The sequence below is a fragment of the Triticum aestivum genome, chromosome 2A (assembly GCF_018294505.1).
Source record: "Triticum aestivum cultivar Chinese Spring chromosome 2A, IWGSC CS RefSeq v2.1, whole genome shotgun sequence".
Classification (NCBI taxonomy): Eukaryota; Viridiplantae; Streptophyta; class Magnoliopsida; order Poales; family Poaceae; genus Triticum; species Triticum aestivum.
Window position 1 is genome coordinate 430,576,650 of NC_057797.1, and position 144,179 is coordinate 430,720,828.

Consider the following 144,179-nt stretch of genomic DNA (forward strand, 5'->3'; position numbering starts at 1 on the left):
GAAGTTATTAGGTAGGAATATAGTAAGAAAAGGGGATAACAGTTGGTTTCTTAAATACTACACAACTCATTTGATATTGCTGGGTAAGTCAAAATGCAGGTAGTTGAAAAGAAAACTTACTTCAAACAAAGTCTGGACGAATGATATCATATGGAAAGTTACCATATATCTCATGACCAGACCCTTTTATGTGCAGTGCAATTATAGTGCCAGCTTTCAGTTCAAAACATAGAAATTTCTTTTCAAAAGCCAGTGCCAAAATAGGAGTCACCACGTTCATCAAGTCTTACAGTAGCAACGATTGTAAGTCCATGGGTTGTGTGCAGTATGACATCCCTGCAGTCTTGATTTAGGTAAAGGGAAAGATTGTGCACTACAGATTCTGTTGCATAGCAAGGGACACGCTGCAGAAAATGGCAGGATTGTTAAAGAAAATATCATGACATGCAAATATGGGCCCAAATTGAAAGAGTTGTACAACATTCGAAATCGAAGCACAAAAATTTATAATTAAACAGGTAGGGTAAACATGATTTCATGGAAATATCAAAGTAATTGAAAGAACAATACATCCTTAATTTGCCTAATATATAAAGAAGATGGAAAAAATCCCCTTCTGATGTATATGGTGCATGTGCCACCTTTTATCCAAATGTAGTAATATTTAGAATATGTTCAGGAAAGTAGGCCATGCCATCCGATTTAGGGTGAGATTGAACATACCGCGCGCATCCTCAAGTCATATGGTATAGTGAGATGAAATGTATGGCGAAGGCCGCAAGGTCCTGATGTGTCCGCGCACTGTACACTCTATCAACGGAAGAAAACCCTCAAATCAGCTCGAAATGAATTCACGGCGATTTCGACCGGGTGATTAAAGGAGGAAAATGAACTAGGATAAGAGATGAGATAATATCTCATTAAATTAGTTACCTTGTTGACCATGAGAAAGAACCCTCAGTATAGAAGATTCCCCAACCGAGCGGAGCTGGGTCGATGTTGAGCAGTGTCGAGAAAGTCGATGGAGATAGGAGGCGGCAAGCGGAAGTGGCGAATTGTGGTGGGCTTTGCCAGCAGCCTGGCGGCGGCGGCAGGTGTCGAGCTAAGTGTTTACCGCCGCGATAGGCGGTGCCATGCATAGACGCGGAGGAGCTTGTGCAGGTGTGAATGGGGACCAGAGGGGGTGGCGGGCAGGGTGAGGGTTTTTGTGACATGGAGATGGTGAGGGTTTTCTTTTTTCTTTTTTGAATTGGGTGGTGAGGGTTTTCTAGTCCCGTAAAGAATTTTGGAGGCGATGGTTTTCTAGAGTCAACTGTCTGTGTTTGACGCAACAAGCAAAATGAAAATCATTGCACACGGTTCCAATTTTGGGAACCGTGTGTGATTGACGTACTACATCCGTCCTGGTTTATTGGTCCCTTTTGTAAATTTTACCAAATTTTGAGCAAATATTTAACTAAGAAATGTTTATGCATGTTACCAAAAATCATATCACTGAACACTATGCTCAAATACCCATCCAACGATATAATTTTGCTGACCTGCACTAACATTTTGTCAGTTAAACCTTTGGTCAAAATTTAACACAAATTACAAAGGGGACCAATAAACTAAGACGGAGGTAGATTCCATCAACCGAACTGATTGCATCCATATCCCACGGTTAGACATAAGTAAACATAGATTAAACATACTCAGACATAGATAATAAGCATACAGGTACACAAGCATAGTTCAACCATAAGTACACATATAGTTCAACCGTCATTAAGCATACTCAAGCGTACATAGTTTGATCCCACATCTCATCTCACATGTTGGCACGATCCTGAAGCTTCTCCAGGTACTCGGCGTACGCACTGTGTGCCACCTTGCGAGAATACTTTTGCTTGAAGGATCCAACATCCCGTCCTCTTGCATGCGCCAAAACACTTAGATACGCGACATGAAGCTTGTGGTTGCAAAATGGGCATTGATAGCCGCCGTTCCAGGTCCTAATACGCCTGTTATGCATTCCTGCATAAAGCTCCCTCGGGATTTGCCTCTTGTACCTCCGCTGGCCATCTTCATCCTCGCTGTCCACATCATTGATTACACGCCGTGAAGTAGGATTAGGAATTTATGGCTATTTATTTACACATATCCAGAGACTATGGTTTGATTTTTAAGCATAGTCGTCTATGTACAGACCAGTCTTGAAGAAAATAATGGCACAAACATATGTAGGTCATTTAAAATCAATTGTCAAGTCTTGGCTAGGAATTATTAGCACGAACACTAACCCTAGTCGGATTACTAGCAGAAATCATTTACACAGATGAAACAACTTATCACTTATCACTTGTACCATTCAAACAATCAATACACTACACGGATCGAACGGAACTTACTCAGATTTCATGGATTGGGAGAACATAACCGTAGGATTTCTATTCCAAAAAGGGGGAGGCAGGAATAACCAGAGAAATCATCTGATCTATTTGACACATAAATGGGTATAGATGACTAACCAGCTATCCGTCATCATCGGATTCGTCGCCGGAGTGGTCATCGGAGTCGTCACTAGAGTCGATGTGGAACTCTGCCTCCGGCTGTGGAAGCTCGATGCCATCGACGACGTCAGGGTGCAGCGATAACTCGCCAGCGGTGACGACAACCTCTGTCTCCATCTCCACGCCATGCTCCGGTGCTTTAGCAGCCCTGGCGTCGCCACTCCCTCTGATGGGGCGCTTCTGCGACATCCTCATACAGTTACGACGTTGAGGACTCAGAGCGGCGTCGAGGATGCAAACGGAGAGAGAGGATTGTGTGTGTGGCGAGGATGGGGGTGCGGCCGCTCGGGCACACCATTAATATGGAGTTGTGGGAGAGAGATGGGCGGCGGTCAAACCAATGGCTCGCCTCCCGGTGAGCCTACGCACCGGACTGCTGGCATGCCTACCAAAGTTTCACATAGCTACTCGCACGCCTCCTGATGACACTGCGCAGCGGGCACGCCTCCGTTAATTCATACACCTGCACGCACGTCTCCCAGTCTGCCTACAAGGCGAACTGCTCACATGCGTCCCGTCAGCTCACGCCTGCTCGCACGGCACATGGGTCGCACGGCGGCACGTAAATTGTTCTTCTATTTGGATGATTAATGTTGTGGCTTTATTGCTTAACCGAAGCATGGCACATATCCATTGTTGGCCTAACGCTCACAGTTCGAATAAATAATCTGTTTGGGATATTGGTTCCCAATTACATCAAAACTGGTCTCTAGTTTGACAAAGAAGTACAATGCCACTTTGTATTGGTGTCCATATGACAACACGATAAGTTTCATGAACTTCAAATAAGTTTTGTATGTACTAGAATTTAAACATGCACCCAGTGAGACACATGTGTTTTTGCAATCCATTTAGGTGCACTGTCACGTGTGCATGTAGCTCAAATTTGATTTTTGCACATTATACCCGTAGAAAATCAATCAATTAATGTACTAAAACGTCTTAATGATCTCTATGATTTTTTCAAAATTAAAACGTCCCTCCTTTGGTAACATATGTTCACCGAGGGATAATTAATTTAACATGCATCGTAGTTGCGCTGGATTCGCGGTGTGGGTGTGGGTGTGTGCGTCTGGAGGTGGCGGGTGGTTCGCAGTACACTACGAGTTGTGAGCCACTGTCTAGCTTGGCCGTTTTGTTAGGCAGGCCGGTGCCACATCAGAGTCGTCAATTTGTTATTTAAAACATTACACAACCCTTTCATACATACATGTTTTGCCACATGCAGTCGATGGTTGTCCTACACGACACTCGATACTCACGTGTGATGCTTTCTGTGGGCCCGTGAGGTCGTCGTCCATCACTTTGATGAACAGCCGACAGTGAGGTGAATTTGACCAGCAAGGTAGAATCGTTTTTGTTTGTGTTATGGTGGTATGTAGTATGCATCGAAGAGGTGGGAGGGGACTAGCATATATACTATACGTACGCGTCTGTGAATAAGTACACCTCACTCAGTGTCGGGACTTTTCGATTTCCAAGGCACGTGCCACATCAAAATTGTGAAATTGGCTACTCAAACATCACACAACACCTCTTTGGTCCACATGCATGCGGTGGTTATCCTAGCTAGGACACTCACGTGTGATGCTTCCATCTGTGGGCCCACGTGGCCATCGTCGATGCATGCACGCATCACTTTGACCTACATCGGGAGAGGTTAATTAATTTCACCATCGTTGAGGATTCTTTTGGGTTGTACAAATTACGGCAGTAGCATATAGTATGCGGTGAAAAGGGGGGAAGGGGACCATCATATGTAGTATGCTTCATGAACCTCGCTCTGTGTGGGTGCATTGTTTACGATTTTTGAGGCATGTGGCACATCAAAGTTGTGCATTTTGGGTATTCAACATATATATATGTTTGGCCCACATGCAAAGCGGTGGTGGTTGTCCTCTCGCGCCTACTTAAGCGGTTATCAGCGATATTGGTGCTTTCCATCTATGGGCCCGCTTGGTCCATCACTACTTTTTGCCTGACAACAAGAGAGGTTAATTTGACTTAGGAGGGGATTATTATTTTTTCTTGTAATATGGTATGTATATAGGTCATGCTCTGGGATGACATGCATGATAAAGTTTGAGCACACACACATGCATGTGTACGCATGAATCCCTCCCATCGAGTTGAAGTGGCTAGTGCAATGACACGTCATGAACCGATCTCGCTCTGTGTGGGGAGCTAGTGTATGATTTTTGACGCACGCGCCATGTCAATGTTGTGAAATGGTATTCAAACATGCATGCACACATCACCTCCATACATATGCATGTAGTGTGGTTGCCTTCGAATGGTACACTCCCTCGCGTGGTTATTGACGACAAGCCTATATATTCATGGGCCCGCGTGGACATCCATGATCACCTTGACCGACAACAAGATAGGTTAGCATGGCAGATTCTTCATTTGGTTTGTGTTATCATAGTATAGGACATGGTGAGATTCAGACCTAATTAAGTTTGAGCGCATATACTATGCACGCATGCATGCATGAATCCCCGTCGTTGGCTTGAAGTGTGGTGTAACATACATATGCGTCGTCAACCTAACCCTCACTCAGTGTGGGATTTCTAGTCTGAAATCATGGTGCCACATCAAAGATGTTCCATTGTTACTCAAAAACACACCTCTCCATACATATCTTTGGGCCACACGCATGCAGTGGTTGTCTTCGGGGACTAGCTACTTGCGTGATTATTGGCGAGCTAGCCCATCTCCGGGGTCGCATGGACGGCCATCACTTTGACCAACAACAAGAGAGAGGTTGTACGACTAAGGTGAATTATTCTTGGTCCGTTTTATGATCCATCTTTGTGAGATATGCCTCTCTGGCCCACCGACTGAAAGTGTGTGTGTGGGGGGAGGGGGGGCTGCTACGTACTTTGCAGTTTGCTAGGTGAACCTCGGTTGGGGGGCATGCATTCATAGCTTAGGATTCCCTTCATGGAGACACGAGGGGGGCTGCTAGCTATGTTGCACTTTGCCTAGGTGAACCTCAGTTGGGGGGGGGGGCATGCATTCATAGCTTAGGATTCCCTTCGTGACGACACGAGGGGGGCTGCTATCTACTTTGCACTTTGCTAGGTGAACCTCGGTTGGGGGGCATGCATTCATAGCAAAGGATTCCCTTCGTGCTGACACGAGGGAGGGGGGATGCTTGCTACTGCGCAATTTGCTAGGTGAACCTCGGTTGGGGGGCATGCATTCATAGCAAAGGATTCCCTTCGTGCCGACACGAGGGAGGGGGGCTGCTAGCTACTTCGCACTATGCTAGGTGAACCTTGGTTGGGGGAGGGGACATGCATTCATAGCTTACGATTCCCTTCGTGCCGACATGAGGGGGGTGGGGGCAAGCAATACCGTGCGCTTTGCGAGATAGGTACCACATCGAAGTTACATTTGGTATTTGAAAATCAAACCACCCTTTTCATACATAAATTTGGTCCTCATGCAAGTGTGTTCGTGTTCTGACCCTCTCCTGCATCATTTTTTGCCAAATTTATGAACATTAGACAAGTCAGATGATGCAACAAACACGGTTCACTCAAACTAACCGTGTGTATTGGGCTCCATGAGGCTTCCCCTCTCAAAAATATCTACCAGCCTGCAGCTTTTTTCTGATTGATAACACACGGTTGTTATGTTTCGACCGTGTGTGATGTTTCTTGTTCCCAATCCCGCCTGCATCTGTCGAAAATATTTGTCCGCCTCGAGGGTTTTTCTGTTTCATAATACACGGTTGTTATCTCCAGACCATGTGCGATGCACCATCATCAAAATTTTCAATAGCCCTGGCATTTCACTCCCGCATTTGACTCCCGCGTAGTAAAATTTTCAGTAACCGCGTCATTTCCTCAAACACCCCCCTCCACACACACACACACACACACACCAAAACCTCCTCGGGCATGCGCACACACACACCCTCCCTCGCTCGAAACCCTAGCAAGGTCCTCGCCGCCACCGCCGCCGCCACAAGGCCTCCATTGTCAGCATCTGCCGGTTTGCCCATGGAGCTTACCCACCGATCTCCATACCCAGGCCGCCCTGAGTTTCTTAGATGGCGCCTGCCAAACGCCCCCTTTCCCACAGATCCCCATCCCCATCGCCCACTGCAGAGCGTTGCAGCCTAAGCCCGGCTACGCTTCTGATGGAGCTCGAGGAGCGCCTGGCCCAAAATAGGTGTATCGCGGTCTCTTCGCCCGACGTCGCCGAGGAAGCTGACGACCTTTATTGGCGGCAGGCACTCAAGAAGTGGGCTAGATTATGTGGGCATGTCTCGGCCTCCGGCTACGACATCGAGGTCATTGACAGCGCCGGCCTGAGGCAGGCTATGTCACAGGTTAAGTGGCCCATCCCCAACCCCTCGGGTTCAACCGCCGTTGATCTCATCCATGGCCCCGCCGCTGATCTCCTCTGGCTCGCTGTCAACAATTTGCCATCCTACATCGCCATCGAGCCCCTTTTGTCATTTCTGAAGGACACGTTCTGCGACGCTGACTTGGGATCCACAGCTTCCAAGTCAGACCTCATCGACGGCAACCACGAGGCACCCTCTCTGGCTCTTCCAACGGGAAAGAGCCCATCTACTCTTCCAAGGGGAAAGTGCCCGTCTGTGACATCAGGGAGGGCACCCTACAGCCGTGCACTTCCAACGGGAATGAGCCCATCTGTGACAAGTGAGGAAACCCATGATTTGTTTTGTCTAGTCCCTTTTGTAGTGTCATGATAATATGTCTAGTTTTAATTGCTATATATGGTTGTTTGCAGTATACCTTGTTTATTTCAGTTGTTCACAATGTGATGCTCTATATGTGCAATTATTTATTGTGCAGTACATTTCATCAATCCAGTTTTAAACATACCGATAGGAATGCATATATTTGCTTGCTGTTAAGCTTGTTATAGCTAGCATATGCCTCTTTTAAAGTTTTTTGATTGTTCGGTTGTTTGTAGTTAGCATATGTCCAGTTTCAAATGCTATCTTTGGTTGTTCGTAGTATGCCTTGTTTATTCCAGTTATTCAGAATGTGATGTTCTATATGTGCAAGTATGAATTGTGCAGTTCAATTTCATCAGTACCAGTTTCAACAATACCACTATGAATGACTATATTTGGTTTCTGCACCGATCCACCCACATATCAAATTATCAAAGTAGCGAACACAAGTCAAACCAACATGATGAAAGTGACTAGATGAACTTCCCGTGTACCCTGAAGAACACTTTGCTTATCATAAGAGACCGTTTTGGCATGTCCTTTGCCTCAAAAGGATTGGGCTACCTTGCTACACTTTTTTTACTATTATCGTTACCCGTTCGTTACAAATTATCTTTCTATCAAACTACTCGTTACTTACAATTTCAGTGCTTGCATACATTACCTTGCTGAAAACCACTTGTCATTTCCTTCTACTCCTCGTTGGGTTCGATGGTCTTACTTATCGAAAGGACTACGATTGATCCCCTATACTTGTGGGTCATCAGTCGTCATCAAACATGCATTGTTCCCTTTCGTACCCACGAGTCTTCTCACGAGATGCACCAGTTTGTGAGGGGTGTATGTCCAAACTTTCATCAAACATGCCAATTTTTTTACCGCAACATCTTGGTTCCATGCCATTACATCAAGTCAGGTTTCATGTATTTCTCATCATTTTTTAATTTTTTGGAATTTAGAAAGCCATGGTACTCAATGTTTGTGTCCAAGCGGTGATACCAATATGTTTGAAAATTCGCTCCAATTTACTACATAGAGCATTAACTTGCACACAAGGACACAAATATGATTGCCAACCCATGATGATTTTCTGTTGCATGTACATGTAGTTAAAATTTGAATTACAGCCATTAAATGACTTGAAGCTCACTTAAATGTCTTAAAAAGGTCAAATGACCCCTGAAATTTTCCAAATTTAAGTTGATAGTTGAATTAGTGCATGTTAACAATATAAACATTTTCAAGGCCACACGAAGAAGTGACCGTCGGTTCGTCATCAAACATGCATTGTTCCCTCTCGGAACCATAACTATTCTCATGAGATGCTCCAGTTTGTGAGAGGTGTGTGCCCAAACTTTCATCAAACAGGCCAATTTTTTTATCATAGCATCTTGGTGCCATGCCATTATATCAAGCAAGGTTTCATCTTTTTATGATCATTTTTGAATTTTTTGGAATTTAAAACCCATGGTACTCAATGTTTATGTCCAAGTCGTCACTACTAGGGAAAAGCCTAGTAGTAGCGCGAGTTTAATGCCTACTAGTAGCGCGGGTACCCGCGCTACTAGTAAGGTGCTACAACTATTCCTTAGAAGTAGCGCGTGTAACACACGCTACTAGTAAGACATATAGGGGTAGCGTGTATTGTCTCCAGCACTACTTCTAATCTAACTTGTAGTAGCATGCCTCCTGTCCAGCACTACTAGTATTCTGTTTTTCTTTTTTTAGTGTATTTATACACCGTCATACAAATTTTGATACTGTACCAATTAAGAGGTTCTTATATCAGTATGTCCATGATGATTAATATATCATTGTGAGGAAGAAACATGATTAGATTCATTTGGATGAATAAAAAGTTGAATTAGGACGCTGATCCTACTAATTCAACTTTTGGTCACTTTTGATCCATCCATGTGAATCTAATATGCGTTCCTTCCACCAATGATATAATAACTAATCATGATCGTAATGACAAATCATCATGATAATCATGATCAAAATCATCGTCATATTAATATAAAAACTCTTGCATAATATCATCGCCAACAGCACTAGCTAATAATCATCATAGTCATTACCACCAACACTATTTAATCCTCATAGTCATAGTGTAGCTATCTAATCACCATCAACACTAGCTAATAATAATAATCATAGTCATTACCACCAAAACATGTGTAGCACTCCTGCTTCATAATATTGGAGAATGCAGATGAACATGTCTCCTAATTGTGGGTTGCGCTTCTGATTGCTGCCCCTAGTACTTCTCTGCTATGATCCTTCACAATTTTTCTCTAGTATTTGACTATTAAGACTTGCTCACTTTGAGAAATCGTGAATGCACTCATGTGCAATGAAGGATATCTTAGCCGTAAGCTAACCATTGTCATGCGACCTTTAGGCTCGATCCAATGAGGCACAACATTCATCGGAATTTCCTGTTGCAGAATATCATAGTAACATACTTAGCAATGAAGTTTAGCTTAAAAATAATGTATGCAAAAGATGCACTGAGGACAAATAGTAAAAATCTTACCATCTTCCTAAATAGTATAACCATGCTCGGTCCTAAAGTGAACTCTCTTTACATCCATACTTCCAATAGTATTGAAACCAATCCTATCCAAGACATACATTCTTGCATGTCAGGGATACGTTAGTAGTATTGTAAAAAATTAAAATTATAAGTTGAAGAAAAAGAAGCAAAAGCCATGCTTCATTATGAAAAAAACTTGTCATTGTGACTTATTGTATCCACTTCAAAGGTCTCATCCAGCATGATGCTGAAGCGCCTAGCACCAACTAGGTGAGGCCTGTCGTATAGGCCGCGCTCGTCTTCGAAGTATTCGCACATAATGAATTCCCTTTCTGTTGGCGTTCTGTGAACGGGGGTCCCTAGAATTGCATGCCTGCGGCCCGCGGCATGGCTGAGCCAGCAGGCCGTCTGGCCCATCTTCACTAACAAAGCATCCAAGACCCTCGCGAGGCGGACGATGCAAGGCCTCCTCTGGAGTGGCCTAGCCAGGCAGGCTCATGAGGAGAGGAGATATCAAGGAGAGGCAAACCTGACGAGACCCTCGTGACGTGAGCCATGATGCATGACACCAGGTGGGCGCCAGGGGGGCGCCAGCGCGCGCAGTGTCCTTGTTTCCTCTTTGGTGCTAAGGAGGCCAGCGTAGGCGAAGAGTACCAAGGCGTCAGGTAAAGGTGCCATATTGGTGTAATGAGACCTGGAACAAGAGGACGGCAAGACGGAGGTCATCGTGGAGCCCAAGACGGCGTCACCACAGAGCTTTTCGCAGGCGAAGACCACTTTTGTCAGGATAGCTTGTACTAGCTGTCCCCCTTCAAATCGGCACGCCATTGTTGGATCCCTTCCCGCTCGATATTTGAGAAGAGGACTAGGGCCTATATAAGTAGAGCTAGCCACCATAGTAGAGGGGGACGATCGGAGAGAGGATCGGATCATCATCTCATCTCACCTTAGCTTGATCCAACCCGATCGAGAGCCTACACACAAGAACACCTCAACCTCAGGAGGCTGTTATTCCCTTGTACTGTTCATCATCAGCCCTAGAGGCAATCCACCACCACCACACTGGAGTAGGGTATTACACCACAATGGTGGCCCGAACCAGTATAAACCTCGTGTCTTCCTGTATTGCGAGTTCGTCAAGTTCGTCTGTGAGATCTTAGCGAGCGAGGGCATAGATTGGTAGGAAGGAAAGACTTCGCGTGCACCTGAGTGTTCGAACCTTAAGGGTTTGCCGGAACCCCACATCCAACATTTGGCGCGCCAGGTAGGGATGCGCCGTAGCCTTCCTTCCATCAGTTCGTCGCTCCTTCACTCTGTCGTCTCCATGGTGGACGCTCGCCGTGCTCGAGCTGAGCGTCGGGCTGCCCTCACCACCCATGTCGCTTAGACGGCTCCCGTCGGCGGGCCACATCACCGTTCTCCGTCCCCCGCCGCCAACGCTGCCACCGGCCCGGCGGGGAACGAGCAGCAGGCGTCCTCGCTGCATCCTTCGGTGCGGCAGGACGGACGCACCGCCACTCCATCGCTGACCCCTGCCGGTTCTTCGTCTCACGCGCACCGCACTCCCATGGAGGCACGGGTCGCTCTCCTCGCAGCGAATGAGCTGCTGCGCTATCGCCCCATCGACAACCTCTACGAGGAGTGGCTCGAACGCATTGTCGAGCTCGTCCGCGCCATGGGGGCTCTCCGGCGCCGTCCCACTCTCTGCCTCCCCCTCAACCAGCCGCGGGCGACGGGGCTCATGGCGCGCCTCCACCACCTCAGCCCCAAGACGTCGCCTTGGCACCAAGGCGTGCGGTTCCGCGACATGATCCGCCGTGACTGGCGCCCACGCGCGATGAGAGAAGCTGCCAAGAAATTCCGCGGCCGCGAGAAGCTGCACCTGCGCACCCCGCGCCACCTCGTCAAGACCACGCACCACCCGCAGCGGCGCAGCGCGGAACTCATCAAGACCAAGCTCCACCTCTGAAGCGGGCTCCGGCTACCATGGCTGGCTGCCGCGCATTCACCCCCGAGCTATGTAGCGTCGCTTGGCCGGGCAAGTTCAAGCCGGATCTGCCTCCTCGCTACGATGGTACCTCCGACCCCGTGGAGTTCCTGCAGCTCTATGAGCTGAGCATCAAAGCGGCCAATGGCGATGAAAAGGTCATGGCAAACTGGTTTCCCATGGCTCTCAAGGATGGAGCTCGCTCTTGGCTCCTGAATGTGCAGCACGGCTTGATCTCCTCCTGGGACGAGATGCACGACTGCTTCGTCGTTATCTTCTAGGGCACGCGCGACCGCCCGCCGGCCGCGGGTGATCTACACCGCATCAGGCAGCAACCAGGAGAGACCCTCCAGAAGTACATCCAGCGCTTCAACAACACCCGCCTCAAGATCCTCAAGGTCATGGACGAGGCCATCATCTCCATGTTTTTTGACGGTGTCTGTGACGTCAAGATGAAGGAAGAGCTCGCCATCCACGAGGAGCTCTACACATCTCAGGAGCTGTTCAACCTGGCGACCAAGTGCGCAAGAGCTGAGGAGGGGGGCCTCTCTCTCCTTGAGCTGCCAGCCATGGGCGCGGAGGAGAAGAAGGCCAAGGCCAAGGACGTGAAGCGCAAGGAGGTAGCTGTGCTCGCAGTGGAGCCCGACATCAAGCGAGGCAGAGATCAGCCCGAGTCATCCAAGAACGGCCGACCGTTCTTTGCCTTCCACAACCTGAACACCCACAACAGCAGCGACTGTCAAGAGCTCAGAGCCATATGAGAAGGATGCTATGGTCGATGCCCCGAGAGCAACGATCGGGGCTACGACTGTGGTGGAGGACGTGGAGGCGGACGCTGGGACGACCATGGCCCGTGCCAGGAGTGGCACGACCGGCCTCTTGAGGACCGCTGGCAGGACCAGCCTCGTGAGGGCACCTGGAGGGACCCGCCGCGTGAGGATCGCCCCCGGGCAACGCCGGTCTTCCCCCGCTGCCGCCACCAAGAAGGAACGATGATCACCACCAGGACAAGGGGGCTAGGGGCATCCAGGAGCCGCGCGCAATCGCCTGCATCTTGGGTGGCACCCAGGCCCCAGCCTCTTAGCGCATCTTCAAATAGTTCGCTTGCGAGGTGAACGTGGCGCTCCCCAAACTCGAGGCCACCCGCCCGCTCAGGTGGTCCCAATGTGCCATCACTTTCAACTCGGCGGATCACCTCAAGTGCGCAGCACCGCTGGTACCCTCCCTATGCTGTGTTCCCTAGTCATCAGCAATGTGCAGGTCACCAAGACCCTGATCGACGGCGGCGCAGGACTCAACGTCCTGTCCGTATGAGCAGCTCCAGCTCACCAAGCCTTTCTCGGGAGTGACCGATGGTCCACCATGCCGATAGGGTAGGTCCGCCTGCCTGTCACCTTCGGGGAGCACAAGAACTACTGCACCGAGGTCATCGACTTCGACATCGCGCACATCCGACTGCCGTATAATGCCATCCTCGGGTATCCATCCCTGGCCAAGTTCATGGAAGTCACTCATCACAACTATAACGTTCTCAAGATGTCAGGAAGCATAGGAATCATCACGGTCCCGTGTGAAGAGAGGGATGCGGTGTGCTCCCTCGAGCGCGCCTTTCAAGCCACAACAATCGACGACCCCGACAGCAGAAATGAAGGCCCTCTGGAGGCCATCCCCAAGAAGAAGTAGTCACGTCATGCAGGACCTCAGGAGGACGGCATCGCGGGAGAAGCCGCGTCAGGACCAGTGCCTGCTCCAGGGGCGCCTCCCTCCATCGCATAGGAAGGCACGCCCGGTGCCCTCCTCAGGCAGGGCTCAGGGGCTCTCTTCTGGAGGGCCTCAGACCTTGCCAACCTCACGAGGGAGGTGCTTGGGCACCACTTGGAGGCGTGCTTAGCGGCACATGACCCTCAGGAGAGCACATGGCAAGGAATTCCCACCACTCAGGAGTTCATCACCAAGACCACCCAGGAACTGCAAGAAGCAAGAGCCATGTGCGGCGACAGCCGCCCACGGGGCGCAGCTCCGCATCCCGGCGAGGATGCTGGGCTGCGTGTCTGCATCGATGTCCCAGGGCTCAACATGGTCGTATCTCAGGAGCGTTTCTGGCCTTCGCGTATGGGCTGCTGCGAGGGCCCGCCGCACAGCTACGTTCGTATGCCCTTTGGCTTGCTAAGCATGGCGTCGGCCTATCAGCGCAACATGGGACGTATCCTGGCGGCTCAGGAAGCCATGTACCACGCCGTTCTCGAGGAGATGGAGACGGTCTTCAGGGAACCTCCCGAGCCCCGGAGCCTCCCGAGGCTCAGGGTTCTGGCGGCTCATGAGGAGTCACTTCTTCAACGCACGCCTTCAGGTGCACTAACTCTACTTTGTCTACAGAACCAGGTGACATATTCCAAGCTCGTTTAGCTGGGAGCGCCCCTCGGGCTGCATTATTCCCAGGCCGTGTGGGTCCGTCCCTACGGCATGTATCCCTTTTGCTTATGTCCTTAGCTTACCTTGTTGGGGGCGCCCCTCGGGCTGCATCATCCCCAAGCCACTCGGGCCGGACCCGGTGGCACGCACCTTCCTGCATTTATCCAAGTTGGTCTGCTCTCCTTGCTTAACCTGCCAACTGCTACCACCTGCTTGATCATCGCCTACCCCGGGGCCTCCACACAGGCACGACGCTGGTGCATGGGTCCGTCCCTGCCACGCTGACAAATCTGAGCGGTCGAGCTCTGGCTCGCGGCACGCCCCACGCACGTCACCTCACCAGGCCCTCAGTGCCTTCTCCTCATCTAGAGCAACCAGCGGCAGGCTGACAGCTGTAACGACAAACCATGTTTCTTCTTGCGCCTGTTCACAGGGACCCCGTGGGAAGGATAGCAGGCGGCACCGCGAGTCTCCTTTTCTCTCGTGCAATTTGCTTGCGCGTTAAAAGGGGGGCTCCTGAGCATCGCGACTGAGGAGCTCTTACTGGCTCTCCAGCCCTCACCCCCTGGCCTTGACTACGGCATCGCGACCTGGCATACCAGCGGCGGCTGAGCTCGCTCGAGGGCCGGGACCTGAGGACGTAGAGCACTAAGGAGAGCATGAGGGGAGGGAAACTCGTATGGGTCGGCCTAGCTATGCCGCACGAGTAGGCGCGCAGCCCAAGCACAACGTCAGGAGTCGCCACGAGATCAACAAGATAAGTCCCGGACTCGGATCGGCTAAATGTTTGGGCCTAATGGTCACTCACGCCTTGCCGCAACCCCATTGCGGCCACGTCAACTCCCTTTCTCGCCTTACCCCTTGAGCGCTAAGGGGGACCTCCTGAGCATCGCGCCTCAGGGGCTCTTACTGGACCTCGGGCCACACACCTCCTGGCCTTGACCACGGCACACAACCTGGCATACCAGCGACGGTTGTAGCCTGCCTGGGGACCGGGACCTGTCAGCGTAGAGCAACAAGCTATTGTGAGGAAAGAAAGGTTGGCCGAGCCTTAACGGGACATGCGTTCACCAAATTCTTATAACAGGGAAGATAAGCACAAAGGACATTACGGACCCTTACATGCCCCCACGGGGTAATTCATGATTCATTGTAGGAAACAAAAGCTGATACTAAGGGGAATCCTATCTACATCCTTCCATGCAGGACACCATCATCAACAGTGGGCCACGGGAGGCCAGCGCCAACCCCATCCAGATTAGCGGCGGCGACGGCCTGACGCCGCAGCACTGCTCCGAGCGCGACGAGAGCTTGGGGGCACGTAGCTGTGGTCGCTCGTCTCTGGAGTCTCATAGAGCTCAGGAGAGCTGCTGGACTCCCAAGGGCTGCCGCTGCTGGAGTGGCCGCGAGCGGGACGCGCGCCAGCCTCACGCTCCTCTCCGGAGCAGCACTCCGGGCGGCGGCCCTCAGCATCGAAGACCTTGAAGAAGAGCATGGAGACGCCGTCGTACTCAAAGTGGATCGCGAGGGCGCCCCTCGCATGACAGACCCACGCAATCTCGCCCCAGCCGCGCGTCATGAAGATCTTGCTAGTGGGGACCGCTTCGATCTCTGCTCCGGTCACCGGAGCGCTGCAATCGGCGTGATGCAGCCAGAGCTCGAGAGGCCCCCTCGGTGGCATCACGTCGGAGAAGAACCGTGGGAAGCGGATCCAGGAGCTCGGAGGCATCGACGCCTACAGCACCAACTCGTGCGAGGAGTTCGCGGTGTGAACCCCAGGGGCGACTGCGTGCGTCGCCGTGGCGCGGCAACCTTGGATGCGTCATGGGCAGCGCTGCTCGTCACCTCGTCCTCCCAAGCCCTTGGCTCGGGCGTATAAGGGAAGCGGGTACCTCGGAGGAGGCCGCTCGCACCAAGGCCTCGACACCACCTGCATCGCCGCTTCATCACGGCGATGGATCGACCTCTTCTTCGGTGGAAGAGGCCTCGGATCATCACGGGGAGCCTTTCCTTTCTCTTCAGTAGAAAACTTTCTGATGGGCACCATTGTTGTCAGCAGTGGAGCAAGGAGGAAGAAGCAAGCAAGCGAGGAAGAGACGGGCTACGGGGGCTCCGCCCCTCCCCCATTTTTAGCAAGGGAAGGCCAACCGACTTCTCCCACGATCGCAGGTAATGATGGTTTTCCTTGCATGTCACAGGGACTTGACAAGTCGAGCAGTTGCCGAGGCAACATGGGGAAGCGGAGACGCCCACGTCCAATCATCCACCACACGTCAATCGAGGCCGCAGGCTTTTGGGACTCGCGGCGCTGCGTACTTGGCCCTTGGTTTCGGCGAAGCCAAGCCCGAGCGCACCTTGGGCCTGAGGACTACTGTCGGTGTTCTGGGAATGGGGGTCCCCAGACTTGCCTGCCTGCGGCCCGCGGCGTGGCTGAGCCAGCAGGCCGTACGGCCCATCTTCACCAACAAAGCATCCAAGACCCTCGCGAGGCGGACGACGCAAGGCCTCCTCTGGAGTGGCCTAGCCAGGCAGGCTCACGAGGAGCGGAGATATCAAGGCGAGGCAAACCTCACGAGACCCTCGTGACGTGAGCCATGACGCACGACACCAGGCTGGCGCCAGCGCGTGCAACGTCCTTGTTTCCTCTTTGGTGCTAAGTAGGCCAGCGCAGGCGAAGAGTACCGAGGCATCAGGTAAAGGTTGCCATATTGGTGCAATGAGGCCAAGACCAAGAGGACGGCAAGACGGAGGTCATCGTGGAGCCCAAGACGGCGTCACCACCGTGCTTTTTGCAGGCGAAGACCACTTTTGTCAGGATAGCTTATACTAGCTGTCCCCCTTCAATCGGCCCACCATTGTTGGCTTCCTTCCCGCTTGATATTTGGGAAGAGGACCAGGGCTTATATAAGTAGAGCTAGCCACCATAGTAGAGGGGACGATCGGAGAGAGGATCGGATCATCATCTCATCTCACCTTAGCTTGATCCAACCCGATCGAGAGCCTACACACAAGAACACCTCAACCTCAGGAGGCTGTTCTTCCCTTGTACTATTCATCATCAGCCCTAGAGGCAATCCACCACCACCACAATGGAGTACGGCATTATACCACAATGGTGGCCCGAACCAATATAAACCTCGTGTCGTCCTGTATTGCGAGTTCGTCGAGTTCGTCTGCGAGATCTTAGCGAGCCAGGGCGTAGATTGGTAGGAAGGAAAGACTTCGCGCGCATCCCAGTGTTTGAACCTTAAGGGTTTGCCAGAACCCCACATCCGACACTTTCGTCGTCAGACATTTCCTATGTTCATAGTTGAAACATTAATTGAAAATCGATCGAAGGCAACTACCAGGAAACTCAACCCACAGATAACTATTACTCAATATGTAACAAGTTGACTTTAAGTCTGTCGAGTCTTCCTTCCTAAACTCTTATCTCATGTATATGGTGGGCACTCCCTCTCTGATATTGCGATCGTCGGTGATGGTCGCTACTCCTCCTTTCCCTAGTGCATTAAAAATATCTAGTACAAGGAAAAGAAGGAGAAGCGATCCCCACGACAACAGTCGGCATTCTTCTTCTCTCATATATGGTGGACACTCCCTCACCGATTTTTCGACCGTCGATGATGGTCGCTACTCCTTCTTCCCCTAGTGCATAACAAAGGTCTAGCACAAAGAGAAGAAGGAGAATCGACCCCCACGAAACAATCGGCATTCTTCTTCTCTCATATATGGTGGAGACTCCCCCTCACTGATTTTTTGACTGTCATGTATGGAGCCCCTACAGACTTAAATCAACTCGAAATGCCATTTAATTCTCTTTCTAGCAAATCCGGGGCACTCAATATTCCCTACATATTCTAGCACAAATCATGCTTAAATTCACGGAAAAATCCAGCATGACCTTTGCTAAATAGGACATATCGAGCGCCTGAAATTTGCCAAAACGAAAATGAATCAACACTCCAGCAAAACATAGGCCACTCAGATTTTCCCTACGATACAAAGATGTCCATACACATACAATGATACCTAAACTTGAAATTATATCCGAATCAATTATCATAAGCATTCACACATGAGCATAAACTGGTGCTCATTGCATTTGAATGGTTCAATATTGACAAAAACATTTCAATATATCTAATAACCCAAACATTTCATTTGGTTAAGAAGCATAACTAAATACCCTAGTTCTACTCTATTCAACACCGAGGAGTAGAGAAGGAGGAGGTGGACTTTAGCTCACTGACTTGCGTGTAGAGGAAGTAGAGGTAGCAGGGATGACAATGACTCCAAGGAGACACGACTCTACAAAGCCTGCATATTCCACTGAGTAAAATTTTAGATCATTAAATCTCATATAGCATTCATTGATGACAAAGTGATAATGACATAAAAATAATTAAATTTTCCAATACATTTCTATATTGAAAAACAAAATTACAAAAAAATTCTATACCTATATTTTCTTACTAAAAAATTTTATTACTAAATTTGATAGCAAAACATTTCTCATATAGGATTCCAATAGATTTCTATAATTGAAAATTGTCCATAACTAAAAAATTATATTACTAAAATTTACTATTACTATAAATAAACTAGTTCTATTAAGCACTTACTATAAATAAACTAGTTCTATTAACCACTTCCTAAATAAACTATTTCTATTAAAAAAAGTAAAAAAACAACATTATACAAGAATAGTTAAAAACAGTTTAGGTTTTAGGACAGATGGAGGGAGGAGGGGGAGGGGAGTAGGGCAGTGGGAGGAGGGAGGAGGAGGAGGGAGGAGGGGTGGCAGGATAGAGGAGAGAGGAGGAGGAGGGAGGAGGGGTGGCAGGATAGAGGAGAGAGGAGGAGGGGGAGGAGGGCGGTGGGAAGAGGGCTGTCGGCGGAGGGTTTGGCCGTAGGAGGAGGGAGGAGGGGCGGACAGAGGAGGAGGGAGGAGGGTGTGGTAGGGGGGAGGGATTAGGAGAGGGACGAGGAGGGGAAGGAGGTGGAAGGAGGAGGGATGGAGGAACTACCTCAGTGGAGGAGGAGCAGGAGGGTCGGCGGCGGCGGGCGGCGACAGTGGTCGGGGAATGGTGGCGGCGGTGGACGACGGGGGGGGTGCAGGGGAGAGTGAGAGTGGAGTGGAGAGGGGAGAGTGAGGGTCGGCCGGTTGGAGAAGAGATAGGATGGGTGAGGGAGTCCTGGACTAAGGGGTCCTCGGGCGTCCGGCCTATTAGCCATAGGCCGGACTGATGGGCTGTGAAGATACGAAGACCGAAGACTGCACCCGTGTCCGGATGGGACTCTACTTGGCGTGGAAGGCAAGCTTGGTGACCGAATATGTAGATTCCTTTCTTTGTAACCGACCTTGTGTAACCCTAGATCCTCTGGTGTCTATATAAACCGAAGGACTTAGTCCGGAGGAGAAACATTATCATAACCATACAAGCTAGGCCTCTAGGGTTTAGCCATTACGATCTCGTGGTAGTTCAACTCTTGTAATACTCGTATTCATCAAGATCAATCAAGCAGGACGTAGGGTATTACCTCCATAGAGAGGGCCCAAACCTGGGTAAAACATTGTGTCCCCTATCTCCTATTACCATCGACCTTAGACACATAGTTCTGGACCCCCTACCCGAGATCCACCGGTTTTGACACTGACATTGGTGCTTTCATTGAGAGTTAAAGGAAATATGCCCTAGAGGCAATAATAAAGTTATTATTTATTTCCTTATATCATGATAAATGTTTATTATTCATGCTAGAATTGTATTAACCGGAAACATAATACATGTGTGAATACATAGACAAACAGAGTGTCACTAGTATGCCTCTACTTGACTAGCTCGTTAATCGAAGATGGTTATGTTTCCTAACCATAAACAAAAGAATTGTTATTTGATTAACGGGATCACATCATTAGGAGAATGATGTGATTGACATGACCCATTCCATTAGCTTAGCACCCGATCGTTTAGTATGTTGCTATTGCTTTCTTCATGACTTATACATGTTCCTATGACTATGAGATTATGCAACTCCCATTTGCCGGAGGAACACTTTGTGTGCTACCAAACGTCACAACGTAACTGGGTGATTATAAAGGAGCTCTACAGGTGTCTCCAAAGGTACATGTTGGGTTGGCGTATTTCAAGATTAGGATTTGTCACTCCGATTGTCGGAGAGGTATCTCTGGGCCCTCTCGGTAATGCACATCACATAAGCCATGCAAGCATTGCAACTAATGAGTTAGTTGTGAGATGATGTATTACAGAACGAGTAAAGAGACTTGCCGGTAACGAGATTGAACTAGGTATTAAGATACCGACGATCGAATCTCGGGCAAGTAACATACCGATGATAAAGGGAAAAACGTATGTTGTTATGCGGTCTGACCGATAAAGATCTTCGTAGAATATGTAGGAGCCAATATGGGCATCCAGGTCCTGCTATTGGTTATTGACCGGAGACGTGTCTCGGTCATGTCTACATTGTTCTCAAACCGTAGGGTCCGCACGCTTAAGGTTTCGATGACAGTTATATTATGAGTTTATGAGTTTTGATGTACCGAAGGAGTTCGGAGTCCCGGATGAGATCAGGGACATGACGAGGAGTCTCGAAATGGTTGAGATGTAAAGATCGATATATTGGACGACTATATTCGGACATCGTAAAGGTTCCGAGTGATTCGGGTATTTTTCGGAGTACCGGAGAGTTACGGGAATTCGCCGGGGAGTATATGGGCCTTATTGGGCCATACGGGAATAAAGGAGAGAGGCCAAAAGGAAGGAGGCCTGCGCCCCCCCTCTGGTCCGAATTGGACAAGGGGCGCAGCCCCCTTTTCCTTCTTCCTCTCCCCCTCTTTCCCCTTCTCCTACTCCAACAAGGAAGGAAGGAGTCCTACTCTCGGTGGGAGTAGGACTCCCCTTGGCGCGCCCCCTCCTAGGCCGGCCGCCCCCTCCCCCTTGCTCCTTTATATACGGGGGCAGGGGGGCACCTCTAGACACACAAGTTGATCTTCGTGATCGTTCCTTAGCCGTGTGCGGTGCCTCCCTCCACCATATTCCACCTCGGTCATATTGTAGCGGTGCTTAGGCGAAGCCCTGCAACGATAGTACATCAAGATCGTCACCACGCTGTCGTGCTGACGGAACTCTTCCCCGACACTTTGCTGGATCGGAGTCCGGGGATCGTCATCGAGCTGAACGTGTGCTAAAACTCGGAGGTGCCGTAGTTTCGGTGCTTGATCGGTCGGGCCGTGGAGACGTACGACTACATCAACCAAAGTTAACGCTTCCGTTGTCGATCTACAAGGGTACGTAGATCACACTCTCCTCCTCTCGTTGCTATGCATCACCATGATCTTGCGTGTGCGTAGGAAATTTTTTGAAATTACTATGTTCCCCAACAGTGGCATCCGAGCCTAGGTTTTATATGTTGATGTTATATGCACGAGTAGAACACAAGTGAGTTGTGGGCGATATAAGTCATACTGCTTACCAGCATGTCATACTTTGGTTCGGCGGTGTTGTTGGACGAAGCGGCCTGGACCGACATTACGCATACGCTTACGCGAGACCGGTTCTCCCGACGTCCTTTGCACATTGGTGGCTTGCGGGTGACAGTTTCTCCAACTTTAGTTGAACCGAGTGTGGCTACGCCCGGTCCTTGCGAAGGTTAAAACAACACCAACTTTACAAACTATCGTTGTGGTTTTGATGCGTAGGTAAGATTGGTTCTTGCTTAAGCCCGTAGCAGCCACGTAAAACTTGCAACAACAAAGTAGAGGATGTCTAACTTGTTTTTGCAGGGCATGTTGTGATGTGATATGGTCAAGACATGATGCTAAATTTTATTGTATGAGATGATCATGTTTTGTAACCGAGTTATCGGCAACTGGCAGGAGCCATATGGTTGTCGCTTTATTGTATGCAATGCAATCGCGCTGTAATGCTTTACTTTATCACTAAGCGGTAGCGATAGTCGTGGAAGCATAAGATTGGCTAGACGACAATGATGCTACGATGGAGATCAAGGTGTCGCGCCGGTGACGATGGTGATCATGACGGTGCTTCGAAGATGGAGATCACAAGCACAAGATGATGGTGGCCATATCATATCACTTATATTGATTGCATGTGATGTTTATCTTTTATGCATCTTATCTTGCTTTGATTGACGGTAGCATTATAAGATGATCTCTCACTAATTATCAAGAAGTGTTCTCCCTGAGTATGCACCATTGCGAAAGTTCTTCGTGCTGAGACACCACGTGATGATCGGGTGTGATAGGCTCTACGTTCAAATACAACGGGTGCAAAACAGTTGCACACGCAGAATACTCAGGTTATACTTGACGAGCCAAGCATATACAGATATGGCCTCGGAACACGGAGACCGAAAGGTCGAGCGTGAATCATATAGCAGATATGATCAACATAGTGATGTTCACCAATGAAACTACTCCATCTCACGTGATGATCGGACATGGTTTAGTTGATTTGGATCACGTAATCACTTAGAGGATTAGAGGGATGTCTATCTAAGTGGGAGTTCTTAAGTAATATGATTAACTGAACTTAAATTTATCATGAACTTAGTCTTGGTAGTATTTTGCAAATTATGTTGTAGATCAATAGCTCGAGTTGTTGCTTCCCTGTGTTTATTTTGATATGTTCCTAGAGAAAATTGTGTTGAAAGATGTTAGTAGCAATGATGCGGATTGGATCCGTGATCTGAGGTTTATCCTCATTGCTGCACAGAAGAATTATGTCCTTGATGCACCGCTAGGTGACGGACCTATTGCAGGAGCAGATGCAGACGTTATGAACATTTGGCTAGCTCAATATGATGACTTACTTGATAGTTTAGTGCACCATGCTTAATGGCTTAGAATCGGGACTTCAAAGACGTTTTGAACGTCATGGAGCATATGAGATGTTCCAGGAGTTGAAGTTAATATTTCAAGCAAATACCCGAGTTGAGAGATATGAAGTCTCCAACAAGTTCTATAGCTAAAAGATGGAGGAGAATCGCTCAACTAGTGAGCATGTGCTCAGATTGTCTGAGTACTACAATCGCTTGAATCAAGTGGGAGTTAATCTTCCAGATAAGATAGTGATTGACAGAATTCTCTAGTCACCATCACCAAGTTAGTAGAACTTCGTGATGAACTATGATATGCAAGGGATAACGGAAACGATTCCCAAGCTCTTCGTAATGCGGAAATTGACGAAGGTAGAAATCGAGAAAAACATCAAGTGTTTGATGGTAGACAAGACCACTAGTTTCAAGAAAAGGGCAGAGGGAAGAAGGGGAACTTCAAGAAGAACAGCAAGCAAGTTGCTGCTCAAGTGAAGAAGCCCAAGTCTGGTCCTAAGCCTGAGACTAAGTGTTTCTACTGCAAAGGGACTGGTCACTGGAAGCGGAACTACCCCAAGTGATTGGCAGATATGAAGGATGGCAAAGTGAACATAAGTATATTTGATATACATGTTATTGATGTGTACTTTACTAGTGTTTATAGCAACCCCTTAGTATTTGATAGTAGTTCAGTTGCTAAGATTAGTAACTCGAAATGGGAGTTGCAGAATAAACAGAGACTAGTTAAGGGTGAAGTGATGATGTGTGTTGGAAGTGGTTCCAAGATTGATATGATCATCATCGCAGACTCCCTATACTTTCGAGATTAGTGTTGAACCCAAATAAGTGTTATTTGGTGTTTGCGTTGAGCATGAATATGATTTGATCATGTTTATTGCAATACGGTTATTCATTTAAGTTAGAGAACAATTGTTGTTCTGTTTACATGAATAAAACCTTCTATGGTCATACACACCAACGAAAATGGTTTGTTGGATCTCGATTGTAGTGATACACATATTCATAATATTGAAGCCAAAAGATGCAAAGTTAATAATGATAGTGCAACTTATTTGTAGCACTGCCGTTTAGGTCATAATGGTGTAAATCGCATGAAGAAACTCCATGCTGATGGGATTTTGGAATCACTTGATTATGAATCACTTGATGCTTGCGAACCATGCCTCATGGGCAAGATGACTAAGACTCCGTTCTCTGGAGCGAGCAACTGACTTATTGGAAATAATACATACTGATGTATGCGGTCCGATGAGTGTTAAAGCTCACGGCAAGTATCGTTATTTTTTGAACTTCACAGATGATTTGAGCAGATATGGGTATATCTACTTGATGAGACATAAGTCTGAAACATTTGAAAAGTTCAAAGAATTTCAGAGTGAATTGGAAAATCATCGTGACAAGAAAATAAAGTTTCTATGATCTGATCGCGGAGACAAATATTTGAGTTACGAGTTTGGTCTTCAATTAAAACAATGTGGAATAGTTTCACAAACTCATGCCACATGGAACACCTCAGCATAATGGTGTGTCCGAACGTCATAACTGTACTTTATTGGATATAGTGCAATCTATGATGTCTCTTACTGATCTACCACTATTGTTTTGGGGTTATGCATTAGAGACAGCTGCATTCACGTTCAAAGGGCACCATCTAAATCTGTTGAGAAGACACCGTATGAACTGTGGTTTGGCAAGAAACCAAAGTTGTCATTTCTTGAAGTTTGGGGTTGCAATGCTTATGTGAAAAAGTTTCATCTTGATAAGCTCAAACCCAAATCGGAAAAGTGTGTCTTCATAGGATACCCAAAAGTTAATGTTGGGTACACCTTCTATCACAGATCCGAAGGCAAGACATTCGTTGCTAAGAATGGATCCTTTCTAGAGAAGGAGGTTCTCTCGAAAGAAGTGAGTGGGAGGAAAGTAGAACTTGATAAGGTAATTGTACCTTCTCCCTTATTGGAAAGTAGTTCATCACAGAAATCTATTCCTGTGACTACTACACCAATTAGTGAGGAAGCTAATGATGATGATCACGTAACTTCAGATCAAGTTACTACCGAATCTCGTAGGTAAACCAGAGTGAGATCCGCACTAGAGTGGTACGGTAATCCTGTTCTGGAGGTCATGCTACTTGACCATGACGAACCTACAAACTATGAAGAAGCGATGGTGAGCCCAGATTCCGCAAAATGGCTTGAAGCCATGAAATCTGAGATAGGATCCATGTATGAGAACAAAGTATGGACTTTGGTTGACTTGCCCACTGATTGGCAAGCAATTGAGAATAAATGGATCTTCAAGAGGAAGACGGACGCTGATAGTAGTGTTACTATCTACAAAGCTAGAATTGTCGCAAAAGGTTTTCGACAAGTTCAAGGTGTTGACTACGATGAGAGTTTCTCACTCGTATCTATGCTTAAGTCTATCCGAATCATGTTAGCAATTGCCACATTTTATGAAATCTGGCAAATGGATAAACAAAACTGCATTCCTTAATAGATTTATTAAAGAAGAGTTGTATATGATACAACCAGAAGGTTTTGTCAATCCTAAAGGTGCTAACAAAATATGCAAGCTCCAGTGATCCATCTATGGACTGGTGCAAGCATCTCGGAGTTGGAATATACGCTTTGATAAGTTGATCAAAGCATATAGTTTTATACAGACTTGTGATGAAGCCTGTATTTACAAGAAAGTGAGTGGGAGCACTACAACATTTCTGATAAGTATATGTGAATGACATATTGTTGATCGGAAATAATGTAGAATTAATCTGCAAAGCATAAAGGAGTGTTCTTAAAGAAGTTTTTCAAAGAAAGACCTCGGTGAAGCTGCTTACATATTAAGCATCAAAATCTATAGAGATAGATCAAGACGCTTGATAAGTTTTTTGAATGAGTACATACCTTGACAATATTTTGAAGTAGTTCAAAAATGGAACAGTCAAAGAAAGAGTTCTTGGCTATGTTACAAGGTATGAAATTGAGTAAGACTCAAAGCCCGACCACGGCAGAAGATAGAAAGAGAATGAAAGTCATTCCCTATGCCTCAGCCATAGGTTCTATAAAGTATGCCATGATGTGTACCAGATCTATTGTATACCCTACACTCTGTTAAGCAAGGGAGTACAATAATGATCTAAGAGTAGATCACTGGACATTGGTCAAAATTATCCTTAGTGGAATAAGGAAATATTTCTCGATTATGGAGGTGACAAAAGGTTCGTCGTAAAAAGTTACGTCGATGCAAGTTTTGACACTAATCCAGATGACTCTAAGTCTCAATCTAGATACATATTGAAAGTGGGAGCAATTAGCTAGAGTAGCTCTGTGCAGAGCATTGTTGACATAGAAATTTGCAAAATACATACGGATCTGAATGTGGCAGACCCGTTGACTAAACTTCTCTCACAAGCAAAACATGATCACTTTTTGGGTCTTAATCACATAGCGATGTGAACTAGATTATTGAATCTAGTAAACCCTTTGGGTGTTAGTCACATGGAGATGTGAACCAATCACATAAAGATGTGAACTATTGATGTTAAATCACATGGCGATGTGATCTAGATTATTGACTCTAGTGCAAGTGGGAGACTGAAGGAAATATGCCCTAGAAGGAAATAATAAAGTTATTATTTATTTCCTTATATCATGATAAATGTTTATTATTCATGCTAGAATTGTATTAACCGGAAACATAATACATGTGTGAATACATAGACAAACAGAGTGTCACTAGTATGCCTCTACTTGACTAGCTCGTTAATCGAAGATGGTTATGTTTCCTAACCATAAACAAAAGAATTTTTATTTGATTAACGGGATCACATCATTAGGAGAATGATGTGATTGACATGACCCATTCCATTAGCTTAGCACCCGATCGTTTAGTATGTTGCTATTGCTTTCTTCATGACTTATACATGTTCCTATGACTATGAGATTATGCAACTCCCGTTTGCCGGAGGAACACTTTGTGCGCTACCAAACGTCACAACGTAACTAGGTGATTATAAAGGAGCTCTACAGGTGTCTCCAAAGGTACATGTTGGGTTGGCGTATTTCGAGATTAGGATTTGTCACTCCGATTGTCGGAGAGGTATCTCTGGGCCCTCTCGGTAATGCACATCACATAAGCCTTGCAAGCATTGCAACTAATGAGTTAGTTGTGAGATGATGTATTACAGAACGAGTAAAGAGACTTGCCGGTAACGAGATTGAACTAGGTATTAAGATACCGATGATCGAATCTCGGGCAAGTAACATACCGATGACAAAGGGAACAACGTATGTTCTTATGCGGTCTGACCGATAAAGATCTTCGTAGAATATGTAGGAGCCAATATGGGCATCTAGGTCCTGCTATTGGTTATTGACCGGAGACGTGTCTCAGTCATGTCTACATTGTTCTCGAACCGTAGGGTCCGCACGCTTAAGGTTTCGATGACAGTTATATTATGAGTTTATGAGTTTTGATGTACCGAAGGAGTTCGGAGTCCCGGATGAGATCGGCGACATGACGAGGAGTCTCGAAATGGTCGAGACGTAAAGATTGATATATTGGACGACTATATTCGGACATTGTAAAGGTTCCGAGTGGTTCGGGTATTTTTCGGAGTACCGGAGAGTTACGGGAATTCGCCGGGGAGTATATGGGCCTTATTGGGCCATACAGGAATAGAGGAGAGAGGCCAAAAGGAAGGAGGCCTGCGCCCCCCCCCCCTCTGGTCCGAATTGGACAAGGGGCGCAGCCCCCTTTTCCTTCTTCCTCTCCCCCTCTTTCCCCTTCTCCTACTCCAACAAGGAAGGAAGGAGTCCTACTCTCGGTGGGAGTAGGACTCCCCTTGGCGCGCCCCCTCCTAGGCCGGCCGCCCCCCCCCCCCTTGCTCCTTTATATACGGGGGCAGGGGGGCACCTCTAGACACACAAGTTGATCTTCGTGATCGTTCCTTAGCCGTGTGCGGTGCCTCCCTCCACCATATTCCACCTCGGTCATATTGTAGCGGTGCTTAGGCGAAGCCCTGCAACGATAGTACATCAAGATAGTCACCACGCCGTCGTGCTGACGGAACTCTTCCCCGACACTTTGCTGGATCGGAGTCCGGGGATCGTCATCGAGCTGAACGTGTGCTAAAACTCGGAGGTGCCGTAGTTTCGGTGCTTGATCGGTCGGGCCGTGGAGACGTACGACTATATCAATCAAAGTTAACGTTTTCGTTGTCGATCTACAAGGGTACGTAGATCACACTCTCCTCCTATCGTTGCTATGCATCACCATGATCTTGCATGTGCATAGGAATTTTTTTGAAATTACTCATTCCCCAACAAGAGTTCCATTGTGCTGTCGCCAAAAGGTTTGATGACCCCTTCAATCATCAATAATGACGCTATCGATGGAGAAACTTTCCTCCCCGGAGAAATCTTTGTGTTCGGCGGCTTCTCACTGCGGGCCAATTCGTTTGGCCATCTGCAGCAGATCGAAAGCTACGCCCCTGGCCATCAGGTCAGATTTAGGAGCTTGAACTACGTTGCGGACATCCGTGGAGACTTGATCTTCGCCGGATTTGAGACCGCGGCTACCACTCCTGGTCACCTCGAGAGACATGGCCTAAATCTGTCATCGGACTGCATCCAGGAGACAGCTCACGTAACCGCTCTGGCCTTAGATCCGGAGCAGACTGCGCCATCCAAGGACGGGAACCTCAACCTCACCACGGAGGCCACAGAGTCCCCGGCATTGGAGCCGCACATAGACTTGATCTCACATGATACATGTGCCACCGGAACTCTGGACTCGTCTTTGGGCGACATGCTAAACTCATTAAAAAACATGTCCTTGACGGAGGACTCATAGCCGAACTCTATCCGGTCCAAACTAGGGGTTGATGGTGGAGAATTTTGCTTCCCACCAGCCACCCACTTCATAGCCACGGTCGAGGATTTGACCGACACACTTGATTACGACTTTGAGGACATCGAAGGTATGGACGACGATGCCGGAGAAGAAGAGGCCTAGAACCCGCCGCTCACCGGACGCTGGACGGCCACTTCCTCGTGGTGGATGCACCAAAGGAGAACAGCGGCGATGACAAGGAAGATCCTGCTGAGGATAAACCTTCTGAAATACAATCCAAGCGTCAGTGTCAGCGGCGCCGCTCTAAGTCATGCCGCAGTAAAGACAGCAACACCGGCATAAGAGAAGATAACACTCCAGAAGGTGCCGAAGATGACGAAGACCCCGTTGAAACAACTAATGAACAAGATGAACGGAAAGATGGGCATGTTAGCCCTGGTAAACAGGCCACGCATGAAGACTCAGAGGACGAAATTTATCTTCCGCTCTCCGAGGATGAGGTGAGCCTCGGCACCAACGATTTCATCGTGCCTGAGGAACCTCTTGAGCAGGAGCTCTTCAAGCGCCAACTAATAGCCACAAGAAGGAGCCTGAAAAAGAAGCACCAGCAGCTTCAAGCTGACCAGGATCTACTCAATGATAAATGGACCAATGTCCTAGCACCCAACGAATACGGCCTCAGGAGCCCAACCAAAAGCTACCCAAAGCGCAAAGTGCTACCTCAGTTTGACGAGGAAGCACCAGAATACATACCGCCATCGTACAATGCGGCTGACCGACTACCACGTGGTCGGGACAAAATGGCAACTAACGCCGAACACCATCCCGCCCCGCCTCATCGCACAGGTAGAGGTAAATTAGCCCACGGCCATACATATGACCTCCGGCAAAACCTGAACAATAAAGCAGGACATACCAGATCAATCTGCGGATCGCGAGGACGTGCCTCGACACGCAACGACGGCCACCTATTCGGACGTGACAAACTTAGTCATGTGCGGGCTGAAAACCGCAGATGCACTCCATTAGAGCTACGTCGCGATACATCCCGATATAAAGGCGCTGCACACCCTCATTGCTTCACTGATGAGGTCATGGATCATGAATTCCCAGAAGGGTTCAAACCCATGAATATAGAATCAAACGATGGAACCACGGACCCCGCGGTGTGTATCGAAGACTTCATTCTCCACATTCATATGGCGCGCGGCCATGACCTCCACACCATCAAATACCTCCCTTTAAAACTCAAGGGGCCAGCTCGGCATTGGCTCAACAGTCGGCCTGAAAATTCTATGGGCAGCTGCGAGGACTTGGAAGAAGCCTTCCTCGATAACTTCCAAGGTACATATGTTCGACCTCCGGACGCTGATGACTTAAGCCATATAGTTCAACAGCCGGAGAGTCCGCCAGGAAATTCTGGACTAGGTTCCTAACTAAAAAGAACCAAATCGTCGATTGTCCGGATGCCGAAGCCCTGGAAGCCTTCAAACACAGCATCCGTGATGAATGGCTCGCTCACCACCTCGGCCAAGAAAAGCCAAAATCCATGGAGGCCCTCACGACACTCATGACCCGCTTTTGTGCGGGCGAGGATAGTTGGTTGGCCCATAGCAAAAACAATGCAACCAACGCCAGCACCCCTGAAGTTAAAAATAGCAAAGGCAAGTCTCGACGCAACAGATACAAGCGTCGAAACAACAGTGACAACACCGAGGATACAACGGTCAATGCCGGATTCAGTGGCTCTAAGTCCGGTCAGTGGAAGAAGCAGCTCCAAAAGGAAAATTCAGGCCCATCCAGCTTGGACCACATACTTGATCGTCCGTGCCAGATTCATGGCACCCCGGACAAACCACCCAATCATACAAATAGAGATTGCTGGGTTTTTAAACAGGCCGACAAATTAAACGCCGAGAACAGGGAAAAGGGATCACAAAGCAAGGACGATGACGAAGAGCCCCGGCAACCGAACACAGGGAGAAAGAAGAAGTTTCACCCTCAGGTCAAAACGGTGAACATGATATACGCTACCCACATCCCCAAGAGGGAGCGCATGTGTGCGCTCAGGGACGTCTACGCGATAGAGCCAGTCACCCCAAAATTTAATCCATGATCGTCATGCCCGATCACTTTTGATTGCCGGCATCATCCGACTAGTATCCGTCACGGTGGCTCAGCCGCACTGGTCCTAGACCCAATAATTGATGGGTTACACCTGACTCGCGTCCTTATGGACAGAGGTAGCAGCCACAATGTGCTCTATCGGATACAACGCGAAAAATGGGCATTAACCCATCATGGATCAAGCCCACTAGGACTACCTTCAAAGGAGTCATAACAGGTGTAGAGGCCCGCTGTACGGGCTCAATCACACTAGAGGTTGTCTTCGAATCTCCGGACAACTTCCGAAGCGAGGAGTTAATCTTCGATATTGTGACGCCCCGAGACCGATGCGCCAGGTGTCTTCCAGTTATTCGATGTCGTTGCCATGTCATTCGCTTGCGTGTTGCATCTTGTCATGTCATCATGTGCATTGCATCATCATGTTTTCAAAACTTGCATTCGTACGGGTTCCCCCAGTTCCGTCCGTTGTCCGTTCTGAGTCCACTCACACTCGCACGCGCCCGCGGCATGTCCGAAATAGTATTTTATAAGTGGCCGGGAAATGTTCTCAGAATGGGATGAAAGTTGGCATGCGGTGTTGTTTTAGTGTAGATAGGCTGCCTGCCAAGTTTCATCGCTTTCGGAGTCCGTTTGACGCCCCAACGGATAACTATAGCGGTAGTATAGCCGGTCAAACATCGGACGTTTTCGGTCTTCGAAAACCTGGCTGGGCTGCATTTCTGTCTCTCTTATCAGCCAGAGACCTCTCCTACACAGCCTAGGCCCAGCCTACCCCTTTTTGTACAGTGCATTGACCCCTCACGCGTGTCCGAAACTTACCCGAACCTGACCCAGGCAGTCGTCACCGTTGGATCCGGATCATCCCCTAACACCCCCAAAATATCATCATTTTATTTATTGGACTCCTTAGCCTATTTATCCCCAACCGTCGGATTTCAATCAGATGATCAAAACTCCCCTCTTTCCTATATATATATAGACTCCCTAGTCTAATTTAGGTCAAACCCTAACTTCTAGGGAGTTTGTCCCATCGAGCCGCCGCCAGTCATTTTCCCCTCAGGGTCCATCCCCACCTACCAGCATCAAACCCCTGATCCAAGAAAATCCTATCGATCTCTCCCCACCAACCCGAGGCCTCCCCTCGATCCAACCCTCCTCTGCCTTCCTGCTCGTTCTGGATTGGAGCACGAGCAGATGAGCCCCATCGCGCCCTCTCCTTCCTCCGTTTTTCCTCCTCTCTATATCTCATCCCTCTCTCGTCTCTGTCCCGTCTCGCAGGAAGCCCAAGGGCTTGCGCTCATCACCGCCGGCGAGCATCAGCATGCCCCAGGGACATGGCGCTGCTCGTTCTTCTGCAAGCCGGAGCAAGGACCCGTAGGACCCCCGTAGTTCGGATCCGCAACCCCGTGCCTCCTCGCACATGCCCGGCCGCGCCACCGGAGCCCCGCAGAGGAAGTGCTCCGCCGCCAGCTGCATGTAGCCGCGCAGCTCCCCTTTCCCGTCGCCTTCTTCACTGGACCAAGCCGCTGCCGGCCACCTTCACCTTGAGCTGCCGGAGAACGCGCCCACCGCTGCAAGTCCCAGCACGCGCCCGCGAAGACTCTGCTTCCTCTTCTTCGAGCCGCCCAAGTCCCAGGAAGCCGTCGCCCCGCCAAGTGCCAGCGCCGCGTTCCGCTCCGTTCTGGCCTCTTCCCTGCCGTCCTATTCTTCTCCTCGCGCCCGGACCTCCTCGTCGAACCTCGTCGGAGTTCCTCCATGAGGCAAGCAACAGCAGCAGCCGCTGCACCCTCTCGCCGCCGTTCTGCAGGAGCATGCCGCCCATGGCGCCCCTCCCATGCGGGCCTCCTCTCGTCCTCCTCATTGACCGCCTCAGGCTACCTCTGCGCTGGATCCGCGTCAAGGCCCTGCCCTACCTCTGCTTCTTTCGAACAGGGAGGAAGACGCCCTACCTCCGCTCGCTCGATTTCGATTCGTCCGCATTGACCGGAGCCGCGCACTGAGGCCCAACCGCTGGCCCGATCCGGCCCAGCGAGGTGAGGACGTGCCCCGCTCCTGTGCATTGTTGGGCCAGTCTATGATTCGGCCCATTACGTTTTTTTCTTCAGTTTTGGAGGGTTCTCCTATTTATCCAGAGATGTAAGTTTACAGAAAAGACCCTCATGTTCATACATTTAATATCTCACAAACTATGCATCACATGTAAAAACTTTATATATGAAATATGACTAGAATTTCATCTAGTTTAATAATATCCAACTTTCAATCGTGTTTGACATGGTTAATATGTTGTTTGCTTTAATTTTCTTAAATAACATGCTAAAATGATTTAATTCATAACTAATTAATCGTAGCTCGGATTTAAATAATATTTATATGAAAATGGGGTAGAAAATTGCCTAGTTTAACATGGTGGCATTGCTTTGCATGTTTAACTACTCTAAAATATGCTTTAGAGCAGAACAGTACCAAATCTAATATATGCTCATGAGGATTTCTCCGGACTTGTTGTTTGTTGTTCCGGCCTCATTTAAACTTGCCTAGATAGGTAGTTTTCATTTGCTTCACCTCTTGCCATGTTAATAAACATTTAATATTGTTGGGTACATAAACGAGATCGAACTAAATAACTTGAATGTGGTGTTCTGTCAAAATGCAACTCATTGCATATTGAGCTCCAATTAATTTGTAGGATTGTTTGTGCATATTGCCATGCCATGCCTCATTAAACCGGACATGCATCATACTTGGTTGTGCATCATGCCATGCTTATGTATTGGCTGTTTACTATGTTGTTTTCTCCTTTCCGGTGTTGCTTCTTAGGGTTAGTTCCGATAACGTCACGTTTGTGAGGATTCGTTCGACTTCGCCCATTTGTCTTCTTCATGGACTCGTTCTTCTTCCTTGCGGGATCTCAGGCAGGATGACCATACCCTCGAAATCACTTCTATCTTTCCTTGCTAGTTGTTCACTCTATTGCTATGCCGCGATACCTACCACTTGCTAGTTCATGCCTCCCATATTTTCATGTCAAGCCTCTAAACCTCCTTTCCTAGCAAACCGTTGTTTGGCTATGTTACCGCTTTGCTCAGCCCCTCTTATAGCATTGCTAGTTGCAGGTGAAGTTGAAGTTTGTTCCATGTTAGAACATGGTTTTTGTTGGGATATCATTATTATCTCTTATTTAATTAATGCATCTATATAATTGGTAAAGGGTGGAAGGCTCGGCCTTATGCCTGGTGTGTTGTTCCACTCTTGCCACCCTAGTTTCTGTCATACCGGTGTTATGTTCCTGGATTTTGCGTTCCTTACCCGGTTGGGTGTTATGGGGACCCCTTGACGGTTCGCTTTGAATAGAACTCCTCCAGCAAGGCCCAACCTTGGTTTTACCATTTGCCTCACCACCACCTATTTTTCCCTTGGGAGTCGCTCTCCCGAGGGTGTAACATCCCAAAATTCTAAATTTTGGAATGTTATAATAAATAGATAGATTTGATTGATTGTTGTGTGATTGATTGACTGAAAGTGAGTGATATTCAAAACTTTTGAAAGTTAAATGAGAGGGAATAAAAGGACTTTCCAAAACTTTCATCTTTCCTTTCTAATCTCCATGAATTCAAATTCTTTGCAAATACAAAACCCTTGAGCGAAGATGATATGACTTCTTCCATTTAATTCAATGAAAGGGTATTTGAAAATGTTTGAATTTCATTTCAAGCTATTTCAACTCATAAACTTCATGCAACTCAATGATTTTCATGAGAGAAGAGAAAATGACTTCTTCAAAACAGGTGAAATATGAGTTGGAAGTTTAAAAGGATCAAATTAAAATCCTTTTGAAATCATTTTCAATTTGGAGTTATTTGGGGTTTTATTCAAATTATTTTTCTCCAAAAATGAAATATATGGAAAATAGGGTAACATGATTCCCTATAATAGAAAATTGGAGAAAATAAATTTGAAATCATTTTGGTATTTTTAAAATGATTTTTATTGGATTTTATTAGGCGAGTAGCACTCTTTGATTTATATCAATTTGTGTGGATTTTATTTGAATCTAGAAAAATGTTCAGCTTGTAGGAAATATTTTTCTAAAAATTTTGATATATTATATGCCTATAGTTTTTTTATTTAAGGTTTTTCTTTTCTTTCTTGGCGCTGTAAAAAAAATTCCCCGGGCCAACTGGGCCACGCCAAGCCCAGCCCAGCCACGCCGTCCTCGACCTCGCACAGGAGGCCAATGCCTGCACGACGCCGCCGCCGCCTCGGCGTTCGAGCCGTCCCCGCCATGGACTCCTCCTCGCCGCCTCTCCCTTGCCCCTCCTCCACGCCACCGACGCCCCTCCTTTATAAGGTCGGCCCCGGTCCCCTCTTCTCTTCCCTCGCCTCGCATCTCGCGCCTCGTCGCCGCCGGCGAGATCCGCCAAGCTCCGCCGCCCGAAGCCGCCACTCTCGCCGCCGACGACCACCGCCGTCGCCACCATCGACTCCGCTGCGCTGCGCCGCCTCTCCCCAACCCCTTTGCCAGCCTCGACGACCACCAGAGTCGCCTCGCTGTTCGGACCCGATGCCTTCGCTGGCATTCTTCCTCGCCGCCGACGACCCGCCGCCGCGGTAAGCCACCGGTCGCCCTCGCCCTTTCGAGCTAGGATAGACGGCTAGGATTAGATCCAGTCGTTTTTTTATTTCCGAACCGGTACCTGTTAAATAGCGAACACTCGCTGTTTACCTCTTCGCAGTGAGAAAATTCGCTAGTTAGTGTTCGCTAATGAACGTTCACTTTTTAGTTTATTTTCTTTTTCTTTTTCTTTTTGGCCAGGGACCCATCTATGATGATTTTATTTATAGATTAGTCCCTAATCTTCAAACCCTCACTACTTTTAACTAGTCAGTCCAAATCCAATGAAACCAATGCCCACTTCTTCATCTTGATCTCCTCTATACATTAATCCAACTCAAACATGTTTTTTGAAATTTTCAATTTTGAATTAGATCAGATTTGAATTCAAACTTCGTTTGATCATAACTTGAGTTTCGTAGCTCCGTTTGAGTTGATTCTTTTTGCAAATCGAAGCTCTTAACCTAAACTTTCTGATAAGGCCAAATTCACTTAATTTTGGTACTGTTAGAAATTGTTTTATGTTGCAAGAGTTATTTGCGTGGTTTTGACATTTTCCGAATTCTTTTCTTTGTTCTCTCCGATCTTTGAGTGATTGCTTATGAGTGGTTACTATTGCTTGCTTACGATAGATTGACCGGAGTGTGACGAGTAGAACTATCAAGAGTTTTGAGTGTGAATCATCTTCATCAAAATTGCAGGCAAGTTCACACTTTCACCATATCCCTTTCATACCCAGTTTTTATGCATTAGTTTCACCCTCAACCATTGCATGAGTAGGATTGATACTATGTGGGTATTGGGAAATAGTTGATGAGGTAGGAACCTATTGCCCTGCATTCGAACCTTGGGAGTTACTATTACGTTATGCTTATATTGCCATGCTATGCTCGTAGACGTGGATTGGGTTTGAGAGTATTCATGAAAGATGTGAGATTGTTAATTAATGGTTTACTTAAGGTGGCAACTTTAACACACATCTGGGTGGATTGAGGCACCTGGGTATTCCAGCGATTGCCTGTTTAGGTACCTGGGTACTCCAGCGATTGCCTGTTTTTCTTTATGGACCGCCACCCAGGCTCAAAGGGATCATGAGATTATTCATTCTAGAAAATTCCATGTGTAGCCACAAGCTACTATGGGTTCTAGCATAGTTGATTAAGTCATGTGAACTCTTAAAGTGGTAGACTAGCAGATGTAGGGGAAAGTAGGTGTAACGGTCTACCCGATCGTAAGGTGCTAGCGCTTCTGAAAGACTATGTATCGGTCATCCGTTTCACAAACACCATGTAGTGCGAGAATCCCAACGGAGGAGATCGAGTCTTGTGGGGATAAGTGTGCAAACCTCTGCAGAGTGTATAAACTAATCATGGTTAGTCATGTCCCTGGTTATGGACATCTTGAGTATCTAGTGCTTGGATTATAATGTGAATCTCATCATGTGACTTTAATTAATTTTGTTGGGTTATAATGACGATGCTTAATTGGGATTGAGAGGGTGTCTACACTCTCAATGTTTAACAACCACTTTTATAGTTAAATAAAATGTATTCCTTTGAAGTAGGGAAAAACTGGCTTTACGCAAAACTGTAACCATAGAGCTTTCCACCAGCCATATATGCATGTAGTGATAGCCATTGTTCAACATTCTCTATGGTGTGAATTTGCCAGTACATTCAATGTACTGACCCTTGTGGCTACAACGTCTTATGTTGCAGGAACCTTACAACGAGTAAGTGATACGTTAGGGTTATGATTTCTACACTCAACTTTGCCGTTGGTGTTGATGGGAATCCACAACCTTGTTGTTACTTCCACTATTTGGATTGAGGTAATAGTATTTACGTTACTTTTACATGTGATTTACCTTTGTTATAAATCCTCGAGTACTATGTGTGTCAGCATACCGATCCAGGGATGACACTTAAGCATAGAGACTTGATCCATTCCGGCCGGGTCACTACAAGATGGTATCAGAGCACATGTTGACTGTAGGACGTGACCCTAGAAACTGGCAAGCCCATAGGAAAGATTTTTCTCTAAAACTTTACTTTTCAAAAAGATCTTTTACCTCTCTTTTCTTTTGAGCTTATTCAAATATCCCCTTTTAGTGAGACCATACCCCCTTTTCCCTTTTGACCACACGAAGATTCGACTAATGAGACCACTCCAAGAAGTACAAGGTATCGGACAACCGAGACCATTCGGAATGAAGAGGATTTTACCATACATTATGATAATGGAAACTACAACTGTTGAAGACTCTGAAGACTAGGAGAATTGGAGGCTCCGAAGAATTTCCAGATTTGTGTGACCTGGGAAGGCTACACTTATGGAACTTGGCAGACTATGGAAGTTGTCAATACCGAAGATCAAGGTGTATCGGAGAAAGATCGGAACATGGAGCATTAGAATTCAAAGTTTTGTCAAGAAAATCCTAAGGCAGGAGATATCAATTATGGAAGATAGCTCATGGTAATGACAAGGGCAAAAACACGGCTATCCCTGATGATACCGCCCGTTGATGCTATTGTCACCGTGCTGAGTTAAGGATGCATTTCTTCAGAATGGATTGGATGGAAGAAGGCTGATGGAGCACCTATCAGCAAAAGATGAAGTTCTAACCTAGGCTGGTCACTACTAGGGAAAAGCTTATAGGCAGACGCTTACTAGTAGCGAGGGTTTATAACCCTCGCTGCTGCTACTTACTAGTAGCGCGGGTTTTTACCCCTCGCTACTACTAAGTTGATAGTAGTAGCGCGGGTTTTTAACCCTCGCTACTACTAAGTGGTCTCTGCCGTGCCCCCCGGAACATGCCATAGTAGTAGCGAGGGGTATAAACCCGCGTTACTACTAAGTCGATAGTCGTAGCGTGGGTTTATAACCCTCGCTACTACTAAGTGGTCTCTACCGCGCCCACCCGGGACATGCCATAGTAGTAGCGAGGGGTATAAACCTGCACTACTACTATCGACCCACCAAGACATACGTACACATAGCGTGCCGAGGCCCAAATCCAAACCCACACTCTTCCGATTCCCCTTCTCCTCCCACTCACCATTCCCTTCCTCACCCACCGCCACTTCTGGCCTCGCACCTTGGCGGTACTCACAAATCTGGCGACCTCCTGTCCCCCTCCCACTCCATCCTCCATCCTCGGCGGCACTGCAGACCCCTCCCCTCCCCCTCCATGCTCCTTCTTCTCCACTTGTGGAAGGAGATGAAAACCAGCAAAGCGTCATCCATGGCGGCGACCAGATCCGCCATGGACGCAGCCACTTGCACCTCCTCGCCGGGTCAAGGGTCCCACGACAAGCAGCAGCAGGTTACCGAGCTTCATCTAGGGTTTCGGGCATCGGCTCCAACTCCGGCGGCCACCGGTGAGTTCCTGCTCCTACTTCTCTCTATCTCTCTATTCCTCTTTCTAATGATTTTCTCTTCTCTTGTAGCAGCAGTAGACGAGAGGTGCAGGCACAAGTTGGGTGGGGAAGCACCAACACCACGGACAACTTCATCCCCTCCAGGACCAGTAGCAGCCATGGATGGAGAGGACGATGCCCAGCAAAAGCAGCCTTCATGGATGGAATTTATTTTTTAATTCTCAATTAGTTAGTAGTAGCGCGGGGCCTTGACACATGCTACAACTAACTAGTAGTAGCGCAGGTGGCAACCGCGCTACTACTACTAGAAGTAGCAGTAGCGCGGGTACCACCCGCGCTACTGCTAGAAGTTAGTTGTAGCACCCTAGCAGTAGCGCAGGCCCCTGCGCTACTGCTAGACAATTACCCACGCTACTACTAGGGTTTTCCCTAGTAGTGGGTGTATCACCAGGATCTGGAGTAATACATCAAGAAGTTTAAGATGGACTTGTAGGAAGTCATATTTGACAAGGAAGCATTTCGTGAAGAACTCAGGACCCCAGAAGCTGAAAGTAGCCAAGCTGGAGGAGCTACAACCTCAAGATACCGGAGATTTGTCAGGAAATGAAGGACAATAGGACCATGGTTCATGCCAGGGATCTGAAACCCAGAAGTTTGGAATGCAACTCCAGAATATTAAAGGACGTCACAAGAGACTTCACGTCAACGTAGATGATCTGGCACAAGAACTTGAGAAGGACAAGCACGATGGAAAGAAGCCATCGGAGACATAAACAAGACTTGAAGAGTTTGGTGATTTTGAAGATTTATTGACCTTTAGAAGACCAAAACCCTGATATACCTACGTTAGATGCGACGATTGTGAGCTGTCAATTGTTTGGTGTTTTCCGACAACCACAATAAAATCTGTCTTTTTAAAATTGTTGTTTGCATTGTGTGTATCCCTCTCTATCTCTCTTATCTCACCCCAAACCCTTGGACCCAATAGAGGATGAATGGAGATGAGCTTGTACTTTCTGGACCGATGAGTCAGTTGGGGACAGATGATGGATTCAGAACATGGAGGATCACATGGAGAATAACCCTATAGTTGGACATGATATGACCCAGCATGCTCTTCAGTGTTTTGAAAGAGGTACTGCTACTTGGTGGAGGATGTACCAAACCATCAATGGATGGCAAGGAGTAACCACTTGGAAAGAATTTAAGTTGACTCTGCCAAAGTCTCGGCTTGTGTCCCAGAAGTTGAAGCCTTGTGGAAAGGATATGAAGAAACCTTGCGCATGCAAGATTTGTGGATAAATAGGACAGACCCATAAAGAACACAAGGATGAATTCCCTAATTGTGAAGGAAGTCACCCAGTTGAAGAATGCCCAACTAGGCAGATTACTTGTTTCTTGTGTGAAGGGACTACCCACTATCCTGCTCAGTGTCACATTTACCCCATGGTACAACGGATCATCCAGCAGAAGAAAGAAGTAAAGAAAGGAGCCCTTGTGGAAATTTTAGAACAACCCGTGATGAAGGAAGATGTTGGGGACACACCCAAAGAAGAACCAATTAAACCCTACACCAAGTCATGCTATTCATGTGGAGAAGGACACGTCTCCCAGAATTGTTTGAATGGGGATCTAGTAGTATTCCCGATAGAGGAAGTAGAGTATGACCCACAGGAAATAGAAGCCCTAATTGGAATGGAAAAGTCCAGAAAGAGAAGAAGAGTGGAATCCAGGAAGGATCTAAGTCATATCACCTATTATAGGTGCAAGGAGTCAGGGCACTACCTCAGCAGATTCCCAAAAAAGGAAACCTCGAGACTTGTCAGAAGTAAGATGTTTTCATTGTAATAGAGCAGGGCACTTTGCCAGAGGATGCCCCAAGGAGAAGGGGGCTTGTACTAGAGAGTTGGGTTTGCAACAAAAGAAATGGAGTAGTAGAAGTGAGAACATTTTCTTTTATATTGAGGTGTTGAGTTGAGACATGTAATGGAAAAGCGAGAGATTGTAATCATTTGAGAATGAATAAAGTTAGCATCGTTGGTACTGATATGGATTTTATGAGTTGTTACTCTATGAAGAAGAATTTTGGCCATTTTGAGGATATGAGAAATATGGTGTATGGAAGATTTGTGCATTTAAGGGTGGTAGTACCCTGTAAGAACCATTGACCCCTAGAAAAGATAAGGATACTCCACTGAGTGGATTTCGGACAAAATGAATACGAGTTTTGTCTCGATATGTGTAATACCCCAAGAGTGTGTGGGATGAAGTTGGAGACCGTCAGTTGTTTGGACCAAATGTGATCAAGGAGTCAGAAGAGAATGTTAAGTTGATTCAAGATAGACTGAAGGTAGCTCAGTCCAGGTAGAGGAATTATGCAGACTCAAAAACTCAAGGAGGTAGTCTATGAAATTGGAGACAAAGCATGTCTTTGAGTGTCCCCTCTACGAGGAGTTAAACGATTTGGAGTTAAGGGAAAGTTAGCCCTGAAGTTTGTAGGACCATACCAAGTTTCGGAGCGTATGGAAGAAATGGCCAACAAGTTGGAGTCACCCGAAGGACTGTCAGGAGGTCATGATGTGTTTCACGTTTCCCAGTTGAAGAAGTGCCATGCAGAGATGGCCAATATTCCCCTATAAGGATGCTTGACCCTGGAAAGGATAATGATGTTCCCCGAAGTGGAGTATGGACTTCATGAGTATAAATTTTATCTCGGTATGTGGGATATCCCACGAGGATGAAGGGATGAATTACTATTGGATATAAAGGAGGTATGATGTTATAAATATGGATCAATGGAAATTCCATGATGAGTCTGAGTAATCGTGCATGTCCTAGTTTGGTGTCAATAGAAGGAAGGAAGACAGTACAATTGGATGGATTTAAGAATACTAAGAAGCTGGAAGCTGGATGTTGGATTAGAGATCCATTGCCCCGATGATGAGTTCAAGGTTTACAATTGATGAGATGGGCCATAACCCACATGCCCCAGGACCTTCCAAGAAGCAAGCACACTCTTGCTGAAGGGAAAAACCCTGGAAGAAGTTACGATTTAATTGATAGATGATCTTATAGGAGTAACGCAAAACTTGAGAGTTGTGAAGGAACGATAGATGTTTGTCTGGCTTGCAGAATCTATGGATATATCCGAACTTGGTTCGTCGACAAGAGTAATTCTGCAATGCTTGTGAGTATGACCGAGTGTTAGAATGCGAGATTCGCTAAACCGTATACATGTTAATGATTTGGGTGCGGGATGGATTGATCACCATACCGACTTACTCTTATTATTCGCCTTGCTATGTGGATGGTAAATCTGAGTGACTTACCTATAGTAAAGAGACGACGATCAAAACCCTGTTTAAACCTTAGAATGGTAAGAATGTTTCCCCTTGTACAAGGCAGCTTTGCCAACCGTAGGTAATACGGTGAGGATCAACCCAGACCCATTTCATGTAGAAGAAACCCTAAATTGTTGACCACCATGAGATATCGATAGTTGTTTAGTATTGGCGCCAGACCCGTCAGCAAAGAAGACCCAGTCTCGGAATAACCTTACCAGGATGAAAGTACAGAAGAATTGAGGAAAAGGTTATGCCACTGCTGGAAGAGCCAGAGAAGGAATTATCCTTACGATCTGAGAAGACCAGCCCTGTCAAGAATAAGGATGGAGTATACGAGTATTGATGGGACCGTAACGATGTTTTTAAGGGTGGTAGCACCCGAGACCACGGAGACGATCGATGGATTTTGAGAAGACCCCCAAACCCAACCTATTTCTTGCTAGCCTCTCTGAATCTCGAGGACGAGATTCATTTTAAGGGTGGTAGGTTTGTAACATCCCAAAATTCTAAATTTTGGAATGTTATAATAAATAGATAGATTTGATTGATTCTATTGTGATTGATTGACTGAAAGTGAGTGATATTCGAAACTTTTGAAAGTTAAATGAGAGGGAATAAAAGGACTTTCCCAAACTTTCATCTTTGCTTTCTGATCTGCATGAATTCAAATTCTTTTCAAATACAAAACCCATGAGCGAAGATGATATGACTTCTTCCATTTAATTAAATGAAAGGGTATTTGAAAATGTTTGAATTTCATTTGGAACTATTTCAACTCATAAACTTCATGCAACTCAATGATTTTCACGAGAGAAGATAAAATGACTTCTTCAAAACAGGTGAAATACGAGTTGGAAGTTTAAAAGGATCAAATTAAAATCCTTTTGAAATTATTTTCAATTTGGAGTTATTTGGGGTCTTATTCAAATTATTTTTCTCCAAAAATAAAATATATGGAAAATAGGGTAACATGAGTCCCTATAATAGAAAATTGGAGAAAATATATTTGAAAACATTTTGGTATTTTTAAAATGATTTTTATTGGATTTTATTAGACCAGTAGCACTCTTTGAATTATCTCAATTTGTGTGGATTTTATTTGACTCTAGAAAAATGTTCAGCTTGTAGGAAATATTTTTCTAAAAATTTTGATATATTAGATGCCTATAGTTTTCTATTTAAGGTTTTTCTTTTCTTTCTTGGCGCTGTAAAAAAAATTCCCCGTGCCAACTGGGTGACGCCAAGCCCAGCCCAGCCGTGCCATCCTCAACCTCGCGCAGGAGGCCGATGCATGCACGCCGCCGCCACCGCCTCGGCGTCCGAGCCGTCCCCGCCGCGGACTCCTCCTCGCCGCCTCTCCCTTACCCCTCCTCCACGCCACCGTCTCCCCCTCCTTTATAAGGCCGGCCCCGGTCCCCTCTTCTCTTCCCTCGCCTCGCATCTCGCGCCTCGCCGCCGCCGGCGAGATCCGCCAAGCTCCGCCGCCCGAAGCCGCCACTCTCGCCACCGACGACCACCGTCGTCGCCACCATCGACTCCGCCGCACTGCTCCGCCTCTCCCCGACCCCTTTGCCGGCCTCGACGACCACCGGAGTCGCCTCGCTCTTCGGACCTGCCGCCGCCGCCGGCGTTCTTCCTTGCCGCCAACGACCCGCCGCCACGGTCAGCCACCGGTCGCCCTCGTCCGTTCGATCTAGGATAGACGGCTAGGATTAGATCCAGTCGTTTTTTATTTCCGAACCGGTACCTGTTAAATAGTGAACGCTCGCTGTTTACCTCTTTGCAGCGAGCAAATTCGTTAGTTAGCGTTCGGTAACGAACGTTCACTTTTTAGTTTATTTTCTTTTTCTTTTTATTTTCGGCCAGGGACCCATCTGTGATGATTTTATTTACAGATTAGTCCCTAATCTTCAAAGCCTCACTACTTTTTACTCGTTAGTCCAAATCCAACAAAACCAACGCCCACTTCTTCATCTTGATCTCCTCTATCCAGTAATCCAACTCAAAAATGTTTTTTGAAATTTTAAAATTTGAATTAGATCAGATTTGAATTTAAACTTCGTTTGATCATAACTTGAGTTTTGTAGCTCCGTTTGAGTTGATTCTTTTTGCAAATAGAAGCTCTTGACCTAAACTTTCTGATAAGGCCAAATTCACTTAATTTTGGTACTGTTAGAAATTGTTTTATGTTGCAAGAGTTATTTGCATGGTTTTGACATTTTCTGAATTGTTTTCTTTGTTCTCTCCGATCTTTGAGTGATTGCTTATGAGTGGTTACTATTGCTTGCTTACGATAGATTGACTGGAGTGCGACGAGTAGAACTATCAAGAGTTTTGAGTGTGAATCATCTTCATCAAAATTGCAGGCAAGTTCACACTTTGACCATATCCCTTTCATACCCAGTTTTTATGCATTAGTTTCACCCTCAAACATTGCATGAGTAGGATTGATACCATGTGGGTATTGGGAAATAGTTGATGAGGTAGGAACCTATTGCCCTGCATTCAAACCTTGGGAGTTACTATTACGTTATGCTTATATTGCCATGCCATGCTCGTAGACGTGGATTGGGTTTGAGAGTATTCATGACAGATGTGAGATTGTTAATTAATGGTTTACTTAAGGTGGCAACTTTAACACACATCTGGGTGGATTGAGGCACCTGAGTATTCCAGTGATTGCCTGTTTAGGCACCTCGGTACTCCAACGATTGCTTGTTTTTCTTTATGGACCGCCACCCAGGATCAAAGGGATCATGAGATTATTCATGCTAGAAACTTCTGTGTGCAGCCACAAGCTACTATGGGCTCTAGCATAGTTGATTAAGTCATGCAAACTCTTACAGTGGTAGACTAGTAGATGTAGGGGAAAGTAGGTGTAATGGGCTACCCGATCGTAAGGTGCTAGCGCTTCTGAAAGAAAGTAGGTGTAATGGTCTACCCGATCGTAAGGTGCTAGAGCTTCTGAAAGACTATGTCTCGGTCATCCGTTTCTCAAACACCATGTAGTGCGAGAATCGCAACGGAGGAGATCGAGTCTTGTGGGGAAAAGTGTGCAAACCTCTACAGAGTGTATAAACTAATCATGGTTAGCCATGTCCCCGGTTATGGACATCTTGAGTATCTGGTGCTTGGATTATCATGTGAATCTCATCATGTGACCTTAATTAATTTTTTTGGGTTATAACGATGATGCTTAATTGGGATTGAGAAGGTGTCTACACTCTCAATGTTTAACAACCACTTTGATAGTTAAATAAAATGTATTCCTTTGCAGTAAGGAAAAATTGGCTTTACGCAAAACTGTAACCATAGAGCTTTCCACCAGCCATATATGCATGTAGTGATAGCCATTGTTCATCATTCTCTATGGTGTGAATTTGCCAGTACATTCAATGTACTGACCCTTGTGGCTGCAACGTCTCATGTTGCAGGAACCTTACGACGAGTAAGTGATACGTTAGGGTTACGATTTCTACACTCAACTTTGCCGTTGGTGTTGATGGGAATCCACAACCTTGTTGTTACTTCCGCTATTTGGATTGCGGTAATAGTATTTACGTTACTTTTACATGTGATTTACCTCTGTTATAAATCCTCGAGTACTATGTGTGTCAGCATACCGATCCAGGGATGACACTTAAGCATAGAGACTTGATCTATTTGGGTCGGGTCGCTACAGAGGGTCATCTTTATTTTAACTCCCTCGGGCCAGTGCTTTTCTAAGTGTTGGTCTGAACTAGTGCCCCTTGTAGCGCCACCTCGAGGAAACTTGAGGGCTGTTTTTAGTTGTACGTAGTGTTCATCCGGTGTTCCCCTGAGTACGAGATATGTGCAGCTCCTATCGGGATGTCGGTGCATCGGGCGGTCTTGCTGATCTTGTTTAACCATTGTCAAAATGTCTTGTAACCGGGATTCCGAGTCTGATCGGGTCTTCCTAGGAGAAGGAATATCCTTCATTGACCATGAGAGCTTGTGATGGGCTAAGTTGGGACACCCCTGCAGGGTTTGAACTTTCTAAAGCCGTGCCCGCGGTTATGGGCAGATGGGAATTTGTTGATGTCTGGTTGTGGAGAACTTGACACTTAACTTAATTAAAATGCATCAACTGCGTGTGTAGCCATGATGGTCTCTTTCCTGCGGAGTCCGGGAAGTGAACACGGTCCTTGTGTTATGCTTGAACGTAAGTAGTTTCAGGATCACTTCAAGTTCACGACCGTGCATTGCTTCTCTTCTCGCTCTTATTTGCGTATGTTAGCCACCATATATGCTAGTGCTTGCTGCAGCTCCATCTCATAACCCTTTCCTACCCATAAGCTTAAATAGTCTTGATCTCATGGGTGTGAAATTGCTGAGTCCTCGTGGCTCACAGATACTTCCAAACAGTTGCAGGTGTCGATGATACCAATGTAGGTGACACAATCCAGCTCAAGTGGGAGCTCGATGAAGATCGTGTTCGTTGTGTAGTTTCGTTTCCTGTTGATCAGTAGTGGAGCCCTGTAAGTGCATCTCGTGCCCCTTAGTGATTTTGGTGTATTGAAGACTTATAGGTTAAGGGACTAATGCGTGTGTGAGTGTACACAGGTCTATAAGTCTATGAGGATTTTGATATTTACAGGAAAAGTCGACCCCTAAAAATGAATATCTTCGACTCAAGATTTTGGTATTTCTGAAAACTTTCATGAAGACTTTGAAAGTGAAGAAATTGGTGTGTCCGTGAAGACTTGATATTCATGCGAGAAATATGAAGCTTGAAGACTTTCGTGTTCATAGTTTTCTTTTTCTCTTTCTTGAGTCATAGGAAACACCGTACTGTTAAAGGGGGTCGAGGAAATACTAAGGAAAAATTTCCATGTGATGCTCAACTCAAAATCCTACACCTACCAATCCCTTTGAGTGAAGCCATTGGAAATCTCATACAGTTCAGTCACTTTCTTCAGTGACAGAGACGAAGTTCTTCTGGTCTCTGAGGACTTTGTCCTGACCGAGGAGTTAGGAATTCGCCAGTGCGGATTGCCTACACAGTGAGGCACATGATAGCCCTGAGGATTTTGCTACTCAAAATTCTGACCGTTGTTGTGCTATGCGCCAGCTGTTCCAAAATATATATCCACCTAACGGTCATATCATTGAAGGGCATTTATGTCTTATCATGTCGGGCTGCTCCCTAGGCTATAAATAGCCGCCCCCTACAACCACTAGCTGGTTGGCTACTCCGAGAGAAACTGACACTTGTCATTTGAGAGCAACCCATCCTTTGAGGACTTTGAGCGAAAATCATCAAGTGAGGAAAAACCAAAAACCCAAAACCCAAACACCTACAAACCCCAAGTGATTGAGCATCACTGAAGAGATTGATCCTGAGTGGATCCGACGCTTGTTACCTTTGAAGACTGTGCTTCTTCCAGATGGTTAGACGTCGTGGTCTAGAGCATCCAACAGGAATTGTGGATCGCCGAGTGACCAAGTTTGTGAAGGTTTGGAAGTCGCCTGAAGACTTACCATGAGTGATTGGACGAGGTCTGTGTGACCTTAGTTCAAGGAGAATACGGTGAGGACTGGGTGTCTTGGACTAAGTGTCCTTAACTGGGTGTCCGGGACTGTGTGTCCTCGAGTTTAAATACTCAGCCGCTCCAACCAGACGTACAACTGAGACAGCAATTGGAACTGGTCTACCAAATCATTGTCTTCACCGAGCTTACTGGTTCTATTTCCTCAACTCTTTCATTTCCTCATAACTGTTTTGTATGTTTGTTCATATCTGTGTTTGAAGACTTTGACTGAAGACTTTCTCAATTTCCTCAGTTCAATTTCTTCAGTCTGTTTGTCTTCATCCTGTGTTATCCTGTGATTATGCTTCCTATACTCTGTGCCTGTCTTCATTTCATCATGATGACTATGTTTGTATTCTGTTGTGTTTACTTTTGAGTACTTATTCCACTGCTAGTAGTTCTTCGCTAAGGAATTTCCTCACTGGCAAATTCCTCAGTGAAGAATTTCATAAAAATTGCCTATTCACCCCCTCTAGTCGATATAACGCACTTTCAATTGGTATCAGAGCAAGGTACTCCCTTGTTCTGTGTGATTTTGGTTTAACCGCCTGGAGTTTTAGTTATGTCGACCGCAGGTATGACGAAGGTGACATGCCCCATCTTTGACGGTCACGAGTATCCCAAGTGGAAGGCCATGATGAAGAAATGCCTCATGGCGATGAACATCAAGTTGTGGACCGTCACTGAGATTGGCCTGACTGATCTATGCAAGATGGCGGATGCTGATGACATTCGCAAGTATACTCTTCTCAACCTCACGGCGAAGGATGTAATCTGCTCTAGCCTATCACAAAATCAGTTTAGGAATATCATGCATCTCGATCATGCGAAGCTCATCTAGGACCGTCTCTCTGAGGTCTATGAAGGTCATCGAACTTGTCATGATCCTTGGTTTGAGGACTTCAAGGAATCTCTCAAAACGATGACATTCAAACCAGAATCATCATCTTCTGCATCATGCCTTATGGCAAAAGATGTTGAGGTAACTGAATGCTACCTATCCGAGTCCAGTGATGATGAATCTGGTGATGAATTTGGACCCAGCTATGTCAAACTTGCTACCCTTGCTACTAAACAACAAAGAGCTTTGGAAAAATCTGACTATATGCTAAACAAGAGCGATGATATGTTGGGTGAAGAAATGGATCGCACTGAAACTTTGACTGAAAATCTTCAGAGACTTCAGTCCAAGCTTGAAAAACTTCAAAATCATCATAACACTCTCTTATCGGATCATGAGAAGCTTTCTTATGAATTTCTTCAAAGAAAGAAAGACCTTGAGAATCTAAGAGTGAGTTATGAAGATCTTCAGAAGGAGCACGATTCATTACTTTCTCAACAAATCAGCGCATCTCAGGAAGAATTTGTTCCTCCATGCTTGAAGTGCATTGAACGTGAATCTGCTAATTCTTCACCTGAATGTTCAAATGCTGCTAATGTTTCAAATTCTTCACATGCCTCTGCTATCACTAATTCCTCATCTGAGGACATTGCTAGTATCACTAACGATGCATGGCTGAAGGAATTGTACACGACAGGCATGTACAAAAGCCTCAAAGGGCATCAGGCTCTTTGTGATGTGCTTAAAAAGCAGATCCTCAACAGGAACCCTAGGAAAGAGGGCATCGCCTTCGAGAGGAAACTCAATGCTGATGGTACATATTGGAAGCCTGAGCAGTACCCCAAAACTACATGGGTTGCTGCAAAGGGACCTCCAGTTGATCCATCTAACTTATCTGGATTTGCATGTGAATCTCCTCATTCTGATGATGAGTCAATTGACTCCAACTATAAGCTATTCAAAAATCAGAATGGTGAAGTATTTGCTAGATATGTTGGCACTAACTGCAGGAACGGCTCCCCTATGAAGAAAATCTGGGTTCCCAAAAGATGTCTTGAAAATCTTCAGGTGAATGTCATCATGACACCACCTGTGAAGAATAGGAACCCCAGATCAAATTCCTCATACGGACCAAATTCCTCATCTGGATCAAAGTCCTCATATGAACATCATCGTGCTAACCCGTCTGTTTCGTAGGGAAGATCTAAGGATTATGGATATATTCATTATTCTTCGAATCATTATGTCCATAAGTCCTCGAAGAATTTCTCTGCATACTCTTATGCTTACTCTAACCCCTCTTATGTGAAACAAAATGGACTGGCTTCTATGCCATCCTTCTCGTATGGAGCTCGCAGAATGATGAACTCTTTGCGACCCCTTCAGATGTGGGTGGTGAAGAAAAAGAACTATTCTCTTCTGCAGGGTCAGGTCTCCAGACGCACATAATCATCTGAAGAATTTGCTAGAGACCTGAGCATGCCTGATAGGACGCAGGCTAATCATGAAGAAATGAACTTTCATTTCTCACGTCCTCATATTGCTTTATCAGTTCTCTTACTTGATGAAATTGATCTGATGAATTGATGTCATATTCTTCACTGATGAAGTATATGAGTTTGTAAGCTGCACTAATTCATCTGCAGGATGATCAACCCAAAGCCACTGAGTGGGTCCTCGATAGTGGATGTACAAACCACATGACTGGTGACAAGAATCTATTGATGGATGCTCCATTATCACCGTCGCATCTGAAGCATATCATCTTTGTTGACAAAGGCAAAAGTCAGGTATTGGGTCTAGGTAAGGTTGCGATTACAAAAGATCGACACATGGACAAAGTCATGCTTGTTGAGTCCTTAGGATACAACCTTATGCCTATTTCAATGCTTTGTGATCTTGATATGGTTGTTGTCTTCGGCAAGTACCATTGTGTTGTGGTTATGGAAGCTGACAATTCCAAAGTCTTCTAAGGCTTTGGGAGAGGACACCTGTATATTGTTGATTTCTCTACAGGACCACAACCAGCCATGTGCTTACTTGCAAAAGCTTCAGAAGGCTGGCTCTGGCATCGATGACTTGGTCATGCAGGCATGAGGAATTTGCACACGCTTGCAAAGAAGAAGCATGTCATTGGCATCGAGAATGTCAAATTCCTCAAGGATCACCTATGCGGAGCCTGTGAAGCTGGGAAGATGACCAAGGACAAGCATCCAGCGAAGACTATCATGACCACCACTCGTCCATTTGAATTGCTTCACATGGATCTCTTTGGTCCTAATCATTATTCTGCTATTTCAAATGAAGCATCTCAATATGGCTTTGTTATTGTTGATGATTATTCTCGCTACACATGGGTACACCTTGTTACTTACAAACATGAAGTGCAAGAAGTCTTCAAACGATTTTCCTCAAGGGCTTCAACCAACTTTGGTGTGAAGATCAAGCACATCAGAAGTGACAATGGCATTGAGTTCAAGAATTCTGGTCTCGATGACTATCTTGATGAACTTGGTATTACTCTTGAGTTATCTGCTCCTTACACTCCTCAGCAGAACATCGTCGTGGAGCGCAAGAACAGGACTCTTGCTGAGATGGCTCGCACTATGCTTGATAAATACAAAATGACTCGTCGTTTCTGGACTGAGGCAATTGATACTGCATGCCACATCATCAACAAAGTATATCTTCACAAATTCTTCAAAAAGACTGCCTATGAACTCCTCACTGATAAGAAACCCAATGTAAGTTATTTCAAAGTCTTCGGTGCTAAATGTTGGATTAGAGATCCTCATCACAACTCAAAATTTGCACCGAAAGCACATGAAGGTTTTATGCTTGGTTACGGAAAGGACTCGGACACCTACAGAGTCTTCAACAACGTTCTTCACAAAGTTGTTGAAAATGTAGATGTGCAGTTCGATGAAACTACTGGCTCGCAAAGAGAGCACCTACCTACTATGATAGATGAACCAGCACCTGAGGAAACTATCAAGTTCAAGGCTACTAAGGATGTCATTCCTACTGAAGAATCTGCTGAAGAATTCATTCCAGAACATGAAGAACGTCGAGCTAATGCACCTGAAGAAAATGCTGAAGAAAATGGTGCTGAAGAAAATGCTGATCAAATTCTTCGATGACAACCAGCTCATCCTCGCATTGCAAAAGAAGTGCAAGTTGAAAAGATCATCAATGACATCAAAGCGCCAGGTCCTCTCACACGCTCAAAAGCTTCACATTTGTCTAACTTTTGTGGGTAGTATGCTTTTGTCTCTATTACAGAGCCCACTAAGGTAGATGAAGCATTTCTGGAGCCTGAGTGGATTCAGGCCATGCAAGAAGAATTACATCAGTTCGAGCTCAACAATGTCTGGGAACTGGTCAAACGTCCAGATCCTCGCAATCACAATATCATCGGCACAAAGTGGATCTACCGCAACAAGCAAGATGAAAATGGCCTTGTGGTGAGGAATAAGGCACAACTTGTAGCTCAAGGCTGCACATAGGTTGAAGGAATTGATTTCGATGAAACTTTTGCACCTGTTGCTAGACTTGAGGCTATTCGCATATTACTTGCTTATGCTAACCATCATGATATCACTCTATATCAAATGGATGTGAAAAGTGCATTCCTCAATGGTAAGCTTGAGGAAAAAGTATATGTTGCTCAACCCCCAGGTTTTGAAGATCCAAAGAATCCTGACAAAGTCTTCAGACTCAATAAGGCCCTCTATGGCCTCAAGCAGGCCCCATGGGCTTGGTATGATACTTTGAAGGAACTCTTCATGAAGAAAGGCTTCAAACCCGGTTCACTCGACCCTACTCTTTTCACTAAATCTTATGATGATGAATTGTTTGTGTGCCAAGTATATGTTGATGATATTATCTTTGGCTGTACTGACCAACGTTATAGTGATGAATTTGCCTATATGATGAGTGAAGAATATCAAATGTCTAGTATGGGAGAGTTGAAATTCTTCTTAGGTATTCAAATTCTTCAACAACACAATGGCATATTCATATCTTAGGAGAAATACCTCAAGGATGTACTGAGGAAATTCGGCATGCAAGATTGCAAAGGCGTCAAAATTCCTATGCCCACAAATGGCCATCTGTGCACTGATGAAAATGGTATTGACTTCGATCATAAGGTATACCGCTCCATGATAGGTTCCTTATTATACTTATGTGCATCTAGGCCAGATATAATGCTTAGTGTTCGCATGTGTGCCCGATTTCAAGCTGCACCGAAGGAACCACACCATAAGGTTGTGAAGCATATTCTTCGATATCTAGCTCACACACCAACACTTGGATTATGGTACCCCAGGGGCTCGGTTTTTGATCTTGTTGGATATTCTGACTCTGACTATGCTGGTGATCATGTGGATCGCAAGTCAACATCTGGTACATGTCATTTCCTCGGACGATCTTTGGTCTGTTGGTCCTCGAAGAAACAGAACTGTGTATCACTATCTACTGCTGAAGCTGAGTACATTGCCATTGGTTCTTGCTGTGCCCAATTGCTATGGATGAAGCAAACTCTCAAGGACTATGGCATCAACATGAAGAATGTACCACTCTTCTGTGACAATGAGAGTGCCATCAAGATTGCTCACAACCCAGTTTAGCACTCGAAGACAAAGCACATTCAGATTCGTCATCATTTTCTTCGTGATCATGTGTTGAAGGGCGACATTTCTATTGAGCATGTGAAGACTGAAGAACAGCTAGCCGATATCTTCACAAAGCCCTTGGATGAGAAGAGATTTAGCAAGTTGCGGTGTGAGCTAAATATCCTAGAATCTTCGAATGTTCTGTGAAAAAGACACTCATCCTAACACTTATGCAAAATTGATGACTTAGATGTGCAACACATGAAGAAACGTTTTACTTCAATCAATGAAGAATAACACTCTTAGTGTGAAGAAATTAATGAAGAATTTGATTCTTAGAACCCTACGATAATTGTACGCGATGTTTGAAATCATCATTCTTATACGGTGGGTCACGCCACCACCAAAAGTTGAAATTCCTCAAATTATTCATATTCTTCAACTTTGCACAGTCTTCACTGGTTCTGTCTTTTTCTTCATTGGCTATATATATATATATATATATATATATATATATATATGAGTTTATGTCCTCTACAACATTCACTTATTGCTATTTCTTCAAGTTGGTTTTCTGCTAAGTGAATGTGATCGGACCCTTCCCCTCTATGCTTTACTGAACCCAATGTGTTCACAAACTCTTCATGTGCGTTCTATTTGAAACTCGTTGAAAATCTTCACTGTGTCCTTGTCAGCTGAAGAAATTGCGAATGAAACTTTAAAATCTATCTTATCTAAATTTTTGGCTTTGTCGCTCAAACCGTTCTGCACCCCATGATACACTTATCCACTCACCCACGATCTAACACGATCTCCACCTCTCACTACGTGGGTGACACATGTCATGCGAATGAGAAGGGTCAGGGGCACGTTCGTCCAATTTCTTCGGGCGAGCAGTTTTTCACCGTGGCTATAAATACCCCTCCTTCCCTTCCTCACTTCTTTTACTCCGCTCGACCTCTCTCTCGAGCTCGAGCTTCTCAAACCCTAGCGCCGCTGCTACTTCATCGCCGCCGGTGAGGAAGAGCTTCACTGCCTCAACCTCGTCGCCGACGTACCCGCGCGACCGCGGACATCTTCACTCCGCCGCCGCCGTAGCCGTCTTCCTCCGCCAAGTTAGGGCGTGGAAGATCTGCACAGACGAACTTCACATCTCCTCACTCCAGTTCGTCGTGTTCTTCGTCCAGGGTAAATAAAAGTTACTTTTATTGCCCTCGTTGATTCGAATGATTATCTACAAAATCTTCAAAAGTGTTTTTCTTCATATCTTCACACACTGAACACCTCACAAAGTCATTTGTTCTTGATTCGTTTCTCTAAGCATCATTTTTCTTCAAGATTCCTCAATTGTGTGGATCTTCGATCTATACAACTCTGGAACATAAGACAAAGAACACTTGGTCAAAATCTTCAAGACTCATCTGGTCAAATTCCTCAAACTTGTTCTTTTTGAAAAACCTTCTGAGAACGCATATGACCTCTCCAAATTCCTCGCAACTATACTCTGTTCATAGGTACACATGTCAGCTGTTGAATCACTAGGTTCTCACCAACTCAACTCATTTGCAGTGTTCCTCGAAGAAAAGTTGCATAGTTCTTTAGAGAATTCAATTGTTCAAATTCCTCAACTGAAGAAAATGGCTGATGGTAAAAGGCCACAAAAGGGAGGAAAGAGGCCTGAGGTAAATACAGCGTTTGAAATCCCTCATGACATATATGTTGGGTATTGCACACCTCCTGAGGAAACCAAGAATGAGCGCAAAGTGCACATTCAGAAGATAGAGAGGTGATGGGCAAGAGAATGGAGGGAGTACAGATATGTCACTCCTAAGTACATGAAGAAATTCGCACTCAATCCTCCATGCCCAAGAGCTCCATTGGCACCTGGCCAAATTGCTGATCCCACCAGCCTCAAGCGCGGTGAGGACTATCCTGATGAATGGGCCAAGTGCCAAGGCAAGTTGGCTAAGCAAGCCAGAGAAGCAGTGAGGAAATTTAATGAAGACTCTGCTGCTGCTGCTGCCTCTGCTGAGGTCCTTGCTGTCAAGCCAAAGAAGGCTATGTCAAAGAAGCCTGCGCACAAGCCAAGTGCTTCCTCAGCAATGCCCTCACGGCTAGAATCATCAAAGCCCTCACGGCCAATTCCTCATGCTGCTCCTATTCCTCCAAAATCCTCAGCAATGCCCTCACGGCCAGAATCATCAAAGCCCTCACGGCCAATTCCTCATGCTGCTCCTACTCCTCCAAAGTCCTCAGCTCCTCCGCCAAAGCCTTCAGCTGTTCCGACCAAATCCTCAGCACCTGTGCATCTCGCTTCGTGCCAAAGGACTGCCGGCATCTCCATTGCCTCAGGTGTCTCAGCTAGTTCCTCAGCTAGCCCCTCACTACTGAAGACAAAGGCCACTGCTGGACGAGGCCCATGCCCAAGTCCTCAAAAGAAGCAAGTCGCTTTCCAAGTGTCGTCTGATGAAGACGAAGCTGACAATGATGAACTTGCAGAAATCATCAGAGACAGGCAAGTCAGGGCCGCTAGAGCCAAAGGATCAGAGGTGCCACTGCTTTTGGATCCCAAGCTGATCCTCGATTACATTGATGATTGGCACAAGGACCCCAACACTCTCTTGCCTGACTTCAGGCTGACTCCTGGCCAAAGTCACATGCTGACCCACTTCATTCAAGAAGAAAAGTGGAAATTTGAGAAGGCCAGGCAGATCAAGAACGCGCAGTACAAGAAGGAGAAATTTCTGAAGAACAACATTGTCACTATGACAACTGATGAACTTGTAAAAATCCAATCTGAAATCAAAACCCTCAGTGATGACTTCAAAGCCTACTATGCTGATTGGCAAGGAGCCAAAGTTAGATTTGTAAAGATAACTGAACAGTTCACTTCAAATGTTGCTGCCCCAACGCAACAGGAAATTCCTTAGGCTGAAGCATCTGCTCATCCGACTGAAGAACATGCCAGCACCGCTGACGACAATCAGGCTGCTGAAGAAAATGTGAGTTCCAGGGTTGATGACTGCACTCCAGCCGCTGAAGAAATTGCCAGGGCATCCACTAGTGGTGCACCTGAAGAAACTGAAGAAATCAGGGCAACTGCATCAGTTGTGCCTGAAGAAAATCAACCAGATTCCTCAGCTACTCCTGCACCAACTTCAACTCCAATCCTTCCATCTGCATCAGATGTGAAGAAGACCAAGGCTGCAGAGCGTGCTGTAGTGAAGAAAAGGAAAGCATCAGTTGCTTCAAATTCTTCAGCTCCGAAGAAAATGAAGCCTATGACAAGTTCATTTGCACATCCGATTGATGCTATTCCCATCTCAACCAGGCCATCAAAGGACCTTGTTCCTTTTGATGAAGAATATGTGATCCCCAGCGGATCTGATGAAGAAACTCCTTCTGCTGCTTCGTCTGAACCGTTGGATGAAGAAATTGAAGTGGATGTGATCCCTTCAACACCTATCATCTCCTCACCTATGCCTCAGTTCATAGCTGAAGAGGTTGGCGTTGAAGAAATGGAAGATGAAGATGTGGACATTGGCTGCTCCACACCCGTAATCAGTGATGAATTCTGGGAAAGTCAGCATCCAAACTCTCCAATGTTCACCCCTCTACATCAAATTCCTCAGTCCCCCACACAAATTGTTCACATGGGCTTGGAAGAAACTCATCCCACTGCATCTGTCCATGAGGAAATTCCAGCCACTAGCGCTGAAGAAACCGCTGCTGCTGAACAACCAACGACGCAGACTGCCACTGAGGAGGAACCAGAAATTCCTCAGCCTGAAGAACCTGTGATTGAGATTCCTGAGGTCGTGATGCAACTCACTAACACTCCTCTGCCGAAGCCAAATGATCCATTCTCACGCAAGCAAAAGTTCAAGGCTGATGGTTTCTTCGGCAAGCACGTATTCTTCGAAGATTACAACCCATATGACTCTGCTCGCATTAGGAAGAGGCGTTTCTGGACTGCTAGTCAAGCCAATTTCTATTCCTAAGTGTTGTTCAACAAGGAGAAGATTTTCTACCATGAGCATATTCCTCACGTGGATATGGAATCTCTGCCGTGCTTCACACCAGCCCTCAGTGTTCTTCACGATGCTAGACTGCTCAACTTCTGCTCTGACATCTGCGATTTGAATGAAGAACTGATTCTTCAATTTTATGCAATGCTGCACATCACCGGAGATGCTGAAGATGTGAATTCATGGGTGCTGGACTGGATGTCTGAAAACACTCACTACATTGCACCAGCCTCTGAATTGCTTCGTGCTCTACCACTCAGTCCTCCCCTTGAAGAAGCTCGCTGCATCTATAGTGAACCTGAGCTCACACATCATTACATGCAGGTGCTGATGAAACCTTTGAAGCCAGGTCAAGCACCAAGAACCAAATTCCTTGTGAAGGAATTGTTGTATGTGCCCAGAACTGTCTATCGTATTGTTACAAGGACAATCAGTCCTATCAAAGGCCATGACTCATCTGATGAGGAAATTGTTGGCATCATGAAGAATATGGTATTCAACATCATTCATGGCATTCCTGTCAATTATCAGGATTTCTTCATGAGGACTAAGGCCAATGTTGCACTGTCTCCATTTGAGCTGAAGCCTTATGCACCTTGGATCATGAGATTCCTCAGGACAAGGTCTTCACTCAACTACAAAGCTTATTTCCAAAATCATCTCAGCTACTTGCCCCCAACTGAAGTCATCAAGCAGGCATATTCTCAGTTGATGGAAAGGGCAAGGCACCAACTGTAATTGATGAAGGCATTTGTTCATTGGATGGTCAGTCTTCGGTCGCACCTGGGCAATCCTGTCACATTTGTATGGTGAATAAGATCTGAAAAACACGGGTCTTAATGAAGATTTTGACTGGTCTGCAACTCCACCGAAGAAATTCAAGAAGGTCAAGGTTCCTTCTCTGGTGGCCAGCTCATATTCTTCATCGCGCGACACTGATGAACATGAAGATTTGGACGACACTGCGGCAGGCCCTACATCAACCAACGACCCCAATAACGCTGGCGCTCCTTCATCAACATGATTATCTTCAGGGGCGTTAGTCCTCATTTTCGATCCTTTTGGTCATTCGATGACGAAGGGGGAGAAATATGAGTTAGTCTTCAAGCGGGTCTACTATATGGGCGTTTTTTGCTAAGTTACAACTCTCATTCTTCTGAAACTTTATTGGATCGAGTTGTAATCTTAAACCCGATGGTGCTCTGATACTTTTGATGCACTGTGCTCTGATACTCTTGATGCACTATTCTGCATGCTTATTCCTCGTTAATATTATTGCATGCATGCTGAATTTCATCAGGCACCATATTTCATCATGCATTTCAAATTCTTCATATTATATGTTAAATGCGTGTATGAATTACAAGATATAGGGGGAGATCTCCATGATTCAACTCTTCAAGTGTGCATTGCTTCAAAAGCAAATTCCTCACTATGCACATCTTCAGGGGGAGTTCTTCTATATCTTGCAATCAAATTCCTCAATATCAGTATTTACACTTCATATGTTTATCCCCGTTAAAAACTTAACTTATATTGTGATCAATCAACAAAAAGGGGGAGATTGTAAGTGCATCTAGTGCCCCTTAGTGATTTTGGTGTATTGAACACTTATAGGTTAAGGGACTAATGTGTGTGTGAGTGTACACAGGTCTATAAGTCTATGAGGAGTTTGATATTTACAGGAAAAGTCGATCCCTAAAAATGAATATCTTCGACTGAAGATTTTGGTACTTCTGAAGACTTTCATGAAGACTTTGAAAGTGAAGAAATTGGTGTGTCCGTGAAGACTTGATATTCATGCGAGAAATATGAAGCTTGAAGACTTTCGTGTTCATAGTTTTGTTTTTCTCTTTTTTGAGTCATAGGAAACACCGTACTGTTAAAGGGGGTCAAGGAAATACTAAGGAAAAATTTCCATGTGATGCTCAACTCAAAATCCTACACCTACCAATCGCTTCGAGTGAAGCCATTGGAAATCTCATACAGTTCAGTCAATTTCTTCAGTGACAGAGACGAAGTTCTTCTGGTCTCTGAGGAATTTGTCCAGACTGAGGAGTTAGGAATTCGCCAGTGCGGATTGCCTACATAGTGAGGAACATGATAGCCCTGAGGATTTTGCTACTCAAAATTCCGACCGTTGCTGTGCTATGCGACAACTGTTCCAAAATATCTATCCACCTAACGGTCATATCATTGAAGGGCATTTATGTCTTATCATGCCGGGCTGCTCCCTAGGCTATAAATAGCCGCCCCCTACAACCACTAGCTAGTTGGCTGCTCCGAGAGAAACTGACACTTGTCATTTGAGAGCAACCCATCCTCCGAGGACTTTGAGAGAAAATCATCAAGTGAGGAAAAACCCAAAACCCAAAACCCAAACACCTACAAACCCCAAGTGATTGAGCATCACTGAAGAGATTGATCCTGAGTGGATCCGATGCTTGTTTCCTTTGAAGACTGTGCTTCTTCCAGACGGTTAGGCGTCATGGTCTAGAGCATCCAAGAGGAATTGTGGATCACCGAGTGACCAAGTTTGTGAAGGTTTGGAAGTCGCCTGAAGACTTACCACGAGTGATTGCACGAGGTCTGTGTGACCTTAGTTCAAGGAGAATACGGTGAGGACTGGGTGTCTTGGACTAAGTGTCCTTGACTGGGTGTCCGGGACTGTGTGTCCTCAAGTTTAAATACTCAGCCGCTCCAACCAGACGTACAACTGAGACAACAGTTGGAACTGGTCTACCAAATCATTGTCTTCACCGAGCTTACTGGTTCTATTTCCTCAACTCTTTCATTTCCTCATAACTGTGCTGTATGTTTGTTCATATCTATGTTTGAAGACTTTGACTCAAGACTTTCTCAATTTTCTCAGTTCAATTTCTTCAATCTGTTTGTCTTCATCCCGTGTTATCCTGTGATTACTCTTCCTGTACTCTGTGCCTGTCTTCATTTCATCATGATGACTATGCTTATATTCTGTTGTGTTTACTTTTGAGTACTTATTCCGCTACTGGCAGTTCTTCGCTAAGGAATTTCCTCACCGGCAAATTCCTCAGTGAAGAATTTCATAAAAATCGCCTATTCACCCCCCTCTAGTCGATATAACGCACTTTCAAGCCCAGTTGGGATGATCGGGGATCCAGCATTACGAGTGGTCTTTCTTTATTTTGGTTCCGTAGTCGGACCTTTGTTTGTACCTTGGATGATGTATGCTATATTTATGTGTTGTCTGAAGTGGCGATTGTAAGCCAACTCTTTATCCCATTCTTATCCAGTACATGGGATGTGTAAAGATTACCGCTCTTGCGACATGCCTACTATCCGGTTATGCCTCTAAGTCGTGCTCCGACACGTGGGGGATATAGCCGCATTGTGGGTGTTACAAGTTGGTAATCAGAGCCATCCCTGACTTAGGAGCCCCCCTGCTTGATCGAATCGCTGACATTGTTGAGTCTAGAACAAAATGTTTTGAGTCTTAGGATTATATATATCGAGGAGTAGGATTCCTTTTACTCCGCAGTCCCTTCATCGCTCTGGTGAGGCCTCCTGACGTAGAGTTTTGATTCTTCTCTCCTCAAATTTCACTAAAAAAATTAGGATCACGCGGGTATCTTGGAATCGTTCCGATGGTTTTGTGACGAGAACATTGTTCTTGGTGCCTCCTGACATTTCGGGGTTGTGGCAGTGTCCCGGGGGGTTGAGCTCCGAGGTGTTGTCGTCACAATTTTATCATTGCAGTTCTAGAATACCTAAGTTTCGCCGACATCGAAAATCTCCTTTATGCAGTTGTTGGTGAGATAACCTCGATGCCACCCAGTACTGGGGCGGGAGTTCGGGAGTATTGCCATAACTTGTATAACGGATGCTTTTCGAAGGTTGAGGTAAATGATTTCCGAAGGTTTCTAGGTTATGTGTTGAAGGATGGATACAGCTGGATGTAGGATTTTCTAGTTTTGGGTGAGATATTATGCTTCCCCTCTATCCCCAACACCTGATTGCATAACCAAAAAGTTTCGGGAGTTTATAAGTGGGAATTCAAGTAGCTCCTAGGATATCTTTCCGACAGATGCATGATATGAGATTGGGGTTCAACGTCTAGTGGTCCGCCCATCCACGGTTGGTTTTATAGTGGTCTCGTTGTGTCTTAAAGAGTCCTTGGCTATGCTGACTCGGGGATGCTTCGTATGTCATGTGCACTGCCTTGTACATGATGGTGATGTACGATCGAGCCCGTGTGGGCCCAACCACAAAAACTTCGGACGAAATCTCAATCATATGTTTGTTTCGGCTTATTTTGCAAGCCAATCCTTTGTTTTGTTTTGGTTTGTGGTATTCGAGTTGCTTCAATGTCAAGTGTTGATTCCATACCTTTCCTAAGTGGTATTCTCATATTTCTATGTGAATACTAATCCTTCTTATTTATCGAGATTGTCATCCCAATTCTATTTCCAACCGATGCGCTTCTATTCGAGATGATCCCATCATTCTCCCCATCCGCAAGATCAATTCTAAGTCTTCTCAATGGTGTTTGTTTCATCTGTCTCCAAGTTGCCTTTGTTTTCTTGCCCTCCCACCCTTTTCCTTCAAGGAATCAGATTTCTAAATCAACTATCCATTTTATTCATGTGAAGTCTCTTCATCCTTTTCTTTGAAGTTTTGATCCGGTGATTTATCGTGGAGATTCTAACGGAGCTTGAAGTTCATCATTCGTCATTCTTTTTCTTCTCCGGTGGATTCAATTCAAGCTTTGTCGATCGTATCATTTCCTCGGTTCAAATGCTTTCTCGTGCCGGTGCACCTCTTGATCATCCACTTCTCGCCATTCATTTGTTCCGGAGTGCTAAAAATATCTCAGAAGATTCACGTTTCCATTCCCGGTCCGTTCAAGTTATTTCGAGGTTGTTATCTCATTCAAGCCATTTAATTCAACCGGTGCAATCTCTCTTCAAAACCTTTTCAACGGTGTTTCTTTTGAGTGGGCCCTAACCCACAAGTGTTTTCCCAGGATCTTACCTGACTCTTCTAATTTTCCAGAATTATTCTCAAATTCATTTCAAAGTTTGACGTAAGAATGAATTATCATCAGTCATATGTATTTCTCTAAGATCTTTCACATTCTTTCATTGTTGGTTCAACCTTTCTAATTTTTCATTCCGGAGTACCTCAAAAATTCATGGTGGTGTTTCTCATCGTCATTCTCTGCATTTGAAGACCGAAGAAGAGTTCCTCTTAAATCCTTATCTGTTCTCTTGAAGATTCTTGGTGCTAGCTTTACGCCATCCTCTCATAATTGTTTTTGATTGTGAGAATTCTTTTCAACCATCCGAATCAATTCAGGAGTCTTTTCAGTTTGATTCTTCGGAGCCCATCATCTCAGAATTATTCATTCCAGCTTTTAGCTCTCGTTCTCCAAATCTTACCGGTGCATCGCTCAAGTATTCTCTAGTCAGGTCATGATCTCTTCATTTCACTTGCATCTAAATTCTCTCAAGTATCTTCGTTCATTTTCTAATTCTTCCCGGTGTTTCGTTATCTTTTCTTTGTTTGTTTTTTAATCCTACCGGTGGTTCATTGAAGGCCGTACCTAGATTACGCTATATCTCTCCTTAATCCTTTTTCAATGAGAATAAGTAGTATGCCAAATCCGTTGCTTGTCATCAATCTAAATTGGCGAAGGATGCCCATAACGTAATTCTTATTATTGTTTCATCCAAGTGATCTAATTTCTTCTTTCCGGAGTTGTTCATCATTACACATTCTCGGTCTGAGATGCTTCATCTTTTCTTTTCAGGAGTTCCAAGTTTTATCGGTTACATGATCACGAAGATCCATCTAAATCATTACAAGGCTTCACCTTGTGTTTTCTACTTCTCTTTCCTTTCATTTGATCATTCTTTTGTTACCGGAGTTCTTCGTGGAGGCTCAACATGGTGGCTCATCAAGGTTTCCTTTCATTCTTCTTTCGTTCTTTAAGATTTCTCTTGAAGTTATGATCTGCCAAGCTATACTCAAAATTAAACATGGTGTTCAACATACGTCTTGTTTTGAGGAGTTCAAGCATTCTTCATCTTGCATTCCGATGTGCAATTCTTTCTACCTTATCATTTGAGGTGGTGTTATGCCATTGTTGATAATTTCCCTTCGTGTTTCATGATTCACAAGTTTTCAAGAGTGACATATCTAAATCCATCATTTTCTCTTCGCTTAAGACTTCTTCTCAACCAATCAATCTCTTCTTTAGAATTATCTTGGGTTATATTTCACCTTCAGTCTTCCCTAAGGATTGTTGCTATTATGGTGCTTATAAATGACCCAAGTTCTTCATTATCCTCCTGGTGAAATAAGTTCTCGTCTCCTTGTTCATATCAATCCAATCTATTGTTTTTTGTTAGTGGCAGCACCTCAAGATTTTGAGATGTCTTCCGGAGGCATTATGATGTTGCACTCTTCGCCCCATCATCCCATTTGTTGTCAAAGATCATGTTCTTTCCTTTTTCTTATCCATTCCACCGGAGTGTCGTGTTTCCATTCAAGTTCTCTCATCATATCAAGTTTTGCCTTCCTTCTCAACCGGAGTGCTGTCTGAGATCTTTCTTACCCCTTGTTCCATTCTTTCAATAGTTCCGGAGGCGGTATGTTGTTGATGTCATCTAGTATCCTCTCATCTTGTCAAAATCATGTTCTATTCCTTCCATTTTCAGTCAGAGTGTTGCCCAAATTATATAATTCTTATTCCTTCTCTATCTTGTTTTAACCGGAGTGGTTTGAATATCTATATTGCCACTTAACCTCTAGATTCTCGTCGTATCCCATGTTCCTCTTATCTATCGGAGTGTTTTCAACTTCTTGCATCTTTGTTGGCTTCCTTCTTTCAATTTGTTTAACCTCGCAAGGTTCTTTGGGTTCACTCATTTGTCAAAGAAGCAACTTAGTTTTACCTTTTCTCTTCCTCTTCCGTTTTCACTCCGATGCCATCCTACATCTCGGGATGAGATCCTCTCATAGTGGTGGAGTGTTGTGACACCCCGAGACCGATGCGCCAGGTGTCTTCCAGTTATTCGCTGTCGTTGCCATGTCATTCGCTTGTGTGTTGCATCTTGTCATGTCATCATGTGCATTGCATCATCATGTTTTCAAAACTTGCATCCGTCTGGGTTCCCCTAGTTCTGTCCGTTGTCCGTTCTGAGTCCAGTCACACTCGCACGCGCCCGTGGCATGTCTGAAATAGTATTTTATAAGTGGTCGAGAAATGTTCTCGGAATGGGATGAAAGTTGGCATGCGGTGTTGTTTTAGTGTAGATAGGCCGCCTGCCAAGTTTCATCGTGTTCGAAGTCCATTTGACGCCCCAACGGATAACTATAGCTGCAATATAGTCGGTCAAACATCGGACGTTTTCGGTCTCCGAAAACCTTGTCGGGCTGCATTTCCGTCTCTCTTCTCAGCCCGAGACCTCTCCTACACAACCTAGGCCCAGCCTACCCCTCTTTGCACAGTGCATCGACCCCTCGCGCGAGTCTGAAACTTACCCGAACCTGACCCGGGCAGTCGTCACCGTTGGATCCGGATCATCCCCTAACACCCCCAAAATATCATTGTTTTATTTATTGGACTCCTTAGCCTATTTATCCTCGACCGTCGGATTTCAATCAGATGATCAAAACTCCCCTCTTTCCCTATATATATAGACTCCCTAGTCTAATTTAGGTCAAACCCTAACTTCTAGGGAGTTTGTCCCATCGAGCCGCCGCCAGTCATTTTCCCCTCGGGGTCCATCCCCACCTACCAGCATCAAACCCCCGATCCAAGAAAATCCTCTCGATCTCTCCCCACCAACCCAAGGCCTCCCCTCGATCCAACCCTCCTCTGCCTTCCTGTCCGTTCTGGATCGAAGCTCGAGCAGATGAGCCCCGTCGCGCCCTGTCCTTCCTCCGTTTCCTCCTCTCTGTATCTCATCCCTCTCTCGTCTCTGTCCCGTCTCGTAGGAAGCCCAAGGGGTTGCGCTCGTCACCGCCGGCGAGCATCAGCACGCCCAGGGACATGGCGCCGCTCGTTCTTCTGCAAGCTGGAGCAAGGACCTGTAGGACCCCCGCCGTTCGGATCCGCAACCCCGTGCCTCCTCCTCCCACATGCCCGGCCGTGCCACCGGAGCCCCGCAGAGGAAGTGCTCCACCGCCCGCTGCATGTAGTCGCGCAGCTCCCCTTTCCCGTCGCCTTCTTCACTGGACTGAGCCGCTACCGGCCACCTTCGCCTTAAGCTGCTGGAGAACGCGCCCGCCGCTGCAAGTCCCAGCACGCGCCCGCGAAGACTCTGCTTCCTCTTCTTTGAGCCGCCCAAGTCCCATTAAGCCGTCGCCCCGCCATGTCCCAGTGTCGTGTTCCGCTCTATACAGGCCTCTTCCCCGCCGTCCTGTTCTTCTCCTCGCGCCCGGACCTCCTTGTCGAACCTCACCAGAGTTCCTCCATGGGGCAAGAAACAGCAGAAGCCGCTGCACGCTCTCGTCGCCATTCTACAGGAGCATGCCACCCATCGCGCCCCTCCCGTGCGCGCCTCCTCTCGTCCTCTGCGCCACAGTAGCTCGAGGAGGAGGATCCCCTCGATCCCGTGCTCCTCGTTGACCGCCTCCGGCTACCTCTGCGCTGGATCTGCGTCAAGGCCATGCCCTGCCTCTGCTTCGTTCAAACAGCGAGGAGGACGCCCCTGCCTCCGCTCGCTCGATTTCGATTCGTCGGCGTTTACCGCAGCCGCGCACTGAGGACCAACCACTGGCCAGATCCGGCCCAGCGAGGTGAGGACGCGCCCCGCTCCTGTGCATTGTTGGGCCGGCCTATGATTCGGCCCATTACGTTTTTTTCAGTTCTGGAGGTTTTTCCTATGTATCCAGAGATGTCAGTTTTACAGAAAATACCCTCATGTTCATACATTTAATATCTCACAAACTATGCATCACATGTAAAAAAATTATATATGAAATATGACTAGAATTTCATCTAGTTTAATAATATCCAACTTTCAATCATGTTTGACATGTTTAATATGTTGTTTGCTTTAATTTGCTTAAATAACATGCTAAAATGATTTAATTCATAACTAATTAATCGTAGCTTGGATTTAAATAATCTTTATATGTAAATGGGGTAGAAAATTGCCTAGTTTAACATGGTGGCATTGCTTTGCATGTTTAACAACTCTAAAATATGCTTTAAGGCAGAACAGTACCAAATCTAATATATGCTCATGAGAATTTCTCCGGACTTGTTGTTTGTTGTTCCGGCCTCATTTAAACTTGCCTAGATAGGTAGTTTTCATTTGCTTCACCTCTTACCATGTTAATCAACATTTAATATTGTTGGGTACATAAATGAGATCGAACTAAATAACTTGAATGTGGTGTTCCGTCAAAATGCAACTCGTTGCATATTGAGCTCCAATTAATTTGTAGGATTGTTTGTGCATATTGCCATGCCATGCCTCATTAAACCCGACATGCATGATACTTGGTTGTGCATCATGCCATGCTTATGTATTGGCTGTTTACTATGTTGTTTGCTCCTTTCCGGTGTTGCTTCTTCGGGTTAGTTCCGATAACGTCGCGTTTGTGAGGATTCGTTCGACTTCTTCCATTTGTCTTCTTCATGGACACGTTCTTCTTCCTTGCGGGATCTCAGGCAAGATGACCATACCCTCGAAATCACTTTCATCTTTGCTTGCTAGTTGTTCGCTCTATTGCTATGCCGCGATACCTACCACTTGCTATTTCATGCCTCCGATATTGCCATGTCAAGCCTCTAACCCTCCTTTCCTAGCAAACGTTGTTTGGCTATGTTACTGCTTTGCTCAGCCCCTCTTATAGCGTTGCTAGTTGCAGGTGAAGTTGAAGTTTGTTCCATGTTGGAACATGGTTTTTGTTGGGATATCATTATTATCTCTTAAATAATTAATGCATCTATATACTTGGTAAGGGTGGAAGGCTCGGCCTTATGCCTGGTGTTTTGTTCCACTCTTGCCTTCCTAGTTTCCGTCATACCGGTGTTATGTTCCTGGATTTTGCGTTCCTTACGCTGTTGGGTGTTATGGGGACCCTTTGACAGTTCGCTTTGAATAAAACTCCTCCAGCAAGGCCCAACCTTGGTTTTACCATTTGCCTCACCACCACCTATTTTTCCCTTGGGAGTCGCTCTCCCAAGGGTCATCTTTATTTTAACCCCCCCGGGCTAGTGCATGTCTAAGTGTTGGTCCGAACTAGAGCCCCTTGCAGCGCCACCTCGGGGAAACTTGAGGGCTGGTTTTAGTTGTACGTAGTGTTCATCCCGTGTTGCCCTGAGAACGAGATATGTGCAGCTCCTATCGGGATGTCGGTGCATCGGGCGGTCTTGCTGATCTTGTTTTACCATTGTCGAAATGTCTTATAACTAGGATTCCGAGTCTGATCGGGTCTTCCTGGGAGAAGGAATATCCTTCATTGGCCGTGAGAGCTTGTGATGGGCTAAGTTGGGACACCCCTGCAGGGTTTGAACTTTTGAAAGCCGTGCTCGCGGTTATGGGCAGATGGGAATTTGTTAATGTCCGATTGTAGAGAACTTGACACTTAACTTAATTAAAATGCATCAACTGCGTGTGTAGCCATGATGGTCTCTTTCTGGCGGAGTCCGGGAAGTGAACACGGTCCTTGTGTTATGCTTGAACGTTAGTAGTTTCAGGATCACTTGATCACTTCTAGTTAACGACCGTGCATTGCTTCTCTTTTGGCTCTTGTTTGCGTATGTTAGCCACCATATATGCTAGTGCTTGCTGCAGCTCCACCTCATAACCCTTTCATACCCATAAGCTTAAATAGTCTTGATCTCGCGGGTGTGAGATTGCTGAGTCCTCGTGGCTCACAGATACTTCCAAACAGTTGCAGGTGTCGATGATACTAGTGTAGGTGACGCAATCCAGCTCAAGTGGGAGCTCGATGAAGATTGTGGTCATTGTGTTGTTTCGTTTCTCGTTGATCAGAAGTGGAGCCCAGTTGGGACGATCGGGGATCTAGCATTAGGGGTGGTCTTTCTTTATTTTGGTTCCGTGGTCGGACCTTTGTTTGTACCTTGGATGATGTATGCTATATTTATGTGTTGTATAAAGTGGCTATTGTAAGCCAACTCTTTATCCCATTCTAATTCAGTACATGGGATGTGTAAAGATTACCCCTCTTGCGACATGCCTACTATGCAGTTATGCCTCTAAGTCGTGCTCCGACACGTGGGAGATATAGCCACATCATGGGTGTTACAGATATCGTCCCCTTCCACAGCGGCTATCACGCACTGCTCGGACGAACTGCGTTTGCTCGATTCAAGGCAGTACCACACTATGCTTATCTCAAGCTCAAGAAGCCCGATCCACGCAGCGTCATAACGGTCAATGGAAATACAGAACGCTCCCTTCATACAGAAGAGCACACAGCTGCCTTAGCAGCAGAACTACAGAGCGGCCTTCTCAAGCAGAACCTTAATTCGGCTGCCGAGCCCACGAACACCGTTAAGACGGTCCGAACTACTCTGTAGCAGGAGAGCTCGGCTCGTCAGGAGCTCGACTAGCAATCCGTCCTCCGTCTCAGTCCCGATCAAGTGGTGGCATTCGTGCCGCGCGTACATAACTACGCACTCAAAATCCCATGGGCGTCGATGGAGGCATAGCTAGCTTGTGGTCCATAGTGCGGCTCAACCGACATCAGATACACACATACTTTCACTTTTACTTGTTTCCTTTTCAGGTCTCAATCCCACAGGCCCCATCTGGTGGTCTGGTCATTGGTCCTCTTGAAGGATAAACACACCAAGACGGCGAGAAACGCAGACATATGGGGGACTTTTTAGGTGATTCCGTTAACGATAACTCTACCTGTTTTTCAGGACCCACATGCAGCTCTCCCTTGGTTTCGGCATGTCAAATAGCTTGTTGCTTATCACACTACCTGTATCAATGTGCCTTGACGTACTAATTAAATTACAATGAGAATAGTTTGCGGCTGGAGCTTTAGGACCCCAGCTTTTTACCTTTGCACCTTTTCTGTTTTCTTTCTCTTTTTTCTCTCATCTCCCCTGTGGATAACCTCATCAGATAGCACTCGTACACTTTGGTGCATTTCATGTTCACCAGGGGCTTCATAGCACCCCCCCACTATGGCAACAAAAGTCCGAACACTTTTTATAAGTATAGTTCGGCACCCCGAATTTAGCATTATATGCATTGGCTCTGAATCATGTCTTTGGTCAATAGTTGGTTGCCCGACTCCTGTGCTTGCCACCTTACGTTCCGCTACATCGGCTAAGGTAGTAAATGGAGAACTAATGCGATTGTGCCTTGGTTTATCCAAAGGAGCACCTCGGTAGAGAAAGCCGAAAACTGACTGTCATGATGCAGCGAGAGCCGGTCAGTTGTTCGGAGGTTGAAAAACGTTGGAGATTTCTTTCGCATTACGTGAAGGATTGATACTTCCTGATCAGACGCTTATAGCACTCTAGTTCGGATACAAGGGGCCGCACCCATGTTTTTATTGTAAAACTCCTATGGCTAAGTGAGGGCATTCAAGCCGCATAGTCTGGTTGCCTAGTTCGTTGCGCTAAACAAGTCATTCAAGGACCATATAATTGGATCAAGATTGTTTAAATTCCATCCCGAACTCCCCCGTACTACCTACGTGGGGGCAGAAGCCGACGACTGGCCAACCCTCAGATTTCATACAACACAGCCGCACAGGAGGAAAAAATTAAAACATAACAAGCATTATATTACATAACATCATTGTTTCATGTTACAGGACAGGACAATATGAATATTTTCATGGGAATATAATATCCTTCGCACATTGCTCCGCCACAAGGCAGGATCCCTCCAGGACACCATCAAAATATAACTCGGGTCGGCGGTGCTCCTTGCCCTTAGGAGGCCCCTTGGTCATCAGCTTCTTGGCTTCCATCTTCGCCCAGTGCATCTTGACACGGGCAAAGGCCATCTGGGCACCTTCAATACAGACCGACCACTTTATGACCTCAAGCCATGGGCAGGCACTAACAAGCCGCTTCACAAGTCCGAAGTAGCTATTGGGTATCGGCGCGGCAAGCCGCTTCATGGCCAGCTCGGCCTCCTTGTGCAGCTCGACCAGCTATTTCAGCTGGTCGCTGAAGGGCACCGGAGGTTCTGGTCCAAGATATTGAGACCAGAACAGCTTTTCCATAGAACTCCCTTCTTCGGCTCGATAGAACTCAGCAGCATCTGATACGCTGCACAACAAATCCGTAAACGCCCCTAGAGAGCTCCAAATTCGGGTAAGTAAAAGGAACATTTCCTTGACTTGCTTTGCATAATGAAAGCCTTACCCGCCACGATCTTCTTGGCCGCCTGGATTTCCTGAAGGGCACTCTGGGCCTCGGCTCGAGCCTCTTGTGCGCTCTGGCGGGCCTTCCCAAGTTCAGATGCTTGCGTCTTAGAATCACGCTCCAAGGACTCGTACTTCTTGACGATGTCCTGGAGCTCTTGTTGGACCTCGCTAACCCGGGCCTCGTGCTTCTCGCGCGCGGTGTGCTCCTTGGCCGCTTTGTCCTCGGCCTCGGCTAACGCTTTCTTGAGGGCCGCCACCTCGGTCGTGGCCCCTAATAAAATTCTTGACACTTTAGTCAGCACAAAACATTCATCCTTCCTAAATATACGCGCAGGTCACTGCATACCTTGGTTGTCCTCCAACTGCTTCTTCATGAGGCCGAGCTCTTCTTCGGCCCACTCCAGGCTCTGCTTCAGACCGGAGATGTTCGCAGTATGAGAGGTAGCAGCCAGCAGTGACGCCTACTTATTCACATAGACATCTTATGTTAGACTCCTGCGAAAATATTTGATTCCCCATTCGGCTTTTTCTTTCCGAACACTGAACAGAGCATCAGGGGCTACTGTCTACACTGTGATATCCATTCTACAATTACATTACCTACCTCAAAGCCTGTTAAAAGGATAGCGCAGGCTTCGGTCAGTCCGCTTTTCACGGATTGAACCTTCTCGATCACCATACCCACAAGGACACGGTGTTCATCCACAATGGAAGCACCTCGCAGCGCTTCCGGTAGATTATCCGGTGCCTCTGGTTGGACAAAGGTCACCGGCGGAACAGGCACACCTCCTCCTTTCGGGAAAGGCCGTTCGCTGGACTCCGGAGCCATGTAGGTCTCCGGAATGGTATCTGGCTGGGGGGCGAATGGAATTTGGCCCCCATCAGTAGTCCCCATGGGGGCTTTCTCCCTCATGTGTCCGGCGGCCGAGGAGTCATCCTTGGGCGCCACTCCGATGATCTCTGGAACCTCCCCCCGGTCTAGGAAGGTCCTTTGGGACACCACCTCGTCATCACCCTTGGCCGAGACAGAGTGAGCGGGCGGCGGTGACATGCCAGCCATCTCCTTTGAATCTTGCGAACCCTCTGTCGAGGATCGTGGGGAGATGTCGCGGGCCGGACTACGATGGCATAATTTAAACATATTAATATTACAAAATGGAAAGGCCAGGCATTTGGACGTGCATAAGGTTTTTGGTACTGATGAGGCGGCTCGAGGCTAGGTCCGGGGCATTCGCTCCGGACTACTATCGACATCCCACGCAGAGTTATCCGCAAGGGAGCCCTTCCCCCTCTTGGGCGCCTTCGCCTCCAAATTTGGGGAGGCCCCCCTTTTCTTCCTTCCCCCCTTAGGGGGGAGTCGCTTTCTTCCTCCTCCTCGTCGTCTTCGGCGGCTGAAGAGTGACTCTCGTCTTCGAATGTCATATCCGAAGCACCTTTTTGGCGAAGGTAGCTCCGGGCCCCCTTGGTCGTTTTCTTGCCCTTCTTCTCCGGCACATCCTAAGGCACCGGAAACAACATCTTCGGCAGAAGTGGGGTTTCTTGGTCTTCAGGCAGCGGAGCAGGATAGTTAATTTGCCCCGCTATGTCGATGCAGGCCTAAAAAATTGATAGGAAGGCTTAGACTCCTTCTCAAAATATGCCAGTAAAGGCTATACCTTGAAAACATGAAAGAAATTACCGAATTAGCCTGGCGTTTTAAGCTAAGCCCGAGATCCTCGGTCGTAGGTGGTGGTGTCTCGCCGGCCTTGAAGAGCACTTTCCAGATGTATTCGTGCATCGTGTCGAAGAGCTCTAGCAGCGTCTGGTGCTTGGCCGGATCGAACTTTCACAAATAGCAAGTCCGGTGTTGACACGGAAGGATCCGGCGAATGAGCTTAACCTGGATCACGTTGACAAGTTCGATTCTTTTGGTTATCATGTTCTGGACGCACGTCTGGAGCCCAGTTAGCTCGTTCGAAGAACCCCAGGTTAGACCCTTCTCTTGCCAGGAGGTGAGCTACACCGGAACTTCGGATCGGAATTCGGGGGCCATCGCCAAGTTGGTGTCACGCGGCTTGGTGATGTAGAACCATCCCGACTTCCACCCCTTCATCGTCTCCACAAAGGAGCCTTCAGGCCATGTGACATTAGGCATCTTGCCCACGATGGCGCCTCTACACTCTACTTGTTGGCCTCTCACCACTTTCGGCTTTACATTAAAGGTCTTCAGCCATAGGCCGAAGTGAGGTGGGATACGGAGAAGGGCCTCACAAATGACTATAAATGTCGAGATCCCGAGGATAAAGTTGGGGGCTAGATCATGGAAGTCCAGCCCGTAGTAAAACATCAGTCTGCGGACAAACAGGTCGAGAGGGAATCCCCGCCCGTGGACGAAATGTGTGAGAAACACAACCCTCTCATGGGATCTGGGGTAGGGACGATCTGTCCCTTGGCCGGCAGACGGTGAATGATCTCCTTGGCCAGATATCCGGCCAGTCATCCACTTGCCTCCAGCTCTGGATTAAGACATGGCTGGAGTGCTTTCTCTGACGGGGGAAGCTGGAGCTTGGGCACTGAAGCTCAAGAATGGATGGGCAGAGGAAGGAGAAGGCATGGGTGAAAGAGGACGAATCCTTATCCCGTTATAGAAGCCGTGAATGTCAAAACACCTTCCTACTCACCTTAAAACTCGCCTACTCCCAGGGGCTGTGTAAACGGCACGTTTAGGTTACCCACGCCCGTATTGATGAGGATCCCACAATAAGGGGACACAATCGCTGCTTTGATAAGACGTGCCAATGGAAATCACATCTTGAAACACGGGATGGCACACAAAACGGTTCGATATAGTGACCGGGCAGACATGATGTCATGTTGTAAAAAAGTTGTCAACAGATGGGGCTCGTGGAATATTATATTCTCTCTACGGTTGTGTGTGGTGTTGTGTTATAGGTCTGGACACGTTCAAATACGTCTGAAGACTATCTTGGAGTTCGGAGGGAGGAATCCGCCTTGCAATGCCGAAGATAGATCTACGCACCGGATACGTTGTCATTGAAGCCAGGTTCAGGGGCTACTGAGGGAGTCCTGGACTAAGGGGTCCTCGGGCGTCCGGCCTGTTAGCCATGGGCCGGATTGATGGGCTGTGAAGATACGAAGACTAAAGACTACACCCATGTCCAGATGGGACTCTCCTTGGCGTGGAACGCAAGCTTGGCGACCAAATATGTAGATTCCTTTCATTGTAACCGACCTTGTGTAACCCTAGATCCTCCCGGTGTCTATATAAACCGGAGGACTTAGTCCGGAGGAGATACATTATCATAACCATACAAGCTAGGCCTCTAGGGTTTAGCCATTACGATCTCGTGGTAGATCAACTCTTCTAATACTCATATTCGTCAAGATCAATCAAGCAGGACGTAGGGTATTACCTCCATAGAGAGGGACCGAACCTAGGTAAAACATTGTGTCCCCTGTCTCATGTTACCATCGACCTTAGACGCACAGTTCGGGACCCCCTACCCGAGATCCGTCGATTTTAACACCGACAATGGCTTTAGCAGTAGCGTGCGTTAGGATAAAGTGCTACTGCTAACGACATGGTGATACATCTCCGTCGTATCTACTTTTTCTAATGCTTTTACTCTTGTTTTGGACTCTAATTTGCATGATTTGAATGAAACTAACCTAGACTGGCGCTGTTTTCAGCAGAACTACCATGGTGCTGTTTTTTGTGCAAAAATAAAAGTTCTCGGATTGGAATGAAACTTTGCGAGGAATTTTTATACAATAAAAGAGAATTTCTAGAGCCAAGAACCACTGGAGGGGGGCACCTCGATGGGCACAACCCACCAGGGCGCGCCTACCCCCAGGCTTGCCCAGGTGGGTTGTCCCCACTTGGTGGCCCCGCAAACCCTAAAACCGATGCTATAAAATCTTTTTTCCTAGAAAAACAGAGAGGAAGAATTGTCACGTTTTCATGAGACGGAGCCGTCGTCACCTCCTATTGTTCCTCGGGAGGCCAGATTTGGAGTCCATTTGGGGCTCCGGGGAGGGGGATCTTCGATCTTCGTCATCACCAACTCTCCTCCATCGCCAATTCTATGATGCTCTCCACCGGGAGTGAGTATTTCCGTCATAGGCTCGCTGGTCGATGAGGAGTTGGATCAGATTCGTCATGTAATCAAGTTAGTTTTGTTAGGGCTTGATCCCTAGTATCCACTATGTTCTGAGATTGATGTTGCTATGACTTTGCTATGCTTAATGCTTGTCACTTTGGGCCCGGGTGCCAGGATTTTAGATCTGAACCGTTTATGTTATCACCATTATATCTATGTTCTAGATCTGATCTTGCAAGTTATAGTCACCTACTACGTGTTATGATCCGGCAACCCCGGAGTTACAATAGTCGGGACACTTCCCGGTGATGACCATAGTTTGAGGAGTTCATGTATTCACCGTGTGTTAATGCTTTGTTCCGGTTCTCTATTAAAAGGAGGCCTTAATATCCCTTGGTTTCCAATAGGACCCTGCTGCCACGGGAGGGTAGGACAAAAGATGTCATGCAAGTTCTTTAAATAAGCACGTATGACTATTTACGGAATACATGCCTACATTATATTTATGAACTAGAGCTAGAGCCGTATCGCCCTAGGTTATGACTGTTACATGATGAATATCATCCAACAAATTGCCGATCCAATGCCTACGATTTTCCTACATATTGATCTTGCTAAGTTACTATGGCTATTGTTACTGTTGCACTTGCTACAAAATCACTTCTATCACGGTTACTATTACTATTGCTATTGCTACTACTATCAAAACTATCATCTTATTGTGCTAGTGATCACTTTGCTGCAGATAATTAATCTCCAGGTGTGACTGAATTGACAACTCAGTTTATAATACTTGCAAATATTCTTTGCCTCCCATTGTGTCAAATCTATAAATTTGGGTTCAATACTCTACCCTTGAAAACTATTGCGACCCCTTATACTTGTGGGTTATCAAGACCTTTTTCTGGCGCTGTTGCCGGGGAGGATAGCTATATTTGCTGAGTCACTTGGGATTATTATCAATTTATCACTATGAAGAATCTGAAGGATGCTAAGACTAAGATTTTTTTTCCTCTAAGACGAGGGGAGGTAAGGAACTGCCATCCAGCTCCGCTTTAGATTCACCTTCTGTTACAAGTAAACTTGCAACACAACCACATGCTATTAATCCTGTTATGTCGCAAGTTATTGATGATGCTACTTCTGCTATGAGTGATATCTATGATGATGCTAGTACCTTGTTTGATGATAATGTGCCACTGGGTGAATTTCTTGATGAACAAATTGTTAGAACTAAAGCTTTTGAGAATGCAAAAACTGATGAAATTGTTGTAACTGATGAAGAGCTTGAAACTGGAAATCTTGAAACACCTGTTAGAACTAGCCCTCCTAGATATGAAGGCCTAAGGTACCAGAAGGTTATGTTATGAATGAGGAAACAACTAGAGACATTCTTGCTTGTAAGGATAGAGATGATCTAGAAAAATTATTATGCAAGTATAAAGAAAGGACTCTGAATGATAAAACGAATTGTGATCCTCAGTTTGCTACTTCACCTATATTTGTTGATGATAATGATAAAATTAACCCAGAGTTGATTACTTTGGTTGAATCTGATCCTTTCCATGGTTATGACACTGAAACTATTGTGGCACATCTTACTAAGTTGAATGATATAGCCACCCTTTTTGCTCAAGATGAGAAAGTTCTCTATTATTATATTCTCAAATTATTTCCATTCTCATTAAAGGGTGATGCTAAAACTTGGTACAATACTCTTGCTCCTGGTTGTGTGCGTAGTCCCCAGGATATGATTTATTACTTCTCTAGAAAATATTTTCCTGCTCATAAGAAACAAGCTGCCTTATAGGAAATATTTAACTTTGTGGAAATTGAAGAAGAGTGTCTTCCACAAGCTTGGGGGAGGCTTCTCCAATCGCTTAATGCTTTGCCTGATCACCCTCGTAAGAAAAATGAAATACTTGATATTTTCTATAATGGACTAACTGATGCTTCTATGGATTTCCTAGATAGCTGTGTTGGTTGTGTTTTCAGGGAACGAACTATTGGGGAAGTTCAAGAATTATTGAATAACATATTGAAAAATTATGATGATTTTACTCTTCCCGAACCACGCTTAAATCCACTCCGAAGAAGAGGGGTATTTTATACCTCAGTCCTGAAGATATGCAAGAGGCAAAGAAATCCATGAAGGAAAAGGGTATTAAAGCTGAGGATGTAAAAAATTTACCTCCTATCGAAGAAATACATGGGTTTGATACACCACCACCACCCAAGGTGGTAGAGGTAAATTCTCTAATGAAATTCAGTTATAATGATAATCCTCACAATATGCACCCTAGCCAATGCCGTTATGAGTTTGAAAACTACATTAGAAAGCAAGATCACTTCAATGCAAACATTATGAAACAACTGAAATACAATTCTAATATGATTTCTCGCTTGAGTGACTTGTTATTTAGAATCTCAAATGATGTTAGAGGTGTAGGGAAGCATGCTTCTATGGTTCAAACTCAATTAGAACAAGTTGATAAATCTCAAAGAGAGTTGTTAGATGAAATGAACAACAATATAAATGACTTTTCTGTTAGAGTAGCCACTAGAGGAGGTAAGGTGACTCGGGAAACACTTTGTCCTGAGGGACACCCAAAGAGCATTGAACAAGATTCCCAAAGAATTAACACTAATGCACCTAGTCCTTCTAAAAATAAAAAGAAAAAGAAAAATGATAGGACTTTGCATGCCTCTAGTGAACCAAAAGTAGAAAAACCTCCTGATAATGATAATGAAGTTTCCATCTCTGATGCTAAAACCAATCTGGTAATGAACACTCACCTTCAGATAATGAAAAAGATACTAATGAGGTTCATGAAAATACTCAAACAAATAATAAAGAACCGGACAATGATGTTGAGATAGAACCAGCAGTTGATCTTGATAACCCATAACCCAAGAATAAAAGATATGATAAAAGAGACTTTATTGCTAGGAAACCGGTAAGGAAAGATAACCATGGGTTTCAAAAACCTATGCCCTTTCCACCTAAGTCAAATAAAAAGAAAGATGATGAAAATTTTGAATACTTTGCTGAAATGCTGAGGCCAGTCTTTTTTCGTACTCGCTTGACTGCCATCTTAAAAATGTCTCCTTATGCAAAGTACATGAAAGACATCATCACCAATAAAAGAAAAATACCAGAAGCTGAAATCTCCACCATGCTTTCTAATTATACTTTTAAAGTTGGAGTACCTAAAAAACTTTGAGATTCGGGAATACCAACTATACCCTGCTCCATTACACGAAGTTATGTGAAAATAGCTTTATGTGATTTAGGAGCTGGTTAGTGTTATGCCTTTCTCTTTATGTAAAAGACTTGATTTGAATAAACTCACATCTACTGAAATATCTTTGCAAATGGCTGACAAATCAACTGTCATACCTATCGGTATTTGTGAGGATGTGCTCGTTGTTGTTGCTAATGTTACTATTTTGACTGACTTTGTTATACTTGAGATGCCCAAGGACGACAACATGTCGATTATCCTTGGTAGACCCTTCTAGAATACTGTAGGGTCTATTATTGATTGCAATAAAAGCAAGGTCACTTTTCATATCAATGGTAATGAGCATACGATGCACTTTCCGAAGAAACAATTCCAAGTGAATGGTATTAATGTTTTTGGAAAATCTCTGACAATCACTATTGGAAGTTTTCAACTACCTCTACTTACTGTAAAAAGAAATATGAAATGATTATTGTTGGGGACATTCATATCCTTGTTGAGGTAACTTGGTGATTTACGAAAGTTCTTCGGTTTCATGCTAATCGAAAGTGGTTGTTAATAAGACTTGATCAACCTAATTAATGGATCATTTTTGAGAGGTATGAGGTTGATGAATTTAGTGAGCACTACCCTATGTCCCTACCTTTTGTTTTATGTTTTTATTAGTTAAATAAAATAAAATGCCATGTTTTGTCTATTTTCTGAATTTCCCGTGCAATAAAAAATGAACCGAAAATAAAAGTTCTCAGAATGCTCTGAAAAATTAATATGATTTTTTTCTGAATATTTAAGAATTTTTTGTGCAAATAACATCATAGGGAGGTGCACCAGGTGGGCACAACCCACCTAGGCGCACCCTGGTGGGTTGTGGTCCCCACGTAGGCCCCCTCGCTTACCTCTTCATCCCACATCACTACCTACCTCCAGAAAAAATTAACATTGCTCTCTCTCTCTCTCTCTCTCGTGTTCTTGCTCTCAAACCCGCGGATTTCGATCACTTTGCTCGAAGCTCCGTTTCCGAAACTATTTCGAGGGATTGTTGCTTGGTACGTGACTCCTGTGTTTGTCCAATTAGTTTTTGCTTTAGTGGTTTACATTTTGAATAATTAGCTACTCTTGGTGCTATTGTAGATGAGCTTGCATGTTGAATTCGTAGAGTCCTAAGTAGTTTGAATGCTTTATATGGCTTCTATGCATCCCTATGAGTGGTTGTTTTCAATCTTGTGAAGTTTTGTTGAGAAAAATTTTGTGGACTAAACATTTCAAAATTTTGTTCATAGGAAAAAGATGAGTATCTTTAGGAAGTTTGCTTCTAGGAAGAACTCCAAGGGAGTCATTGGGGAGTCATTTGACAGTGATCTCCCTACCCGGAGAATGGCGGAGGTACGGCCGTGCAAATGGCCGGATAACCCGTTCATGGAAGGGGCCGGAATCCTTTAGGAGTTTGCACAATATGCTGCTAATGTCGGCCTCACCGACTTCATCGCAGTTGAATGTGAACATTATCATCTCCTCACAAATTCCTTTGTGCAAAGTTTTCGTTTTCGTCCTAGGAATAATCCCCCTGAGGTGCAGTTTAATTTATATGCTGAAACCCGTTAGATACCATTTACTGAATTTTGTGATATATGCATGATCCCTTCTGACGGGAGTTTAGTTGAGCCTAGGCCCGCGGAGTTTGATGGTTTTTATCGCACTCTGACTGTGGGGGATGACAGAGGGGTGTCAAGTGTCACTGCCACTAGCATACAATTTCCCGATGTGCGTTGTTTTGCTTTATTCATTGCAAAGTGTTTGCTTGCTAGAGAGAAAGTAGGTGCATTCAGTGCTCCAGACTTTGCTATTATACGTTGCGCACTTCACGGTGAGAACACTTATAGCTTGGGAGCTATTGTGGCACGTCGCCTCCACTTTAACGGATCCAAGGGAAAAATATAATGGTGGTATTTACGCCACTCTCTTGGAGACCCACTTTAATGTTCAGATACGCTAGCATGATTATCCTTTACCTAAGGTTTATTTAGATCGCCAGGCTGTGGACCACCACTAGTTTATTTCTGGAGATTACCCTAACATTCCTATTCCTTATAACCTGGTTTTCAGTGTGAACACTCATGATATTATCCCATTTCTTGCACCTGCTTTGTCTGATCCTATTGCCGGGGGCGGATACGGGATTTTGCCTGAGGACATCGTCGCCTACCGGAACAACCTAGCTGCAGCACTGGCGGAGCCTCAGTAGTGGGATCCTCAGCTGCCAGCTCCTCAGCATTTCATCATCGGACCCCATGGTTTCTTCGAGTGGCCCTAGACCAACTTAGGCCAAAAGCCTAAGCTTGGGGGAGTACATATTTCCACTAACATTACATTCATGTTCACACATTTCATTCTAGTTGTCGGTGTTCACACTCTTTCATTGTATTATCCATGCTAAATTTATTTTCTCACTTCTTGTGTGTTTGAAAAACTTTGAGAAAATCCAAAAATATATTACCCGCTTCTTTTGAGCTTTCCCGTGTAAATAGTTTGTCTTGTTTTTGTTTTTCCCTTTTTATTTGCTTTGTTTCAAGAAACCAAAAACTCCAAAAATATTTCAGTGTGTTTCTCTAAATTTCTTTCTTTTTATTGAGTCATACCGAGGAGAAGACCATGATGAAAATGTTGAGTGGCTATCATATGCATTATTGTTGATCTAATAGAAAGCCCATTTTACTTTGTCTTCCCCTTTTGAATAAAATGTTTGCAGATTCTAGCTTAGTCCACGACACTCTTGCACTACTATTATTTTCATATCGTTTCGTCGTGCAAGTGAAAGGCAATAATGACGATATTTGATGAACTGGCCGTGATAGAGAGAAACGGATATGAACTCGACTTGTTTCGTTTTTGTAAATATGTTTAACCTAGTATCCATAATTCAGCCTATTATGATCAAACATGTTTGCAATGACAATTATAGATTATAGTTTCTCATGCCATGCATAAGTAGCAGGAGTGGATAATGATTTATCTTGGATGTGAACATTGCATTAAAATGATTGTGATGTAGTATGATGATATGGTATCCTCTGAATGTTCTAGTGGCTTGACTTGGCACATGTTCATGCATGTAGTTGAATGAAAACCGACATAGCCTCGATGATATTAATGTTCATGGTGTTCATATCCTACTCATGCTAGTATCCAATGTTACTTATGCATAATGCATGTTCATGACTGTTGTTGCTCTCTAGCTGGCCGCTTCTCAACACATTTGATAGCCTTTGCCTGTACTAAGCGGGAATTCTGCTTGTGCATCAAAAATCTTGAACCCAAGTTATTCCAGATGAGTCCACCATACCTACCTATATGCGGTATTACCCTGCCGTCCTAAGTAAATTTGCATGTGCCACCTCTAAAAACTTCAAATAAATATCCTTTTGTGTGCCTGGATTGTTCATAGAATGATAGGAGGTAGTCGCTATCTTACATGCTAAGCGGGTTAATCTCAAGATGATTGTTTAGTCACTCGTCATTGCACGAGAAAGGGGCGGTAATAGGGATTCCCGTTTCCGAATTGCAAAAAGAAAAGAGCTTACAAATAATCAAACAAAAACTCCTACGGAGTCATAACCTTTAGTTTATCACTTGGGAACCGCCACTAATGTGTTTAGCATGGAAGATATTGATAACTGATGGCCGTGAAGTAAACGAGAAGGGTGCACCTCTCAAAATTTTATTTACCTCTGTTTTAAAAACTTGAGGTCTGGCACCTCTACAAATCACTGCTTCCTGTACGAAGGGACTATCTATTTACTTTTATGTTGTGTCATCACCCTCTCAAATAAGCGCCAGAATGTGAGAGTATTGATTTCATGCTCATGCATTGTGTGTATCTAATGTTGGGTGCATCATGACTGGATCTTTCTACCATGAATTACAATGTTTAGTCGCTGCTTGAACTTTGGAGGTGCTCTGCATTTATGTTTTGCGGTCTCAGAAAGGGCTAGCAAGATACCAATAATGTCATATTATATCATGGTTGTTTTGACAATGTGTTGTTGTTTGAGATATCTTATTATTGCTCGCTAGCTGATTATGTCATTGATATGAGTTAATATTATTTTTAATAGTTATTGTTGACATGGTTAGTTACAATCTAGGCTAAAAACTTGGGTGTTGTTTAAGCTTATTTATGCAAACAAGAGCGAAAGAGTTTGTAAAAGTTTTTCTTTTTCACTTTCAGTTTATCAACTGAATTGCTTGAGAACAAGAAAATGTTTAAGCTTGGGGGGGGGGGTTGATAAGTCTCTATCGTATATACTTTTCCTAATGCTTTTCCTCTTGTTTTGGACTCTAATTTGCATGATTTGAATGAAACTAACCCGGACTGACGCTATTTTCAGCAGAACTACCATGGTGTTGTTTTTTGTGTAGAAATAAATGTTCTCGGATTGGAATGAAACTTTGTGACGAATTTTTATACAATAAAGAGAATTTCTGGAGCCAAGAACCACCAGAGGGGGGCACCTGGGTGGGAACAACACACCATGGCACACCTGCAGGCGTGCCCAGGTGGGTTGTCCCCACCTGGTGGCCCCACAGACCCTAAAACCGACGCTATGAAATCCTATTTTTCTTGAAAAAATCAAGGAGGAAGAATTATCATGTTTTCTCGAGACGGAGCCGCCATCACCTCCTGTTCTTCATCGGGAGGCCAGATCTGGAGACAGTTTGTGGCTCCGAAGAGGGGGATCTTCGATCTTCATCATCACTAACCCTCCTCCATCGCCAATTCCATGATGCTCTCCACCGGGAGTGAGTAATTCCTTCATAGGCTCGCTGGTCGGTGAGGAGTTGGATGAGATTCATCATGTAATTGAGTTAGTTTTGTTAGGGCTTGATCTCTAGTATCCACTATGTTCTGAGATTGATGTTGCTATGACTTTGCTATGCTTAATGCTTGTCACTTTGGGCCCGGGTGCCATTATTTCAGATCTGAACCGTTTATGTTATCACCATTATATCTATGTTCTAGATCCGATATTGCAAGTTATAGTCACCTACTACGTGTTATGATCCGGCAACCCTGGAGTGACAATAGTCAGGACACTTCCCGGTGATGACCGTAGTTTGAGGAGTGCATGTATTCATCGTGTGTAATGCTTTGTTCCGGTTCTCTATTAAAAGGAGGCCTTAATATCCCTTAGTTTCCAATAGGACCCCGCTGCCACTGGAGGGTAGGACAAAATATGTCATGCAAGTTCTTTCCATAAGCACGTATGACTACTTACGGAATACATGCCTACATTATATTTATGAACTGGAGCTAGTGCCGTATCGCCCTAGGTTATGACTGTTACATGATGAATATCATCCAACAAATTGTCGATCCAATGCCTACGATTTTCCTACATATTGATCTTGCTAAGTTACTACTGCTATTGTTACTGTTGCACTTGCTAAAAAATCACTTCTATCACTATTACCGTTACTATTGCTATTGCTACTACTATCAAAACTATCATATTATTGTGCTATTGATCACTTTGCTGCAGATAATTAATCTCCAGGTGTGACTGAATTGACAACTCAGCTGCTAATACTAGCAAATATTCTTTGGCTCCCCTTGTGTCGAATCTATAAATTTGGGTTGAATACTCTACCCTCGAAAACGTTGCGATCCCCTATACTTGTGTGTTATCAAGACATAGTAGTAGCGCATTTAGGAAAGAGGCGCTACTACTATACCTAGTCTGGCGGCAAGGCCGTGGCAATTGTAGTAGTACCGCAATTTCCTCCTGACGCGCTACTGCTATGAGGATATCAGTAGCGCGGTTTGTGGTAGCACGCTACTGCTAAGTAGCAGTAGCGCCTTTTTTAAACAACACTGCTGGTAATATTCTGTCTACAAGGTTTTCCCTAGTATTGCATGACATCTATAAGGTTTTTAGACCGCACAGGGCATTAACTTGGACACAAGAACACAAATATGATTTTCCAACCAATGATGGTTGCTGTTGCATGTACATGTAGTTCAAATTTGAATTATAGCCATTAAATGGCTATAGACTCACTTAAATATCTTAAAAAGGTCAAATGACCCATGGAAATTTTCAAATTTTAGCATAAGTTGTATTAGTGCATGTTAATGGTAGAATTTTATTCAATACCATATGAGGAAGCAGCCACCGGTTCATCATCAAACATGCATTGTTCCCTCTCGGAACCAGGAGTCTTCTCATGAGATGCTATGGTTTGTGAAAGGTGTGTGTCCAAACTTTTGTCAAACATGCCAATATTTTTACCACAACATCCTGGTGACATGCCATTACATCAAGCAAGGCTTCATGTATTTCTAATCATTTTGGCATTTAAAGCCATGGTGCTCAATGTTTGCGTCCAAGCCGCGACACCAATATGTTTGAAAATTTAATGGAATTTACTGCACATGGCATTAACTTGCACATAAGGACACAAATATGATTTTCCAACCCATGATGGTTTGTTGTTGCATGTACATGTAGTTCAAATTTGAATTACTACGATTAAATGGCTAGAAACTCACTTAATGTCTTATAAAGGTCAAATGAACCCTGAAAATTTCCAAATTTTAACATGACAATTGTATTAGTGCATGTTAACGGTACAAAAATTTCTTGTACATTTAAAAAACCATCTGTTGCCACTGTACTCCAAATTCATCTTTCACAACTAATACAAAAAATCAACTACATCACACACAGTTGGTTATAGGAACCATTTGTGATGAAAATTCATGGGTCTATTTATGTCTTCCTTCATAAGCTTTGCCGACTTCGTCTGCTCCTGTGGCGGTCACCCCCGAATCCAAGAATTCCTGATCCCCAATCTCCAAACCCTCCTAACAAAGAATGACACCATGGAGATGCTTCGTGAGGGCCTGTACGGTCGCCGCCTCCGCCTCCTCTGAGAGCGCGTCCACATCCGCTGAGTGGGCGTCTACGACAACCAACAGGGCAGTTGCAGCAGCCGAGACGGCGGCTGCAAACGGCGAGAGCGCTCGAGCAGCTGTCACAGAGGTCGTCCTGGTCCGGGTCGAGGCCATCCACGCCAAGATCGAGGATGCCCATGCCAAGATATTCCAGGCCTCCATGGAATCCAGTATGCACCCACATTTGAAGAGGCGGCGGAGGCCTTGGAGCACCTACTTCCTCATTAGATCACCAGGTGGAAGTTGGAGATGCAGGAGGCGGCAGAGATCGAGGAGCTCCGGGAGGAGGAGTTGCGTGTGCTAAGGAGGAGATAGAGAAGCGCCTATCTGTCGAGTAATCGACAATGGAGAACTAGTGCGAGCTCTAGCACCGCCACTACTATGAGTACTGCAACATTGAGGATAGCGCCAAGGACAAGGACGAGGTCGACGACATGGACGACTTCAGCCTGGGGGATGCAGAGTCCACCAATGGTGGCATGTTGCCAGGACAAGTCATCGACATCTCATCTTACACCGGTGGTGCATAGGGTGGCGCGTTGGTGGCTTTGTTAAAATTATGTGTACTTAGCTTTTGTTTATAACACTGGTCTTTTGTTAGAGCAATGTTTAGGTCAACTGGCTCTATTTAATTACTAAAATTACTCGATTTAGAAAGTTTGGTATGTGTGTTGTAGGCTCTTTTGTGTACCCAAATTAGCAAGTGATGTTAATTATGAAATGACATGGATGAGGACTCTACCCAGGGAAATTTTGACCAAAATTTGAATGCTCAAACTTAATGCATGCATCTAAAGTACAAGAATTGTTTGCGATGCACACATTTTTTCAAAGTGAATGGTGTCCGATTGCACTGTGCGCCAAGTTTCCCTCCACCTTTTGAATTTTTTTCCTACCATCGAAATATCTAACTCTACCACCTTCCAACCCCTTTTCTCCCCGACCACAAGCCACATTTTCCCTATTTGCTCCTTCCTTCCTTCATTCCTTCCTAAGCTATAGCCGCTTCCTCGCTTGCTTCCTCACTATCGTCGTCTCGCATCGGACCGTCGTGGATGCAATGGTCTTCTTCAATGACATCTCAAGTGGTTGCCCCCTCCGACGACAACTCTGTCACCAGCCGGGTATGCCTCTCTCCACTCTCTTGTCCCCTAGGCTTAGGGTTATTATTTGGAATAAAGGATTTTAACTCGGCGACCGACTTGAGCCATTTCTTCCTCTTGTAGCTCTCTAGGACCATCACTTGCAAGAAATGGAGCGGGGTAGCAGAAGATATGTCTTCTCATTGTCACCATCAATATCCATGCGTGAAATTAGTTGCTTTTGAATCAATGGATAGTGGGAGGAAGTTTCTGGAATGTGTAGAGAAGGTTAGCCCCACATTCGTTGTTACAAATCATTTGTTAGATGTGATTCAGACACTATCACTGTGTTATGTTATTCTTGAAGTGATTAAGACACTGTAATAGTTTCTACCTAGTATCTGAAAATGTTGCCATCTCATCAGCGGTTCCGTGAGAAAATCATTTGGCGCCGCTTCAGCAGTTTGTGCAACCAACTTTGCTCCACACATCCAAGCAGCCAAGCAGTAAAATACCAAATCTTTGTGGCACGAAGGAACTGGCATCAGAGCTAGTAGGTATTTCGGAGTCCGGTTTCCCGAATTTTTCCTCTGTCATTGGCTCGGCAATGCAGGGTATCGGTGCTAAATGTAGCAACAATTGATTTGACACCGTTTTTGGCCTACATAGTGGACGAGATAAGTTCTGTTAGTTCTATGTTATTAAATTTTTACATGTACATACCTGTTAGTATTAAATTGATGTCATCCAAACACTGTCATTGTGCTGTTGCAGTTATATTTGGCTTCCTCGTAAAATGGTCAATTTTATATTTATAGTACATGACTAAGAACTTGTAGCGTTGTTGCGGTTAATTATAGCTAGTGATGTTCCTGAATTTGGTTGTTATCTCAGTAGAATTAATTCATTTGCACATTGATCTTTTTGAGAAGATATGTCATACTTAACGTGTTTCTTCAGTTTTTCAAAATATGTATGTGGTAATTTTCTATGTTGCTAGAAACAAATTTTCCCTACAATTGTAACTGATTTAGTTTTAAATATTATAGGATGAACGGAAGTGTTTTTACCTGGAGTGGGCTGATCAAGAGTGGCCATAGTATTTGAAGATGTGCCTAGCAAAGCGCTGGAGCATGTATGAGGAAGAGATCAAAAATAGGCTTAGAGAAAATGTTATCAACGCTGAAGAATATTTCCAGATGCGGGGAAAAATAGGAAGATAGAGATTGAGCTCAGTTCTTTTAAATTAGACTTTGCTAAGATGGTGTCTGTGAAGGAGGAGACACTTTCCCAGTTGGTTAGTGCAAAACAGGTTATTACTGACCTAAAAACAGAGGTGGAGAAGACGAATTTGGTTGATCATGCATCAGTCGATTAGGGAAATGAATATATTGTTCTAATATTGTGCTTACGAAGGTGAACTAGCTATATGTTGTACTATGATGTTGTCAGGACCCCGACTCAATGCCACATCGATCTAGCATGTAACACCTCATATCACTTTGCGGCCTCACGCACGGTATCCCCACGGGTGTCGCCTTACCTTTGCCCGGGACCGTTTGCGCCTTTTGGCACACGTATATGACAGTGTCGCTAGCATCCATATGATAAGGAGCCCAGGCTGGCATGGCTAGTCGTAAACCCAAAGTGGCACTAACTTACAGGGACAGGCATCCATGACCCAGCATCGAACGTGTCGGTTATCAGCGAGTGAATCCAGGCTGTAGCACTGGGCTAACAGGACTCCGGTGAACCGGGCTGTAGCGGGCTAACAGGACTCCGGTATTCATCGCGTGACATTTCCCCGAAGGGACAGACACAGGAACGAAGAAGGACACATGCCGGCCAGCCTAAGTGTTTCGGAGCAGTAGCAAGCTACCAGGGCTCAGTGGAAGCACTAGGAGACATTTCCCGGTAAGAAAGACTACTAAGGATAAACAACTAGATAGTCAGATCCCACACATAGCAATACACATTACACGTACGCATAACATGCAAGTATGTGCTGTACAACATGGCATCACAGCATAACTCAACAACTCATATAGATAAAGGCTCAGAAGAGCCATCATAGCATTAATTACAAACAGGGGTCACATGACCCAACATTCAGAGCAATCAAGCAACAAACGGAAGCATTACATGTCTGAGTACAGACATCTATAAATGAAAAAAAGGCTGAAAGCCTGACTATCTACAACGTCCGATCAAGATCGTAGCTGAGGTACAAGCTACTTGTCGAAGTCCATGAGAACACTAGTAAGACCGAAGTCTCCACTGCAAAAACATAAATAGAGCAACATGAGTACAAAGGTACTCAGCAAGACTTACATCAGTTCCTATCATACATGCATTTGTATCAACGGGGTAATGTGGGGTTTAGTTGCAGCAAGCCAGCTTTGACTCTGTGGCTATCCTGTTCTACGACTACCAGAACTTCTTTGAGGTGATACGCCGCACACGAGTCCACTAATCACCACACAATACACTACTATGGATTCATCCCCGTCTCCTTACGAGAAGGCCATCCATAGCACTCACACTTGTCTTGAGCATTTTAGAGTATCCACTTCAAGTTGTCTATGTACCACGTAAGCATCCAAGAAGTCCATAACCGCGGACCCGGCTATTCGAATAGATCATGTTAACCCTGCAGGGGTGTACTTCTTCACACACGCTCTCGCCACTTACCGCCATGTACACGTTATGTATCTCGGCAACCTTCAAGCGGAAGCCTGGCGAGGGTGTCGGCCACGACCTGACTAACCACACAAGACTCTAGTCCAGGTTTATCGCCTATTCGGGTTCCATCCGCAAGGAGATCTGGCCGGGGTATCGCTCACGGCCCCAAACGATGTGAGCAGGGTTCCCAAGCCCACCATCCGGGTGCCACTTGGTACATCGTGCCACCTGTGCCTAGTCTGTCCCAAGCCCACCCTGCCGGGTGCCACTCGGTAGAAAAATAGCACTACCTACAAACACCAGAAACTAGATGCGACTCCTGGACAGAGATCAAGTCGGTTAATAAGTCGAGAGGGCTTGGAGCGCCCGGAGCCCAATGTGTGGTAGTATCGAGTCATTGGACAACATACATAGAACTCAGGGCTTAAGGACGGTTCCAGTGAGACAACCCACCATGTACTCCTACATGGCCTCTCACCGCTACCTTTACCAAAGCGTGTTCACACACTTAACTCTCAGCACCAGAACATATCGTAACACTCCAATTCATTCCCAATGAATCAGACCTGACACAACTCTAAGCAATAGCAGGCATAGCATGGTAGGAACACAACAGTGGCTTCAATCAACTCCTACACATGCTAGTGGGTTTCAACTATTTACTGTGGCAATGACAGGTCATGCAGAGGAATGGGTTCAACTACCGCAGCACAAAGTAGAAGATGAATCGTTGTTGTCCTAATGCAATAACTGAGAGCAGGAGCAAGAGAGTAGGGTTTTATCAAAATGAACAAGGGGGTTTGCTTGCCTGGTAAATCAACAAGGGAGGCACTACTTCACAGACAGGTACTCTGGAACGTCTCCGGAGCAAGACCTATCGAGAAGGAACAGTGTCGGCAATCAATAAACAAACATATGCAACAATATGATGCATGAACATGGCATGAAGATGTGATGCTGTTTGGGCTAATGCAACTAGTACTCATTTGGTTTGAAGTCCATTTGAACCATAAGCTCAAATGCACTTCCAAAGTAGGCTCTTATATATGCCATAATGTGTTTTCCCATATTCAGCATGTATAAGTTGGTTTGTCATGCATGAAACTAGTACAGATGGAAAGATTGCATTTTTCTGATAATTTTTCATATATAATTTATTTCAATCTGAGCTACGGTTGAATTGATATGAATTTTTGAAGTTTAAATCAATTTCTGGAATTTCCTGAATTATTTTAATTCCAGAAAATATATATTGCGCCAGCATGACGTCAGCACGATGTCAGCGGTCAACTGCGGCTGACTGGGGTCAAACCTGACGTGTGGGGTCCACACGTCAGTGACAGGGGGTTAAACAGGGTTAGTTTAATCCTAATTAAAAAGGTTAGTGGCGCTAGGGCCCACTGTCAGTGAGACAACTAATTAACTGAGTTAATTAGTGCTAACTAAACTAATACCTAAACTAAACAGGGGCATGGCCCACGCGTCAGTGACCCTGGGGGGTCAAACCCCAGGTCAAACAAGTCAAACCCGCCGGCGGTTAGTCGCCGGCGAGGTCCGCGGCGTACTTGTGCTCCGGGTTTCCTCTGTGGTGCTCCAAATGATGCGCGGCTAGGTGCGTTGGAAAACCAGCTCGATGGCGCGTCGGCCGATGGCCGTGGCTGGGCCTGGGGTGGCCGGAGTCGACGGCGGCGAGCTCGGCTGCGGCCGCCGGAGTTCGGTCGTGCACGAAAACACGTTTGGAGCTCGAAGACGAGCGAAGCAAAGCGCTAGGGATGCTCTACGGGGCCTTACGAGTGTGTTGGACTCGCCGGGGTGACCAAATGGTCACCGAAGCTGCGTCGACAGTGAGCTCGGCGGCGGCGGAGGTTTGGCCATGGTGGAGAAAGGGCTACGGCGTGCGGGTGACTAAGCGGAGAGGGGGAAACGGTGGCGGAGCTCACCGCGGTTGCAGCGGCGTCGAAGCGGGCTCGAGGACGCACTGGAGACGGCGAGGCGGCGATGGGGATCCACGGCGGCCGGCGATGAAGAAGACGACGGTGTCGGCGATGGGGCGCGTCCCTGGTCACTTGGCTCGTCGAGGACGATGCGGACGACGAGGCGGAGCTTCTAGGCTCGGGCGAAGGGCGAGGGGAGGCCGGTGGCCGTGGCAACGGCGAGCGGCGGCGGTGATGGCGCTCGGGTGTGCGAGGGGGAGAGCAGGGGGAGAGGAGGAGGGCGAGGGAGAGTGCGAGAGAGGTCGGGGTGGCTGCGTGGCGTCTCCGGGGCATCCAGAAGAGGAGGGGAGAGGGCAGGCAGGCAGGGAGGCTGGTGGCGTGGCGCGGCGGAGCGCGCGCGCGTCGGGCACGCGCCCGTCCCCCTATCGAGGACGAAGACGACAGAGGAGGGGGCCAGGTGGGCTGGGCCGGCGCTGGCTGCTGGGCCGGCCAGGCCGCACAGGGAGGAGGCCCAGGTAAGTTTCTCCTCTTTTTGTCTCTTTTCTAATATTCTGACATATGTTTTGATTTAGTAATAATACTAAATCAATTTATTTCCTTATGCCAATTTTTAAAGGAACTAGTGGCATTATTCCAGAGCTCCCCAACAAGTGGCATAATTTTTGGACATATATTAATATATATAACTAATATATTTCCAATGCAAATATTTATCGGTTTAATCCAAATGGCCAAAATTAAATACTTATGAGATCCTAAAAATATTGGTTTGATTTTTATCTCTGCCCAATATTTTCAGAGAGCAACATGAGCATTTTCTTGGACCCTTTTGGAGAAATTTTTATTTGGGTCATTTTCAGAGATGATTCTGAGGGTTCCACCAATCCTCATTTCAAATTTAAATGGAATATAAACATGATGCACAAACGACTAGCTAGTCTAGGTCATACCAGACTAGGGATGTGACAACTCGCCCCCACTTGAAAAAATCTCGTCCCGAGATTCAGGGGTTGACGGAAAGAAAGCGGGGTATTCCAGTCGAAGACGATCTTCTCACTCCCAAGTAGCTTCTCTCTCGGAATGATGAGACCACTAAACTTTGAGAAACTTGATGTTCTGACGTCGGTTAACACGCTTTGCTTGATCAAGAATGCGAACCGGGTACTCTCGGTAGGTGAGGTTATCTTGGAGATCAAGCATTTCGTGGTCCACTCCGCGGATAGGATCCGAGAAGCAACGCCTGAGTTGAGAGACGTGGAAGACATCATGAACTCGAGAAAGATGTGGGGGTAGTTCCAATTGGTAGGCAACCTCTCCTCGTTTAGCGAGAATGCGAAAAGGACCAATGTAACGAGGAGCCAACTTGCCCTTGATACCGAAACGATGGGTACCCTTCAAAGGAGTAACCCGAAGGTAAGCTTGGTCGCCAATTTCATAAGTCATATCCTTATGATTACGATCGTACTGGCTCTTTTGACGAGATTGGGCTGTTTTCAAATTCTCACGGATGATGCGAACTTGCTCTTCTGCCTCCTGGATCATGTCCGGCCCAAAGAATTGTCTTTCACCGGTTTCTGACCAGTTCAAAGGTGTTCGACATCTTCGTCCATAGAGAACCTCAAAAGGAGCTTTCTTGAGGCTGGATTGATAGCTATTGTTATAAGCAAACTCGGCAAAAGGAAGACATTTCTCCTAATCCATACCGAATGAGATAACGCAAGCTCTAAGCATGTCTTCGAGAATTTGGTTAACCCATTCCACCTGACCACTCGACTGAGGGTGGAAAGCGGTACTGAAGGAAAGATGGGTTCCCATGGAGGTTTGGAAACTCTCCCAGAAATGAGAAGTGAAAAGACTACCACGGTCTGAATTGATCTCTAGTGGAACACCATGGAGTGATACTATTCGAGAAATATATAAGTCAGCGAGCTGACTAGCAGTGATACTCTCTCGAACAGGTAGGAAGTGAGCCACTTTGGAAAGACGATCAATGACTACGAAGATAGCATTATTCCCTCTCTTGGTCCTGGGAAAGCCGGTGATGAAGTCCATACCAACTTTATCCCATTTCCATTCAGGAATAGCTAAAGGCTGAAGGGTGCCAGCAGGTCTTTGATGCTCTGCCTTAACGCGACGACAAACGTCACATTTAGCAATGAACTCAGCGATTTCTCTCTTCATCCTAGTCCACCAGAACCTCTGGCGTAGGTCCTGATACATCTTAGTACTACCGGGATGAATCGTGAGAGGAGATTCATGCGCCTCCTTAAGAATCAATTGTCGCAGATGTTGATTCTTGGGAACCACCAAGCGATTCTCAAAGAAAACAACACCACAATCATCCATAGAGAAACATCCACCAACTCCCTTCTTAATGTTTCTCTTGATCCGAGAGATTCATGTGTCTTGCTTTTGAGCAGCGACAATCCGATCTTCAAGATCAGGTTTCGCCACCAAGGTAGAAAGGAATCCGTGAGGAGAATGTGAAGATTAAGCTTACAGAATTCCTCATGGAGAAGTGGTTGGCCTTGCTGCAGCATGAGATTGTTGCAATAGGATTTACGGCTTAGAGTATCAGCCATGACATTGGCTTTGCCTGGGGTGTAGGTAATTCCTAGATCATAATCTGTGATCAACTCCAACCAACGTCTTTGCCTAAGGTTCAAATCTGGTTGGGTGAAAATATACTTGAGACTCTGGTGATCGGTGTAGATCTTGCAACGTTTACCAAGAAGGTAATGTCGCCAGGTCTTGAGTGCATAGACTACGGCTGCAAGCTCTAGATCATGTGTAGGATAATTCTCCTCATGTGGATGCAACTGTCGAGATGCATAGGCAATCACATGACGATCCTGCATAAGAATGCAACCTAGTCCCTGTCGTGAGGCATCGCAGTAGATAATAAAATCTTTAGTGAAATTCGGTGGCACAAGTATGGGAGCAGAAGTCAGGCGCCTTTTCAGTTCCTGAAAACTGTATTCACACTGTGGGGACCACTCAAACTTTTTATCTTTCTTGAGAAGTTCCGTGAGGGGTTTGGCTACTTTGGAGAAGTTTTCAACAAAGCAGCGACAATAGCTGGCTAGACCAAGGAAACTCCTAACTTGTTTGACTGTTTCAGGTGGAGTCCAATCAAGAACGGCCTTAACTCTCTCGGGATTGACAGCAATGCCCTTACCAGAGATTATGTGGCCTAAGTAGGTCACTTCTGGCAACCAAAATTCACACTTGGAGAACTTGGCATAAAGGCGGTGCTCTCTGAGTTTTTCTAACACAAGTCTAAGATGTTCGGCATGCTCTTCCTCGTTCTTCGAGTAAATAAGAATATCATCGAGGTAAACCACGACGAACTTATCTAAGTACTCCATGAAGATCGAGTTCATCAAGCGGGAGAATGTGGCTGGGGCGTTGGTTAGGCCAAAGGACATGACGGTGTACTCGTACTGGCCATAACGAGTGACAAAAGCTGTCTTGGGAATGTCCCCGTTTCTGATCTTGATTTGGTGGTAGCCTAACCTTAAATCCATCTTGGAGAAGACTGAGGATCCAGCGAGCTGATCATACAGGTCGTTGATCCTGGGGAGCGGATACTTGTTCTTTATCATGACCAAATTAACGGGACGATAATCTACAACCATCCGGTCCGTACCATCCTTCTTCTTAACGAAGAGGACGGGGCAAGCCCAAGGAGAAGAACTAGGACGGATGAAACCCTTTTGCAAGGACTCATCAAGTTGTTTCTTAAGCTCGGCTAGTTCTAAGGGTGCCATCTTGTAAGGTCTCCTGGAGATTGGAGTTGTTCCTGGGATAAGATCTATGACGAACTCTACATCTCTATCAGGTGGAACACCTGGCAGTTCCTCTGGAAAGACATCCGGGAAATCACGGACTACCGGGATATCTTCAAGGTCTGGAAGAGGGCTGGCATTAAGAGAGTAGAGCTGACGCTTTGCAACTCTAGTGGAGACAGTGACTATCTTGCCAGATGGGTGTGTAAGCTGAACAGATCTGGTGTAACAATCAATCTTGGCATGATGAGCTGTCATCCAGTCCATACCCAAGATGATGTTAATATCTGAGGAGTTGAGGGCTACAAGTGATGCAAGGAATACAAATCTGTCAACAAGGATTTCGTTACCATGGCTTACACTAGAGGTTTGCCATTTGGATCCAGGAGTTTGGATGACTAGCGGAGTTGGCATATCACAAAATGATAGGTTGTGCAAGTTAGCATAGCTTTCAGAAATGAAGGAGTGAGATGCTCCAGTATCGAATAGAACTGATGCTGGGTGACAACTGACAAGGAGTGTACCAAGAACGACATTCGGATCATCATGAGCGTCTTTAGCTGAGACGTGATGCACACATCCACGTTCAGTGGGGGCTGACTTGACACTGATCATCTTGCGTGATGGCTTAACACAGCCAACAGTCTTCTCGGGCTGGGGTGGAGCATAACTAGTCTGAGAACAGTCACGTGCATAGTGTCCTGGCTTCCTGCATGTGAAGCAAGTCCCTGAGGTTGGACATGGACCCGCACTAACAAGCGGTCTACCAGTAGGCCTGGGTGAAACATATGACTGAGCTGGAGGAGGCACCACATGGGATGGCCTCGGTGCATAACCGGAAGGAAGAGCAGAGTTTGGAACCCAAATCCGGCGCTTCTGAGAACTAGAGCCAGAGGAAGATCCCAAATCACGGGTGTGCTTACGAGACTCCTCGTAAGTGAGCTGAGCTGTCTCTGCATTAATGGCCTTGTTCACAAGAGCCTGGAATGTATCACAATGATGTAGGTGGAGATCACGTCGCAACTTGGGGTTGAGACCCTTCCGGAACCTAGCCTGCTTCTTGGCGTCCGTGGACACTTCTTCTGTGGCATAGCGGGCAAGGTTCTCGAACTCTCTGCTGTAAGCATCAACAGCCATCTTATTCTGGGTGAAACTACAGAACTCTTCTCTCTTGCGATCAATGAGGGCCTGGGGAATGTGATGCTCGTGAAAAGCCTCAGTGAAATCTCTCCAGGTAGGATTCTGGCCAGCTGGAAGCATAGCCTCATAGTTCTGCCACCAAAGACTAGCAGGACCTTCCAGGTGGTATGTGGCATAAGTGACCTTGTCATCTTCAGCTACGCTCGCGGAACGCAGCTTATGAGTGATGCTACGGAGCCAGTCATCTGCATCGAGTGGCTCGATGGAATGATGAAAGGTAGGTGGGTGCAAGCGAATGAAGTCATGAATGGTCACAGACTTATTGGACCGATGTGCGGTGTTCTCCTCGATACGTGCCAACAAACGGTTAGACTCACGCTTGTTCCTCTCCATTTCTAACATGAACTCTGTCAACGAAGGCGGGTCGGGAGGATCCTCATCCCTACCATCTCCATGGTTCTGGCTACGAACAATAGAACTTGATGACATCCTGAGAAACGAAACCAGGGACGGAGTCAGCATCAACTATAGACTGTAGAATGTAGGACAAGGAATTAGTATCTCTCGAACTCCTAGGGAAAATTCCGGCAGCATAACGGCAGTATAATGCTCAGAATGAGACATCCTACTAAAAATGGGGTGGTAACATACTCATCAGCATTACTCAAGGTTCTGAGATCATACTAAACAGACTACACCGGAAATACTCAAAACTGGGGTATGACTCTGATCAACCAATCCTATGGGACTACGGAGTAGTAACACGTGATCCTGATAGACAGAAGAGAAAGCCTAGTTCCTTAACCCCGTAGGAAAGATAGGATGACTCCGATCAGAAGGCCATGAGGTAAAGGAGTAAAAAGAGCCTTACGTTCCAACCCACAATAAATTCCCTTACATAACTAAAGATTTTCTAGACTCAACTTCGACCAGTTTGGCTTGGTAATCCTACAGGCAGTCAGGCTCTGATACCAAGGCTGTCAGGACCCCGACTCAATGCCACATCGATCTAGCATGTAACACCTCATATCACTTTGCGGCCTCACGCACGGTATCCCCATGGGTGTCGCCTTACCTTTGCCCGGGACCGTTTGCGCCTTTTGGCACACGTATATGACAGTGTCGCTAGCATCCATATGATAAGGAGCCCGGGCTGACATGGCTAGTCGTAAACCCAGAGTGGCACTAACTTACAGGGACAGGCATCCATGACCCAGCATCGAACGTGTCGGTCATCAGCGAGTGAATCCAGGCTGTAGCACTGGGCTAACAGGACTCCGGTGAACCGGGCTGTAGCGGGCTAACAGGACTCCGGTATTCATCACGTGACATTTCCCCGAAGGGACAGACACAGGAACGAAGAAGGACACATGCCGGCCAGCCTAAGTGTTCCGGAGCAGTAGCAAGCTACCAGGGCTCAGTGGAAGCACTAGGAGACATTTCCCGGTAAGAAAGACTACTAAGGATAAACAACTAGATAGTCCAATCCCACACATAGCAATAAACATTACACGTACGCATAACATGCAAGTATGTGTTGTACAACATGGCATCACAGCATAACTCAACAACTCATATAGATAAAGGCTCAGAAGAGCCATCATAGCATTAATTACAAACAGGGGTCACATGACCCAACATTCAGAGCAATCAAGCAACAAACGGAAGCATTACATGTCTGAGTACAGACATCTATAAATGAAAAAAAAGGCTGAAAGCCTGACTATCTACAACATCCGATCAAGATCGTAGCTGAGGTACAAGCTACTTGTCGAAGTCCATGAGAACACTAGTAAGACCGAAGTCTCCGCTGCAAAAACATAAATAGAGCAACATGAGTACAAAGGTACTCAGCAAGACTTACATCAGTTCCTATCATACATGCATTTGTATCAAGGGGGTAATGTGGGGTTTAGTTGCAGCAAGCCAGCTTTGACTCTGTGGCTATCCTGTTCTACGACTACCAGAACTTCTTTGAGGTGATATGGCGCACACGAGTCCACTAATCACCACACAATACACTACTATGGATTCATCCCCGTCTCCTTACGAGAAGGCCATCCATAGCACTCACACTTGTCTTGAGCATTTTAGAGTATCCACTTCAAGTTGTCTATGTACCACATAAGCATCCAAGAAGTCCATAACCGCGGACCCGGCTATTCGAATAGATCATGTTAACCCTGCAGGGGTGTACTTCTTCACACACGCTCTCGCCACTTACCGCCATGTACACGTTATGTATCTCGGCAACCTTCAAGCGGAAGCCTGGCGAGGGTGTCGGCCACGACCTGACTAACCACACAAGACTCTAGTCCAGGTTTATCGCCTATTCGGGTTCCATCCGCAAGGAGATCCGGCCGGGGTATCGCTCACGGCCCCAAACGATGTGAGCAGGGTTCCCAAGCCCACCATCCGGGTGCCACTTGGTACATCGTGCCACCTGTGCCTAGTCTGTCCCAAGCCCACCCTGCCGGGTGCCACTTGGTAGAAAAATAGCACTACCTACAAACACCAGAAACTAGTTGTGACTCCTGGACAGAGATCAAGTCGGTTAATAAGTCGAGAGGGCTTGGAGCGCCCGGAGCCCAATGTGTGGTAGTATCGAGTCATTGGACAACATACATAGAACTCAGGGCTTAAGGACGGTTCCAGTGAGACAACCCACCATGTACTCCTACATGGCCTCTCACCGCTACCTTTACCAAAGCGTGTTCACACACTTAACTCTCAGCACCAGAACATATCGTAACACTCCAATTCATTCCCAATGAATCAGACCTGACACAACTCTAAGCAATAGCAGGCATAGCATGGTAGGAACACAACAGTGGCTTCAATCAACTCCTACACATGCTAGTGGGTTTCAACTATTTACTGTGGCAATGACAGGTCATGCAGAGGAATGGGTTCAACTACCGCAGCACAAAGTAGAAGATGAATCGTTGTTGTCCTAATGCAATAACTGAGAGCAGGAGCGAGAGAGTAGGGTTTTATCGAAATGAACAAGGGGGTTTGCTTGCCTGGTAAATCAACAAGGGAGGCACTGCTTCACAGACAGGTACTCTGGAACGTCTCCGGAGCAAGACCTATCGAGAAGGAACAGTGTCGGCAATCAATAAACAAACATATGCAACAATATGATGCATGAACATGGCATGAAGATGTGATGCTGTTTGGGCTAATGCAACTAGTACTCATTTGGTTTGAAGTCCATTTGAACCATAAGCTCAAATGCACTTCCAAAGTAGGCTCTTATATATGCCATAATGTGTTTTCCCATATTCAGCATGTATAAGTTGGTTTGTCATGCATGAAACTAGTACAGATGGAAAGATTGCATTTTTCTGATAATTTTTCATATATAATTTATTTCAATCTGAGCTACGGTTGAATTGATATGAATTTTTGAAGTTTAAATCAATTTCTGGAATTTCCTGAATTATTTTAATTCCAGAAAATATATATTGCACCAGCATGACGTCAGCACGACGTCAGCGGTCAACTGCGGCTGACTGGGGTCAAACCTGACGTGTGGGGTCCACACGTCAGTGACAGGGGGTTAAACAGGGTTAGTTTGATCCTAATTAAAAAGGTTAGTGGCGCTGGGGCCCACTGTCAGTGAGACAACTAATTAACTGAGTTAATTAGCGCTAACTAAACTAATACCTAAACTAAACAGGGGCATGGCCCACGCGTCAGTGACCCTGGGGGGTCAAACCCCAGGTCAAACAAGTCAAACCCGCCGGCGGTTAGTCGCCGGCGAGGTCCGCGGCGTACTTGTGCCCCGGGTTTCCTCTGTGGTGCTCCAAATGACGCGCGGCTAGGTGCGTTGGAAAACCAGCTCGATGGCGCGTCGGCCGGTGGCCGTGGCTGGGCCTGGGGTGGCCGGAGTCGACGGCGGCGAGCTCGGCTACGGCTGCCGGAGTTCGGTCGTGCACGAAAACACGTTTGGAGCTCAAAGACGAGCGAAGCAAAGTGCTAGGGATGCTCTACGGGGCCTTACGAGTGTGTTGGACTCGCCGGGGTGACCAAATGGTCACCGGAGCTGCATCGACGGCGAGCTCGGCGGCGGCGGAGGTTCGGCCATGGTGGAGAAAGGGCTACGACGTGCGGGTGACTAAGCGGAGAGGGGGAAACGGTGGCGGAGCTCACCGCGGTTGCAGCGGCGTCGAAGCGGGCTCGGGGACGCACTGGAGACGGCGGGGCGGCGATGGGGATCCACGGCGGCCGGCGATTAAGAAGACGACGGTGTCGGCGATGGGGTGCGTCCCTGGTCACTTGGCTCGTCGAGGATGATGCGGACGACGAGGCGGAGCTTCTAGGCTCGGGCGGAGGGCGAGGGGAGGCCGGTGGCCGCGGCAACGGCGAGCGGCGGCGGTGATGGCGCTCGGGTGTGCGAGGGGGAGAGCAGGGGGAGAGGAGGAGGGCGAGGGAGAGTGCGAGAGAGGTCGGGGTGGCTGTGTGGCGTCTCCGGGGCATCTAGAAGAGGAGGGGAGAGGGCAGGCAGGCAGGGAGGCTGGTGGCGTGGCGCGGCGGAGCGCGCGCGCGTCGGGCACGCGCCCGTCCCCCTGTCGAGGACGAAGACGACAGAGGAGGGGGCCAGGTGGGCTAGGCCGGCGCTGGCTGCTGGGCCGGCCAGGCCGCACAGGGAGGAGGCCCAGGTAAGTTTCTCCTCTTTTTGTCTCTTTTCTAATATTATGACATATGTTTTGATTTAGTAATAATACTAAATCAATTTATTTCCTTATGCCAATTTTTGAAGGAACTAGCGGCATTATTCCAGAGCTCCCCAACAAGTGGCATAATTTTTGGACATATATTAATATATATAACTAATATATTTCCAATGCAAATATTTATCGGTTTAATCCAAATGGCCAAAATTAAATACTTATGAGATCCTAAAAATATTGGTTTGATTTTTATCTCTACCCAATATTTTCAGAGAGCAACATGAGCATTTTCTTGGACCCTTTTGGAGAAATTTTTATTTGGGTCATTTTCAGAGATGATTCTGAGGGTTCCACCAATCCTCATTTCAAATTTAAATGGAATATAAACATGATGCACAAACGACTAGCTAGTCTAGGTCATACCAGACTAGGTATGTGACAGATGTTTTCACGTAGCTATCGTACTGTGATGTTAAAATATATTTGTGTTCCTAATATGAAAGTGGTAAACAACTGATCGATATTAAATGTGAATTTTCATTATACTGGAAGTATTAATAGTAAACTAATAAACCTGCTAAATGGTTCATGGAACCTTACAATGTTTCTAGCAGTACAGCGTGTGTGATGGATAGCCCAATGTCATACTAATTTCTTCATTGAATCGTGTGTTATATACTTGAATAACGCAAACAGTTAACAGGGGCAGGGCTTCTGTGATCGCTACACCAATCATAGATGAGTGAAAGCACAAGTGCTCCTTGGGTGATTTTGGTAATTAATGTCAACATATCTCTTGTTGGACTAATATTCTCATCTAGTATATTTCAAAAAGTTTAGCAAAGGCATGGCATGGACAAGAGGATGTGTAACCCCTTCAAGGTGCTAAGGATAGAAGATTGGCAAAAGCTCAAGACTCTCCATTTCTATTTTAGTTATCCAAGATCACATTGAGTCCATAGGAAAGCCAATACTATTAAAAGGGGATGATGTGTTGCTTAATGGTCTACTTGCTCAAAGTGCTTAGTGATATGATCCAAATCCCTCAACCACTTTCTCAATTCCAAATTTGTCCTAAACCTAAAGTCAAACTCGGCCTCACTGATTTGATTCATCCGACGCCACTGAGTTCACTTGACATATCCATTGCCAGAAACCCTAATTAGTTCAGTCACACCAATGGGATCTTGGTCTCACCGAGATGGGCTTGCAAACTCTCTGTTGCCTATTGCAATTATTTCGGTCTCACCGATATATGTAGTCGGTCCCACCGAGTTTGCTTGACCAACTCTCTGTTTGCTCATTACTAAAATCAGTCTCATCGAGTTTATGTAATCGGTCAAACCGAGATGAGGTTTTACCCTAACCCTAGCACATCGGTCCCACCAGGTTGATCATATCGGTCCCACCGAAAATCCTAACATTCACATTTTGAACTGAATTGGTCTCACCGAGTTCATACATTTAGTCTCACTGAGTTGGCTCTTTTGTGTGTAATGGTTAGATTTTCTGCGGAGGCTATATATACCCCTCCACCTCCTCTCCATTAGAGAGAGAGTCATCAGAACGTGCCTACAGTTCCAGCATTCATTTTCTGAGAGAGGACCACCTACTCATGTGTTGAGACCAAGACATTCCGATCCAACCACAAGAATCTTGATCTCTAGCCTTCCCCAAGTTGCTTTCCACACAAATCATCTTTCCACCATAGCCAAATCTGTGAGATAGAGTTGAGTGTTGGGGAGACTATCATTTGAAGCACAAGAGCAAGGAGTTCATCATCAACACACCATCTATTACCTTTCGGAGAGTGGTGTCTCCTAGATTGGTTAGGTGTCACTTGGGAGCCTCCGTCAAGATTGTGGAGTTGAATCAAGGAGTTTGTAAGGGCAAGGAGATCGCCTACTTCGTGAAGATCTACCCAAGTGAGGCAAGTCCTTCGTGGGCGATGGCCATGGTGGGATAGACAAGGTTGCTTCTTCGTGGACCCTTCGCGGGTGGAGCCCTCGGTGGCTCACACAACCGTTACCCTTCGCGGGTTGAAGTCTCCATCAACGTGGATGTACGATATCACCACCTATCGGAACCACGCCAAAAATCTCTGTGTCTCCAATTGCGTTTGCACACTCCAATCCCATCCCTTTACTTTTTGGCAACTGGCATGCTTTACTTTCCGCTGCTCATATACTCTTGCCATGCTTGCTGGAAATGTATTGTGAATGTTTAAACTTGTGCTAAAACTCCACCTTAACTTGAAGAACTAAAAAACTGCTACTTTTCTTTGTTGAGGGTCTAATACCCCCCTCTAGACACCTCTTCTCGATCCCTTTCACTGAGGAAATACAGAAAATTGTGTGGGATGGCAAGACGATCTCCCATGGCTTGTCGATCTTATGAAAGTGTGTGCATTATCTCCGGCCCACGATCTCATATGAACAGAAAATTGTGTGTGATGTACATACGAATGGAAAAGTTTGTTTGGGATTCACTGTGTGGGATGTATGTATGAATGAAAAAGTTTGTCTGGGATTCACTGTGTGGGATGTACATATGAACGGAAATGATTGGACATGTGTAATTGTCTACGATGGCTCGCTTGATCGCACATGAGCTCTTTTCGCCCCGCGTGTGTGTGACCAAATGACCTATCACCGTCGGTTTATTGGTTGTGTGGGATGGACCCCCTATGGCACACACATGCAAGACGATAGTTTAAAACTCTGTTGTGGAAAGGGGGTAAAAACTATTTGTATAGCATGTCGCTGCACTAGTGTATATAGCCTTCACTAAGAATCCAACCGTTACAACCTTTTGACTCAACTTAAGGGCACTAAAACAAAAATCTGGTGAGACCGACCTACGTAAAAGATTCAAACTTTGGGATTTTTGGTGAGAACAAATGGAACAACATGGTGGGACCGATGTGCGATGACCTAAGCAAGACTTCGTTTCGGTAATTCCGATCGAATCATCTCGGTAATACTGAAATGATGTGGAAGGGTTACATAAACTTGGTCCATGCAAATTGGTGGCACCAATCATCATCTTGGTGGAGCCAATGTTCTACGGTTTATCTGTGGAACTATCTAGGACTAACTCGATGGGTCCAGGTGTATGGAATTCGGTGGGACCGGGTTGAACTTTTAGGGTTTGTACATATAGGATTTGGAGAAGGTGGTTGAGGGTTTTTGGAGCAATATCTTCAAGCACCTAGCAACTTAATCATGATCAAAATCCCATCCCCTTTTAAAAGTATTAGCTTTCCTATGGACTCAATGTGATCTTGGATCACTTAACCAAAAATGTAGAGTCTTGAAGCTTTTACCAATCCATGTCCTTAGCATTTCGAGGGGTCCACTTTCTCATGTCCTTGCCAAGCCAACATTGAACTTTCCTGAAATCTATCTTTGAATATGCATTAGTTCAATGACATATATATGTTGTTATTAATTACCAAAACCACCCAGGGATTAGTTGCACTTTCTATCCCCCCTTTTTGGTAATTTATGAGAACATATAGATCAAAGCTTCGACAAAGAATATAATCAATGAATAATATTGCCGCTTTGAGAAGTATGTAATAAGAAAGAGCTCCCCCTAAATTTGTGCATTATAAAAAATTGATTAGGATCATGGGTCACTCTTCCGTGTGGCATAGATCTTGGTGGAGCGCTCAAAATGATATGAATGGAATATAACAAGCACTCATCACCAAGAAGCATTTAAATAGATAGATCAATAAGCATAACATCAAAGTATGGTATGATCAAGCACAACAGTAAAATAGTTTGATACAACCATCAAACAAATATATCATGAAGTGGAATAAACTCAACCAAAGTCAAACGAGCAAAAACAAAACACTCTCTCTTGAAGCACTATGATATATACTAATTCTCCCCCTTTGGCAACAAGTACCAAAAATTTCAAATGAGTATAGAGCTAAACATCACTCTGGGCTCGATCTCTAGCAGCTCCTGGTGAAGAAGTCTTCTGACTTGCAACTTCGATGTGTGTAAAAGTTGTTGGAGTAGAGAGAAGCATGTGTGCAAAGATCTCAGCTAATGTTTGCTCGGCAGGTGGTGTAGACACGGCTAGAGGGAGTATAGGAGCAACTGAGAGTGCGGCAGCTGGAGCAGAAATTGTAGCTCGAGTGTCAGCGGCTGGCACTGCTGCTGACCTGGGAACTCTATAAAACTGAGCGGTTGGTTAAAGACCCGTGCCTGGGTTCTCATCATCACTTCTCGAATTCAACTTAGCATCATCCACTTCCTTATTCAGACTCTCAACTATGGATTTCACCTGAGTGACCTTAACATCTAGGTCATGTAACTTAGACTCTATGATCCTCTCAAAGCTCTCTTGGTTCTTCACGAGGTTGGCCAGACTCCGCTCAATCTTCTCAGCAGCATTGAGAAGATATAGTATCTAATCAACCTTAGTACTTTAGATGAGCTAGGACCACAACTCTGTGCATCCTCTACCACTACCTGAGACTTAGCAGATGTAGGATGAGTATCATCTATAGTCATTATGCAGTCCTCTAGCTTTGGTTGTAGTGGCAGACGTGGACAATCAAGAAAATAGACCTTGCTTCCAACTTTTGAGTTGATAAGCATCTGAATGTGCAGTGCAAAACCACATGATCGTTTCTGATCCACAACAGTCCTCTTGATCGTCTCTACAATCAAATCCATCACTTTGAATCTTGTGAAGCTATCCACCAAATGCAGCATGTTGATCAAATGGCCTCTTACTATCTTGTCATATCTAGACTTGGGTATCAAAGTATGCCTCGGTATCATGTTGATAGTAGCAAGACCTGGTGAGGGATGATAGACGGATCCCAACTTATGAATATTTGCTTAGTCCGGGGGAATCAGTACATACATGTCTGCCATGGAGTTGTGGTCCATCTTGCCTTTGTTATAGACCTCAACATCATTCTTCCCAGCTTCTGGTACACTCATAAGTTGTTCCCCCTCACCAATGCTCGATTGGAATCTAGTTCCCTCAGTCATCCAGACAATCCTTCTATTGGGGTAAAAATGTGTTGTGGAGTAAAACTGCATGCTAAGCTAATATGTCCATACTGTCATCTTAGTTCCAGGGAACTCATAAATGCCTATGGTCTTGAAGTTCTCATGCACATTGGGAAACCTATCTTCATTCTTGTAAATTAATTTCCAATCAACCAATCTCATGTCATTGATAATGGGCTTCTTTTCAAGCAACACTATCTCATAGAAGTCTTGTTGCTCCTTAGTGTGAAAGCGATAGTCAATAGTTGTTCTCCTCCAGACAGAGTAGGGATCTGACTCTCTCCATCTCCTCAACCCCTTGTTGTTTCTTTCCTTCATAATCTCTACCTCTGGATGTGAATCATCGTGTTTTGGCAGTCTTGGTCTGAGCTTCTTAAGCACTATGGCTTCATCATCACCATCATCAACTCTCTCAGGCACTAGGGCTTTGTTCTTCTTAGCAGCAGAAATGTTCCTGGTTGTATTTCCCTTAGGCTTGGGGGCAGCAGCAACAGACTTGGTCTTCGAAGTGGTGGATGCCTTCTTTGGCATAGCATGAGCCATCAACTTCCTTTGCTTGGAAGGGGGTTCATCTGTAGCTGGTTCCTCCTCTTCAGCAATTGGTTGTTCTTCCTCTCTTCTCATAGATGTGGGCTTGAACACCACATGAGAAGTTTGCTTTCTCTCTCTTTTCTTACCAGCCACCTTGGCCATTGATTTTCCTTGACCTTGCTTGGAGGTAGTAGTAGACTCAAAAACCTTACTAGTTCTCTCTTTTTGAACATTGCCATACTCCTTAACAACAACCACATTCTTATTTTTGGAGGTGACCTCCTCTGGATGGAAGTCCTCATCCTCCTCATCAGAATTCTTCTTCCTGTCCCTTGTTGCAGTATTAGGAAGACTAGGAGAACTCTGCTCACCTTCATCATAACTCTCTCAGGACTAGTGCCTGCTTCCAAGTCAACACTAGCCTCAACTGACATGTTCTGATTGTCCTCTGAATCTGACATGATGACCACTACCCCTATGAATTAGAGTGAGTAGAGTAGATTGGATGAGCATCACAAAACATAGCTAGTTTTAAAAAATTGAGTTCAAAACTCAGTTTTAGGTTTTCACAGTATGCATTTCGGAATGACCAAGTTGAAAATTTTGGAAGTACCGAGGCCGCAATAGAGACTAGATCACACTGTTTCGGTTACACCAAAGTGAGACTTGGTCTCTCCAAAGAGCTCATGATACTAAAAAAATACTGAATTGGTCTCACTGATTTGTAACATTCGGTTGCACCAAAAAAGTACTGTGTGCTATGGCCGAAGCCAAATCGGTGACTCCGATCGAACCGATTCGGTCCGTCCGAGATGAATACTGTAGTAACCTAACCCTATTTTTTTGCTTGAATCTACATCTACTGATTTGTTTGTTGGATGGGGAAGTGCATACAGTGGCAATAATACAGGCACAATCTCTAGAGCATTGAATCGGATTTGGATACATAAAGGGTTCGGATTTTACCCTAACTCGGTGAAGATCCACTACGGCGGCAACGGTGCTGGAGATTGCCATTGATGGTGATGGAATCCTATGGCGAGGGCGCATGGGAGACGAAGGAGGCGGTCCTGAGACAATGGTGACGACATCAATGGGGTGTGTGACTCATGATGTTTGAAGAACTTTTCAAAGTATGGTTCACGGGGATATATATACCCATTCACTATCAATCGGACCGAGCGAGATGGATCGGTGACACCGAGATAAGTAACTATCAGAGATAGGGAAACTTAGTGACTCTAAGGATTTTTCATCGGTCATTCCATGATTGAAAACTGATCAACCTAATGTGCATTCAGTTGGACCAAAATGGAATGAGCTCGTCTGGTTGAAATGCAATTTAGGAGGTTTTGGAAGTTAGCCCTATTCAGATCAGTGGCTCCAAGTGCTCCTCACCCACAGGATCCGAAGAGGAACTTGTTGAAGTTTTGTGATAGAGCATGAAAGAATTTGAGACAAGATGAGATAGATAGCTAGAGAAGGTTCTTAGGCATTATTGTACATCTAATTGGCCGAAAGATCCAAACCAATCAAACAACGTGTCTTTTTTTGTAGTGTTGGCCTCCTCCCTAGATGGGAGGAGAGTATCCCCTCTGGTCCTTGGCCTCCATGGTGGGGGAGCAACAGGAGCCCCTCCGACATTGGATATATCTCTATGTTTCTCTCTATTTCGCGACCCTGTTCTCTGGCCTTTCACCGTTTCTTAAATTCCCGGAGATTTCTAACTCTGATTGTGCTGAAATTTTGAGGGGATTTTCTTTCGGATATTCTCTTTCTTGCGACCAATGGATACCCCCAACTAACTTACAAGGTGGCCACAAGCCATAGGGGCACGCCCTATGAGCTTGTGGGGACTATGGACCACCTCTCATGCCGGTTCTTCTTCCCAAAAATCACATATATTCCAAAAAATATCTTCATAAATTTTTTTCGCGTTTGGACTTTGTTTGATCAGGATATTCTGTGAGACAAAAAACATGCAACAAACAAGAACTGAAACTGGGCACTGGATCAATATGTTAGTCTCAAAAATAATATAAAATGTTGCCAAAAGTATATAAAAGTTGTAGAATATTGGCATGGAATAATCAACAATTGTAAATATGATGGAGACATATCACTCACCCAAGAGCTATCAGTTTGATCTCATCATCACTTCCATCTAAAATCGATGGGCTAAACCCCAAGGGAGTGTGGGCTAACCCAGGTTCCTGGCGTGATATTGATACGTCTCCAGCGTTTCCATAATTTATGAAGTATTCATGCTGTTATATTATCATTATTGGATGTTTTACAATCATTTTATAGCTACTTAATATCATTTTTTGTGACTAACCTATTGACCCAGTTCCCAGTGCCCGTTGCTGTTTTTTGCTCGTTTTTTACATCGCAGGAAATCAATATCAATCGGAGTCCAAACACCGCAAATTTTTTTTGGAGATTTTTTATGGGCCAGAACACCCAGGGTGGGCCAGAGCAGCACCTAGGGGGTGCCCCGAGGGGGGCCCAACCTACCAGGGTGCGCTTGGGGCCCATGCGCACCCAGGTGGGTTATGCCCACCTCGGTGGCCTCCCGCACCCCCTCCTTACCATATAAATTCAAAAAAATTCTGAAAACCCTCGGGATTAACCTAGATCAGAAGTTCCGCCACCGTGAGGCTCTAAAGCCACCCTTGATATATGTCTTGCAATTGAATACTCGTGGTGACAATGGGGTATCGTATTAATTCACTTGATATATGTTTTGGCACTCAACTCATGGATTCCTGAGGTGACATTGGGGTAATCTATGCATAGGGGTTGGTGCACGTTCTTGTCTTTGTTTCTTCGTTAGAAATCTTGGGGCACTCTTTGAAGTTGTTTGTGTTGGATTGAATATTATGAATCTGAATTTGCTTTGGTGTTATTCTAATACGAACTCTTGGTTAGATCGATCGGAAAGAATAGTGATACGTCTCCAACGTATCTACAATTTTTTATTGTTCCATTCTATTATATTATCTATTTTGGATGTTTAATGGGCTTTAATATGCTCTTTTATATTATTTTTGGGAATAACCTATTAACCGGAGGCCCAGTGCCAGTTTATGTTTTTTTTGCCTATTTTAGTGTTTGATAGAAAAGGAATATCAAACAGAATCCAAACAAAACGAAACCATCGCGAGGATCTTTCTTGGAACAAACCCAAACCAAGAGCCTTGGAGTGGAAGTCTGGAACTCCATGAGGCATCCACGAGATAGGAGGGCGCGCCAGGGGGTAGGCACGCCCCCAGGCTCGTGGGCACCACAGAGCTCCACCGACATACTTCTTTCGCCTATATATACTCTTATACCCTAAAAACATCAGGGAGAGCCATGAAACCACTTTTCCACCGCTGCAACCGTCTGTACCTGTGAGATCCCATCTGGGGCCTTTTCTGGCAATTGGCCGGAGGGGGAATCGATCATGGAGGGCTTCTAGATCAACATCATAGCCTCTCCGATGATGTTTGAGTAGTTTACCACAGACCTTCGGGTCCATAGTTATTAGCTAGATGGCTTCTTCTCTCTCTTTGGTTCTCAATACAAAGTTCTCCTCGATGTTCCTGGAGATCTATTCGATGTAATACTTTTTGCGGTGTGTTTGCCGAGATCTGATGAATTGTGGATTTATGATCAAGTTTATCTATGAATAATATTTGGTTCTTCTCTGAATTCTTATATGCATGATTTGATATCTTTGCAAGTCTATTTGAATTATCATATTAGTTTGGCCTACTAGATTGATCTTTCTTGCAATGGGAGAAGTGCTTAGCTTTGGGTTCAATCTTGCGGTGTCCTTTCCCAGTGACAGTAGGGATAGCAAGGCACGTATTGTATTGTTGCCCTCGAGGATAAAAAGATGGGGTTTATATCATATAGCTTGAGTTTATCCCTCTACATCATGTGATCTTGCCTAAAGCATTACTCTGTTCTTATGAACTTAATAATCTAGATGCATGCTGGATAGCGGTCGATGTGTGGAGTAATATTAGTAGATGCAGAATCATTTCAGTCTACTTAACATGGATGTGATTCCTATATTCATAATCATTGCCTACATATTCTCATAATTATGCGCTCTTCAATCAATTGCTGGGCAGTAATTTGTTCACCCACCGTAATACATGCTATCATGAGAGAAGCCACTAGTGAAACCTATGGCCCCCAGGTCTCTTTCTTATTATATTGCATCTCTTTTTATTTACATCACATCGTGTTTACTATTTTGCAATCTTTACTTTCCAATCTATACAACAAAAAAACCAAAAATATTTATCTTATTCTTTATCAGATCTCACTTTTGCGAACCGTGAAGGGATTGACAACCCATTTATCGCGTAGGTTGCAAGGTTCTTGATTGTTTGTGCAGGTACTAGGTGACTTGTGTGTTATCTCCTACTGGATTGATACCTTGGTTCTCAAAAACTGAGGGAAATACTTATGCTACTTTGCTGCATCACCCTTTCCTCTTCAAGGGAACACCAAAGCATGCTTAAGAGGTAGCAAGAAGGATTTCTGGCGCCGTTGCTGGTGAGATCTATGCTCAAGTCAAGACATACCAAGCACCCATCATAAACTCTTCTCCCTCGCATTACATTATTTGCCATTCGCCTCTCGTTTTCCTCTCCCCCACTTCACCTTTGTCGTTTTATTCGCCCTTTTTCATCCGTCTCTTTCCGCTTGCCTCTTATGTGTTTGTTCTTAGTGAGGTTTTTTGCCATCATGTCTGAAACTAGGGAGCTTATCATTGAAAAGGATAGTAGTAACGATGGGGGAAACTTTGATGCTTTTGATTATCCTCATGAAGGACCTACTATTTTACACACTAAAAAGTTTCGGATTGGTAGTGGTAATATTATTGGAAAAGGAGTTATTCAAGATTTCTTTATTTGTGCCAGTGCTTTGCCCACTATGGGCGGGTCTATTCTTCATAAAACTAGTTGTCTTGCGGATGCTATATCTTTGCTCGTGGTTGAAATTGAAAGGAAATTTATCTACATGCATCCTTGCATACAAAGGATTTTTCTAGAATTTTCCAATATTGAGCATTCTTCTATTAAGCGAGCAGCTACCATCTTTTTAGCTCATGAGTTCAGATTTATAATAAAAGAGGACAATTTTTTTTTGCGCATTATAGGGTGGATGTCGGCCGTCCTCCCATAGAGGCAATCCTTTTTATCAAGAAGACATGATGCGCTTATGATCTTTAGATCATGTTTCTTATAATGAAAACCTTAGAAAAAAGGTTCCTACCGATGTTATAGTTGACATGATTTCTGAACTTAATGATAATTTTGCTATCAAGAAAAATGGGTTAGGTTTTTCTCTTGAACAAAGAATCATGACTTTTTGCCAAAAGAATGCTTATAATGATGAATTGGTTGTGTAATATGAAGGGCCAAAGGAGGAACCAATACCTGCCGAGCTTGATCTTGGGGACTTTTGTCCCATTAAATTTAGTCTTTTTGATTACTTTTGCTTGCCACAAACAAAACTTGCTGCTGAACGTAGGGAGTATGAGATGAGCTTTCGTGATTTGCCTTATCATTATCATGGCAATACCTAGATCTATTCTTGCTTTTATGCCTAGATAGGGGCGTTAAACGATAGTGCTTGTTGGGAGGCAACCAAATTTTATTTTTGTTCTTTACCTTTTGTTCCTATTTAGTAATAAATAATTTATCTAGCCTTTGTTATTATTGTGTTTTTATGTTTTAATTAGTGTTTGTGCCAAGTAAAGCCTTCAGGATCTTCTTGGGTGATTGTTGTTTGAGATCTTGCTGATAAAAACAGAAAGAATGTGCTCACGAAAATAATTTTCACTTTTTACCAGAGAGTGATAAAATACCAGTCCCAACTGCAGTATATCAATATAAAAATTATTCAGGTCTTCCTAATTTTTCAGAATTTTTGGAGTTACAGAAGTATTTGAAACCTCCAGATTGCTAAAGACTGTTCTGTTTTTGACAGATTCTGTTTTTCGGGTGCTGTTTGCTTATTTTTGATGCATCTATGGCTAGTATCGGGGGGTATGAACCATAGAGAAGTTGGAATACAGTAGGTTTAACACCAATATAAATAAAGAATGAGTTCATTACAGTACATTAAAGTGGTGGTTTGTTTTCTTATACTAATGGAGCTCATGAGATTTTCTGTTAAGTTTTGTGTTGTGAAGTTCTCAAGTTTTTGGGTAAAGATTTTATGGATTTTGGAACAAGGAGTGGCAAGAGCCTAAGCTTGGGGATCCCCAAGGCACCCCAAGGTAAAATTAAAGGACAACCAAAAGCCTAAGCTTGGGGATGCCCCGGAAGGCATCCCCTCTTTCGTCTTCGTCCATTGGTAACTTTACTTGAGTCTATATTTTTACTCACCACATGATATGTGTTTTTCTTGGAGCGTCTTGTATGATTTGAGTCTTTGCTTTTTAGTTTACCACAATCATCCTTGCTATACACACCTTTTGGGAGAGATACACATGAATCGGAATTTATTAGGATACTCTATGTGCTTCACTTATATCTTTTGAGCTAGATAATTTTGCTCTAGTGCTTTACTTATATATTTTTAGAGAATGGTGGTGGTTTTATTTTATAGAAATTATTGATCTCTCATGCTTCACTTATATTATTTTTAGTGTCTTTTAGAACAGCATGATAATTTGCTTTGGTTATAGAATTAGTCCTAATATGATGGGCATCCAAGATGGGTATAATAAAAAAATTCATATAGAGTGCATTAAATACTATGAGAAGTTAGATACTTGATAATTGTTTTGAGATATAAAGATGGTGATATTAGAGTCGTGCTAGTTGAGTAATTGTGAAATTGAGAAATACTTGTGTTGAGGTTTGCAAATCCGTAGCATGCACGTATGGTAACCGTTGTGTGACAAATTTGAAGCATGAGATGTTCTTTGATTGCCTTCCTTATGGGTGGCGGTCGGGGATGAGCGATGGTCTTTTCCTACCAATCTATCCCCCTAGGAGAATGCGCGTAGTGCTTGGTTTTGATGACTTGTAGATTTTTTCAATAAGTATGTGAGTTCTTTATGACTAATGTTGAGTCCATGGATTATACGCACTGTCACCCTTCCACCATTGCTAGCCTCTCTTGTGCGCCGCAACTTTCGCCGGTACCATAAGACCATCATTTACCTTCCTCAAAACAGCCACCTTACCTACCTATTATGGCATCTCCATAGCCATTCCGAGATATATTGCCATGCAACGTTCCACCATTCCGTTTATAATGACACACTTCATCATAGTCATATTGCTTTGCATGATCATGTAGTTGACATCGTTTTTGTGGCACAACCACCATTCATATTTTTTATACATGTCACTCTTGATTCATTGCACATCTCGGTACATCGCCGGAGGCATTCACATAGAGTCATATTTTGTTCTAATTATCGAGTTGTAATTCTTGAGTTGTAAGTAAATAAAAGTGTGATGATTTTCATTTTTAGAGCATTGTCCCATGTGAAGAAAGGATGATGGAGACTATGATTCCCCCACAAGTCGGGATGAGACTCCGGACCAAAAAAAGAGGCCACAAAAAAGAAGAAGGCCCAAACAAAAAAAGAGAGAGAGAAAAAGAGAGAAGGGGCAATGTTACTATCCTTTTTCCACACTTGTGTTTCAAAGTAGCACCATGATCTTCCTGATAGAGAGTCTCTTATGTTTTCACTTTCATATACTAGTGGGAATTTTTCATTATAGAACTTGGCTTTGTATATTCCAATGATGGGCTTCCTCAAATCGCCCTAGGTCTTCATGAGCAAGCAAGTTGGATGCACACCCACTTAGTTACTTTTGTTGAGCTTTCATACTCTTATAGCTCTAGTGCGTCCGTTGCATGGAAATCCCTACTAACTCACCTTGATATCTATCGATGGGCATCTCCATAGCCCATTGATACGCCTAGTTGATGTGAGACTATCTTCCTCCTTTTTGTCTTCTCCACAACCATCGTTCTATTCCACCTATAGTGCTTGTCCATGGCTCGTGCTCATATATTGCGTGAAAGTTGAAAAAGTTTGAGAATGCTAAAGTATGAAACAATTGCTTGGCTTGTCATCAGGGTTGTGCATAATGGGAGCATTTTGTGTGACGAAAATGAAGCATGGCCAAACTATATGATTTTGTAGGGATGAGCTTTCTTTGGCTATGTTATTTTGAGAAGACATAATTGCTTGGTTAGTATGCTTGAAGTATTATTATTTTTATGTCAATTTTAAACTTTTGTCTTGAATCTTTTGGATCTGAAAATTCATGCCACAATAAAGAAAATTACATTGAAAATTATGTTAGGTAGCATTCCACATCAAAAATTCTGTTTTTATCATTTACCTACTCGAGGACGAGCAGGAATTAAGCTTGGGGATGCTTCATACGTCTCTAACGTATTTATAATTTTTGATTGTTCCATGCTATTATATTATCTGTTTTGGATGTTTAATGGGCTTTAATATGCTCTTTTATATTATTTTTGGGACTAACCTATTAACCGGAGGCCCAGTACTAGTTTCCATTTTTTGCCTATTTTAGTGTTTCACAGAAAAGGAATATCAAACGGAATCCAAACGGAACGAAACCTTCGCGAGGATCTATCTTGGAACAAAGGCAAACTAGGAGACTCGGAGTGGAAGTTTGGAACTCCGTGAGGCGTCCACGAGATAGGAGGGCACGCCCAGGGGGTAGGTGTGCCCCCACCATCATGGGCCCCACGGAGCTCCACCGACGTACTTCTTTCGCCTATATATACTCTTATACCGTAAAAACATTAGGGAGAGCCACGAAACCACTTTTACACTGCCGCAACCATCTATACCCGTGAGATCCCATCTGGGGCCTTTTCCGGTGATCTGTCGGAGGGGGAATCGGTCACGGAGGGCTTCTACATCAACACCATAGCCTCTCCAATAATGTGTGAGTAGTTTAACACAGACCTTCGGGTCCATACTTATTAGCTAGATGGCTTCTTCTCTCTCTTTTGTTCTCAATACAAAGTTCTCCTCGATGTTCTTGGAGATCTATTCGATGTAATACTTTTTGCGGTGTGTTTGCCGAGATCCGATGAATTGTGGATTTATGATCAAGTTTATTGATGAATAATATTTGGTTCTTCTCTAAATTCTTATATGCATGATTTATGATCAAGTCTCTTCAAATTATCGGTTTAGTTTGGCCTACTAGATTGATCTTTCTTGCAATGGGAGAAGTGCTTAGCTTTGGGTTCAATCTTGCGGTGTCCTTTCCTAGTGACAGTAGGGGCAGCAAGGCACGTATTGTATTGTTGCCATCGAGGATAAAAAGATGGGGTTTATATCATATTGCCGGAGTTTATCCCTCTACATCATGTCATCTTGCATAAAGCATTACTCTGTTCTTATGAACTTAATACTCTAGATGCATGCTGGATAGTGGTCGATGTGTGGAGTAATAGTTGTAGATGCAGAATCGTTTCGGTTTACTTAACACGGGCGTGATGCCTATATTCATAATCCTTGCCTAGATATTCTCATAATTATGTGCTCTTCTATCAGTTGCTCAGCAGTAATTTGTTCACCCACCGTAATACATGCTATCATAGAGAAGCCACTAGTGAAACCTATGGCCCCCAGGTCTCTTTCTTATTATATTGCATCTCTTTTTATTTACATCGCATCTCGTTTACTATTTTGCGATCTTTACTTTCCAATCTATACAACAAAAATACCAAAAAATTTATCTTATTATCTTTATCAGATCTCACTTTTGCGAGTGACCGTGAAGGGATTGACAACCCCTTTATTGCGTTGGTTGCAAGGTTCTTGATTGTTTGTCCAGGTACTAGGTGACTTGTGGGTTATCTCCTACTGGATTGATACCTTGGTTCTCAAAAACTAAGGGAAATACTTACGCTACTTTGCTGCATCACCCTTTCCTCTTCAAGTGAAAACCAACCCATGCTCAAGAGGTAGCAAATAGCCCGTTTACTATTTTCTACCTTGGTGTTTTTATTTATTCAAATTATAAAAAATATATTTCTACCATCAATATTACACTTTTTTCACCATCTCTTCCCCGAACTAGTGCACCTATACAATTTGCCTTATTATTGGGTGTGTTGGGGACACAAGGGATTTCTTGTATTTGGTTGCAGTGTTGTTTGAGAGAGACCATCTTCATCATACACCTCCCACGGATTGATAAACCTTAGGTCATCCACTTGAGGGAAAAATTCTACTGTCCTACAAAACTCTGCGCTTGGAGGTCGAACATGAGTCTACAAGAATAAAGTTGCATAGTAGACATCGAGCTCTTTTCCGGCGCCATTGCCGGGGAGGTGAGTGCATGAAGGTATATATTTAGATCTTGCAATTGAATCTTTTACTTTCTTATTTATCACTGGTTTGGTCTATAAAAGAAAACTACATAAAAATGGAATTGAGGTTGCATCATATTATTGATCATCTTTATAATATCTTTCTTGAAAATGATGGTGTAGAAAATTGTGCTCATTTGTTAGAAGAAGAAGCCAATAAAATGTTGGGCACAAAATATTTGAATGATGAGCATGATTGCAATTTTGTTAGTATGAATTCTTTGAATATCCATGATGCTAATGATATGCAAAGCTACAAGCTTGGGGATGCTATATTTGATGAAGATGATATTTTTACTCCGCCAAGTTTTGATGAGAAAATTTATTATGATGAAAGCATGCCTCCTATTTATGATGATTATATTGATGAAAGTGGCTTGGAAGAGTATCAACTCTAGGTACTAATGATCCTACTATTTTGGAGGGTGTTGAATCTTATTGTAATAATTATGAAAGTGGATTCGGAGAGGTCATGACTTTATTTAGTTATGAATCCACCATTTTGGATGAGGCTTCATTTGACTATGATAACAAAGTTGCTATCTATGATGATTATGGTGATGACATGTATGCTATAAAGAATAATGATAACCATGAAACTTGTCATCATGATTTTAATTTTCACTCTCATGATAGTTATTTTGTTGAGTTTGCTCCCGCTACTATTGATGAGAAGAAGTATGCTTATGTGCAGAGTAATGAGTTTTTAATGCTTTTGAAAATAATGCTTTATGTGATGGTTATATTGTTGAATTTCTTCATGATGCTACTGAAAATTATTATGAGCGAGGAACTTATGCTTGTAGGAGTTGCAATAATATCAAGGTTCCTCTCTATGTGTTGAAAATCTTGAAGTTGTGCTTCTTTTGCCTTCCTATGCTAGTTGATTCTTGTTCCCATAAATTGTTTGATCACAAAATCCCTATGCATAGGAAGTGGGTTAGACTTAAATGTGCTTGCCATGTGTTTCATGATGCTCTTGTTATGTTTCGATTCTTATATTTTATGCGAGCATCATTGAAATCACCATTCCTAGCTAAAAGGCATTAAACAAAAGCGCTTGCTGGGAGACAACCCTACATTTACCCCTACTGTTTTTGTTTGTTCACATGATTAGGTTACTGTAGTAATCATGTTTTATTGCTTTTGTTTCAATAAAGTGCCAAGTTAGACCTTAGGGATGGTCTATGGTGATACTTGATTTGATCTTGCTGAAAACCAAAAACTTTTCCGCTCAGGAAATAAATCTCATTTTTAACGAAAGAGTGATAAAATGCTGATTCTTTTTGCAGAAGATGAATAAACAAATTTATTACGTGTTCCTATTTTTTTGAATTTTTGGAGTAGCAGAAGTATGGTTGGAGTATAGATTACTACGGACTATTCTGTTTTTGACAGATTCTGTTTTCAATGCATAGTTTGTTCGTTTTCTAGTTTCCATGGCTTATATTGCTCAATATAAATTGTGGAAATGACATGGTATAGTAGGAATTGTGTGAGAACAATTATGAATCTTGTCTTTAACAGTACCAAAGTGAATGCTTTGCTCTTTATCATACTAACCTATCTCACGAAGTTCCGTTAAGTTTTGTGTGATTGAAGTTTTCAAGTTTTGGGTGAGATATCGATGTGAGGAGAATAAGGAGTGACAAGAACCTAAGCTTGGGGGGCAAAGAAGCTTGGGGATGCCCCGGGAGGCATCCCCTCTTTCATCTCCAACATTATCGGTAACCTTACTTGAGGCTATATTTTTATTCGTAACATGATATGTGTTTTGCTTGGATCGTCAATTTATTTTTTTAGGATTTGCTTTCTGTTATTTATAATTATTTTTTGCATCTTTTATTTCAATAAAAATTCCAAGGATAGCATTTGTCATGCTTATTTTGCAAGTATACATGTTGCTATTTCAAAACAGAAAGTTTATCGATGTTGCAAAAATTCCTTATAAAAGTCAGAATGTGATAAAATGTTGATTTTTTTTGAAAAATAAGCTCTCATAAACTTTCTACAGTTGGCAAATTTTCATAACTTTTGGTGTTAGGGAAGTACTGATACTCTTGCATTCTATACAGAATATACTGTTTTGGCAGATTGTTATTATGTTTGCATATGTTTGCTTGTTTAATGATTCTAATTGAGGATACGAGTATTAAATATGCTGAGGCATTTAGTATAAATGTTGAATAATAATTTCTGTGACTTGCTACAGTAGAGAATGATATGGTTTTTGCATTGATTTTTACTAACTTATCTCACGAGTTCTTGTTGAGTTGTTTGGATGAAGCTTTTGAGATTTAGGAAAACCATGATATGAGAAGAATTAAGGAGACACAAAAGCTCAAACTTTGGGATGCCCAAGGCACCCCAAGATAATATTTCAAGAAGCCTCAAGCATCTAAGCTTGGGGATGCCCCAATAGGCATCCCACCTTTCTTCTTTAACAATTATCTGTTAGTATCGGTTGAGCCTAAGTTTTTGCTTCTTCACATGATGTGTGCTATTCTTGGAATGCCATTTTATTTTGTTTTGCTTGATGTTTCAATAAAATTCTTAAATATGAATGTTTTCAAATAAAATAAAATGGAGTCCTCAAATAGTTGCCAGGGAGGCTAAGTAAGTGGCATTCACATCCCATCAACGAAGCTCTTTTCTATGGAATTGCTCTTGTGCTACAATTATATATTTTTGAGCACGGTTTCCTTTAGTATTTTGAAAGAAATTCTCTCTTTCTTAACTTAAATTAATTTGAGAGAAAGAAATATTATGCTCAGGATCTTCACTTATATCTTTTTGGAGTAGCTTGTCATTTACTCTTGTGCTTCACTTATATCCTATGAGTAAATTGTTGAATGAATTGAATGTCATGAAGTTGAAATTATCATGCCTAGTGATAGCTTCACATTGGGTTTAGAAAAGTGAAATATTTTGAGGCTTGACAATCACAATATTGGTCATACAAGCAAAGGAAGAGAACTTTCACATGCAAATACACTATCTTGGAATCTTTTGTGATTATGAGCCCCCATCAAAATATTATATGCCAAAATTGTTGATGTTGGACGAGGAAGACAACGTAATGGTTTATGTTTCTTCATATTCACATAGAAGTTATATTGTCATAGATCCTTCAACATGTGGTGCTTGCCCCCCATCTTTGCTAGCCAAAAATTCCGCACCAAGTAGAGATACTACTTGTGCATCCAAAAAACCCTTAAACCCAAATCTTATTTTCAAGAGTCCACCATACCTACCTAAGGATTGAATAAGATCCCTCAAGTAAGTGGTCATTGGTGCAATAAGGCAATAAAAATTGCTTCTAAAAGTGTTAGATCATTTAGTGTAAGAGAAAATTGAGCGTTGTACGAACTTGTGATGGCAAAGAATAAAAGCGACAGACTGCATAATAAAGGTTGCTATCATCACTGGTACGCGTCGGTGCTATAGGAACGGTTTTTAACCCCTTTCCGCGATGGCATTTGGAATCATTGCCATAGGGGGGTCCTTCCCACATGACCCAGAAATCGTCGGGGATAGGCCCTCCCGGGACACAAGCTAGGGCCATGTGCGATCGGGTGAAGCATCGAAATCCAATCATTTCCGTATGTATGTACATCCCACACGGTGAATCCCAGACAAATATTTCCATAGCTATGTACATCCCACACGGTGAATCCAAGGAATATGTTTCCGTTCTTATGTACATCCCAGATAGTCAATCTAGGGAAAACGTTTCCATTCGTATGTAGATCACACATAGTCAATCCAAGGAATACGTTTATGTTCTTATGTACATCCCACACAGTCAATCCAGGGAAAACGTTTCCGTTCGTATGTACATCCCACATAGTTTTATGTGTAGGCTCGTGTGTGAAAGGTGTAGCTATCACGCACGCTCTGCCTTGGTTAACTGTTTGCTTTTATCAACTACATGACACACGATTTGATGAAGAAAATTGTGTGGCATTGGGCTATCCATCACAAGCGCTTTTACTGCTAGAACCGTTTGCGAAGTTCCATGACACATTTAGCAGGTTTATTAGTTTACAATTAATAATTCCAGTATTACGCAAATTCACATTTCATATCGAACAGCTATTTGCCAATTTCATATCAAGCACATAAATATATTATAACATCACAGTACGATAGCTACATGAAAACAACACAGTACAACATATAGCTAGTTCAACTTTATAATAACAATATATTCAATTCCCTAATCAAGATCATCCAGGCTCGTCTTATCCACCTCTGCTTTGAGTTTAGTAAGAACCTGTTTTGCACTGGCTAACTGGGATAGTGCCTCCTCCTTCGCCAACACCACCTTAGCAAATTCTGATTTAAAAAATCTAAGCTCATCCTCCACCTTCCTATTTTTATCCTGCATCTTCAAATATTTTTTAGCGTTGACAACACTTTCTCTAGGCCTATGTCTGTTCTCTTCCTCATACATGCTCCAAAGCTTACCTAGGCACATCTTCAAAGACTGTGGCCACTCTTGATCAACACACTCCAAGTAAGAACACTTTCGTTCATCCGATAATATTTAAAACTAGACCAGTAACAATTTGTGGCACCCCAGCTCAAAGAAACCAGAACACCCCGTATTCCAGACCAGAGATCGAGGAAAAGTCTCTGGAATACGACACTGCTTGACATAGAACAAATCAGATCTTATTACAAGAATATTAATACAAGGGTCTGATATTACAACGAAGCACATCAGCACGACGACACTATGCCTGCGATACTACACTTGCTCTATGCTACAGTGGAACAACTCGTAGCAGCGGAATACTTCAAGCAGCGGAACAACGACGAAGGTGGTGAACTCCACTCCGCAGGGACTCTGGCTGGGACACGCTCTAGCTCGCACGCACGGCAACCTCGACAAGCAAGCAAACAATCATGGCATCACCTGCAATCTGGCATGACACGCCAGGTCAGTACATTGAATGTACTTGCAAGCTCACAACAACCATAAACATCAAGGCAAGACAATAACATAGCATTTAACAGGTTAATTAAATTAACAACTATTATGATGAAACAACTGCTAAGCATGGTATGAAACTGATACAATACTAATAAATCACCATCTCAGATCTCCATAACCATATCACTCTTGGCTAACCGGCCAAGCAATATACCATCTCGATCACCTCGTGATCAAATCCAAACAATGATCTTTCTGGCGATCACTACCATGACCAACACTTGGTCACAAACGGTGATCTTTCTGCGATCACTACCATGACCAATACTTGGTCTCAAACATCATCATCAACATCCTGCCAATCTATACTTCTCAAATATCAACATATATATATATATATATATATATATATATATATATATATCACCTATAAGTCATTCCGTCATGTGAGTGTTGATCGAACGGTGGGACCTAGTATGAACCCATGCTATCGATAGATTAAATACACTCTGCAGAGGTAGCACACTATACCCACACCACAGAACCCATGGCCTCGTACTCCCATTCGGGTGGACCAACGGCGTTCCGACAAATCCGATATACTGCCATTACACTCTCCCGACCACTCCGACCAATACACATTCTGGGTTTAGTCCTGGGTGGCCCCGTGTCTACCAAAGACACAACGACCACCGTCGTGGCCAAAACATAAACGTCCCAAACGGGGACAAAAAGGTGCCTAACAAATACGGGCACACAAGGTTATGTCTGCTTACCGGGCCAGTGTATGCACGCCCGTAGCCTTCCCGAGTTGGAGGCACTGGCGAGAAACATGACAATAGACCGCATTAGGGCCTTCCCATAAGGCAAGTGTGGTTGCACTAGAAAAGCCCGGTTCGGTGGCACCTGACCAACTTAATGACGGAATTTATCCCCAAAAAGATAACTGTGATAACTGACACTCCAATATCAACTATAAAACTATAATCCAAGTCATAGCAATAACCAACAAATAATCCAAGCATAATATCATCATCTCAAAATACTCCAAGGGTAGCACTACACTACTGTCATGCTGAATCCGAAAATCAAAATCCTACTACTCCAATAACAAGAATAAAGCTATTCGGCTAAGATCCACATGTAAACATCATTTCCGAAAATAATACTCCAAGCAATAGAACATCAACTAGCATCATGAAAATAATCATACTAACCACTAATAATCCAAAGACAGCATCATATCCAAAGTAGTACTCCAAAATGTAATAACAGATACCATCATGGGAATAATCATAATAGCCACTAAGAATCCAAAGGCAACATATCATCCAAAATAATACTCCAAATAATAATATCAGATACCCCCATGAAAATAATCATAGTATAAGCCACTAATAATCCAAAGGCAACATATCATCCACATAATTATCAAAATATAAGTCCTAAAACTCCAAGCAATATCATGGCAATATCAAGCTCTAAACAATACTCTGGGAAATGCCATGAAGAAATCACACATAGCTAATGCAATATTTTAAACAAGTTCAAATAAATAAACCATGGCACTGCATTGCAATCGTGCAAATGGAGGGTGTGGCTTACCTGGGGTGGAAGAATACACCGGGAGAAAGTGCGAGAACCTCGCAGAACGAATCACCGGAAAGCGTTCATTCCTGGAGGGGGCTGATTAAGCGCAAGGGAAAAATGGTCATTTTCAGAATGTCAAAACATGGTGAAAATGAAACCAACAGAACGGGCTCGACGAAACGAAGAAGTGGGCTTTGGAATCACCTGATTTGGAGTTGTGAGCAAAAAGATACAATTGTTTTTCTGCCAGGGATCTGTAATGAAAAGATTTTCAGACTGGACTTAGGCAAAAAAATAGAAGGCGTACTTCAGGAAATATGCTTTCCTGAAGCGAAAGCGTACTTCCAACCTAAGCACCCGGGGAATACATTTTCAACACGTGAAGATGTACTCACAAGAACTGCGCATCCATTTATCCACGTCAGCTGGTGTCTCGTGCGGCTGACGGGTGGGACCCGGGTTGACCTTCTCTCTCCTCCCGCTCCTTTTCTTCTTCCTCGAGTGACCCCGACCAGAACAGGAAGCAGGGCGAGGCAGAGGCGGCTCAGGCGAGGGGGCCGGCCAGCTCCGGCGATCCCCGGCCCGGCCGAGGGCACAGGCGGCACCGCGGGGCTGCACCGCCCCCATTCAAAGGGTTGGACAATGAGGGGGAGGAGCAATATGGAGGGGAGGGGAGGCGCCATGAGGATGGAAGAGAGCTTCAGGCGGCTGTGGCCTTTGGGGCACAGCGCAGGAGAGGCTCCGGCGAGAGGGCAAGGGCACGAGGAGGGTCGCCCGAGTGCAGGCAAGGCAATGGTGGTGGCTAGAGGTGGAGGAGGGCTCGACTTCGGGCTAATATAGTCGGAGGGAAGCGGCGGCCATGGCCGCCATGGGAGGAATAGAGAGCTCCTCGAGCTCGTTGGGGTGGTCGGGGAGGCCTAGAGGGAAGAGGTGAGGAGGCTGGTTTGGTCAAGGGAGCTCGGGGTGGCTTATATAGCCGAGGGGAGGCGAGCCACACTGGCGTTGCCGCAGATGTGTGGACGGCGCGACGGACGCATGCCCGCGCGCATGAACTTGGAGGCAGGCGACGAGGGAGGCACAATGGAGGCTCTCACGGGGCAGAGGAGGCCAACGGAGCCGCAGGGAGGAAGACGACAAAACGCCACTGTGCTCTCGTGGGCGTTCGGCGGTGAGCGTCGGTGAGGGGTTTTACTGAGAGGGGGAGAGGTCCAGGAGGACGGCGACAACGCAGTAAAACTCTTGGACATGCTCACGCGCGCGAAGCCGACGAGGGGAGGAGCTGCCGACGCACAAACGGCCACTGGACGCGGCCACTGCACACAGAGCGCGTGCAGTGTGGTGCCATTAACGCGGTCACCGCGTGCACTGGCAGGTAGCGAGGGAGAGGGGCTGGAACGGGTTGTCTAGTGTGTAGTTCATCCAGGGTAGGTCTCAAACGCGGTGGTAGTTCGATTAAAAGTGATCTGGTTAAACGGTAAGAAGTCTCTGAAGTTTACTGCAGTAAATTTGGTTGAGCACTAGTGATCAACAGGAAAGGGTTTGGAGCCATTGAGTTTGTCTGCGAGGTTGAGGTAAAGAAAGACCTTCATCCTGCTAATTTTGAGAGGATTAGGATCAAGGTGTAACATAGTTGCTTTGCAACTGCCCCAAATGGTCCAGAAAATGGATCAAGATGATGCACTCAAATGGTGTTGCCACTTGAGCTCAAATTTGGCAACTCTTGATGATTTGATCATATAAAGATGATGTATAAGTTTTATACCAATTGGATTCACCAAAATGGTACTTGCTTCACAAACATCCTTGCTGACCAGAAACTTGCAATAATTTTGGAGAAATATTGGCTGAGTGAAAAGGTGCCAAATTTGGTGGAGAGAAGTTATTTGGGTAGGAGAACTATCTGGTAATTTATCAGGATTTTTGAAGCAATAAAAAGTATACTTGCTTCACAACCTGAAAATATTGCCAGAATAAAAGATTTGGTCATGTGCTCACATAGATAATTGGATGGGGCTGAAAATGGGTGGAGGGGTTTAATATGAGCACATGAAGAGGCATGCAAAATTTCAACTCATTTGGATAGCCCTAGCTAGCACTTCCTTCACAATGGCTTCTGTTTGACAGAAACTTTGAAAAATCACTGAGGAAGATGGGCTACGCAAATAAAGTTGAATTTTGGCACGTGGCCATTATTTGGACATAAAATAATTCCCACGAAGGTTGGGAGCAAACAAGATTGGATAGGTGAAACTTCCTCCACAAAGTGCCACTCTTGACAGAAGTGAAGAATGAATATTGGAGAATTATTTTTGAACTGGACAAGATGAGGTTTGGGCATATTTGAGAAATATATGACCCATAGGAATTATTATAATTATTTGGGAATTATTTGATGAACAGAAATATAGGTTGCTTCACAACCTATGGCCATTAGAGTTATTCCTTTAATAGAAAAAGGAATTTCCCTAGACAAAGGAATTAGGGTTTGGTCAAGCAGTGGAGTGACATGGTCTTGGCAAGGTTTTGAGAATGATGAGCCACTTGGGAGAGGAAATGAAGCTGATTTCCCATGTGACAAGGCCACATAACCACTCCAAAAAGAAAAACAGAGCAAAAACCAAATAAATCAAAAAGAAAAAGGAAATAGCCAAATTCTAGGCTGTTACAACTCTTTCCCCCTTAAAGAAATCTCGTCCTCGAGATTTAGTTGCTCTAGGAACAAGTATGACTTGAGGATACCGTTTCCAACTCGGGTATCCTTTTTCCTTTATTTATTGTTCCCCCAAGAATTTCAGATGATCAACTTACCTTGCTCTGGGTTGGCTTGCTTCACCTCTCCTCGAATTCTGACGGGTTTTTGCTCATATACCACTTCCTTTTGCAGACATGAATTTTCTCATATCTGCGGTGATATCCAATGGATTTGAGCATAAATTTCCTTTTGTCCTGAAAAGCTTAATACTTCTGTCACGGGTTTGCTTCAAATAAATGCAGGCCTTCTGGTTCAATAAATGCTGAGAATTAATCATGGCCACCTTCTGACGGGGTCTGACTACTCAAAGGTGGTACTAATTTTGATTTATTTCTTTGGCTCGAGCATGAGATATGTACCAAAGATCTGATTGCCTTTTGTCAGGAGAAATATAATGGTGTATGGAGTCATACCTCAAATATTTACATCTTGAGACTTTGCCCGACAGGGGCTGGCGGACAAATGATTTTCCTGACAGACTGACCATGTACTTGATTCCATCGGTGAGTATACTAGGTCTGAGCTGATTGTTCGGCTTTTGACTTTCTCATTTTGTCGGTATACCCATCTTAGGTAATACGTTGTGATATGTTTTTAACACTACCGCTGAGGTCAAACTGTTGAGGTTACCAAGGAATCTTGGATCTGACAGAACAAACTTGGATATTCCACACTAACCATGTCAAGCGGGTCAACGGGATATGAAAATCCTTTTAAATAGAGTAGGCCCCTGAGAATATGCCTTTGTGGATCCATATGGAATTATGGCCTCCAACCGATTTGGGTATCCAGACCCTAATGGTCGTGCAAAATCATCATACCTTTGTTGTCGGTCTCACCCTTTAACGGTCATGATTTTTCTTTGTCAGGATACCTTACTGAAATATCTTGGCCACACATGTCCGTGATTCTTCATATGACCATTGATGTGATTAATATTTTTGACATTATTCCTTGTGCTTGTTTTTCTGACCTTTGTCCGCACATATATGACATGTACTCGGGGTTTGTAGCTGTACGGAGCTCATTGCCAAGGCCAATCATACAAGAAGGTGACAAGGTTTCATGATATCACCTTGTCTGGTGCGGGAATAATGACCTTGATGACCATTGTCAAGACTGTGGATTCTGTGATGTCATCCCCAGATCTTGTCGATCCTTGTAATTCATGAGATGTATCTCTGCTTATTTTCCTTTGCCTGATTCATGAGGTTGTTGGATCCTTACTTTCCTTAGGTATATCTGTTGGATCCTTGCCGCATCTTGTATGAGTGACTGATATTACTGGGGATACATGCTCACCATATATAAGAAGGATATGCCACCGAGCACTCGGTCCTCGCGGTAGGCATATGTTTTGACTGAATTTTACCTTTGACCAAATTATTGCAAGTCTGGTTCTTAAGCGGTACTGCCATATATTGGCAACTCTTCATATAATCTCTGAGGATGGTACAATATTGTGGTACTGACACAGACTGAGTGGATTACGAGAGAAGCCCTCCGAGTAGCTTGTTGAGGAGGACTTGTTAACTTCTACTCAAATCTTTTGTCTGGGTATCGTGTAGAAGAAGGCTCTATAGCTTACACACGAAGCTTGTCCTGAGTATTGTGCTAGAGAAGCTTGAGTTCCGTACTTGAGAAGCTTCTCCTCAGGTTTTGCTTGTTGAGAAAGATTCATTTCCGTCTGTCAGAAGCTTTTACCGAGGTATCTTGTTGAGAAAGACCGGGTATCGTGTGCCGGAAATTGTTCACATATCATGCTGAGGAAAAATTTAGGAGCCTTGCATCATAAATTTCTTCCGATAACGTGTGGAAGAAGACTGAGTTTCTTACATCCAAAGCTGCATACTAATATGCAGACTGAAACCTACACACATGTCCATAATATTCTGGGGCTGATTATTTGCATGAGAAAAATGGTTTGACTATCTTCCTCGAGCATATCACATTTTGACTTTATTTCGGATGATAAAATAATTCAAGCATCATGCATTGTTGAGCCAAAACTTTGTATATGATCCATACCTCTGTCTGAAAATATACCGTTGGACTTGTACCTGACTTGTCTTGCTGCTGACTTGATCATTACTGTTGTGAGGATTTGTACCGATGTAGACTTGAGTTATCCGTACTGTGGTGAGGAGTGAATATTAATGCAAAATTGATTATCAGCCTCAAGATCATATATTCCCCATTTCACTGCCGTCGGCTGAGAATTCGATTCTGTTTAGCTGAGTTTCCAAATATTCGAACTCCTTGTTACTTCTTTGAGTTCGGTGTCAGATAATGAGCAACTCTTTATAGGGGCAAAATAATGTAACACCGGGGACTAAAAAGAAAGAAGCAAAAGAAAACTCAACTAAACAAAAGCACACAACAACAATCAATTCACACATAATCAATGTCACATATTACTGCTAGTCACACAATATGTATGCCTACTTAAGCACACAAATTTCATGGGATCTCCGGTTCTACGATCTAGCATGCTGTGAAGATGTGCACGAGGACGAATAAATGTGTGGAAGAATCGGTGTAAACAACGCTACACCAATTGCTAGCTTAGCCAGGTAGCAACCTGTACTAGCTCCAAGGCGAGGACATACTTGGTAACCATGTAGCAGGACGCGAATGTCGCGACCACATTATTATCAAGTGGGCGGAAATATCCATACTCGTCCAAGAAATAAGGATAGCGAGGAAGAATATGAGTCTACTGTCATTGCCCTTTCTTGATAACTACGATCATTAAGGGTTGCCAAAATGACAAGAAAAAGGACGATCCGTGATAGAAGCATGTCTACCACTGAAACAAAAGGTGGGGCTGAAGGAAATAATTCGGCGCGATACCTGAGCACCATTTTTGCATACAGTGTCAGGATCACTTGGCATCACTCTGCTAGGACACAAATGACACCAATCACCAAAGAATGAGCAAGAAAAGAAACTGGAAGAAATGCAGGAGCTGAGCTATAGTGGATCCGAATCGATGCCATCTACACTCACCAGATTAAACCGTCAGTAACAAAATAATAAAGCTATATGCATGCTATGCAACAAACAAATGCAGCAACCAAATGCAATAAACAAGTTGGACCTTAAACTACCGATTTCTACCGCTCGCGCTGACTAGGGCGTCCTACAGCCAGACCTCCTCTCATACCAAGCCTGTGGCACCCCGGCTCAGAAAAACCAGAACGCCCCGTATTCCAGCCTAGAGATCGAGGAAAAGTCTCTGGAATACGACACTGCTTGACATAGAACAAATCAGCTCTTATTACAAGAATATTAATACAAGGGTATGATGTTACAACGAAGCACATCAGCACGGCGACACTACGCCTGCGATACTACACTTGCTCTATGCTAGCAGCGGAACAACTCATAGCAGCGGAATACTTCTAGCAGCGGAACAACGACGAAGGTGGTGAACTCCACTCTGCAGGGACTCTGGCTGGGACACGCTCTAGCTCGCACGCACGGCAACCTCAACAAGCAAGCAAACAATCATGGCATCACCTGCAATATGGCATGACATGCCAGGTCAGTACATTGAATGTACTTGCAAGCTCACAACAACCATAAACATCAAGGGAAGACAATAACATAGCATTTAACAGGTTAATTAAATTAACAACTATTAAGATGAAACAACTACTGACCATGGTATGAAACTGATACAATACTAATGAATCACCATCTCATATCTCCATAACCATATCACTCTTGGCTAACCGGACAAGCAATACACCATCTTGATCACCTCGTGATCAAATCCAAACCGTGGTCTTTCAGGCGATCACTACCATGACCAACACTTGGTCTCAAAGGTGATCTTTCCGGTGATCAGTACCATGACCAACACTTGGTCTCAAACATCATCATCAACATCCTGCCAATCTGTACTGCTCAAATATCAACATATATATATATATATATATATATCACCTATAAGTCATTCCGCCATGTGAGTGTTGATCGAACGGTGGGACCTAGTATGAACCCATGCTATCGATAAATTAAATACACTCTGCAGAGGTAGCACACTGTACCCACACCACAGAACCCATGGCCTCGTACTCCCATTCGGGTGGACCAACGGCGTTTCGACAAAACCGATCTACTGCCATGACACTATCTCGGCCACTCCGACCAACACCCCTTCTAGGTTTAGTCCTGGGTGGCCCCGTGTCTACCAAAGACACAATGACCACTGTCGTGGCCAAAACATAAACGTCCCAAACAGGGACAAAAAGGCGCCTAACAACTACGGGCACACAAGGTTATGTCTGCTTACCGGGCCAGGGTACACATGCCCATAACCTTCCCTCGTTGGAGGCACCGGCAAGAAACATGACAATAGACCGCATTAGGGCCTTCCCATAAGGCAAGTGTGGTTGCACTGGAAATGCCCGGTTCGGTGGCACCTGACCAACTTAATGACGGAATTTATCCCCAAAAATATAACTGTGATAACTGATACTCCAACATCAACTATAAAACTATAATCCAAGTCATAGAAATAACCAACAAATAATCCAAGCATAATTTCATCATCTCAAAAAACTCCAAGGGTAGCACTACACTACTGCCATGATGAATCCGAAAATCAAAATCCTACTACTCCAATAACAAGAATAAAGCTATTCGGCTAAGATCCACATGTAAACATCATTTCCAAAAATAATACTCCAAGCAACAGAACATCAACTATCATCATGAAAATAATCATACTAACCACTAATAATCCAAAGGCGGCATGATATCCAAAGTAATACTCCAAAATATAATAACAGATACCATCATGGAAATAATCATAATAGCTACTAAGAATCCAAAGGCAAAATATCATCCAAACTAATACTCCAAAGCATAATATTAGATACCCCCATGAAAATAATCATAATATAAACCACTAATAATCCAAAGGTAACATATCATCCACATAATTATCAAAATATAAGTCCTAAAACTCCAAGCAATATCATGGCAATATCAAGCCGGGGAGGGGTGGCTCCATGAGGTTGGCAGAGAGCTTCGGGCGGTGGTGGCCTTCGGGGCATGGCACAGGAGAGGCTCCGGCGAGAGGGCAAGGGCGCAAAGAGGCTCGCCGGAGTGCAGGCAAGGCGATGGTGGTGGCTAGAGGTGGAGGAGGGCTCGACTTCGGGCTAATTTAGTCGGAGGGAAGCGGCGGCCATGGCGGCCATGGGAGGAATAGAGAGCTCCTCGAGCTCGTTTGGGTGGTCGGGGAGGCCTAGAGGGGAGAGGTGAGGAGGCTGGTTTGGTCGAGGGAGCTCGGGGTGGCTTATATAGCCGAGGGAAGGGGAGCCGCGCTGGCGTCGCCGTGGACGTGTGGACGGCACGACGGACGCGTGCCCGCACGCATGAACTTGGAGGCAGGCGACGAGGGAGGCACAGTGGAGGCTCTCATGGGGCAGAGGAGGCCAATGGAGCAGCAGGGAGGAAGACGACGGCGAGGAACGGAGCCAAAACGCCACTGTGCTCTCGTGGGCGTTCGGTGGTGAGCGTCGGTGAGGGGTTTTACTGAGAGGGGGAGAGGTCCAGGAGGACGACGACGACACAGTAAAACTCTTGGACATGCTCACGCGCGCGGAGCCGACGAGGGGAGGAGCTGCCGACGCACAAACGGCCACTGGACGCGGCCACTGCACACAGAGCGCGTGCACTGTGGTGCCATTAACGCGGTCACCGCGTGCACTGGCAGGTAGCGAGGGAGAGGGGCGGGAACGGGTTGTCTAGTGTGTAGTTCATCCAGGGTAGGTCTCAACCATGGTGGTAGTTCGATTAAAAGTGATCTGGTTAAACGGTAAGAAGTCTTTGAAGTTTACTGCAGTAAATTTGGTTGAGCACTAGTGATCAACAGGAAAGGGTTTGGAGCCATTGAGTTTGTCTGCGAGGTTGAGGTAAAGAAAGACCTTCATCCTGCTAATTTTGAGAGGATTGGGATCAAGGTGTAACATAGTTGCTTTGCAACTGCCCCAAATGGTCCAGAAAATGGATCAAGATGATGCACTCAAATGGTGTTGCCACTTGAGCTCAAATTTGGCAACGCTTGATGATTTGATCATATAAAGATGATGTATAAGTTTCATACCAATTGGATTCACCAAAATGGTACTTTCTTCACAAACATCCTTGCTGACCAGAAACTTGCAATAATTTTGGATAAATATTGGCTAAGTGAAAAGGTGCCAAATTTGGTGGAGAGCAGTTATTTGGGTAGGAGAACAATCTGGTAATTTATCAGGATTTTTGAAGCAATAAAAAGTATACTTGCTTCACAACCTGAAAATATTGCCAGAATAAAATATTTGGTCATGTGCTCACATAGATAATTGGACGGGGCTGAAAATTGGTGGAGGGGTTTAATATGAGCACATGAAGAGGCATGCAAAATTTCAACTCATTTGGATAGCCCTAGCTAGCACTTCCTTCACAATGGCTTCTGTTTGACAGAAACTTTAAAAAATCACTGAGGAAGATGGGCTACGCAAATAAAGTTGAATTTTGGCATGTGGCCATTATTTGGACATAAAATAATTCCCACGAAGGTTGGGAGCAAACAAGATTGGATAGGTGACACTTCCTCCACAATGTGCCATTCTTGACAGAAGTGAAGAATGAATATTGGAGAATTATTTTTGAACTGGACAAGAGGAGGTTTGGGCATATTTGAGAAATATAAGACCCATAGGAATTACAAGAATTATTTGGGAATTATTGGATGAACAGAAATATAGGTTGCTTCACAACCTATGGCCATTAGGGTTATTCCTTTAATAGAAAAAGGAATTTTCCCTAGACAAAGGAATTAGGGTTTGGTCAAGCAGTGGAGTGACATGGTCTTGGCAAGGTTTTTAGAATGATGAGCCACTTGGGAGAGGAAATGAAGCTGATTTCCCATGTGACAAGGCCACAAAACCACTCCAAAAAGAAAAACAGAGCAAAAACCAAATAAATCAAAAAGAAAAAGGAAAGGGCCAAAATCCAGGCTATTACACAATTGTAGGGGAAATGGGTTTATAGCAACATAGAAAATTACCAATGCTTATTTTGAAAAACTGAAGAAACATGTTAATTATGACTTATCTTCTTAAAAATATCAATGTGCAAATGAAGTAATTGCTACTAAGACAACAACCAAATTCTGGAACATCAGAAGCTATAATTAAGTACAACAACGCTACAAGTTCTTACTCATGTACTATAAATAACAAATTGAACATTTTATGAGGAAGGTAAATATAACTGCAACGGCATAGCGACAGTGTCTGGATGACAGCAAATTGATACTAACAGGTGTGTACATGCACAAATTTAGTAACAAAGAACTAATAGCACTAAGGCCGTCCACTATGTATGCCAAAACTGGTGTCAAGACAACTGTTGCTACATCTCGCACCGGTGCCCTGCACTGGTGAGCCGATGCAGCGGAAAAAAATCAGGGACCCGGACTCCGGAGCACGTAGTTGCTCTGATGCCAAGTTCCTTCGTGCCATAAAGATTTAGTATTTTACTTCTTGGCTGCTCAGATGTGTGGACCAAAGTTGGCTGCACAAACTGTGGAGGTGGTGCGAAATTATTTTCTAATGGCACCACTGATGAGATGGCAACAATTTAAGATACTAGGTACAAACTCTGACATTGTCTTAGGATGCGTTGGGTTGAAGGTCTGGTATGAATGGGTTGGGACCGTGACAGTGTCTGAATCACATCTAACAAATGATTTGTAACAACGAAAGAGGGTCTAACCTTCTCTGCACATGCCAGGTACTTCCTCCCACTGTCCACAGATTCAAACGTAACAAGTAGATAGATCTTCAGCCACCCCACTCCATTCTTTGCCACCGATGGTCCTAGGGAGCTACAATAGGAAGAAATGACTCAAATCAACCGCCGAGTAAAAATCCTCCATTCCAAGTCATAGCCCGAGAGAGAGAAGAGATGCATACCTGGGTGGTGAAGGAGTCATCGCCGGAGGAGGAACCGCTGGAGAGGTCTTTGAAGAAGACCATGGCGACCCTGGCGGTAGGATGCGAGACGACGAGAGTGAGGATGCGGCTATTGCTTAGGAAGGAAGGAAGGAAGGAGGAAATAGAGGAAATGTGACTTGTGGACGGGGAGAAAAGGGGATGGGGAAGGGGGAGGGGGCGGGGGTAGATATTTTGGCGGTAGGCCAAAATTTTGGAAATGTGGAGGGAAACTTTGCGCGCGGTGCCACCGGACCATTCACTTTGAACAATTTTGTGCATCACAAACGCTACTTCTGCTTTACGTGCATGGGATGAGTTTGACAATTCAAATTTTGGTGGAAATTTCCCCAGGTACGTCATTGCATAATTTAACATCGCTTGCTAATTTGGGAACACAAAAGAGCGTATAGCAGACATACCACACTTACTGAATCGAGCAATTTTAGTAATTAAACAGAGCCAGTTGACCTAAACATTGCTCTAACAAAAGACCAGCATTATAAACCAAGCCTAAGTACGCATAATTTTAACAAATCCTCCACCACGTTGGCCTATGCATCGCCGATGTGAGATGAGATGTCGATGACTTGTCCTAGCGACATGCCGCCGTTGGTGGACTCTGCGTCCCCCTGCTAAAGTCAATCACATCCCCATCCTCCTCCTCGGCGCCGCCCTCAAGGTTGTAGTACTTGTAGTAGTGGATGCGCCAGAGCTCGCATTGGTACTCCACCGTTGATTCCTTGATGGACACACTCTTCTCTACCTCGACCTTGGCCACGCGCAACTCCTCCTCCAGGCACTCCTCGATCACCGCTGCCTCTTGCATCTCCAGCTCCCGCTCGGTGACCTCATGAGGAAGCAGGTGCTCCATGGACACTGCCACCTTTTCGGACATGCGTTGCATGCTGGAGTCTGAGGTGGCCTGGAATATCTTGGCGTGTGCATCCTCGATATTGACGTGGTTGGCCTTGACCTGGGCCAGGGTGACATCGACGGCATGGGCGGCAGCTCGAGCGCTCTTGGTGTTTGCAGTCGCCGTCGCAGCAGAAGCTGCAGCTGTCACGGCTGCTGCAGCTTCCCTGTCGGCTGCCGTAGACGCCCTCTCGACGGAAGCGACCGCGCTCAATGCGGATGCGGCAACACTCTCGGCATAGGCGGTGGCGCTCGGGGGGGTGACCATTTTACGGGCCTTCACGAAGCGTTTCCACAGCGTCATCTTTGCAAGAAGGGGGTGCGGGTATGGGGATCAGGATTCATGGATTCGGGGGTAGCCGGCACTGAAGTAGATGAGCCGGCAAAGCTTAAGGAGGGAGACTTAAATAGACCCAGATATTTTCATTGCAAATGGTTCCTAGAAAACAACTATTTGTGATGTTGTAGATATTTTTGATTAGCTGTGAAAGACAAATTTGGAGTAAAGTGGCGACAGATGGTGTTTAACATGTACGAGAAATTTTGTAGTACTAATACAACAGGCATGTCAAAATTTGGCAAATTCAGGGGTCATTTGACCTTTTAAGACATTTAAGTGATTTTCTAGCCATTTAATGACCATAATTGAAATTTGAACTACATGTACATGCAATAGCTAACAATAATGGTTTGAAAGTCATATTTTGTGTACTTTTGTGCAATTTAATTCCATGTGCAGTAAATTGGAACAAATTTTCAAACATATTAGTCTAACAGCTATGACACAATTAAGCATAGAGTGCCATGGCATTTAAATTCCAAAAAATTAAAAAAAATCAGAAACACATGAAACCTTGGTTGATGTAATGTCATGCCTCCAAGATGATGTGTAGCGACCCGACCTCAGACGGTCAAGTCTCTGTGCTTAACTGTCATCCCTGGATCGGTATTGCTGACACACACAGTACTCGAGGACTTATAACAGAGTTCAATCACACACTTATTACACCGAGTGTCTCAAAAAGAGTACTTATTACAATAATATGGCCAAAGACCATCTAAATAACAAAACTGCGGAAGCATCGAAGATAAATGAGTCCATCCAACTCCACGGCAATACTGAGTGCATGACAACGACCTAGCTCACCTTACTCTTCGTTTGAAAATTCTGCAACATAATACATTGCAGCCATGTTGGTCAGCACATGGAATATGCTGGCAAGATAACACCATAGAGCAATGAACAAAATAACAGCTATACCTACATGCATATTTGGCTGGTGGAGGCTCTATGGTTATCATTTGCATAAAGCTAGTTTTTCCCTACAACAAAAGAATATATTTTCTTTAACTACAAAGTTTATGAAATTATTGAGAAGGTAACCCCAACTCAATCCCAAAATTAAAATTAATAACCCTGCAAATTAGTTAAGTAAAGTGATAAGATAAACATAATAATTCAAGTACCAGATACTCAAGATGTCCATAACCGGGGACACGGCTAACCATGATTAGTTTGTACACTCTGCAGAGGTTTGCACACTTTTCCCCACAAGACTCGATCTCCTCCTTTGAATTTCTCGCACTGCATGATGTTTGAGAAACGGATGACCGAGACACAGTCTTTCCGAAGAGGCCACCTTAACCGATAGATAGGCCGGTACACCTAGAATTCCCCTACATCTGCTAGCCCATCATGGAAAGGATTCCCATAACTTACTCAACTATGCCAGAGCCCATAATGGTCTGTGGATGCACACAGAAGTTTCTAGCATGAATGACATTATGATCCCTTTCAGCCTGGGTGGCATTCCATAGGATGATCACACGGGTTCCCCAGGATCTCCTCGGACAATACTGGTATATCCCCAGGTGCCCACAACCAATCCACCTAGATGTGTATTAAAGTGGCCACCTTAAGTTTCCGTTAGTTAATAATAACTCTCACAGCTTTCATGAATCTCTCAAACCAATCCACGTCTACGAGCATAGCAAAGTAGTGCAATCATAAGCAGTAACACCCAGGGTTTTGAATATGAGACAATAGGTTCCTACCTCATCAACTACTTCCCAATACCCACATGTTGTCAAATCCTACTCATGCAATTTTTGAGGGTTGAACTAATGCATAAAACTAGGTAATAAAGGGATATGATCAAAGTGTTACTTGCCTACCTGACGATCGGAAAACCCTAGAGATTTGTAGTAGCAAGCCTCGCACTACAGAAACTCTATCGTGAACAAACAATAGCATACATAAGCACTCAAGCATAAGATGAAAAGGTAAAACCAAAAGAAAAGATCTAAACATAAAGTTCAAGTGAAGAGCTTCGATTTGCAAAAAGAATCAATAGAATCGGAGTTACGAAACTCAAACTACGATCAAAGGAAGTTCAAATTCAAATATGCTTGAAAAAAAAATTAAATTTCCAAAATCTTGTTCAAGTAGTTTATCTGAATAGAGGGGAACAAGACAAAGATTTTGGCATTGGTTTCACTGGATTTGGACAAACGAGCAAAAAGTAGTGAGGGTTTGAAGATCAGGGACTAATCCGTAAAGAAACAATCCTGGATAGGTTCTTGGCCAAAAATAAAAGAAAAAGAAAAATCTATCGGATGAACGTCCGCTAACAAAGACTAACGAACGAATTTGTTCGCTAATAAGACGGATCGGGCGAACGCTCGCTATTTAATCAACCGAATAAAAATAAACTGATCTAAAAGAAAGCCGAAAAAACTAAAGAACCGGATCGGTTTTTACCGGTTTGACGGTTTCAGGCGAACCGGCAGCCGATCGGAAACGACAGCGATGGCGGTGAACTCCGGCGAGAGGGGCGGCGGGCATTGGCGCGGCGCGGCTCCGGCGTCGACGGGAGGTGGCGCGGGCGGCAGCAGCAGCGGCGAGCAGCAACGGCGCAAAGCGGCGGTGGCGCGGCGTCGGCGGGATGCGGGGCTATGGTGGCGGCTTGGTGAGGAGGATGGGGTGGCGGGGTGGCGGCTTTTAAGGAGCAGGGGGCGCAGCGGCTTGGCGGCTTGGCGGAGGGGGCAAGCCGAGGGGAGTCCCCCTCGGTCATGGCGGCGGCGGCCGGGCGGCAGCCGGACTCGGGGTGGGCGAGGCGGTCAGCGGGGCTAGGCTGGCTGGGCTTCGGCCAAGTCCGTCGAAAAGATTTTTTTAATAATTTCGCTGAAAAAGAAAATTCCAAAAATAAAATAAATAAAAATCCTAAAATCCCAAAATTAATTTTCATGGTCCTGTCCTAATATTTAGGACAACATGATCATTTGTTCGGGTTAAAATGTAATTTTTTTAAAATGTAATTTTTCCCTAATTTAGCCCAAGACAATCTCAAACAAAATTTCAAATAAAATAAATATTTTTATTTAAAATTAAATTTCCATTATTCCCTGTGTTTTGAAGAAGTCATATTATCTTCTCTCATTATTTTATTTATTTTGAAATAATTGGAAAAATAATTTCAAATAAAAAAATCACCTTGATCAAATTTACCAATTTTGAAAATTCAAAAATGGAATTTTATGAAAACCTCCAACTCTCTCAAATGGTCCTTGAGCTGCTTAACGCCTCTAGGATCAAAATGTCCAAATAAAACCAATTCAAAATGCAAGAATCATGGATGCAAATGATGCCCTAATGATTAACATCCGAATTGAAAATTGGGATGTTACAAACATACCCCCCTTAAGATGAATCTCACCCTCGAGATTTGGGTTGGCTAGCAAATAGGTGTTGGTGGTCTTTCCGTAGGTCTTATTCTCGCTCCAAGGTGGCTTCTTCCTTGGTATGGTGGCTCCACTGAACTTTGTAAAACTTGATGACCTTAATGTGTGTAACTCGGCTGGCAAACTCAAGAATCTTCACAGGTTTCTCCTCGTTGGTTTAGGTCACTCTCCAACTGAAATGCTTCTAGGGGCACTACATCTCTTAGAGGAATATCGGCCATCTCTATATGGCACTTCTTCAACTGGGAAACGTGAAACACATTATGAACTCCTGACAATCCTTCAGGTAATTCCAACTTGTAGGCCACTTCTCCCATACGTTCCAAAACTCGGTATGGTCCTACAAATCTGGGGGCTAACTTTCCTTCCACTCCATGTCGTTTAACTCCTTGCAGTGGTGACACATGGAGATATGCTCCATCTCCGATTTCATAGGCTACCTCCTTGCATTTAGTATCAGCATAACTCTTCTGCCTGGACTGAGCTACCTTCAGTCTATCACGAATCAACTTAACCTTCTCTTCAAACTCTTTGATTAAATCTGGTCCGAACAATTGACGGTCTCCAACCTCATCCCACATCAACGGTGTCCTGCACCTCCTTCCATACAGAGCTTCGAAAGGGGCCATTTTCAAACTAGCCTGGTAGCTGTTGTTGTATGAGAACTCTGCGTAGGGAAAATCATCGTCCCAACTAGATCCATAATCAAGCGCACAAGCTCTCAACATGTCCTCCAGAATCTGATTGACTCTCTCGGTCTATCCATCTGTCTATGGATGAAAGGTTGTACTGAACTCCAGCCTGGTACCCAAAGTCTGGTGTAACTGATTCCAAAATTTCAAGGTAAACCGTGTCCCTCTATCTGATACGATGGTCCTCGGAACTCCATGCAGACATACGATCCTGGTCATATATATCTTGGCCAACTTCACGCTTGTATAAGTAGTTTTCATGGGGATAAAATGAACCACTTTGGTCAAGCGATCTACTACTACCCAAATGGAATCATAACCCGATCGTGTCCGGGGTAATCCGGTGATGAAATCCATGCCAAGATTATCCCACTTCCATTCAAGTATCGGCATAGGCTGAAGTAATCCTGCTAGCTTCTGGTGTTCTGCCTTAACTCTTTGACATACATCACATACTGCTACATACTTTTCAATATCCTTCTTCATACCTCTCCGCCAGAAATGTTCCTTCAAATACAAAGACATCTTGGTGTTTCCTGGGTGAATCGAGTATGGTGAATCATGAGCCTCCTGAAGTATTAACTTCCTGATCTCTGGGTCATTGGGAAAATAAATACGGTCCTCAAACCATAAAGTTTCGTGCTCATCCTCATGAAAACCATTGGCCTTTCCTTTACTCATATTCTCCCTTATCTCTGCAATCTCATTATCAGTCTTCTGGGCTTCTCGAATCTTTCCCAACAATGTGGACTAAACCTCCAATGCTGCTACAAAACCTCTTGGAACTATCTCCAAATGAAGTTCCTTGAGATCGTCGGCTAACTCTTGCGGTAATCCTCTGGTCATGAGAGTATTAACATAACTCTTGCATCTCAAAGCATCTACTACAACATTGGCCTTTCCCAGATGATAATGTAGCTTCATATCATAATACTTTATGAGCTCCAACCATCTCCTTTGCCTGAGATTCAACTCCTTATGCGTGAAGATATACTTCAAACTCTTATGATCCGTGTATACATCACAACAGTTTCCGATAAGAAAATGTCTCCAGGTCTTGAGCGCATGCACTACGGCTGCTAACTCCAAATCATGTGTGGCATAATTCAACTCATGAGGTCGAAGCTGACATGAGGCATATGAAACAACTCTTCCGTCTTGCATAACTACACCTCCAAGTCCCTGGCGAGAAGCATTGTAATACACTTGGAAATCCTTGCGTATATCCGGAAGAATTAGCACTGGGGCTGTAACTAAACGTTTCTTCAACGCCTGAAAACTGGCCTCACATTCTTCGGTCCATTTGAACTTGGTGTCCTTCTTCAATAACTCTACCATGGGCTTCACAATCTTGCGTATCTCTCCAACTAAGGTGGGTGCCAACCACTCTGTGACAGACTGAACCTTAGTAGGGTCTACTGCTATACCTTCTCCAGATATAACATGTTTGAGAAATCCAACTTCTTTCAACCAAAACACACATTTGCTGAACTTGGCGTATAGCTGATGTTCCCTGAGCTTCTCGAGAACTAAGCGCAAATGTTCCTTGTGTTCTCGTTCATTCTTCCAGTACACCAATATATCATCAATGAACACCACAACAAACTTATCCAAGAACTCCATGAACACCTTATTCATCATACTCATAAAATAGGCAGGGGCGTTAGTCAATCCAAAATACATGACCGTGTACTCATATAGCCCGCACCTTGTGGTAAAACCTGTCTTAGGTATATCATGTTCTCGGATCTTCAGCTGGTGGTATCCCAATCGAAGATCGATCTTGGAGAATACTTTAGCTCCCTGTAGCTGGTCAAACAAATCATTGATCATCGATAGTGGGTACTTGTTCTTGATTGTCACCTCATTCAGTGCATGATAATCACATTCTCAAAGATCCATCCTTCTTCTCAAGTAAGAGCACTGGGGCTCCCCACGGTGATGAACTTGGTCGGATATAACCTTTCTCTAATAACTCCTTAATATGCTTCTTAATTTTCTCTAGATCATTTGCGGGCATCCAATACGGTCTCTTCGATATGTGTCTGGTGCCAGGCAACCACTCTATCAGAAATTCTATATCTCGATCTGGTGGCATGCCTGGTAATTCCTTTGTAAATACATCAGGATAATCCTTCACAACTGGCACTTCCTCCTGAACAACTCCCGATAGTGAATTTACTTGAGCCCTCCTTGGCGCATGCCGAGACACATACTTGATCCGTTTACCCTCTGGGGTGGTGAGGACAATTGACTTACTAGCACAATCGATGTTTCCTCCATACATCGATAGAAAATCCATGCCTAGTATCACATCCAATCCTTGTGTTTCCAAAATTATTAGGTCTAAGGGGAAAACATTCCTACCTATGGTCAATGGCAACTAAAAACATCCTCAACTAGCCATATACTCCGCTCCTAGTGAGCTTACTAACATAGGTGTCTTAAGGGCTACGGTGGGAAACTTAAACTTATCCACAAATCTCCTTGATATGTATGAATGCGATGCACCAGTGTCAAAAAGGACAATAGCAGTAAATGACTTAATCAAAAATTTACCAATAACTGCATCGGGCTGCTCTTCAACTTCCTCCACGTTGACGTGGTTCACCTGCCCCCTGGTGAAAGGGTTGGGCTTCTTCCGAGAACCTCCATTTCCGTTACCATTCTTTATCTCAGGACATTCATTGGCGTAGTGTCCAGTCTTCCCGCACTTGAAACAGGTAACATGACTCAGATCCTTCTTGGCGGGGTTGCTGGGTTGGAATGGCTCTGACTATTGTTTCCTCCATTCCCATTCTCATTCTTAGGGCCACTATGATTATGTGAACTTCCTCCATTGTGAGAATGGCCTCCATGGTTATGATGGGTATGTCCTCCCGAGTTCATGGTAAAACGAGGCTTCTGTTGAGCTCCAGAGTTGTACTTCCCCTGTCCATACTTCTGTTTGCGATTCTCAATCCGCTGCCGCTTTCCTTCAATTATAAGAGTCCTGTCTACCAACTCCTGATAGTTGGTGAATGTTTCCACCATCAATTGCATACCCCTAGCTCATCATTCAGCCCCTCCATAAACTTCTCCTTCTTCGCGGCATCTGTGGCCACATCATCTGGGACGGAGCGAGCTAACTTGCTGAACTCATCCACGTACTACGTCACAGTACGGTTTCCCTGGCGCAAGTTGCAAAACTCACGCTTCTTCATAATCATGGCTCCAGCTGAGACATGTGCAGTGCAGAATGCTTGCTGAAACTGATCCCAAGTGACATTGGCCACGGGGAAAGTGGCTGTGTAATTCTCCCACCATGAGGCTGCGGGTCCATCCAGTTGATGTGCGGAAAAATGCACCTTCTCAGCATCTGTGCAACCTGCGGTGTTCAGCTCCTTTCCAATCTTGTGGAGCCAGTCATCAGCAACAATTGGCTCGGTGCTACTAGAGAACACCGGCGGATTCAACCTCAGAAAACAGGCTAAGTTGTCGACCGGAGGTGGTGGCGGTGGGTGGTTGTTTTTGTTGTTGTTGCCTTGGTTCTGGACTAGCAACTGCATCAAGGCATTCTGCTGTTGGATCAACTGAGTGAGCTCCGATGGGAAAGCAAAAGCGGGGTCACGTCTCGGAGACATCTGATAGGTTTAGAGGGGTGAGAACAGAATAGAGTGAGGTCTAAAGAGAGATCACTACCCATATGCACATGAGAAAAACACATTCATTTCACACCATTCAATTCAGAAAAGATCATGCAATCGATCTAAGCTACTGTTACAAAATGCTCGGACTATTGCTATATACATGGAAGAATACTAATGAGAATATGGTAGTCAACTAGAAATTTTGTTTGGTGGAAGACTCCATGATATATGCTCTAGATTCGTCTTCATAATCATCATCACTGTCGGGGTCGGAGTCTGTGTCATCTAGTATGATGTAGTCTTCAGAACGGATGTCCTCTCCAGGTTCAGGATCCCCCATGAATATTCCTAGCTTCTTCTTCAGGTCTTCATTCTTCTACAGTAGTACTGCAATTTCCTCTTCATAACCATCGCGCGTAGACTTGAGCTCCTCTTATAGCTCCATGTTTCGGGTCATCACCTTATTCATGTCTATCATACTGGCGCACATTTGGTTCTCCTGATGATGAATGTGCTGATTTAACTCCTATATGTAGGCTGCAATGGATTTATCCTTCCTGGTGCAAATCATCTCCCATTGCTCATCTCGACGTCCAGATATCTGGTAGATGGTGTCCTTAAGATCCTTGTTGTACACCTTGCCGATGCGTCCAATGGCGATGTGGGCGGCCATGCACTTTCCTAGACTCCAGGTTGGTGCATCAAAGGAAAACTCGATGGGCTCGGTAACTGGTGCGAATGTCCTTCCTGGAACATGAACTCGAATCATCCAGCGCTCCTCTTCTGGTAAAGTGGCGGTTTAGGTTCCGGTGAAGCTTGGTACGCTGATGCTCAGGTACCTAGTGACTTCCTTCAAGTGTTGTCTGAAAGGGGTGTCGTCATTCGGTTGAGTGAACTTGTTCCTTGGGTCCGCCATCTATAGAGTAGAAATGGAGAAGAGTCAGGAATGAACAGGGAAGAGTATCCTATGGCTTATCCTAGTGGTCACGTCCTACAGTCAGTGTGTGCTCTGATACCATCTTGTAGCGACCCGACCTCAGACGGTCAAGTCTCTGTGCTTAAGTGTCATTCCTGGATCAGTATTGCTGACACACACAGTACTCGAGGACTTATAACAGAGTTTAATCACACACTTATTATATCGAGTGTCTCAAAAGATTACTTATTACAATAATATGGCTGAAGGCCATCTAAATAAGATAGGTACGGAAGCATCAAAGATAAATGAGTCCATCGAACTCCACGGCAATACTGAGTGCATGGCAACGACCTAGCGCACCTTACTCTTCGTCCGAAAATTCTACAACATAATACATCGCAGCCGTGTACTTCAGCACATGGAATATGCTGGCTAGATAACACCATAGAGCATTGAACAAAATAACAGCTATCACTACATGCATATTTGGCTAGTGGAGGCTCTATGGTTATCATTTGCATAAAGCTAGTTTCTTCCCTACAACAAAGGAATATATTTTATTTAACTACAAAGTTTATGAAATTATTGATAAGGTAACCCCAACTCAATCCCAAAATTAAAATT